At 39.3% G+C, this 121896-nt stretch overlaps 7 protein-coding genes across 18 annotated transcripts; 2 read left to right on the top strand and 5 right to left on the bottom strand.

Annotated features, from left to right (window-relative positions):
• Positions 1-917: 917 nt before the first annotated feature.
• On the bottom strand, positions 918-15959 carry LOC119730264 (mitogen-activated protein kinase kinase kinase 7-like). 4 transcript variants are annotated; one of them, XM_038203070.1, is made up of 17 exons: positions 15765-15959; positions 14533-14643; positions 14068-14321; positions 13344-13468; positions 12432-12560; positions 11828-11885; positions 11244-11316; positions 10920-10968; positions 10438-10604; positions 9766-9916; positions 7395-7451; positions 6064-6504; positions 4516-4577; positions 4352-4411; positions 3805-3860; positions 2986-3079; positions 918-2629 (listed from the first exon to the last, which is right to left on the bottom strand). In XM_038203070.1, exons 1-17 carry the CDS (start codon positions 15834-15836, stop codon positions 2528-2530), a joined length of 2061 nt encoding a protein of 686 aa, XP_038058998.1. In that variant the 5' UTR covers positions 15837-15959; the 3' UTR covers positions 918-2527. The 4 variants fall into 4 exon arrangements, with proteins under 4 accessions (XP_038058998.1, XP_038059000.1, XP_038058999.1 ...); XM_038203072.1 differs by having other exon boundaries at positions 6229-6504; XM_038203071.1 differs by lacking the exon at positions 7395-7451.
• A 5806-nt stretch (positions 15960-21765) lies between these two features.
• Positions 21766-32357, top strand: LOC119730585 (low-density lipoprotein receptor-related protein 2-like). Its single transcript, XM_038203566.1, has 13 exons — positions 21766-21817; positions 22813-22908; positions 24238-24579; positions 25120-25260; positions 26964-27101; positions 27191-27259; positions 27421-27483; positions 28805-28942; positions 29264-29326; positions 30648-30785; positions 31107-31169; positions 31701-31802; positions 32266-32357. Exons 1-13 carry the CDS (start codon positions 21766-21768, stop codon positions 32355-32357), a joined length of 1497 nt encoding a protein of 498 aa, XP_038059494.1.
• An 8062-nt stretch (positions 32358-40419) lies between these two features.
• LOC119730365 (ralBP1-associated Eps domain-containing protein 1-like) lies at positions 40420-62220 on the bottom strand. 3 transcript variants are annotated; one of them, XM_038203222.1, is made up of 19 exons: positions 61891-62220; positions 59606-59735; positions 57919-57987; positions 57220-57316; positions 56918-57038; positions 54938-55163; positions 53728-53955; positions 53451-53514; positions 52446-52597; positions 52171-52259; positions 51349-51447; positions 50994-51093; positions 50534-50698; positions 47621-47693; positions 46318-46523; positions 45086-45333; positions 44189-44269; positions 43306-43427; positions 40420-42561 (listed from the first exon to the last, which is right to left on the bottom strand). In XM_038203222.1, exons 1-19 carry the CDS (start codon positions 62050-62052, stop codon positions 42384-42386), a joined length of 2610 nt encoding a protein of 869 aa, XP_038059150.1. In that variant the 5' UTR covers positions 62053-62220; the 3' UTR covers positions 40420-42383. The 3 variants fall into 3 exon arrangements, with proteins under 3 accessions (XP_038059150.1, XP_038059151.1, XP_038059152.1); XM_038203223.1 differs by having other exon boundaries at positions 52171-52238; XM_038203224.1 differs by lacking the exons at positions 46318-46523; positions 47621-47693.
• A 1038-nt stretch (positions 62221-63258) lies between these two features.
• On the bottom strand, positions 63259-75393 carry LOC119730364 (histone-binding protein RBBP7). Its single transcript, XM_038203221.1, has 11 exons — positions 75248-75393; positions 73078-73231; positions 72023-72073; positions 70636-70730; positions 69988-70161; positions 69733-69848; positions 69109-69269; positions 67504-67630; positions 65989-66143; positions 64581-64749; positions 63259-64390 (listed from the first exon to the last, which is right to left on the bottom strand). The coding sequence occupies exons 1-11, from the start codon at positions 75264-75266 to the stop codon at positions 64319-64321; spliced, it is 1293 nt and encodes a 430-aa protein (XP_038059149.1). The 5' UTR covers positions 75267-75393; the 3' UTR covers positions 63259-64318.
• A 1488-nt stretch (positions 75394-76881) lies between these two features.
• LOC119730363 (iron-sulfur cluster assembly scaffold protein IscU-like) lies at positions 76882-81276 on the bottom strand. The gene is made up of 5 exons (XM_038203220.1): positions 81073-81276; positions 80020-80133; positions 79449-79559; positions 79069-79147; positions 76882-78502 (listed from the first exon to the last, which is right to left on the bottom strand). Exons 1-5 carry the CDS (start codon positions 81163-81165, stop codon positions 78417-78419), a joined length of 483 nt encoding a protein of 160 aa, XP_038059148.1. The 5' UTR covers positions 81166-81276; the 3' UTR covers positions 76882-78416.
• A 66-nt stretch (positions 81277-81342) lies between these two features.
• Positions 81343-88571, top strand: LOC119730362. The gene is made up of 6 exons (XM_038203217.1): positions 81343-81532; positions 82348-82550; positions 83532-83814; positions 87222-87404; positions 87518-87785; positions 87908-88571. The coding sequence occupies exons 1-6, from the start codon at positions 81514-81516 to the stop codon at positions 87987-87989; spliced, it is 1038 nt and encodes a 345-aa protein (XP_038059145.1). The 5' UTR covers positions 81343-81513; the 3' UTR covers positions 87990-88571.
• Positions 88572-90360: 1789 nt separating this feature from the next.
• Positions 90361-109277, bottom strand: LOC119730300 (intraflagellar transport protein 88 homolog). 7 transcript variants are annotated; one of them, XM_038203120.1, is made up of 24 exons: positions 109183-109277; positions 107291-107393; positions 106368-106430; positions 105873-105929; positions 105196-105261; positions 103974-104110; positions 103075-103270; positions 102475-102692; positions 101934-102165; positions 101290-101360; positions 101020-101106; positions 100059-100158; positions 99601-99757; positions 98887-99003; positions 98116-98224; positions 97718-97868; positions 96963-97131; positions 96765-96830; positions 96524-96630; positions 96095-96155; positions 95619-95654; positions 93934-94002; positions 92481-92600; positions 90361-91619 (listed from the first exon to the last, which is right to left on the bottom strand). In XM_038203120.1, exons 2-24 carry the CDS (start codon positions 107375-107377, stop codon positions 91495-91497), a joined length of 2601 nt encoding a protein of 866 aa, XP_038059048.1. In that variant the 5' UTR covers positions 107378-107393; positions 109183-109277; the 3' UTR covers positions 90361-91494. The 7 variants fall into 7 exon arrangements, with proteins under 7 accessions (XP_038059048.1, XP_038059049.1, XP_038059050.1 ...); XM_038203121.1 differs by lacking the exon at positions 93934-94002 and adding an exon at positions 93180-93197; XM_038203122.1 differs by lacking the exon at positions 93934-94002.
• Between the last annotated feature and the right edge of the window lie 12619 nt (positions 109278-121896).

Here is a 121896-nt window from a genome sequence, read left to right as displayed (position 1 = left end):
TGTAAGGGGTAAGCCTTACTTTTTTTTCAATTTTGGCCAAAAAATGAATTTTCTCCAAATTACTCAGAAATGCATATTGATGCTTACGGATGACGTTTAAGTATTCAGACCGGCAAAATTTGCTAAATTTTGGCCAAAAGTGTGCCATTATTGGATACAAATTCCTATTTTTACCCATTTTACCTCGAATTTTCGATGTCATATTTCCTTTTGAAAGGCCTATCTGTCCAATGTAAGAGTGGAAACGTGTTCCAGGGACCCTGAGGCGTCTTCCTAGCAAGTTTTAAGAAATTTCATTTTTCAGCCAAATTTGAAAAAAATGTAAGGGGTAAGCCTTACTTTTTTTTCAATTTTGGCCAAAAAATGAATTTTCTCCAAATTACTCAGAAATGCATATCAATGCTGCAGTATCACGATTAAGTATTCAGACCGGCAAAATTTGCTAAATTTTGGCCCAAATTGTGCCATTATTGGCAAAAAATTCCTAAATTTTAGCCATTTTACCTCAAATTTTCAACGTCATGTTTCCTTTTGAAAGGCATATCTGTCCAATGTAAGAGTGGAAACGTGTGCTTGGTACCCTAAGGCATCTTCCTAGCAAGTTTTAAGAGATTTCATTTTTCAGCTAAATTTGAAAAAAAATGTAAGGGGTAAGCCTTACTTTTTTTTCAATTTTGGCCAAAAAATGAATTTTCTCCAAATTACTCAGAAATGCATATTAATGCTTTCGAATCACGATTAAGTATTCATGCCGGCAAAATTTGCTAAATTTTGGCCCAAATTGTGCCATCATTGGCCAAAAATTCGTAAATTTTACCAATTTTACCTGAAATTTTCGATATCATATTTCTTTTTGAAACGCAATTGTAACCCTATTTTTCTTTGACACCAGTACATATGCAGCATAGCAGACGGTATTAAAGAGTAAATTTATCCACATGTATTTCAATTTTATTGGGTATAAAATCATTTATAAAGATGACTCAAGCAACGATTAAGTGCATGATTTCCAAATACATGTATCATTTTCCTTTTGGGCGGGGCTATGTACAAAATGATACATTATTTCATAGAAAGCCCAATACAGGAACATTCTGTTTGATGACAAAACAAGCTAGCTTTTAATAAGAAGAAAAGAAAAGAAAGAAACTGATACATGTATGTGAGGCGTTCTTGCATAATGAGACTGAACTGAGTGTTTGCGGATAAAATACTGTTTGTTGCACTTCAAACAGACAGTCCATTGACAAGTTACAGCTGATTAAAGTTAAAGGCATTTATCGACAAGTCAAACAAGTAAAATGCTGACAAAAAGGCCTTTAAAGTTTCGAGTTTTGTAGTCATGAAAATGAAAAATGCCAATTAAATTTTTTTCTTTAACAAATGCCTTAATTCCACAGTTCCATACTTTTTCTCTAAAATATATCAAATTTTACAAATATCAACAAATTTGTAAATCAACAAAAAAAATCCCCCCCCCCTGTTTTGTCTCTCTCTGCTATGGACTGTGCACAATTCCATTTCATTCTGCCAGAGTGCCTCACATTATTGTATGACAAATCCGCAATGAATGCAGCTGTACATACATATTAACAGAGTCAAGACAGTCACTGTAATATAATTGAAATTGATACTGTTTCTCTGTCTTGTTTAGTCGAGTTATAACCAAGTCATGACAAGTCTTCATATGCCAATCAGAAGTTAATCACAAGCGATTGTATTTGTTGCAAGCTAATTACATGAACTCTCATAAAGGCACTTCTTTATCATTGTTCATCCTCTTTATTTTTTGTGATCTTACCATGATTGACTGGACTTCGACTAAAAAGACAATTTCTAACTTTTATTTTTTTTAAAAATATCAAAAGGTTGTTGATGCACCCTCACTTTGTCAAATTCAGTTTGCATTCCTGCGCAAAGGAGATGACTGTGTACATTTCTTATTTGATAAAAATAATGGAAATCATCATGTTATGGTGCAAAAGTGGCAAGCTATTTGAATGAACTTTTAGAAAGGCATTCCTTTAGGCCAAAAGAAAAATAATAATAAAACTGCTTCCGATTACATGGTATTTTTTAATAGGGTACATGTGTAGGTAGATACCGGTAGTGAATTTATTTTAATTTTTTTTTTGGGGGGGGGGAGGTGTCTGCATGTATTAAAGGGTAAAAAGTAGTACATGTAATTGATGGTTTTCTGCCTCATCATTCATGCATCCTCTGTTTTTTGTGATCTTAACTATGCTTGACTAAGACACTTCTGAACTTTTAAGTTTTATATTTTTAAATATCAGAAGATCGCTGATGTCTTAGGAATGAATATACAATTGTCACGTAACATTCTACTTTGTTTACAGATCCCTTGCAAAGAGTGGCCTCACATTGTCAAATTCAGTTCACATTCAGAACACCTGTTAAATACCTTCCATGTTATCAATCTATTCTTTCCATTGCAGCTGTGGTCTGATGTTGTTTCACCTGGGCTTGGATGATATTCCACCTGCTGTGGCATGCACAACACCTGTTACTAGATCCTCCTATTGTTGTGTATTTTCTGCTTCCTTTGCACCTGTGCTCGGATGATATCCAGTTGCGCTCGTAGATCCTTGTGTATTTCACACAGGCTTTCCTGTGAAACATAAAATAAAAACAGAACATCAGTTGGTGTCTTTTTACTCTCTGCTTTCTTGTCATTTTGACAGCTCAAGTTCAGCTGATTACATGTATAGTATTATGTTCATTATGCTTGGTATGTTCATACTGTTGTCTTAAAAACAGATGGTTGAGCTTATATATTACATCTTTCTTTGTCACTGAGTCACTATACACCTTTTTGCACATAAGAGCCTTGAATCCCCAGATACTGTTTGAGTGAGTTCTCCCATGGATTTCCCCAGCAATTTCAATCCTATTCTGACTCGGCAACGATTCCGATTTCGTTTACACGATTCCCATTCCAGCATGATGTGGGTGTAACTTCTGTACCTTTTCTCTAAGAAGTTCATTGTGTTCCTCCACCATCCTGAAGCTCGCCTGCTGGTCCTTCCAGTCCTGATCCAATTCATCTGCAAGTTCTTTCCTGTTGAAGAGTATAAAAATAAGGATTCGAATCAAAACTAAACAATCCCAGAAAAGTTGTGGGGAGGGGAGATGAACCTGTGTTCACAGGAACGGAGTTCCCATCTCTCTTTGAAAGTGATAAACCCATACTTGGGGCGTGATCCCTGGCTACGTGGCACAAACAAGTATGTGCCATGTAGCTAGGGATCACGCCCCAAGTCATGATGCTGGCAACAATAAAAATGCTGCAAACCCGGGAAATAGCAAACAGGGATCTCCCTTTTTTTTTTACAAGGAAACTTTGACAGCACTGGCCAGAGTCCTGAAGCTTAGAGCATAGGTTTACTGGTTACCAGGCGAAATTAATATTGTGTTTCCCAGTGGTTCCCAGCAGCACAGCAAATTTGTTCAGCTTAGCGACTTCATGAAATTTGGTCAATGCTTTGCCCAAAATTCTGAGATGTACGAGTGCAGCCAAGAATGGGAGACTTTTGAGACATTAATGGCAGCAAACATGCCGCACTTTTTCAATTGTTTACGTCATATTTAAGCTAAAGTGCGCATGCTTAATATGACGCAAACAATGGGAAAAGGACCGGTGTGTTTGCTGCCACCAATGTCTCAAAGGTCTCCCATTCTTTGAGAGAGTAAAACGAAAGAATTGTCCCTTTGTGTTGGAGAGCGACCTCAGCATTTTGCCTTATAAAATTTAGACTTAAATCAGAAATGAGAACTTGTTCTTACTTTCTTTGATGGAGTAGCGCGACCTCAGTCTGAACTCTGACTAGTTCCTGGGCAGCCTGGATGATAGAGAGATGGGAAAAATCAATCTACCTCAAACATATTCCAATTGTTCAATTAAAATAAAATTGTATTTCATATTTTCAAATTGTTTAATGCCACTGTTTGATAATTCTTTCCCCCTTTTTTACGACTCAACTTGTTGCAGAATTTGAGCAAATATTTCCTTGGTTCAATAAAAAATGGTGAAGCATTCTGTTATGACCTAAAAATGCGTTCGAAATCTAAAAATGGAAATAAATTTGACGACATCTTATTACTAGTTCAGAAACTAAGGATTTAAAAAAGGTTTATCTAGAAATGAAATGCTCATTTTCAGTCAAATCAGGTTTCAGTATGCTTGAAAAAGATCAGTTCATGACTGTTTTGAGTAGACTATTTTATAACGCTGTTTATTAAACACAGATATATGACAAGACGGTAATTTTTAATTCTTTCAATGTCTATCATTTCAGTGAAGTTTCTAAAGATAAACGTGGGAGCAGCATACCTGCCGATGCTTGTCAAAGATTTCCTGCGATTCTCGTGAGTTGGTGTTTGGTAGGAGGGGCTACAGGAAATGAAACAGAAAACAACAAACTGTAAAGACTTTGTCTTCCTTTTTTTGACAGACTGGGCTATTTTTACAAAGTATTTTGCATCATATATATGTACCTGTAGGTGATGGTCCAAAGTCATATATGCCATCGGTATGACTGTCTCCTCTTCAAATGTACCTATGAAAGAATGGCAGGAACAATAGTGCACACAGTTATAAATGGCACCATGAACTGATGCCTTCTCCCGTTTAGTGTCACAAGTGACAATGACATTACCCAATAACAGTGACGCCAAGGGACGCATATCGTTCATTTTACAAAGTTGGGGTCCAAAAGTGTGACATTTTGTTGTCCCTCTTACACCCGACCTGTGTGTAATTTGACATGAAAATATCATTGAAATTGACTACAAATTATTTTAAATTGTTAAGCAGGTAATGTGCATTACATAATCACTTGTTGGGGTAGAAGACATGAACAAATGTGTTCTGAGTTTACAAAATCGGATGACAGATGTAACGGGGACACCCCAAAAAAAGGTGGACCCCAAATGTATAGAATTACCCATATATATTGTCAGTGCCGACACCTCTAAATGATCCTTTGGTTCAGTGTCATTTCAGTGACTATGAGCACACCAACAGTGAATACTGTGCAATGTTCAGACCAGAAAATGATACAGAGTAGAAAATCTTCTAACCAAACTAACTCCACAGAGTGGTTTATGCATGGCAATTTGATTGACCAATGTTTCAAAAGTTACAAAAATGGGATGGAACTAAACTGTTGTCATAGTTGGAGGGTCATGTACTACAATGATTAAAGTGACCCACAAGTTAGTCAGTCAGTCAGTCAGACTTGGCCAAGATTAGCCTTGAATGCAAGGCTGTGAATATGCTTTACCAGCATAGACGCATACAGCTTCAGACAACAAACCCCTGATCAAATCATATGTAGGCAAGAAGCCAATACTGTGCATATACACTGTACTGTACACACGCACTGCCCCACCCACCCACCCACCCCACTGAGAGTCCCAAGCCGTGCTCCAAAAGAGCATATCCTTGATCTCACTATATCTTCTGGGTTTTGTAATTATGCTAATGAGAATGACCTGCTTACAATTGCACGAGATAATCTTATTGGCCCTCGATTGGACACAATATTTTGTTTAAAAGCATGGAGTGGGTTGCGTCACATGCGTGCCAGAATTGGGTAACCAAACCAACTCATCTGTGATGAGATGAGCCGTTAAGAAACATACATTATTCATAGACGGTAATTTGCATACTCACTCACAACCCAACCCCCCCCCCCCTTTTCACAGATTTCCAAACTTAAGTAAAGAAAAACATACAACTCAGAAGTTACAGCACAATCAAGGCTGTGATGCAATGGATGTGGCTTGCACAGCATGCAGCACGGTAAACTTTGGCCAGCTTCCTTAGCTCTAGACCAGCTATGGCATGCTGATACAGCACATACACAGCCTTGCATTAAGGCTAGGCTAAGTTTGGAATCCAATTTGGAATGGGTTTAAAAAACTAGTGCAATGGCAAATCTAGTGCAATTAACACCAACTGTATGAAGGAAAAGGAAAAGTGACAGCACCAACTACATGAAGTAAAAAGAAAAGACGACAGCTTTGAATGGTTCCCCTCACCCGAATGTTTCTGTTCCAATGATACACTACGCAGTGGCCGGTCCCCTGCTCTGCCCATGGTCTGTGATGTCATACCAGTGCCAATCTGAGACAAAACTGAAGTGGAAACACTGTTTGCGGTGAGGCGGGACAACGCCAGTTGGTCTTCTATACTGAGATACGTACCGTTGTCCGAGTTTGAACGCTGCTTGCAAGGGTCGAAGGCACTCAGGTGACTGGGGGCAGTAACCGAGTGCGGGAGGTGGCTGGAATGGGGCCTCTGAGGGGGGACCGGTTTGGGTACAGAAGACACGGTGATCGTCGGGGACGAGGGATGAGATGTGGCCATTGGGGAAATGGGCTCGGGTTGGAGAGGGGCGGGGAGGAGGGTGGGGATGTCAGTGAAAGATTCAATCTTTCCGTGGGAATTAGAGCGACGATGGGTGTAAACGGTGGTAGTCTCTGCAAAGAAAACACACAGAATACAAGCAAAAGAACAGGCCTAGCATGCAGGGAGTTAAACATGGAAACTCAAAATCACCATGCAGTTAGTAAACACGTCTAGGTGAGATTACAGATGCAGAATAAAATACCAGGCTCCAAAACTCCCAGGAAATGAATGTCTTTTCTTTTCTTTCTTTTTTATTAAAAAAGGGTTGTCATTCTATCTACACTGTACCGGTATGTCCCCAAAAAAGTGTCTGCCTGACTATTTTTGAAATACATTTGAAATACGGTAACTACAAAACCATGAAGTTAATTTGAAATGTTTTAATTGTGCAGATAGACCATGAGCAACAATAATAAATTAATTGCCACGGTCAAATTTTGCCTCCAAAGGGGGGCTGTGACATTAGGGACATGAAAATGTCTCCCTAATGACCAGTGTCTCCCACCGTTCCAAGAAATGACGATACCGTGTCTCCTTAATGGTCCCTTTACATGTCTTATTCTGATCATATTTATTATTATTATTTTGTGGTGACAGGTCACATTATTATCAAATGCTCAATGTAACTGTGTTAATACCAATGCAAATGAGTGCTTCCGTGTTATACCTACATGTACATGTACAACACAAATATGTATGTGCAACCAAATATAAATCAAGCAAACTCAGTTTGGTGTAATGCAACTGAAAATTAAAAAGTATCACCGATGACAATTATAGCATGATGAGTCTAGAAACATACTTAAAATGCAGCGTCCATGTACCAAAATAAAACCAAATTTGGGTGAGAATTTTCATTCCATTCTAATATGCCAAAATTTTGAATTCCACATTTAAAACTGAAAGAAAAAGAAATATCAAGCATAGATCTTTTTTTGGATCAAGACAACTTCAACACTACCTGGTAGGGTTCTATACATCGGCCATACAAACCCATGGTAAGCAGGTTTGGGAGTGCCTGATGCAACGACAATCAAGAAAATAGGGATGAACAATTAAAGAGATATTTTGAGCAATAAATATTGCGACTCTCTGGATTAGGCCAAAAAAATAAAAGGTCTCCAGTTTCTGGTCAGCGTGCGCATCGCTGTAGCCATGCAAGTTGGCAAAATATTATATATTTTTTTTCAATGCAAAATGATGTCGAAAAACTGCCAAACTCACTGGTTTGACTGGAATCCTGCTGCTGCACAATTTTAACGTGTTTTTAGATGGGGTTAGGATGGAATATAAGCTTTATATGGCCTCTTTGGGCTCCCATATATTTTGCACTAAATTTAGTCTGGCAACATTTGCAGAAGGTGTTGTACTTTTGTAATTATGCGACTGGAAGCCAGACTGAGGGAGCGATGGTCGTGTATCTGGAACCTGTAAACGCTTTGTAATAAGCGCAATATGTAAGGGAGCAGACTAATGACCAGCCTGGCAGCACGTGCACAATGTCGATGTCGCTGTATGGTCTGAAGTTACTGTTTTCTCTGATTTTTTTCTTGACTATCCAAAATTCCCGAAGAATGTTCATGTAGGTCGAGATCGTAAGTGAGTGTAAAATTCTGAAGCATTATGGCCTTATGAGATCACCTTAATTCACTCTTTTCACACTTCGGCCATTGGCATGCAGAGCCTCGATCTGGCAACTTTACATAATAGATATAGGCGATTCAGTGATTCCCGTGTCCGGGTTCAGATCACTCAACCAGCTATTTTTACTGTGTAAAGTTGCCAGATCGAGGCTGTGCATGCCCAATGGCAGAGTGTCAAAAGAGCGAATTAAGCTCCACCCTGAAGGATATTTTTGAGATTTTTTAGGGGATTGAAGCATCATTTGCAACATCAGCCGACATTTGAAGAAAAAAAAATGTGTCGCTGCACTGCACTTCTGGGGCAAGCTCCATACCAGAAATCTGAGACTTTGTTTTTTTGGCCTTACATGTATAACACATAATATACCCTTCATGCCTTTTGTTAATGCGTGTATTTTCACCACAACAAGCATGCCATTAGTGTTGACAAATCTATGTAAAAATGATATTTGTTTTTTTTGTTTTTTAAGTTTTATTCAAAAGAAAATTTTTGTTCACTGTTAATTTTTAATTTTCATTGTTAAACTGAAAATTACAACCAAAAATGACTATTAAACTGTACTTTCAAGCGTTAGAAAGGTATCTACCAAATAAAATTGAGGAGTTAGGATCATCTTGGTTATCCATGTAAATCCTTAATAGTCACTCGAGTATGGTTTGGGGGTAGGCCATGGATTGACAGAATTGGGCATACATATGACAAGGGTGTGGTTGGGTGGGACAGGGGGCGAGGTTTAAGATTAAGGGGGAGGTATGAAATGGGAGGGAGGGGTGAAGGGAAGTGGAACTCTATATTTCCAGTCGTGTCTGCTTCTTCATTAATCTATGAATTATAAATTGCAGCTGTAAATTGCCAAAGTTCAAGGTAATTCTAAAATTGATCAGTATATGCATAATTAATCATGACTGAAACACATTTGATGACAAGTCTTTACCTGTAGTTTTAATAAACCATCATCAAACGCGACTCAACGTTTCAACATTGAATCACACAGGCCTCGGTTCTTTTTATATCATCACAGAAACCAGTTAGAAATAAACTCAGTGCACTCTAGTTTTTTGTTCAAAAGGTTTTGGGATGTTTAGTTAAAGGCATATAGGATCATTTGCTTTTTTATGCATTTGGTTCATTTTCAATAATAACACCACTCAAAATCCAACGAATAATCTTCAAAACCTAACCTGTTGAAATTTCAGCTCAGTGGATATTACAGTTTCGAGAAAACAGTGACAAACTGTGCACAAACTTTTGATCAGGAAACACAATTTTGTCTATATCGCACTCTCTATTTCTATTAGTCAATTTGCTGATCATAGGAAATCACATACATTTCTCAATTTCATCTTAATGCCAGCAAGCCAGACGGAATAATTTTGTGGGGTGTTTAGTACCGGTACGATCTTTAATCCCAGTAAGCTTTTTGATAATTTGGTGGGTTCTTTTTTGGATATATGCAAATGATCCTTTCTGTGCCTTTAAGCAAAGTTGTGAATACTACTGAGTTTCTCATGCTGCTGATGATGATGTCGGATGCTATTTCTGATCTCCAATGTCTGTCAGCCACTCAATGGCCTTTTCCTCAGCTTACTGGATGACTGCAATAACCCCACCCAGACGGGTGAACCAACAGTCCTGTGGTGTATCGTTTGAGGCTCACTACAATTTTTAGCTTGTAATTTCTGACTTACTTGTTTCGGATTCTTCATCTTCATCTTGATTTGAACCTGTGTAGGCCAGGATGTCCGCTGACCTTCTCTTGCGCTCGTATTCAGGGCTTCTCCTCCTGCTAGGCACGTCAGGTCGGAGTAGTTGGGTGGTAACGATGGGTGTCTGCTGTCCCTGTTTTGTTGGAACAAGGACAAGTTTTCACTTACTAGTTTTCCACATGCAGCAGCAAGCACATAATTTTGCTCTTCGTTTGAACCCTTCTAGTCTTTTGCATTTTCCAATCCTTTAACTTTAGAGTTAGCACTCAATAGAGTTAGTCCTCTTTCAGTAACAACCAGGGTATGCACGGTGAAGTTCTGAAGGGCGTTATTTATTGAAAAAGTGAGTACCGGAGCACCAACAGCTTAAAATGCAGCAATACCGAATGATCACTATAACTAACAATATCTGTGAGTCCCACGATGTTTGTTATAGCGGCATTCCACTGTATATGTATGGGTCAAAGGTTAACAGTTCCTAGTGATTCCATCATGTAAGATTCTGTAAAGGGGCATTACTCAAATGTAACTCTCATGACTTCTGACTCATTTTGTTGGGGAGAGTCATAACTATGTAAGATTGAGAGTTGAGAGAGGGTGAGAAGAGGGTTAGGGTGTTTAAGAAATCTGAAGTTCTAGCTATAACATTCAAACCTCTTGCTGCTGCTGCTGCGGCAGTTCCGTTCTCTCCGATGCTCGGATGACGGTGTCATGTATCGTGCTGCTGTTAGTTGCTGTGTTGGTTGTATGACTGGTGGAGTATGACGAGTCTTGCGTGCGTAGCTCACCCTCAACTGCCCCAAAGGACGGCTTGTTGGTTTCTACAAACACCCAGGGAAAATGTCACAAGAATGCCAAGAAATTCACAAATTGGATCTTTGGTCACAGTCACAGTTTGGATTTTATTCCACCGCAGCCTTGAACTCTATGTCATGTATGTGACTGGCGAGCCCACATAAAGCGACATCTCTGCTGGAGATGACAAAATGATATTTTGGAGCATCTAGCTTCATTAAAGACTGGTTGAACTCGATCTAGGAGATTAATTCTGCAGTCAGAGTCGATTCAGACAGATATGACGGAGTTTGTTTTGCAAAAGCTCGGTCCATATATAAGAAATTTCATTCTGGTTTTACCTGTGTCTGCTGTCTCATATCGCAGTGGCTGGTCATAGCCGCGGAAGTACTAGACACAAACACACAAACACAAAGAATGCTTTAATGTTTTTAAATGATCACAAAAGTTTACATAATTTTGTAAAATCAACTTACCCGAACTTTTAGTGCATTCTGTTGTAAAATACATAAGTTGTAGTTGCAACTTGGTTAGTACCTAGACAGGGATGTGTTATAGATATTAATTGGAGTGACGTCATCACACACGGACACTGTTTCATATTGGCATTTGTTATACCACGACTGCAGATAAAAGGTTAGTTCAAAGATATATCCATTAAATACCTTGATAAGGTTAGACATGACTCGGAACACTTCTGCCATTGATGGCCTATGAGGTGGCTCTTTAGCCCAGCACCTGTAGAAACAGTCAGCAATTATGAACTATGAATCCAAATATATGTAAACACCGCAAAAATAGTTCACACTCATTGGAGGGGTTATCATTTTGAATTTGAACTTATTATAATAACGTCATTTATATAGACCTTTTGGGAATGTCGTTAGCTACATTTTGATACCCATTTGTATCGAGGGCTGTAAAATTGTCCAAGATTGACAACAGTTTATGACAAATTGATGCAGTTTGAAAATTTGCAAATTTAAAGATTACACGAGTAGAAATTGCTTCCCCGAAGGTCTATATAAATGACGTTATCATAGGACAATCAGATTATGACCCCTCCAATGAGTTTGGACTCTTTTTTTTTGCAGTGTTTAGTTCAACACTAAACAAAGAGTACATACAACCACAAATGGAACTTGGGTTGTCAGGAAGTGAAAATAAGATGCCAAACGCACTCCAATAAGCTTTCTAAATCAAAGAAAAGACCAAACAACAAAAGTATCTGCATGTGTGGTACACTTGCCTTGTCATGAGTTTCTCTAAGGGTTTCGGGGTGGAGCGGATCATTGGAGGTCTTGTTCCTGTCATACAAAGAAATGACTTGATACATTTTAAAAAGGAAATGGAAATGAGCTGTGACAAAGGCCTTGCTAGATGCAATGGTTCATCCTTGTTACTTGGGATTGGACTTGGGATTGGACTTGTGGTTGACTTTATTGTGGTTGAACTAATATAGTCCAGTGGTTACCGTGTTTGACTCATGTAGGATGGTATGTGGGTTCGAACCCTGCCAGGAACATAGTGTTTGTGCCTTGGGCAAGACACTTAACAACAATTGCCTCTCTCCTCTCAGGAGCATGAATGGGTACCTGTGAGGGTAGAGGACCCAATGTGCGCTGATATCGGCTGCCGTGTGGTCTCGTGGCCTGATGAACGGGGTAATAATTGCTTAAGCACATTGAGATTGTTGATGGAAAGCACTATACTGTATAAGCATTACAATTTTATTTTTATAAATTGAATTTCAATGTACTAAATGAAGACATCACACATCACAACGACTAGACCAATGAGATCGCAATGCTTCATCATGAATATGTATGAGGTATGTTAATACCCATACCTACCTTGATGGACTGCCCACATGATACGGAAGGCAGGCCCGCCTATTTCATCAAACGGCTTTCTTCTTGAGATGACTTCCCACAGAATGATGCCCCAACTGAAGACGTCGCACTTCTCACTGTAATTACTCCCTGCACAGAAAATTACGATTAAGATATCACCCAAAAAACCCAAGAGGTCTCATGGCCAAAAGCTAAAGACCAATTCTTGCTATTTGTGACTTTACAAAAAAAAACTATTTTTGCGACCATTCCTATACTGATCTTAAAGGGAATGTACAACATTTGCAAACATAAAAAAACAACTTCCAAACTATTATGAAATACTTAACTTGACTGTAAGTGAATAAAAGTCTCAAGCATCCTGTGAAATCATGGCACCTGGTGTACTGTCATTTTAAAGAAAAGTGGAATTTTTTGTATCAATTTCCAACGATGGTCGGCTGACCATCATTGGAAAAAATGACTTTTTCAAATGCTGCCCCCAATTTACCTAATTTAAATAGTCCACATTTCGTTTGCAATCGGTTACACATCCGTGAGCGGGTGTAAGCCAGCTAGTCTGGTTCCCTGACATGACAATTCCCCCGATGTCTATTACTTGCTCCCTTTCCTCTGAAGTAGGGTCAGGTAACCAGACTACAAGAACAACCTTTTTTTTCTTGGTTTTTCTAGCAACTACCATGTCTACGAACACAGATACAGATACAATATTTGCTTTAAAATACTCACAATGTACCCCCAAATCCATCCATTTTCTGAAAATTACAGCAAAAGCATAAAGGCAGCTTTTCCAAACAAAGCAATGTAAACATACATTGTACATGTATATGTACATGTAATAATTAAAACTAAAAAAAGTGATGTTGTTCCATTTTTTTTAGAAATTCTGAAAAAACCAAAAAACGAGCTTACCTTCAAATACTTCCGGTGCCATCCAGGCTGCGCTACCCTTGTTATTGGTCATGTAGGTTTGGATGTCACAGGCCGTGCCAAAGTCACAGATCTTGAGTACTGTGCCTCCTGCCATCAGTAGAAGGCTAGAGAAGCATGTCAATAGTAATCCTGTTATTATTAAAGGCATATTGGACCATTTTCCTTTTATGCGTTTTGTTCATTTTGTTTTGATAACACCACTCAAAATCCAAAAAATAATGTTCAAAACTTAACCTGTTGGAAGTTTCAGTTTGCGGATATTACAAGTTAAGAGAAAACAATGAAAAATCATGCATAACCTTTTGATCACTACGAAACACGATTTCATCTACATGTATAGCACTCTTATTTCCAAAAATCTGTCAACTGGCTGATCGTTAGAAATCAACAATATTTCTTGATTTCTTCTGAATGACCGGGCCAAATGGGATAATTTCACAGGCATGACGGGGTGTTTAGTACCAGTACAATCTTTAATCCAAGTGAGCTTCTTTGATTTGGTAGGTTACTTTGGAAATAATGCAAATGCCTTTAACACTTTGCTTAGAGAAAACCAAAACTACACACGCTGAATTACGAGCCGATATTTGTGGTATTGACAACTATATTTTCAGTTGGGTTAACTACTACTGTTTATGTTAGCGGATGTCTATCAATCATCAGACACTATCATTGATTGCCGTGACCAAGATTTAGGGCTTACTTGGCTGGTTTGAGATCTCTGTGGATGAGAGCCCTAGGCTTCATAGAGTGAAGGTAAGCCACTCCTTTGGCACATTGTAACGCCCAGCTCATTGCGTTGGCTGCTGTGTAGATAGCCTGGGGTGGACCGCCGTGTAAGATGTTATACAGAGACCCACCCTCCGCGTACTCCATGACAAGACAGACAGGGTTGCCAGTACAGGCTCCGTAGAGAGTAACAATGTTGGGGTGACAGACGCGGGAAAGCTGGAGGACCTAGGATGGGACAGTAACATGAAAACACAGGATTAAAATAAGATAAGTGTTGAAATTCTGGCATATGACTGGTGTCATGTTAACACTGTAGTAGAAAAGGGGAATTGTTTGAAACCTTTCAAACAATTACCCTTTTCTACACACACAAAGAAAATCTCTACGTCACAAAAATCAGTGACTTGTTACAACTCTGGCATGTGCTGAGGCTTACCTCCACCCTGAAAGCCTTGATTTCCTCCTCCGATTCAATCATCTTGACTGCCACATGTTTGTCCCTCCATTTGGCTTTACTGACCACTCCAAATGAGCCTTTGCCCACAACCTGACAAATGCAAACCAATGAGAACCTTGCCGTTATAATGAGGAAACAAACTGAACAAACTGGTGGCTTAAATCAGAAGCCTTATCGCAAGAAAAAGGCTTGAGTGACCAGTCAAATCAATCGAATCTAGCCTGCGCTGGATGAAGGGGGCGGGCCGTCACCACTTATGGGGAATTTCTGCTGTTCCCATAGCGTTCTCGGACCCTAAAATACCATAGGGAATGATATGGGACAACATGTGAGTAGTCTCTAGAGTTACTGAACAACAATGCTTTAATAGGAAGCTTCTTTTTTTGTGAAATTTCATGTTGAAAATTTGCTATGCAAACGTGAAAAAACTAAGCTGGAAATTTCACAAAAAATAGACATCTGAAAAAGGCAGCACTTTCTGATTAGTCCATAAGGAGGGTGAGTATGCTTCTAAAGCAACAAAAACTACAAACTAAGCCTAAATGTGAAAATCAAAATTTGACAATGTTCGACATGTTTTTGTACATGGTGGAAGTGTGGCCTTTATCTACAGAGGTAGTCGCGGTTCGTGCTACGTGCAAAAAGACACAAGCCGAGAAAGTTGGTTGCGCGAACCTGGGGCACTTTACACGATACTTTGAAAATGCACTCAACTCTCGGCGATCGTGAAGTATAGGGCCCGGTTCCTATTATTAGGGAAAAAAAATCCACTTTAAAATTATTGGACCTACCAAACTAGTTGGCGACATTGTAAACAGGCATTCTCAACAGGCGAACCGAAAATAAAGATGGTGATCACCGCGCCATGTACTTTGAGCACGCACAGTGCTGAATCGCAAGGCACAAACAACGCAGCTAGAAAATCGTGATTTCTACCCCAAAAATGATAGAATCTGTTCAAAATTGCAAACGGGTGTCATTTAGAATTAAGAAAAGTCGCTTTTGATTGTAAAGGTGATTTTTGAGCAATAACAAAACACTTTTGACTCTAATTTGATCAACATAAAACAGGGGCCCTACACTTCACGATCGCCCAACTCTCCATCATTGTCCATAGACTTTGCACACAACCAGACAACATGCACAACAAAAGACATGACGGAAGTAAACAAAACTGGCGTACATTCTTTCCAAATATTGCATCGTATCACCTTTTCAAATTCCAGTTCACTGAAATCTATTTCTTCGGCAAAGCTGACTTGATGCTGGAGCTTATTAGCCATCTTCTGGTATCACCTTGATTAAAATGCAATGAAATACTTCACATTTCTGATCAGTTTCCCCCGTTCTGCCCGTCTTACGAGTTACGATGTATTTTTTATGTCTGCATTGCCCCGAAAAAAAGTAAAGCCTGACCTCTCGTGACTAAATGAAGCCAGCCCTCTATTAGACTAGCTTCCTGTCCCTCCATAATTTTACTTTACATTCAATATACATACAATTGTTGTAAATACTTTCAGTATTTTATAACGATTAAAATAAAACTATAACTTAGTATTAATACATGAACCAAGAGATGTATAAAGAAATAAACTGAATAACAAAGACAACGAATTTAACCAATGAACTTAAAGGTGAATATTAAAGACATTTAAAGAATATTAAGCTACATTTTTGTACAGGGCCCACAATAGACAATGACGATATGAAAGAATAATAGAAACAAATTTTAACCAATAAAGGCCGGACATGTAATTTGATTCAAAAGCATGGGTATTTGTTGGAAATATATTGTTTGATATGAACTTTGAATGTCTAGAGATAGATGGCGATTTTTTAACTTCAACTTTAGGGTCTTCAACTTTAACACTCAAAGGGGATCCTTACTGATGGCAAATATAAGTCATTGGGCTGTCTAGTAAATTATATTACATTCATTCTTCGGTGGTTCCTGTCAATTTTCTAGAGTTTCGTGTAAAATACCATGGCAAAATATTACAGGAAATTTCATTGCAATACAATGTGTTTTAATATCTTGAGTTCCCGTTTTCACAATAACTGTGTTTACATCTCGAATGGCCAGACGTCGGAGCGCTGTGAGCAGTGTTTGTGTAGCGCGCCCTCTTTTGTAAGAAATTGTTGCCTGACGATAAAATACGGTGTGTCCTTCATACTGCAATTTCCTTACATTATATTACATTCATTCTTCGGTGGTTCCTGTCAATTTTCGTGTCAAATACCATGGCAAAATATTAGAAGCAATTTCATTGCAAAAATGTGTTTATCTTGATTTCTCGTTTTCACAATAACCGTGTTTACATCTTGAATGGCCAGACGTCGGAGCGTGGTAAGCGGTTTTTGTAACGCGCCCGCTTTTTGAAAAAAAAATGTTCCATGACAAGAAAATACGGAGTGTCCTTACAGTGAAAATACGGATGTCCTTACAGTGTATTAAAATTCCCATAGTTACTAGTGCTAAATGCCCATACTTCTAAATTCTTTGAAAAACACTCCAAAATCTCACATATTTAACCAATAAGATTATAATGAATATCTAGTCTAGAACCAGATAGGCTAGAGCCTCATATCTGGCTCTAGCTCATTTCTCACTATTTCGTTTGTTCATTGACGTAACATTTCTCTCCGTTTTGCAAACCGTCAGTTCGGCGATCGATCACCGACTGGTCCCAAACTGCACCGAGGGTCCGAGGGAGAACAAGTAAGCCGAGGGAAAACTCAGTACGCTTCAAGGCGGACACAGCCACTTACGTTGACTCATCGTTTTAATTAAATCGGACCCAATCATCTTTCTCGTGTAATTATATAAATTCAGTGACTTAGTATTCAGAAGTGCCAGGGAATTACCACGCACAGCCTCTGTCGGTTCATGGCCAGAAATAAAACCCAATCCTCGAAACGGAACCCGCTTGAGATGCAAAAAGTCTATTAAGGCCTACATATTCAAATCCAAACACTACAAGTCGACGGAGGCTAGATTTACATACGACCATGTGATAATTATGAAGCGCATAATCATTTGGAATTTCAAATTCACACCATGAATAATTATGCAGGTCATATTGGGCCCGCAATAAGGATGATAAATCCTTGGACTGCTAAATTGCTGAGTTTTAGATCAGGTATCTGAACAGAACGCTACTCAAACGTCGCTCTTGGTTTTGAGTAAAAAGGTTATGTTGTTTTTAGTTGAAGCAACACAAAGTTGGAGCGATGCTAAGACGTCCCCGCTCAAACGTTCTGATCATTTTCCTCCTGATTGCCGTCCTTGTCGTCAGTTTACGGACTGAACATGAGGAGCAATTTTCCCAAGAGGAAAGCACGAATCTTAAAAGTTATTTGGTGAGTAAGTCCACGTTTTATATTTCATGGTTTGAAGACCGGTGTAGCAAATTTAAGCTTTATGAAACACGGACTCGTTGGTGGTAATGCGCATGTCCATGCATACATAGATCATTAGGTCTTGTGAAAGGATTTAACCAATAAAAGGGAAAACTAGAGTCTGATTTTCATATGACAACGGCATCGATACAATGTTGTACTACGTATATATTGGCCTTGATGGGCGTGCTTTATGTGCTTAGGCCAAGTAAAAAAATAGTTTCTCATCCGAGCTTTTTGAAAAAAAAGGGAGGAATCGCCTTCTTTTTTTCAATATAGCGGATTTTCCAACATGGACTCTTCTATTTTCTCCACTCTTTTGCTGCTACTTCAGTGGGTCCGAAGGAGCCGTTGCCCTTTCTACCAGATTTTAAACTTGCTAACATAGTTACTATTTTATTCGAAGCACATTATAGAAAATTGTAACTGTACTATTTCTAAAATAAAAAAATGTAAAGGAAAAAAAACAGGAAGTTTTCGCGAACATTTTTTGGAGGCGAACAGATACGAGAAACTGGTATTTTTTTTCGGTTGGCCTTGTGAGCGAATCAGACTACAGAAAAAAAAGTACAGAGACGCTGGCGTTAGGCCAAAAAAAGTCTCCGGTTTCAGGTATGGAGCTTGCCCAAAAAGTGGTGCGGCGACGCGGCTTTTTTTTTTTTTACCTGATTTTTTTTGCTTCAAATGTCGGCTGATGACTGCAAATGGTGCCCGGCTAAATTTAGTGCAAATATATGGGAGTCCAAAGAGGCCACATAAAGCTTATTCTCGACCATAACCCAATCTAAAAACACGTTAAAATTGTGCAACAGCAGGATTCCAGTCAAACCAGTGAGTTTGGCGGTTTTGGGACATCATCTTTCATTGAAAAAAAAACTTTTTCATTTTGCCGACGCGCGCTACGGCGACGCGCGCGCATACCAGAAACCGGAGACTTTTTTGGGGGGCCTTAACGGCAAATCTTGCCAAAGAACAGAACGCGACAGTAAACTTGTGCTGAAAGGGAATTTGTTTGTGTCCTCTTTGCAGAGGGAGGTCCAACGAGCAATACCCAAGCAACCTGCGACCCGTGAGACGTCTAATGACAACCACCCTGACGGTAGGAGACACCAGGGTCAGAAGGATCGGCCGACAGCAGGAATCGGATCCTTCAGATACAGTCCGGTGTATGCATACGACTGATGTAGCCTTCTTTCGTTCACTTCATTTTGATCCAATTCCGGGGTCATTTTTTCGGATAAAAATGTAATGATGCACACAAAGCATCGTTTCCCTGTACCAGTTACGTATTCCTTTATGTAAAGTACTCAGCTTTATTATTCAGCAGTGCCAGATGGAATTGCATAGAGCATTTATTGCCGGTTTATGACCAGAAACAAAACCAAGACACCGTAACGGTTACCCGATACAAAATGCAGAAACGTGAATAACAAACACGTTTACAATTTAATCACCCAACTTATAAGGCCATTAGAACCATACTCAACTTGTAGTTCGACCAGTTCTCATATACTTCGGCAACAGACTTCAGATATCATCTTAAATAGAGTAAAATCATACCAAGGCATCTAGTTTGTTGTTGGGTTCAAAATATTGCATCTGGTGAGTTCACAGCTTGACGACCAAGTGAAAGTCACAAACTCCAGAGTTTATGTCAGTTTACCATTTTTTTTTCAAGTGAAATATTGAATCGACCCGCACATGGTATCTTTGTTTAATAGCTCTGTGGGAAAAAAGTTGTTGATTGTGTGGCGATGCACAGAAGTGAGCGAAATTGCAGAATTTGCACGTCCCCATAACACAGGTCTCCAAAAATGCAAGTTTCGAGCTGTAAATATTAGAACAAGCTTTTCCGGTGTTTACAGGTTGATGCAAATGGTACTTTTCCGGCAGATGTGGCCCAGAAAAGTATAAAGAAAAGTCAAGCGAGAGTATCGTGAGAGTCAATATAAAATTAAATGGAAAGTTCACGACGACTGTCATTCCCTTAAGTAATCTTACGTGTATACTGGCACGCACCCCTAGTATTTTGTAATTTAAATATCCAACTATTTCTGAGATGCAAATTAAGACTGCAGTTGATGTGCTGTTTAGCGCGCCACGCAGTTCTTTGTATGTTTAATAAATGTAGAATCGGATGCGGAAAAGCCATATCATGCATTTTATTACTTCAGTTCTTGCTGCACCTAACGTTTCCATGACCTACTTAAAATAGTTAGCTTGTTCCTCGGAATATGTTTCACTTTTTAGTGAACCTACGATTCAAGTTGCTGGCTTGACGGCTAATCATTTTCTTAGAAACAATATTGTTGGTATACGACTCTGCTCACATATCACAGACAAGTACGACTGAGCGCATTAACAGTACATCGAGGAGTTGTTTCAAGTTGTATTTCTTCTGCTGACACTCTGATTAATATTGTTTTAAACTTACCCCAAAAAACTCCTATATTTTATGTTTTAATGAATAAAAAGTGAAAGTTTCTAATAAAAAAGGAAAATTTTGCAATCCGGCTCCGATACCTAAATTCAACAGATTGAAGTGAAACAAATAAATGATTGTTGATACGCAGAGAATTATTAACTCTCTTTTCATTTACTTTCCATTGAGGCCAAAGTGTGTTTAATGGATAGGTGGTTGCATTTGAAACGAAAAATTAATATTGATCAACTCGGCCAAGAAAAACTTACAGCTGTTGCCTTCCATTTGAATTGCTGATGATGCAACTTTGTTTTGTCAGCAGTGAAAAGGCAACAAGCAAGCAAAATTAATCACAAAAGTTGAAAGTTAACTTGGTTCCATTACTTGCTAATCGAATTTGTTTTCGTCTTTTATGGTCAAGTAGGGCATTATTTCGGGACAGCCACTTGAGAAAGTTCATAAGCCTTCGATGGACGCAATGTATAACCTATGACTATGGCAGCATGCAGTCAGTTGTCGTGTCACGCGTAGTTGCTCTATTTTTTCGTCCACACAACTGACAGCAACTCGAGGCTATAGCGAACGGTGGCCGTAAAAAGGGCTTCAGAAAATTCGCAATTTTCAGGCCAAACCACAACTGATCCACACAAACAAAGCTGTTTAGGTAGTAAAAGACCTACTACAAACATCTATCAAGGTATTTTTTCTCCAAAAAAAGGATATCGATGCATTTTTACGAAAATGAAATTCGGTAACTTCAATTGAAATGTACACGCAATGCGATAGATTAAGGGATATTACCATGCAATGACCTTCTCCCCTTCAGACCCCCCCCCCAAAAAAAAAGACGATATGTCACCACCAAACATAGTATTACGGGAGATATTTGGTTAAGTGACTGTGCGGGTCATTCGACGTTTTAGGGCTCTGTCAGTAGCGGATCTAGGGGGGGGGTATTTTGTAATTTGAAGATTTTGTAATTTCTCATGTTCAGTCATGTCCACATTGTCATAGAATTAGGCGCATAGGGGGATTATAAACGGAAGGCTTTATGAGACCTTTTCTAGTGGAGGACACGCAATGCGGTTCTGACGATAGAATGCTCATTTGTTTTTGCCTCTCAAAATTTTAAATAGGGGCTGAGCTAATTACAGTCCTTTTAGGTAGTTAAAAAACCAACAGACTGGATATTTGGAAGTTAATGGCTTACCGAAAAACCACGTCAGCAGACGAAATGGAAAGTTTTCGAATCTAGCAAATATTAGAACAATCTGTAGACAAGTCCTCTCACGCGATGCGAGCCAGGATAAGAGCCATCTGTTTCTCGGCATGGAAGGCTACAAAACAAGCGGAATAACTGGTGGAAATCAGATCGTTCATCATTGGACACCATGGGCAAGATCAGTGGCATCTTTCTTCTGCTTCTGGCGGTGTTCATCGCTGGTAAGTCAGAGATCTTTCAGTAGATAGCTCCCTGAGTCGGTCGGTATTGTTCTGAGCAATAAGGCTGGTAAGCCTTGAATCACAGAGTGTAGTAAGCTACTTGTTGATACCTTTGTGGAACTGCTAGTGTTGCCTCTGAATTCAAATTCACGCTCGAACTTCTTTATACATCGTAACTAAATTAAAAGGCACGTAGTATCACTGCAATTACCCAGAGGCATGCCTGTACCTATTCCGATTTAACGAGAAAATCCTTGCTAAAAGTGAATATAGGACTGGTACCAGATATATAGCAGATACCCTGTTAAATTGTTCCGCCGAAAATGATATCATTGAAGGTATTTCCAGAAGGTGTACCCGCGGGTAACGGTTCTTAAGCGCGTTAGGGCCTGAATCCACTTTACAAGACCCTCAAAGTGGCCATACGTTTTATCTGTTTTCTAAAATGTATCGTATAGAATAAGCTGAATCTAACTGACTTAAAATACTCTTTTTAGATTTTGAGCATTCTTTTCGCTTCAAGCGAACAAAAAAGCACAATTAGCCAATGATCATGCAAATTATCCTTAAAGTATGTCTGAACGAAGCTTAATTTGTTCTGTAAGGTTATACACATTTTGGTTTCCATTTTTCATGCAGGTTGCAAGTAATCACAGCGCTTCGATAAAACATAATTTTATAATAAACTTGACTTTTCCATCACTCTAGGGTCCTCTCTGTACATGCATTAAATTATAGAATTTATTCTATATAGAATTTATTCTATAATCAACAATGCGTGTGGTACTGCAACACTGTAAGCCTGAAGTGCTCAAGGCATTATTGCAACGGGTTTTTGCTTTCAATCACGTGTCTTTGAATTAGCCGTAAACATTTGAAATTCTATAGATTGTTCGTGTTTGGGTGTGGCAGTAATTTATGTTCATATACGCTCTGACAATCTTGTAGGTACAATGAGTTTCACACAATTCTTTGATCAATCAACCTTACTGCAGGAAATGATTGTGCCTTTGCCAATGATGACGGGTTCAACATAAAGAAAGAAGACGACATTCCGGTGGAAGCTGTGATCAGGGAAAACCGCGCAAATTGTAAGAGAATGCAATGTTTTTTGGGGGTGATCGGGTTCTATTCCTTGAACTTCTTAGCACCTTTCTTTCTTTTTTATTCCTTACAATTCTCCCGCGGCTTGGCTTCTTAAGGTCCATGGTATCAATGTAAAATCTTTGAACAAAGATCCACCCTGATCTTGACCCAGTATTAATTACCGACGGCCAAGTCGCCAGACATTTCCTTTCGGGGTAACCGGAAGGTCAAGGTTAGGTGAATGCAAAATGTAAACAGAAACCTAAGGAAAATCAAACAAAAACCCTTTTTTTGTTTTCGAAAGGAGTCAAGGGAAGAGGTTGAAACATGGTGTGATCATGGACCTAATCTGAAGATATGGAATTTTGTTTGAAACGTCATCAGGACATCATTGTGTTGAATTGCAAGACATTTAAGGTCAAAATTTGACCAAATGGTTTGAACGTTACCTTGTGAACTGAATTGAGTCCCGTGTTAATTTTGTTTTGTTTCCTTTGGCAACATTTTCCATTCCTGGGCACAAATCCGCTTGACGTTTACTGCCGGGCCAACGTACCGGATTGTCATGAGAATTTAATATAACTAGAAAACGGAGGCACTTGACTACAGTCACATTGTTTTGTTTTGCTTTGTTATGGTGGTTTCGATGCACTCTCCAGATGGCTAGCCCAGTGTCCTCCTATGTACCTATCTCACTGTCTGTCTGTCTCACTGACTGTCACTTGTGACTTAAGAATGATCGTAGGTAGTTGAAAAGAGGAAAGAAATACTATCGTATAGGATTATACTCCGTAACGCCAATGAAAAGGGCTAAATCTGGCCCACTGATTGACAAGACGCTTTATCTGGAAAAGTACCAATAAATCGTAATTTGTATCAAATAAATAGAGGTCTGTCCGCTCTCGCTTTACTGGTCTGGTTACAGTCTTCAAGGCAAAGTGGTTTTCGGGTGGGGAAGCCGCCCAGTGGTGACGCCAAAAAAGCGCACCATGTGTCGAAAAAACGTCCCCCTCCCCCAAGCGTAAAAATGACAAAGAGTTTCCGGTACAGTTATTTCCTCTCGGGCCCGACATAAAGGAGGACCGCCCTTGTGTGGACATTTTGTGGATCTGTGTCTATACTAGTTCTTTCTCTTTTTTTTACGGGCAAAATGATCCATGACTATTAGGACACGTGCTTACTGTAATGCGTCTTCAAAACTGACGAGTAATAAGCGGGTTTTTTTATAAACTTATTCTCATTTTATCGAACACTGTCGATTCATCAAGTTGTTCTCCTTGTGGTGGTATTTTCAACTGACTGAAGTTATATATGTAAGTTTGGTTTTTCCATAGCTCGAACTGTATATGTAAGCGCAGAGAGTAATTACACCATAACCTCTACCAACTACCCGAGCAACTATCCCAACAACGCTGATGACATCTGGTATCTTCAGACTGACAAAGGTCGTAGAATCCAGCTCACATTCGTTTCCTTTCAACTCGAGTCTGGGTGGGACATCCTGAGTGGGGGCGATGGTGAGGACGCATCCACAGCGCAGCTCTTTTCCCAATCTGGGAGCGCGATACCTACTGACAAGGTTTCATCAGGAAACAAGATGTGGCTGAGGTTCACTTCAGACGGCAGTGTCGCCTATCAAGGGTTCAATATTGTTGCCCGAAGCGTCGCAATAACAGGTACGTCATCATTACTTGAGAGCAGATCCATTCCTTGATTGATTTCAAGTGTCGTCGTGGCACAAAGTTTGTATAGTGTAATAAAAGTCTAGTTTAATAAACGGTTTCTAGTTGTATTGAGGGTGTCATTACAACTAGAAACATTGTATTAAACTAGATTTACTGTCAAGCTTGCATCTCATACTTCAATCAATGTCATAAAAGGAGAAGGAAGTATAAACGATAGTGTGTATAGGTTGTCTGTGTTTCAACTTGTGTATTAGAGCACGAAATAGTGGGTTGATATAAACAATATTTGTAATACTAAGTCAGAAAAGCATTGCATCCTCTGTTACATCAGCATTAATTCGTCTCGTTAATTGAGGCTCTTGTAATGAGGGTCGAGTTGAGGTCCTCAACCAAGGCGAATAGGATACAGTCTGAGAAAATGAATGGGACCTTAACAATGTCGTCTGTCGCGTACTTTGTTTCCCATTTGAATTCAATGCTCACTTCGTCAAATGATCCCCCTGCCTTGAAAGCCGCATTTTTCATTTGCAGACTACATCACTGAACCATCCTACTCCGGCTGCAGTTCATACCAATGGACATGCTACTACAACGGTCAATGTATTCAAGACTACCAAAGATGCAACGGAAACTCTGACTGCTACAATGGCGAAGATGAATACGACTGTTACAGTAAATATTCGTTACAAAACAGTTCTTGAAAACAATACGTCGTTGCTAAGTATGTACATCTCACTGTCTCAAACACTTTTCATTTCCAGACTACATCACTCATTCATCCTACTCCGGCTGCAATTCATATCAGTGGCAATGCTCCTACAACGGCCAGTGTATTCAAGACTACCAAAGATGCAACGGATACTCTGACTGCTACTATGGCGAAGATGAATACGACTGTTATGGTAAATATTCATTACAAAACAGTTCTTGAAAACAATACGTCGTTGCTGAGTATGTACATCTCACTGTCTCAAACACTTTTCATTTCCAGACTACATCACTCAATCATCCTACTACGGCTGCAATTCATATCAGTGGCAATGCTCCTACAACGGCCAGTGTATTCAAGACTACCAAAGATGCAACGGATACTCTGACTGCTACTATGGCGAAGATGAATACGACTGTTACGGTAAATATTCATCACAAAACAGTTCTTGAAAACAATACGTCGTTGCTAAGTATGTACATTTCACTGTCTCAAACACTTTTCATTTCCAGACTACATCACTCATTCATCCTACTCCGGCTGCAATTCATATCAGTGGCAATGCTCCTACAACGGTCAGTGTATTCAAGACTACCAAAGATGCAACGGATACTCTGACTGCTACTATGGCGAAGATGAATACGACTGTTACGGTAAATATTCATTACAAAACAGTTCTTGAAAACAATACGTCGTTGCTGAGTATGTACATTTCACTGTCTCAAACACTTTTCATTTCCAGACTACATCACTCATTCATCCTACTCCGGCTGCAATTCATATCAGTGGCAATGCTCCTACAACGGCCAGTGTATTCAAGACTACCAAAGATGCAACGGATACTCTGACTGCTACTATGGCGAAGATGAATACGACTGTTACGGTAAATATTCATTACAAAACAGTTCTTGAAAACAATACGTCGTTGCTAAGTATGTACATTTCACTGTCTCAAACACTTTTCATTTCCAGACTACATCACTCATTCATCCTACTCCGGCTGCAATTCATATCAGTGGCAATGCTCCTTCAACGGCCAGTGTATTCAAGACTACCAAAGATGCAACGGATACTCTGACTGCTACTATGGCGAAGATGAATACGACTGTTATGGTAAATATTCATTACAAAACAGTTCTTGAAAACAATACGTCGTTGCTGAGTATGTACATCTCACTGTCTCAAACACTTTTCATTTCCAGACTACATCACTCAATCATCCTACTACGGCTGCAATTCATATCAGTGGCAATGCTCCTACAACGGCCAGTGTATTCAAGACTACCAAAGATGCAACGGATACTCTGACTGCTACTATGGCGAAGATGAATACGACTGTTATGGTAAATATTCATTACAAAACAGTTCTGGAAAAAAACAGATCATTGCTAAGTATGTACATCTGACTGTCTCGAAGCCAAACGTTTCATTTCCAGACTACATCACTGAACAATCCTACTACGGCTGCAGTTCATACCAATGGACATGCTACTACAACGGTCAATGTATTCAAGACTACCAAAGATGCAACGGATACTCTGACTGCTACTATGGCGAAGATGAATACGACTGTTACGGTAAATATTCATTACAAAACAGTTCTTGAAAACAATACGTCGTTGATAAGTATGTACATCTCACTGTCTCAAACACTTTTCATTTCCAGACTACATCACTCAATCATCCTACTACGGCTGCAATTCATATCAATGGACATGCACCATGGGTCAATGTATTCCAGACTACCAAAGATGTGACGGAATCCCAAACTGTGACTACGGCGAGGATGAATACAACTGTTACAGTAAATATTCGTTACAAAACAGTTCTTGAAAACAATACGTCGTTGCTAAGTATGTACATCTCACTGTCTCAAACACTTTTCATTTCCAGACTACATCACTGAACCATCCTACTACGGCTGCAGTTCATACCAATGGACATGCTACTACAACGGTCAATGTATTCAAGACTACCAAAGATGCAACGGATATTCTGACTGCTACTATGGCGAAGATGAATACGATTGTTATGGTAAATATTCATTACAAAACAGTTTTTGAAAACAACACATCCTTGCTAAGTATGTAAATCTGACTGTCTCGAACACTTTCCATTTCCAGACTACATCACTGAACCATCCTACTACGGCTGCAGTTCATACCAGTGGCAATGCTCCTACAACGGTCAGTGTATTCAAGACTACCAAAGATGCAACGGATACTCTGACTGCTACTATGGCGAAGATGAATACGACTGTTACGGTAAATATTCATTACAAAACAGTTCTTGAAAACAATACGTCGTTGCTAAGTATGTACATTTCACTGTCTCAAACACTTTTCATTTCCAGACTACATCACTCATTCATCCTACTCCGGCTGCAATTCATATCAGTGGCAATGCTCCTACAACGGTCAGTGTATTCAAGACTACCAAAGATGCAACGGATACTCTGACTGCTACTATGGCGAAGATGAATACGACTGTTACGGTAAATATTCATTACAAAACAGTTCTTGAAAACAATACGTCGTTGCTGAGTATGTACATTTCACTGTCTCAAACACTTTTCATTTCCAGACTACATCACTCATTCATCCTACTCCGGCTGCAATTCATATCAGTGGCAATGCTCCTACAACGGCCAGTGTATTCAAGACTACCAAAGATGCAACGGATACTCTGACTGCTACTATGGCGAAGATGAATACGACTGTTACGGTAAATATTCATTACAAAACAGTTCTTGAAAACAATACGTCGTTGCTAAGTATGTACATTTCACTGTCTCAAACACTTTTCATTTCCAGACTACATCACTCATTCATCCTACTCCGGCTGCAATTCATATCAGTGGCAATGCTCCTTCAACGGCCAGTGTATTCAAGACTACCAAAGATGCAACGGATACTCTGACTGCTACTATGGCGAAGATGAATACGACTGTTATGGTAAATATTCATTACAAAACAGTTCTTGAAAACAATACGTCGTTGCTGAGTATGTACATCTCACTGTCTCAAACACTTTTCATTTCCAGACTACATCACTCAATCATCCTACTACGGCTGCAATTCATATCAGTGGCAATGCTCCTACAACGGCCAGTGTATTCAAGACTACCAAAGATGCAACGGATACTCTGACTGCTACTATGGCGAAGATGAATACGACTGTTATGGTAAATATTCATTACAAAACAGTTCTGGAAAAAAACAGATCATTGCTAAGTATGTACATCTGACTGTCTCGAAGCCAAACGTTTCATTTCCAGACTACATCACTGAACAATCCTACTACGGCTGCAGTTCATACCAATGGACATGCTACTACAACGATCAATGTATTCAAGACTACCAAAGATGCAACGGATACTCTGACTGCTACTATGGCGAAGATGAATACGACTGTTACGGTAAATATTCATTACAAAACAGTTCTTGAAAACAATACGTCGTTGATAAGTATGTACATCTCACTGTCTCAAACACTTTTCATTTCCAGACTACATCACTCAATCATCCTACTACGGCTGCAATTCATATCAATGGACATGCACCATGGGTCAATGTATTCCAGACTACCAAAGATGTGACGGAATCCCAAACTGTGACTACGGCGAGGATGAATACAACTGTTATGGTAAATATTTATTACAAAACAGTTTCGGAAAACAACACGTCGTTGCTAAGTATACATCTCACTGTCTCGAAGCGACACTTTTCATTTCCAGACTACATCACTGAACCATCCTACTACGGCTGCAGTTCATACCAATGGACATGCTACTACAACGGTCAATGTATTCAAGACTACCAAAGATGCAACGGATATTCTGACTGCTACTATGGCGAAGATGAATACGATTGTTATGGTAAATATTCATTACAAAACAGTTTTTGAAAACAACACATCCTTGCTAAGTATGTAAATCTGACTGTCTCGAACACTTTCCATTTCCAGACTACATCACTGAACCATCCTACTACGGCTGCAGTTCATACCAGTGGCAATGCTCCTACAACGGTCAGTGTATTCAAGACTACCAAAGATGCAACGGATACTCTGACTGCTACTATGGCGAAGATGAATACGACTGTTACGGTAAATATTCATTACAAAACAGTTCTTGAAAACAATACGTCGTTGCTAAGTATGTACATTTCACTGTCTCAAACACTTTTCATTTCCAGACTACATCACTCATTCATCCTACTCCGGCTGCAATTCATATCAGTGGCAATGCTCCTACAACGGTCAGTGTATTCAAGACTACCAAAGATGCAACGGATACTCTGACTGCTACTATGGCGAAGATGAATACGACTGTTACGGTAAATATTCATTACAAAACAGTTCTTGAAAACAATACGTCGTTGCTGAGTATGTACATTTCACTGTCTCAAACACTTTTCATTTCCAGACTACATCACTCATTCATCCTACTCCGGCTGCAATTCATATCAGTGGCAATGCTCCTACAACGGCCAGTGTATTCAAGACTACCAAAGATGCAACGGATACTCTGACTGCTACTATGGCGAAGATGAATACGACTGTTACGGTAAATATTCATTACAAAACAGTTCTTGAAAACAATACGTCGTTGCTAAGTATGTACATTTCACTGTCTCAAACACTTTTCATTTCCAGACTACATCACTCATTCATCCTACTCCGGCTGCAATTCATATCAGTGGCAATGCTCCTTCAACGGCCAGTGTATTCAAGACTACCAAAGATGCAACGGATACTCTGACTGCTACTATGGCGAAGATGAATACGACTGTTATGGTAAATATTCATTACAAAACAGTTCTTGAAAACAATACGTCGTTGCTGAGTATGTACATCTCACTGTCTCAAACACTTTTCATTTCCAGACTACATCACTCAATCATCCTACTACGGCTGCAATTCATATCAGTGGCAATGCTCCTACAACGGCCAGTGTATTCAAGACTACCAAAGATGCAACGGATACTCTGACTGCTACTATGGCGAAGATGAATACGACTGTTACGGTAAATATTCATCACAAAACAGTTCTTGAAAACAATACGTCGTTGCTAAGTATGTACATCTGACTGTCTCGAAGCCAAACGTTTCATTTCCAGACTACATCACTGAACAATCCTACTACGGCTGCAGTTCATACCAATGGACATGCTACTACAACGGTCAATGTATTCAAGACTACCAAAGATGCAACGGATACTCTGACTGCTACTATGGCGAAGATGAATACGACTGTTACGGTAAATATTCATTACAAAACAGTTCTTGAAAACAATACGTCGTTGATAAGTATGTACATCTCACTGTCTCAAACACTTTTCATTTCCAGACTACATCACTCAATCATCCTACTACGGCTGCAATTCATATCAATGGACATGCACCATGGGTCAATGTATTCCAGACTACCAAAGATGTGACGGAATCCCAAACTGTGACTACGGCGAGGATGAATACAACTGTTATGGTAAATATTTATTACAAAACAGTTTCGGAAAACAACACGTCGTTGCTAAGTATACATCTCACTGTCTCGAAGCGACACTTTTCATTTCCAGACTACATCACTGAACCATCCTACTACGGCTGCAGTTCATACCAATGGACATGCTACTACAACGGTCAATGTATTCAAGACTACCAAAGATGCAACGGATACTCTGACTGCTACTATGGCGAAGATGAATACGATTGTTATGGTAAATATTCATTACAAAACAGTTTTTGAAAACAACACATCCTTGCTAAGTATGTAAATCTGACTGTCTCGAACACTTTCCATTTCCAGACTACATCACTGAACCATCCTACTACGGCTGCAGTTCATACCAGTGGCAATGCTCCTACAACGGTCAGTGTATTCAAGACTACCAAAGATGCAACGGATACTCTGACTGCTACTATGGCGAAGATGAATACGACTGTTATGGTAAATATTCATTACAAAACAGTTCTTGAAAACAATACGTCGTTGCTGAGTATGTACATCTCACTGTCTCAAACACTTTTCATTTCCAGACTACATCACTCAATCATCCTACTACGGCTGCAATTCATACCAGTGGCAATGCTCCTACAACGGTCAGTGTATTCAAGACTACCAAAGATGCAACGGATACTCTGACTGCTACTATGGCGAAGATGAATACGACTGTTATGGTAAATATTCATCACAAAACAGTTCTTGAAAACAATAATGTCGTTGCTAGGTATGTACATCTCACTTTCTCAAACATCTTTCATTTTCAGTCTACATCACTGAACCATCCACAAAACTATTCTTTCTAAACAGAAGTCATACATCACCTTCATGCAGATATTAGTCGTTTTGCAATTTATGTTAATCAACGATGTATATGTTTTGATTTTGGTTGCTGTGCAGACACTTTCGCCTGTGCTAATGGTGATGAAATCCCCATGAGGTATACCTGCGATCGCATCATCGACTGCCTCTATGGTGAAGATGAGTGGCAGAACTGCGACGGTAAAACTCATGATTCTGTGAACACGTAGATCGTTTTATCACGAGATAAGGTCGAATCAAGTAACAACCGTCTTTTTGAATCTTTGTGCTGTGTAACTTCTTGTAACTTGCCCTATGTAATGCATTGCTTGGTAGTTCACAAAAGCCCGTGTACATTTAAGCGCAAGAGGGCATACATTTGGATACAAACACCCGTATCAACTTCTGCTACGCAGGCCGAGTTATTTGTTAGACAAGATAAGTTTGCGGTAGCACCATTTGAATAAATCTCTTTTGTGAGTATGTGTGGTGCTGAAAAGAACCGGAGGGACTCAATGTTTCGAACAATATGCTCTGCCCGTCGTCAGGAGAATGTCATTCTTAGTATTATATTTCCACCATGCAAACCTTCATATCTCAAGTTATTTCGTATGACAAAAAGTAAAACTGTCAAAATGTTGTATTTTGGTTGAAATTCCTATAGACAATGAAGTCAAGAGGGACAACATTGAGACCTATCCGCGACGGGAAGAGCTTTTGTCGAAAGCGCAGAAGACCGATGACCACGACCAGTAAGAGGGGACAAGGTGAGCTACTCCTTGCTCCTGCCAGCAAAGCTGAGGGTGCCGTGTCGTGAAATGTAGTGACCCACCCGAAAGTTTTAGTGCCGGCATCACATTTCCAAAACGTGTCCTTACCGCAGCGAGGCTTGATGACTGAAATTTACCTCTCATAACTAACTCCCTTTAGAATTAATTAAAGGTGAAGTAACGTCTGGGTATGTTATCGTGCCTCTTTGTGAAATATTCAGAGGCACACAGGCCAACAAACCGGCAAGCTGGTGTAGTGGATTCTTCTGAGATACAATACAATCATTTGTGATAAATATGTGTGCCAAAAACCACTGGTTCAAATTACGACAAGTAATCTAAGTTTTCGTCATACCAAAATAAGTATGCATGCTTCGCACTTTCTACGTGTAGAAATCGTTAAGTTCATCTTAAATTCTTGATTTATTGCAGGAAACAACCGTCGTCTCGGACTTAAACTGGAAATGGAATCGACCATGGAACACCAAATTGTGATTTCCGTTTGAATTTTCTTAGATTTAGTTTTGAGTTCAATTTAATTTTTTTTTATTTTCATTTTCGTTTTTGTTCCTTTGCTTTTGAGTTCAAAACAAATATTTGGGAAATCCAAGAAAAGGTCCCCCTTTTCTCGCATGCATTAACACCATGCTTTCTTTAGTTACATAATCATGGCAAAGACTAATAACATACAATTATTGTAGGTATTCTCCTTGCAGATGCCAAACAGTAGAATTATAAACACTGAATCCATGAATATCGTTGAGGGTTAAACTCTCACTACGTATGGGACATAGCCTGCGCGAATTCTTGCAACTTGTCCAGTTATTAATTCGAATTGTTTCATTTTCATTTTCATTTTTTCCCTTTTTTCATTTTCGTTTTTGTTCCTTTAAGTTTTTGTTCCTTTAAGTTTTTGTTCCAGATTTGAGTTAACGAAGAATATTTACTAATTTGAATTATGAAGACATGACTTCCACTACTATGCGTAAACATTGGAAAGATCGTACAATAACGGACAATCTTTACCAAAGCCATTTCTAAGGAAAAGAGTTTACGCTGGTCGGAACTCTTTTTATAGAACCATCGGGCTGTCTAAATGAGATCATAAATCAAATACAGGGTGAGTCAAAAAGAAAGTTACCAAATTAAATATATATATATATCAAAATATGTGGCTCGCTCCATTTCATTAAAAGAACACAGGCATAAAGTAAATGTTATTGAATAATAACTGTGAACATTTCAGGTGATTTGCACAATCTATCCTAACTTAAGTCTATTTTGATATGAAAATCACAACATTCGGCTGTCCACACTGATCATTTACCGTTCTACAAACTGATGAATATCCAGTAAATATAGTGTGTAACATGTACGTTTTCCCACTGGATGAATGGAGGAGAACTTGCAAAGGAAAACATACCAAATCGCCGTTATATTTCAAAAGAAAATTAATGACTTGATTCTCATATTGCAAACACAACATGTTTTTAAAATATACACATTATTGGTGTTTCGAATTTGATTACTTTTTAAAGAAAAAAATTCATTCATTCGGGTCACTTTCTTTCTGACTCACCCTTTACAGTGAAGATTAGGGCACGACTTGCCTTCATGCCCCATCTATACAAATGTTTGAAAATTGTATTAATTTTGATGATTCCTCCAGCGAATGGAGACCTTCGCTGTGATACCTTTCTCTACAGCAAAGTAATTGGTTATTACATTACAGTATGTCATGGTAACAAGAAGGTACATGTACTTAGGTTTTCGTCATTAAACTTACCTTATAAGCACTTGCTTTCAGTCACCTCAGTGCATGCTAGTGGTGTGCTAGTCTTCTGTGCCGTAGGATCAATCTGAATCGGCAAATAATGATACAAACATTTTGGGAAAACCATTATGTAAATTCCGTCTTTTCGAAAATGACATGCAACCATGAAAAGAATTCCATCCATCGTGAAGACTAAACTAAAGTTCAACATAATGCAAGTTTACTTTTACGACAAACACTAGTTTCAGTTACTACAATTTTGAAGACAATGACCTGTAGTATGCGAAGAGCTTCAACTGTAAGAGAAACGTTTAGCAAGAAAACTCATACATAAAATGTGGAATGCATAGAAAACATCTCTGGTTCATACATTCGTAACAGTCAAACATATATAATCATAACCCAAAACTTAAATCAATGATCTTTCATTTGAAGGCGGGTGTTGATTGTTTGCCTGCTGCACAACAGAATTTACGTCCCGTTCCCGATTTTGCATTTATAATCCACGTTTGCCGTCCCGATTTTGCTTCTATCAGCGTCCTGATTTTGCTGTTAAAAGTCTGTTGTTGCCACTCTGCAGGCCTCCTTCCTCCCCGACTCCGGGGGCTAGCCCACATCCAACCCAACCCAACCCAACCCCCCCCCCCCCCCCCTCTTAAGTTGTTTCTTTTGTTTTGTTTTGTTTTCCATTGAAAAAGATTACTATTTTTCCTTTGGTAGAATTAAAACATTTAGATTAAAGTGCAAGGCCGAGTTGTCCGAGTGAGTTATTTTGTTAGTTTTAGTGAGTGGTTTTGTGTATTTGTGTAAACCGGTAAAGTTACCTTTTTGGCAGATAAAAGCCTTCTAATTCTGACAATTAAAAAACTGTATTCTTAACTAAGAAATTGGCTATTACTACCTCACAGCGGGAAAGCTGTATACAATAAATATCCGGCCACGGACACCAGTATCAAATCGCCGTACTCCAAACTCACAATTTTCACTGTTTCACAGAATATGATGATCAACATGTCATCTTTTATTTTATTTTCAGTTTTGGTGGGTTACGTTGACAATTGATTTTTCGAGAAATGTTTACCCCAAGAAGCTAGACTACCCCTAAAATTAATGATGTTTCCCAAACTGGAAAAGTAGCCATTTTGAAACCTAATTTGGTAACTAGCGCCACCTTCAGATCCTTTTGCATCTCAAATACTCATAACTGAAAGCCCCAAGTCCAGGTCAGAGGTGCAGTGCCATATTATGTCTCGAATACCCCAATTTCATGGCTCTCAGAATTCTCTGAACTTCTATTCATGAGCTCAGAGGACGGATTTGTGGCCTATTTACTGGGCCCTTAATATACCCAAATTTTTCATTTTTTCCCAAACTACTTCTTAAAGCAAAGAGGAGGGATGTATAACTCCTATTTCATAAAAAAAAATGAAAGACAAAGTTATCTGAGGTCAATATCAGGCCTGATCATTGGCGGATTTAATACGCATATAGCGCCCTCATTATGGCGTTCATTGAGCTCTTCCCAACGTACAATATTAACCACCCCGCCATCTTACATTTTACCTTCGATAAGTTGTGAGCATGTGTGTTGAAAATCCTCCCTAGTTGTTGACCACTCTGCATTACTTTTGATTCCATCCCCTATAGGTTCCGCCCACTGAAAAAGAAAAAAAAAACACTGTTGCGGCATAGCGCATGCGTGGCGCCGCCGGCGGCCATTTTTTGAAAGTCTAGTCTGTAGGTGCATGATGAAAATTCCCTTAGACACCAATGATAATTCGCCGGGGCATACTCCAAAATTCTTTTAACATTACTCACAACTTTCACAGGTGTTTATTAGACCGGTCGCTGGTAGCTGGATGCTGGTTGCTTGACGCTCCTCGCTGGTGGCTGGACGCTGGCATGTTGGTGATCTCTGATGGTTGACAGGCTCGCACTGGTTGCTGGTGGCTGAACGCTGGACTTGGTCGCTGGACGCTGGTCGCTCCTCGTTGGTGGCTGGTGGCGCTATGATAACACCAACATAAAATGCCCAGTTTATAAAGGATGGTTGTGTGGACGCTCATATTCTTCTTTTTTAAATACTCTTCTTTTTAATGTCATTTCGTTAATTGGGAGTATGTTGAATAGCTGATACCATCTGTCGATGGGGGCGCTGTTCAAAACCGACGATTATGCATATGGTGCTTTTAACGGCGATACATGCGCGAAATTAACAAAAAAAGGCACCACTTACATAAAAAAAAAAAATAGGCACTTGTTCCGAAAAAAGGGCACTCTTTACAAAATATTGGGGGATAAGCGTTAAAAGGGTATTTGAATAGAAAACTTTAACAAATATATTCATTTTCTTCTGTTTAAACTTTTCTTAATATATTCCATGAGGTTTGTACTCGAAAACTATTGGAGACATGGCTTCTGGTAATCCTTTGTTTTAAATCCGCAGTCGAAGAAAAACATAACCCGTAACTTAATGAAACCACAAGAAAGGGAATGGATACAAGACATGAAATCACCGACATATTGACATTGTTCACTTGATATTCAGGTTTATTACCAACTGTTTTTTATAACATAATCATATATGGCAATGCCAGACGTACATTTCCATAACACAACCTTCCGTATTCACACCTTATCGATGAGCACAACGTTGATTTTATTGTAATAATATCAATATTTCTTTCTCTGTTTCAGGTTTATGACTACTAGGTTTATTTCGTCCTGTAGGATATAATGAAATTTATTATACATATACAATATTGCAAATTTACAAAGTATACACAACGGGCATGCTTGCTTAAACATTGGGTGTCCAACCATTAGTTACCAAAGTCTGTTGTCACATGCACCTACATTAGCCATCGCAAAATCTTACATGTTCACCTCGCACTTCCAGGGGAACACTGTGGAATACCTAGGAGTACATTATAAAATGTATATCGGGAAATAACTAAATTCATTCTGATGGCCTTCTTATTCTCCAATGACCCCAGAAACTGAAGACACAAGGTGTTAACAGCCTTCTCCACAAGAATTCTATTTTTTTGTAGATACAAATTACCAAAAGATAGATAATACTTCGACAAACTTTCTCCAGTTGATTTAAAGTTGCCCCGCAGATATCGTAAAAAAAAGTTATTGAATTGTGTCTCGTGTGTTAAATTTGATTGGATAGTAATAATTTTAAAAATACCAATGGCAACATGCGTGAACAAGTACATGTATCTTTGGCCAACGATAACTGGAAATGCTAGAAACTATATTTCTGACATGGTTTAGTCCTAGGGCAGCCCAACAAATTATTTATGACCTTGTATCAACTGCTTTTTTGCCCAAGGAATAAACAAACCAGACTTTTTTACATTCAATACAAACTTCAATAATACTTAAAGGGTTTTCCTATATTTGAGAAATGTTGTCCGTGCTATTTCCAATTTTATCTCGAAAATATATTCACTTGCCATGCACTTTATGAATTATTCGAGGCCCGACAATAAAGTTCCGGCAGGGTGGGTGTTTTTGTGCGTTGCAGGCGCAAAAGCAACCCAGAACAAATGTTTTTCGGAGGGTTGCTGACCCCAAATAAAACATACAAATTGAAAATTCTTAAGGAGAAAAAACAGTCAATTTTAATTTTATTGAACAGCAGGAATAATTTATCTTTAATTAAATGATTCTTTAAGAGGCATGAAAGTCGGGAACCAAATCAAATATGAATGCATCTATGTGTGTTGGCAGACGACTACAGAGTTTTGTAAGCAACCCTTTCATCCAAAGTGAATTGACTTTCTCATCTTAGATAAATTTGCTACACGACAAAGCCAAGAAACATGGAAGATATGATTGATTATTCATCACGTGTCACATTTCCAATATTCAATTCAAGACAGTAAGGATATTGTACTATCTTTCTTGAAAATTGACAGACCATCCAGTTCTGAGAAATGAAATAATTTAATATGCGTTTGACTTTAAGTTTACATAATTTGGATAGTAAACAACGCTTAATTCATGCACTGGCCAATTAAAAACTAAAGCTCACAACCCAATATAATTTCGTTTTTACCATTTTCAAATTTACGATTACAAGCCTTATTTTTGAATATGGTTAATTACTCTCAAAAAGTTATTTATTAAATTAGCTTTACACTTTTGTATAAGTTCATAAACTCAACTATATTATTGACCAAAATTTCAGTTCAAAATTACTGACTTTTTTTGATTAATTGATTTGTGTTTAAATTCTATAGGTTGAAGCACAACTACATTTACGCAGCAGTCGTGCTTTTATAATTCAAACCTTCAAAATAGAAAGCAGCGACATATTCTTGAGTACTTTAATAATTAGAAGCAGCAAGATTTGAAAAGGAAGAAAAAAAAGACAATTAATTTTATCATCTTGTTAAAGAAAAGCAGACAGGAATGAATTAAGCTTAGTTCACGCAAACACAGACAGAGACTGTGTATGTGAGGAAGGGGCGATGCTTTTAAGTTCAAATTCTTTTTCAAGTCTGAAATAAATGCTGCCGGTTTCTCACAGAAAATATTTACTTTCATGCTCAATATCAGAAATTGTACTATCTTGCAAAATGGTTGTGAACTTACAAACAGGGCCAGGTTGCTAATAATACATCAAGCATGTTTTGTAGACACCCTGTGCCCAACCCCGCACATCAAAAAGGATGGATGGGGTGCTAGACAAAGTTGTTGGCAATAGCCCCTATCAAACATGGTACACGTTTTGAACATATTATATTTTGTGGGATAACAGATACCCTGTCTAAAAAAATTAAAAGGGTTGGGTAAATACAACCCCGTCCACAATTTGCAACCATGCATAAATAATCTAATTTTAGGCTTGTGGAGCCATTCAGTGCTCACTTTAAATTTATGGTTTCAGCACCATCGTATCAAAGACATTGTACATCAGAATTATTGTATATATGAATAAGTTCATACATCCAAACACGTGGAATAAATAATCTATATTTTTTATCATGGAAAAATATGCCTATAATCTACATGATGCTCCTTTCAGGAAAAATATGAAACCGGTTATTATTTTTCTGAGAAAATCATGTTATACTGTACATGGGCATATACATGTACATGTACACCAGTTTACCTAATTACAGATCTAGGAAGTGTATTAAGGTACAACGTCATTTGCCGTGAATTTATGGTTCAGCAGATGCTATGCTGATAATGGCAGCCTAGACATCTACACTAATTCCGAAGAGGTGGTAAGCAGGGAATATTGCTTAGACAAATTTGTGCTGAGCAAAAATCGGCTGTGAAGCAGTCTTCTGTCGATTAACAATGCATGACATATTGGCTTGTAACCGGTTTTTGCTTAGCTTGTCGGTGCTTACTAGCTCCATGAAAGATAACCAAAAAATCCTACTTGTAGCAGATTTAGGTTCACAGCTAGTTGACTTATATTTCACGGCTTAGCAGATATTTTCAAGATTAGAACTTCGACATCTGGAGTTCAGAATAAATTTTACGATGAGCCAATGCTCTAGTTCCAATTGCATAAATGCATGGGTCTAAACCAAAGTTGTTATGACTCGAGTCAATGACTCGACTCGGCTCGACTTGAGTCCTGACTCGACTCGAGTCCCTATGGATAAATGATTCTACTCGACTCAAGTCACTGCGAGCAAATAACTCGACTCACCTCGAGTCCCTCACCAGATGACTCGACTCGACTCGAGCGAAGGCTAATATGACTCGAGTCCCACAAATAAAAGCAAAACTTTCGAAAAATATTTGCAATTACTTACGGTGCAAAATATGTTAACGTCACTTTGCGCATTCAATACGGTACAGAGGTCGCTTGTTGTGTACAGACATACGTGTCATAGATCCCAGTTTGTGATTCTGGAACGCACAAAATACTACCCTGACTCGACTCAACTGGAGTCACAAAAATCAGTGACTCGTTACAGCTCTGGTCTAAACTGCATTAGGGCTCCTTTTTCTGGAAGGGGAGAAGGCACACTGTAGGTTTCCAACAACAAAAAAGCTCATGTTTGCCTTTGCCCAAATTCTACAAGAGTACAGATGGGAGAAGACAACAGCCCCCCCCCCCCTTAGTATAATCACTGTGATGTACTCCCACTGAAGAGTTTGAACATCAATTTGTAACAGTACTGTGCTATGCACCCAGTCCTAGCTAAGAACCATGGGATACATGTGGCATGAACCAAAGCATCATGGGAAAACTAGATACGACAACAAAACATGAACAAAGAGCTTAGATGATGAGAAATGTACACATGAATGGTGACAAAAGTTTTTGGTGAAAAGGAACATTGTGAGCCCATACAACTTGACAATGCATTCAATTCTTTAAGGACAAAATATGAACACATAATTATCCAACACTTGCAATACAAGCAACGCCAATTCTGCCCGGCGGGAAACTGCCCAGATTTCAGCACACACGGCCCCACTTATATGTCGTTAGTTTTTGTTGCTTTTGTCCCATCTGAAAGAAGCAATCTTTTGCTGTGGAACAGACTTGAAATCACAATAAATGTATTGTTCAAATACAATCCCTCATTAACACTGCTTAACTTATTCTTTGAAATGCCAAGGCAACATTTCAAATTTCCACTACAAGCACACAAGTTTTCTGCTCATGGCACCACCGTGAGCAAAGACCGTAAGCAGTAAGCACAAATATAATTAAGGTATCAGTAATGGTTGTGTTTGAAAAATAGGGACAAAGCGAACGAAATGTCAAAGTGCATGAACAAGAAAGGAATGGCCACATAAATGGATATAATTATAAATTCAGCCAGCCACAAGCACGATTTTTGTTACTTCTGATGACTATGGATGACTGTGTTGTTTAACATAACAACTACACCACATGGTACTTGTGCCAAGCTTCAAACATCTCAAATTTGTGAGTTTGAAAACTATTTCTGCAACATGTTTCTCAAGGTTTAAAATGCATATGCCACACATTAATGTAATACATGTACAGTATTCGTTGGGCAAAAGACATCAAGATCAAGACACACAAAAACATCCAAGAAAAGGTTAAATAGCGCAACACAAGCCTAACCATTTCAACGAAACGTGTACGCCAACATCAGTATGAAAAACACACATTAATTACAAAAAGCAGCCACAGTATGGATAGAACATGGAAAAAGCCACGCTGTTCTGCAATAAATGTTAACCAAGCTTGTACAAAAAGTTTCTGGGAGATCTTCTTATCAGCCAGACAATTAAAAACAAAACTCAGCCTCCAAGAACCATGCAACTAGAGACCATTGTAATCTTATATTCAGTGTCAACTATTGTTATCTGGTTATGGCATAGAAATGGCAAAAAAAGTAGAAAATTCACAAGCTACAGTTCGAGTTGCTTCAATTTTGTGGCGAGAAAAAAAAAAGTTGTTGTAACCATACATGTGTACCTTAAGTTAATGCAACATTTTAGAAAAAACTAAAAATTTGTTCATAGGTTCTTGCACAACATGGTGCTGTGTATAAATTTCTTTTAAAAAAGACAATGTTTAGACTTTTTCTCTTTTTTGGGGTGGGGGGTTTGACAATAGCACAATTTGTCATACAAAATGCAACAAATATAGAACAGGAATGACCATTTAATGCTGTACAATGGTCAGGTAAGGTTTGGCATGGTTGTAATGTTAATATACCGGTACATCAAGAGAAAGACTGAAAGAACAAGCAAGCAAACAAGGACTAACAAAGAAAGGGGGATTAAGGGCAAGGGTTGATGTTTACAGAGCCACTACTTGTTATATTTTACGCAAAATGTGGATGAGAACCACCATAACAAAGCAACCACCTGACGTTTCTGGTTACCATTTGTGAGTCTACTTTGATCAGCAAATGTTTAGGTTTAGAAAGCAAAACCTCTTTGGAACTGCTAAGCATCACTGGAACTACTACGCATCATAGTTTTTTCCACAGGGGACACAATTTATTTCACTAAAAAGCTAATTTATAACAACAAAAAAAGGTTATGCAGCTGAGAGCACATATGCTTGCGCACAGCTGACAAAGTTAATCCTTCAGGCATAGACAAGGGCTTGTTCAACAAATACGAGCAGCTTCCCCGCAACACGCTGAAGCAAAACAGGCTTACCTCTGTACAGCAGGCTGACCTCTATACAAGCACTGGCCCTCAGGAATCAAAGCATAATTAAATGGCGTGTTTGGATTGATAGCAAGAGTAAGACAACTGAAAGTCCTAGGTATTGACAGCAAATGGTCGGAGTTTCTTCAAGTCGATTTCTAGGGAGAGTCTGTCTTCGGTGATTTGGCTAAGTTCTTGTTGCAGCTCGCTGTTATGTCTTGAGAGCTTGGTGTTTTCTTCTTTCGCCCGTCGAATCGCTGCTTGGATCGACTTCCTGTCACACTGTATCAGGCTGAAATAATGAAATGTTTCCCTTTTAAACAAGTGTTTTTGTCTAAGTTGACTTTCAAAATTTGACATGTTTATTTCCAAAATGCGAAAAATAACCATATTTAAAAAACGGAAAAATGTGCACAGTTATGAAACTTTAAAGAGTAAAAACAATGTAACAGCTCTTTCTTCATAACCTTCCTGCTATTTAAGCAGTCACATACAGTCAAAATTCACTTCCACTTCCCCTGCTATACTTTTACAAAGGCTGGTCACCAGCAGTCAGATCATATGTCAAGCAAGCACTTGTGTCTGGTCAAACTGGGTTAATAGACAAACAGGCAAGTTGTGGTCACAGCTGTGCTAGTCACAAACTCCCGTGTTTGAATTTACCCAATTGTTATCCGTGTGATCGATCAACGGAAGCTGAGGTCAACCTTTTTTAATGTCATAATAGTCATCAATTCCCAATATATTCAATATGTTATAAATTGTAATACTTTCTTTACTTTCGAAATACCCATTTATTGGCCTTGATTTCCATGGGCCCGGTCGGGACACATCATAACTGTTAAAATGAGGGCATTACACGTGTTGTAGATCCTATACATACTACCTGGATGTGGTGTATTCTCATAAAATCTTGCAGGTTACAAAAGTCAACTTTGCACGTTCTATTGATAACCCCTTCCCTTCCCTATCTACTGCCAGCTCTCAAGGTCACCTCTTTTTTTTTGCGGGGGGGGGGGGGGGGGGCAAGACTTACTCTGAAGACACCCTGGCTGGTTCTGGGGCCGACGTGTGGCGTTTCCTGTCGTTAGCAAACTGAGATCTCTTTTCGTCAGCTTGAAGCATGTCACTGGATTTATACCGGTCTTTGCTTGACAGCTGGGACAGGAGACAAGAACAAACTGATTAGAAATATACCCAAAAGGGCACATTTTCAAGGTGATATTAGTACTAATCCAATTAAAAGCTGAAGGGTAGAAAAAGGCAAGGCAAAGCATAAAGGAAAAACAGATGACCAGATGCAATGGCATGCAATACATATTGCTTTAGACATGTTGGAGTGTATCTCAGCTGCTTTTTATTTACCATATACATTTGCCAGACATTTTTTTTTCTGTTTAGTTACCTGGTGAAATTATAGGCATAGATGTGAGCCAATTTTCAAGCAAAAAATGATTGCTAAGCAAATTTAACCCTCCTAGTCTTCTGCACTTCATAACCCTTTGAATTTAGAAGAGAAAAACAACACTTTTGCCCACAGAGATAGCAACCACACTTTAAATTCCTTCGAGGTAATCCTCTGTGGAGTATGGATAACATGCTAAATCCCTGCACAATTCTTTTTGTGTTGTTAAGCTCAGGGCAAGCAGGCAGATTTGGTCCCATGCTACATCACTGATATTCCCAGTTTATTCATTATATGATTTTTTTTATCAGTATATCTCCAAAACATCTCTTTATCTGATTCACAAAACCAGCCCAACACTGTTTGATGCCTGTTAACGAAGAATGTCCAATTTATAGCGGTGACTCTATGTTTAAGTTTCCAACCACAATTCACAAATGTTTATATTATTTTTCACAAATGTTTATAATTTTCACAAATGTTTATATTTTTCATCTTTTGACCATCTTGTTACCTTTGTGGGAGTGTGTTCATCCCCCTGTGAGTGTCTGGGTGGGGGAGGGGGAGGTGGGGAGGTGCCTGGGGATACTTCATCCTGATTGGACACAAAGACAAATAGTAAGATGATTCCAGGGGTGAGATTGGGGTAAACTGATCAATCCACAAAGTCATCGGCAGAGAGTTTGAGGGATACCAAGGGCCCCACAGCAACGTAGGGTCTATGATACCTGGATGTCAAGCAGACCCAGGTGAAAAAGTAGGAGAACAATAGGATCAACATCTTCAACAACCAAAAAAAAGAAAAAAGTAGGACTTTTGTGGGTTTTCAAGAGTAGTTTTTGTTTGATGCTCACCCATGTCACAGCATCATAAGCCTCATTTGGCATGTTCTGTACTCACAACACTTGTGCTCCATCCTCAACTAAGCTCTTGGAAGTACAGTTGCAGTACTCCTGCGCCTAAGCCCTTCATTGTGTGATTTACATATGACAGTGTGTAACATTGTTATGAAAAATTTCAATACAATTTAATTTTTCGGAGCTGTGGGACGAAACAGTAGGGAAAAGTGGGAATTTCAAGAAATAAAGTAGGAAACAAAGCAATGCAAACAAAGAACTAGAAAAAAAAGTAGGAAAAGTGGGAAAACTTAATATCCTGTGATACACGTACATTGTACGTGTTGGCATTTGTATAAACTATTTTAGGTGAAGACACTTTTAAAGTGAAAGTTCAGGAATTCAAGATTTCAAAAGGATTCTTCAAAATCCTGAAATAGATAAAATCCTGAATGCAAATCCTCAAAGCAGGAAAAATCCTAACATATCTCACCCATGTGAGAGTGATAAAATTTTAAACCAAAATTTATTGGATACAATGTTTCGATACTCCAGGATTTTTCAACATCACCCACCATTGGTTGATAGTCCCCATGTCCTGTGGCTGTTAGCATGGACGTATCACTCGTCGTCCTGGTCTCAAATTGACTGAAATCAGCAAAATCTGTTTGATCATGAGCCTCTTCCTCCTCACCGGCCGATGAGGTGTAGCTGTTGCGATTACTGGAGGCCGAGGACGAACAGGTGCGTTCACTGGAGTGAGAACTGAGCTGGGTGTTGGGTCTGGGTGGGATGGTGGGTCTGGGCGGAACTAGTTGTCTCTCTGAGCAGTAAGAAAATATTGAGAAAACATTATTTTGGTATAATGCCATTTTGCATCAGGCGACCTGAAATCAACATTGGCTCTTACCATTGCACCTCCTGCTATTTAAAGAGTCACAGACGGTAAAAATTCACTTCAACTTCTCCTACTATACTTTTAACAAAGGTTAGTCACCAGCAGTCAGATCATATGTCAAGCAAGCACTATGACCAGTCAAACTTGGTCAACAGACAAAGCAGGCAAGTTGTGGTCACAGCTGTTTTATTACTCACCTGGAGTCAAAGCATAGCTGTATTATGTTACATAAACAGTTCCAGCCAGTCAATCCTGCTTTATGTAGGCTGAGAATTCTTAACTGTTGAAAACAGTCACTTGATTGATTTTGGTTGAAAGGACTACTTGGCACAGAATGTATGTTTGCACAGGAGGGTTGATGTATAAAATTACATTTACTATTGAGCGTCCTGGCCATTTGTTGGTCACTCATAGGCGGTACAAAGGTCGCAGTCCAGTGTAAAGGGGGCCTTAGGCCTTGAGAATTAAACATCCATAGTCTATAAGTCACAAGGCTTACCTTTGTTGTCGGAAACTTTGCTGAATGGTGTTCAAAATCCTATTTCCTAAAAACTGCCCAAAGACTTCATCTTATATGCATTGCATCTATCAAGTACTACATTGTATTCCTCAATTCCTCATCGTGTGTGTGTATCACATTGGCAGCTATATTAGGTGCCCCTAGCCAGCTCAAAGCTGGAGAGCCTAGGTCATCTGCACATGTAAGCAATCGGTCCTGGGTTCAAGTCCCACCTGAGTAAGGTGGTGATTTTCTTTGTATGGGTTCAGGAATAACAAGTATACTGCTGTTTTTTCTTCAAGTAATACAGCTGCCTCCTCACTGTAAAAATCACAAGAATTTACTGATGTCAAAGAAGAAATAAAGGTTAGTAGACTGAAGGGGTTAGTGTAGAACGGATACACTCTTACCAGGAGTAGGGACAAGCTGGTTGCGATCTAAGGACATAGACCGAGAGTGGATACCATTATACCTTGGGGGTAGGGCAGGAGGGAGGAGATCCATTCCCCTGGGGGTGGGGGCCTGCCCCGGGGGTTCTGCTATGCATTCTGCCAGGGCAGTTTGCCTATAGAGGGGAACCAGTATGCGCTGCTGAAGTGTGGCTCCTGAGTAGGATCTAAACAGGTGGAAATGAGTGAAGGGTGAAAGGTCATGATGAGGTCATGGAGAGGTCAGACAAGGGTGCTGTATAGAAGAATGAAGCTATGTCTACATTGGAGAGAGCATCAACGCAACTAACGGATTCTAAGCAATATACTTCATGATGCAAGCTCACAATAACTTGGATTAAAATACAAATTCAGCACCAGATGAAACTAAAGGGTGTGGTAAAGACGCACCAGATGAAACTAAAGGGTGTGGTAAAGACGTGCAATAGTTACTGAGCTCTACTTTTGATGGAAAAAGAGCACACGGCCAAGTTTCTGAGTCAAAAACATACTACACTACCATGACTACTGGTGCAAAACTACAGAGACAATTGCAAGTTACTATATTGCGTTGAACCAATACACAAGTGCACTGCTATGAAAATGTGATACATCAAATGCTTAGGAAAAGTTATAGCAAGAATGTGCATGGCCGTTATTTTCATGGATGGACAATAGCACAGTTTTGTCAATGTAAAGCACAAGGGACACAGAATTTTTTTCACAATCATTTCCTTATTTACGCAATCATTTCCTTTTTTAGTTCCTCACTGCAAATGAGACAAAAAGCATTTTGAAGTTAATTCAAGTTTTAAATATTAAATCTAAGAATTAACGTTTTGGTTCTTGCTACATGTACATGTAGGCAATGCAAAAACAAGATTGTGTAATGTGGACTTATTATTTATTGTATGTTTTGCAATTTACAGAGAAAGGGAATTAAATGGACATGGACAAATGGAACTGACACTGACTGAAGATGCGATCAAATTGAGATGACAAGCAGATGACAAGGATTTATTCAGGTGTTGTATAAAACAATGAATGTAATACATTCATACAATGGAAAGATTCCATTCAGATTCACCTCGTGGAATGGAACAATCCATCTGTCACCTCATGAAATTATTCTGACCACTCAAGAACATTCATTATTTGTATACTACCACACTTTATGAACTCTTTGAACCCTGAAATATTACTTGAAGATAATAATGTGAAATTCTCATATGGCGTAATAAGGTGTACTAAAAAAAAACACAAAGGAAGAATGAAGCCCCAGTACCTGGAGCGAGAGCGGGGCAGGTAGTTTAAACGACCATCAGGACCTTCTAACGGCAAACCAACCATACCACGCTCTGCAATAAATACAGTCTAAGATTGAATGATTCAGTGTTGAAGGAAACATGCAGGTGATGTCAGTTTTAAGAACGTGCAGATGATGTCAGTATTAAGAACATGCAGATGATGTCAGTACTCTGAACATGTAAATGGTAAGATGTTAAGAGCTAGTGAGTGGGTAAAAGGCAGATCATGATGATGACAATGATGATGCTGCATCGGCAATGTCTATCAAATGGTAAAGGTTTTTAAGTTAATTATTTACGCTTATTGACATTTGATAAGGCTGGGGGGCCGGGAGGGGGGATCAACAACCTTACTTTGGCGGGACTTGAACCTATGACCTGCTGCCTACCAGTGCAGATGTTTTGACCACTTGACCAACAAAGCTTGTTTGGGTCAGCTGGCAAGTTAGGAATGTGATACACCAGTGAGTTAGGGCTGTCCATTTTCGAATAACTTAGTATTCGTTTACTCAAAACTGCGTTTGACCAAATATTCAGATATTGGAAACTGCCAGCTGCAACTGTGTGCTGCGGGCGAATTTTGTTTCCATAGGTGGGTTGCTCATATGTCATGTGCATCATTCAGTTTTCCTTTTAATCGTTAAAATAAAATTACCTCACCGATTAATTCAGAGAAGAAAAATAGTCGATGAACATGAGCATCGATGAAGTGGATTCGAATCAGGGATCTTTGTATCCATAGCTCATCACGTTATCCATCACAGTCAACTGGCAAAAAGCTATTCCACAATTTGGTTGACGATCAATATTTGGCTATTTGGGATGCATTTGGCCCTACAGTGAGTACCACAATCAAGGTTTAACGTAATTATGGGTCAGGTTATTTGCAAAATCCTCCTAAATCCCTGCTGGATTTTGGAGAATCTGAGAAGGTTAGTGCTAATTTTAAGCATGTTATCATTACCATGACAACTGATGAAAGTGAATAGTAATAACCAGTGTTCTTATGCAAAAGGCACGGATTTAGAATTCAATAATGCTATGGAACTGTTCATAGGTTTAGTACAGCGTTAATTTTGAAACAAATCGATAGAAACACTTACCTTTGTTGACACTCGCATTCAATTCACAATAACATTACAGATTGAACAAGGAAATGAATTTTAATTAGAGCCAACATGTGCAGTATTGTACCGGTATGTCTGCTTTAAACCAGGTAAACTGTATCAGGTCTGCCTGAACTCGTGTTTAAATAGCAACCAGAACTGAAGTAGATGACATGGGACGGTTGCTTCCTGTCAAACTGTTTACTTACCACCTTCTAACCAATGCTGGACATTGTTAGCTATGCATTATGAAACACAAAGTGGTTGGAGGTTCACCAAAATCATCAAAAATATTATTGTTAGGAATGATAAATGAAAACAATGAAACAATATAAAATGAAAGTATTTGGAACAGGAACTGAAGCCAGGTGACAATCCCTGTGTATATCAGATTGCCAACAAAGTAATCGTTTTTTTCTATTATGTGCCCATACAAAACACAAGTTATTTGAATGTGAGATAAACAGTAACAAGAAACGATGTAGCCTTTTCCAGAGGGTTCATTGAACGTTAAAACATTGTTTTTAAAACTTGTTTTCAGAATGATCAGTAAAACATGAAATGACGTATCATTTATGTTTTAATTTGTTTTAAATACGTTTGTTCTTTGTTCTGTATGTCCTTTCCACAGGTGGAGGTGGGGCAATGGGAAAGGCCGGGTTGGGTGTGTTGGGAGGTGCAGTGACTTACCCAAACTGTCCCCGCTGCTTGTCCTTTCCACAGGTGGCTGTGGGGCAATGGGAAGGGGCGGGGTTGGGTGGGGGATGCGTTGGGAGGTGGAGTGACTTGCCCAAACTGTCCCCTCTCCTTGTCCTTTCCACAGGTGGAGGTGGGGCAATAGGAAGGGGCGGGGTTGGGGTGAGGGATGCGTTGAGAGGTGGAACAACTTACCCAAACTGTCCCCTCTCCTCATCCTTTCCTCAGGTGGCTGTGGGGCAATAGGAAGGGGCGGGGTTGGGTGGGGGATGCGTTGGGAGGTGCAGTGACTTACCCAAGCTGTCCCCTCTCCTTGTCCTTTCCTCAGGTGGAGGTGGGGCAATAGGAAGGGGCGGGGTTGGGTGGGGGATGCGTTGGGAGGTGCAGTGACTTACCCAAACTGTCCCCTCTCCTTGTCCTTTCCTCAGGTGGCCGTGGGGCAATAGGAAGGGGCGGGGGTGGGTGGGGGATGCGTTGGGAGGTGGAACAACTTACCCAAACTATCCACTCTCCTAGTCCTTTCCACAGGAGGCAGTGGGGCAATAGGAAGGGGCGGGGTTTGGGTGGGGGATGCGTTGGGAGGTAGAACAACTTACCTAAACTGTCCCCTCTCCTCATCCTTTCCACAGGTGGCGGTGGGGCAATGGGAAGGGGCGGGTTGGGTGGGGGATGTTGTTGGGAGGTAGAGTGACTTACCCAAACTGTCCCCTCTCCTTGTCCTTTCCACAGGTGGTGGTGGGGCAATGGGAAGGGGCGGAGGATGTTGTTGGGAGGTGGAGTGACTTACCCAAACTGTCCCCTCTCCTTGTCCTTTCCACAGGTGGAGGTGGGGCAATGGGAAGGGGCGGGGTTGGGTGGGGGATGTTGTTGGGAGGTGGAGTGACTTACCCAAACTGTCCCCGCTGCTTGTCCTTTCCACAGGTTGCGGTGGGGCAATGGGAAGGGGCGGGTTGGGTGGGGGATGTTGTTGGGAGGTAGAGTGACTTACCCAAACTGTCCCCTCTCCTCATCCTTTCCACAGGTGGCGGTGGGGCAATAGGAAGGGGCGGGGTTGGGGTGGGGGATGCGTTGGGAGTTGGAACAACTTACCCAAACTATCCCCTCTCCTCGTCCTTTCCACAGGTGGCGGTGGGGCAATCTTGGCAAGCATTTCTTTTTCTCCGACTGTAGCAGCACGCTTCTTCATTTTGAAAACGTTATCGTCCTTTTCTTCGTCATTGTCTTCATCAGTCAAACCTTCTGCCCGCAGGGGATCTACATAACACACCACAGAGCACTCCGTTGCAATTCATGTTGATTGCATAGCACATTCAAATCAAATTGGATATAGGAATAGTGTCATCCAGAATGGTCACGCCCTATTTCTTGGATTACTAATGTTATAAGGATCTTTCAAATAATTTGATCTTTTTATGAAATTGTTGCAACTCAATCCAAAGATTGCACTTTCACTTTTTCAGTTTTAGGCATTTTTTGCAAACATTCCTTTGGAAATTCAGTCCTGAGAGAAGTTGATGCAACTTCAATTTTTTAATTAAGTCTAACATACCTGAATGCGTTCTTGGTCTGTTTCCGGTCTCATCTGCTATTGTGACCGTCTTGCCATCAGGTTTTACATGAAGTGCAATAGGTTGGAAGATCTTGGCTTCCTAATAAAGCAAACCAAATGATTAACATCTTAGCACTGTCTACAGTTATTCGTTAATTACGGACCCCATTTACCCGCTGTGGGCAGATCAGTGTCTCCACCAGCCCATTGTGTCATGATTGTGCCTTTTCGAGAGGAAAATAAACCAGAACTCAAGTCTTCCTGTGCTTTATCCGAACACACAACCCCAGGTCATCCCCAGTCAGTCCTTTACATTACAATAACCCTTGTTGGTCAGGAAGTGTTTTCAACTTACAGGATCAGGTGAGATGGATGCAAAGTCAAAGTTAGCCGGAGACTGGGAGGAAGGTGATGGAGGTGCAGGGAACGGCGAGTCTGTAAACGTGGCCCAATTCTGGCAAATCCAAAGAAAACATTAACAAAGACTCATAAATATAATAACACGCATGTGTGTGACCTGTGACATACTGGTACAGGGCGAGTACAAAAAATAATTTAATAATGCAAAATGGCCCTGGAGCACATGTTTAGTGTTCTTATGCATTTCTTAGACGCCTCATGAAGAAAAACGTTAATCGGGTACCACAGTAAAAAAGTTCACAAAAGACAAACGGTACATGCGTTTTACTTCATTTTTTCACACAAGGTTACTGACGAATGTGTCATTCTTAAAAGGTTTAAAAATTTCAAAACTTCAACTTGGTTTCAAAAAAAGATGGCTCCTTTGCAAAATAGCAGGTTTTTTACTCACCTTGTATCTGAAGGAAATTTGAGGTATTATATACAAGAAGATGGTAAAAGATGCAAATATATGATCTGGAATTTAAAAATGCAGGTAATCAAATAATTGTATGACTTGCACACTTTTAAATGTTTTTTTTTTTCAGCGGTTCAAGCTTTCTGGTGGATATTGATTAGCTTAGTACACATGACTTATACGACAACAGCAAAACAGGATGCTAGGCAAAATCAATCAGATTCCCCTAGCACTGCTTCAGGCCTCTAGACCCAAATCCATCATCCTCCGTCAAACCAGGCCTGCAGGACCAAGTCCCCCAAAATGGGGGGATGGATTTTGATGGAGTTGGGGAGGTCTGGGTTAAGAGAATGGACTTGCCTCATCTGTCTTGTTAGGTGTGGGCGGAGTTACACTTCTGGCAGGGGTGGATTGAAGTGGATGAGAAACTGGAGGAATAAAGGTAGGCACTATAATGCAAGATTAATATCAAGAAATATAAACTGCACATTAACGATTTATCGCAAGTCAAATCTAGCACCATATATCTATAATATTGCACATGCTAGCAAACAATTACATGTCAAATTTGCGATGGTGTACAATCAATCAAATATGCAAATGAGCAATTAAGTATGCAAATGAGCTTTGCTAACCTTCGTCCTGCTTGGGGCCTATGACTGGGATGAGACTTGCCGGTAGTTGCTCTGGTAATTCCACCTTGTGTTTCCTAGCAACAACTAGATGCATTGCTGTACAGAACTCAGCGAGTGATAAGGTGCCGTCTTTATTCACATCAGAAAGTTGCCTTCAAAGAACAATCATCAATAACGTATTCACTAAAGGTCGTTTTCCTTGATTATTAAGACTTCTTAAACTACATTACATGTATTCCACTGTCAGGCATTCCAAATGAATCTGCAATAGCTAAAACATTCTGTTGAATAAAGAGAAAGCCAAATTTGGAACAAACAGGGCTTTGTCTACCAAACATTGCCTAACCCCCTTTATAGGGGACAAAATGTAGTACTTTGTGACAAGTAGACAAAGCTCTTAAAACTTGTCTACAATTTCCAAAGATTCTACAATTCCCCAAAATACGTCCTCGATGGTGTTTCTCTCCAAAATGTATTACTCCCTTTATAACCCTCCTGTGCAAACATACATTCTTTGCCAAGTTGTCCCTGCAGTCAAAATCAATCAGGTCACTATTTTTACAACCCGTAAGAATTCCCAGCCCACATTAAGCAGGATTGACTGCCTTGGATTGCTTAAGTAACTTGATACAGCTACTGGTATTGCTTTGACTCCGGGTGAGTGATAAAATAGCTGTGGCCACAACTTGCCTGCTTTGTCTGTTGACCCAGTTTGACTAGACAGAGTATTTGCTTGACATATGATCTGACTGCTGGTGACTAGCCTTTGTTAAAAGTAAAGCAGGGGAAGTGGAAGTGAATTTTGCCTGCCGGTGACTGCTTAAATAGCAGAAGGGTTTTAAATTTTCCATTGAAGACAGAAGGATGTGTATATAACGTGGATTAATTCATCCAGGGCATCCAGGGAGAACAGTTCTTAGACAACTGATGGGGCTACCCTGGTAAAATAAAACGAAAAATAAATAAATACATTCATGCAAATGTATAAATCCTACAGGTTCTCACCATATTTTGGACAGTTCAGCCGTTGGTAGCTTCGACTTTTCAAAGAATTCCTTAGAATCAGCACCTACATGTATGAATCAATAAATTAAACCATTTCTATTTACAAGTGGAGAAATCAAAATTGAATGTACACATGACAATCGTTAGCCAAACTCAGCCCTTCCTAACTACACACTTAATTTGCGCAATCAGAATTTGAACACCTCTCCCTGAAAACAAATAGTCAGCATCCAAGTACTTTCATCAATAACAGATAAATAAAAAATTGTTTCATTACCTGATAAGAGACCGTTAGGGTCGGATTGCAATGTCGTAAACTGCTTCGTGTAATACACTCGCTGCTCAGGAGTAATCAACCAAACGTCCTCATTCCCATCATGCATTGTGCTGTTACCATGGGAACCTGATTCACCGTGACTCTCAGGGAATTTGGCCCAGGATGTATCTAGGGTGTTGTTCATGGAATTGTCCAGGGATTGCGTCGGTTGCGGAATTTGAGCTTCCCCTATAGAGAAGTAAAATTGTGTGTAAATCAAAATGAAACTTTTCTCCAGGAGAACATCACTGAAAACTGATGGGGCTATTTTTGTAAAATAATACACAATGCATAAATCAATCAATCAATCAGTCATCATCGGAGACCAGCTATCTAGCAGCTATTCCCTGCAACAAGGTGTCCTCCAGGGTTCAGTAATTGGGCCCATTGTGTTCAACTTTATTCCTCACCACTATACAAGACGTGATCAAGTCATCTGGAACTACTTCCATGGCGAGTCAAAAAAAGAAACCTAAATGGTCCCCTCTATTTTGTAAAGAACTTCTGCATGTAGGCCTATCACTTTCCAGATCTAGGACGTGAGAGCCCAATTAGTAACCTTTCTTTTGGTACAAGAATCATTCAAATCACTCATGTACTTTTCGAGTTATGGAATTTTGAACACAAACACAGTCTAAAAATTGTGTCCACGGATCTCATTTAAGGTACGTGATATTTCAGTAAAATGAAACCATATCGTATCATGAAAACGATATCAGAATAATCCCATAAGTCTCCGGGGCTGCCAAGTAGAAGGCCAGGCAGGACTATAAACTCTTGACATTATAAAGCGTGTTGTTTTCACATTGGAAGCAGAAGGTGTTTGAAAAAGGTTATGATAAGCGCCAGTTATTATGGTTATGAGAGTGTTCTGATGTGTTTTCTTTTTAAATGTGAATTGTTTTTTGCTGAAATATCACTCACATTGTGATCTGTGCACAAAATCTTTAAACTGTGTTTGTGTTTAAAAAGTCCATAACTTGAAAAGTACATGAGCGATTTGAATGATTCCTTTACTAAAAGAAAGCTGATTAATTGGGCTTTTAGATCCTACCGGTAGATTTTGAACGCTCTACATGCACATGCAGAACTTCTTTTTAAAACTATACGCTATTTACATGTGAGAACTGTTTATTATTATTAAATAAAATAAACTAATATTTAAACCTACCTTTTCTGTCTTTTGCAAAGGACGCCCACCCTTCATCAGTGACTGGACCAAAACCAGGAATGCTGCCTTGCTTGTCAAACATAGGCCGATGTTCCCTTGGACTAATGGGTGATGGTAGGCTTTGATGTCTCTCCAGACCTACAGGGTGGTTCGGGGAGATGACAGGTGGGTTGTCATTGAAGGGGGAGGAGTCACGAGGTGAAGAAGGAGGCGGTGAGCCAGTCATCTAATGGTGAGAGAGAAAAAAAGCAACGATACAATGTAGTAATGATACACAGACATGACTACATGGTATAACTGCAGGGTACAACCAGCGGAGGCTCTGTTTTTTTTACAAATTAATATAGATTGAAACATGTTGACAATAGATCTTGTTTCTTGACTGGCTGGATGGTATACTTGCTTAGTTTATACTATTTTAACCCTCCTAGTAGGACGTCAATATTCACAGCAATATGTTAAACTTTTTAAAACACTGCAGGTCAGTTTCAGGAGAAGGGATATGACGTTTTAAAGTTAATTGTGTCAAACAGAGAGTCACTCCACAAAAACAGCACTGTGGAGAGCAGTGAAGCTTGACTAAATCTGCCTGCTGGCCCTGAGCTTAACCACGCAAAAGATTTGTGCAGGGATTTGAAGCTTTATCCATACTCCACAGAAGACTAACTCAAAGGAATTTGAAGTGTGGGCGCTAACTCCATGGGCAAAAGTACATTTGTAAATACTTGAAGGATTTTGAAAAGCAGAAGACTAGGAGGGTAATGTCCTCTTTCATTAAAACTATAGTTATAGTCAATTTCATAGGCTTTCCCAGCTAATTTAATGGATTTGGAGAAAAGAACAATGACGTCATATCTTTGTTATTATTCAGTGAATTGGTTACATTTAAAGCATTCAAAAGAACGGCAGTTTTCGAGCTGGCACAGTAGCCTAGTGGTTCACGAGATGAGCTATGGACTGAAAGGTGCCCGGTTTGAATCCTGCTATGTCTACCCTTTATTTTAAATGAAGGGGAAAAAAGGACAGCAAAAACCTTTAAAGTGTCTTGCTGTGATTCTGTTAAATTACTGAATTATATATAAGTAGCTTCACCCACAAACGGGAAAAAATACGTACGCAATACGCCATTCGTCAGAAGCTGAATGGTGCGCTGTGCTCCATTCGTGCAAAATAATTGCGAGAAAAAAAACAATAGTGTGACGTCACAGGAGCGTGTTAACGAACCAATAAAGACGAATAGGTAAAAGGTTCAACCCAAAAAAAATCTCACATCTTTCCTATGTTTCCCTTTATTCTGAATGCAGAAAGTAGAAATAAAATGCGCAAAAATGAAAAAGAAAATGAGAATCGCATGCAAATAGCCCTAAACCAAACCAACAGCCAAATTGAATGATAACTTAAACGGAATGCCATACCTTCAACTTAGGATGGGTTAAACATGACAATGTCAGGTCTGAAAAGGAACTGAAAGTCTGAAATCTAATACGAACCACAGGAATGACAGCACAGAGCTGCATGCAATTAGATTCAAATCGGCCACTATCAAGATGAATTTGAATGCTATTGATGCGAAATTGCTAGGGAAAACCTGGTGATAATTATTTAAAACTTGTGTGTCAATGACACTACCACTCTTCAGGAGCTGTAATAGGCTGCAGTCAAATGATTTTGTTATGGTTGGCAGTAAGCATGGTAAGACAGTCAAATGATTTTGTTATGGTTGGCAGTAAGCATGGTAAGACAGTCAAATGATTTTGTTATGGTTGGCAGTAAGCATGGTAAGACAGTCAAATGATTTTGTTATGGTTGGCAGTAAGCATGGTAAGACACACTTGTCTATGACAAGTGGCTTCAGCTGCTTCCATAGGCCCATGTGAAATTGTGCCAAGTATTTTCAGATTCGGCCTAATAGGCCTACTAATCAAATAGGTAATTCCACTGTAAAGATTGGATGTTGAGAATACATGTAGGACTACTCACATGAGGTACATTAGACGCCCGTGTTGGAGACATTGCTGGTACTTGTTCAACTTGAGGGTACACCACCGGGCCTCGAGGGCTAGCCTGGGGGCCTACCATGCCTATCACCTGGCCAACATTCCTGATGGAGAACATAAATTAATGTATTATGAAAATAAATAAAATTCAGTTTGAAAGGGTTGAAGGGGCACTATGTCCTGCAAAGCGCCCAATTGGGATACAAAATGCGTTTTCACACAATGGGTATACAGTGCTTAAACGTCTACATAAAATTTGACGTAGTGTAGTACATTGTATATTACCAATCAGTGGGTGGTTGTTTACTGGACAGAGCAAAGCCACGATCAGGAACATTATCAATAAATGCTGGATTGACAAATTCCATCTGGCCTGGATCATCTAAAGCAAAGTAGAAAATGATATAAGAAATTAACATAGAAATGAAAAAAATGTACTCTGTCTTAACAATTTCAAGTGTGCATTTTTTTAAAAATCAAATTCGTGAAATCAGCAAAACACAGTCTTTTGCAAAATATCGCTCAATGATTGGCTGTCATAAATACATTGTATAATCATTGACCCTAACTCCCTAGGGTGATTTAGTAGGAACCTTCCTCATCCTTGCAAACCCCAACACCATATGGTAAACTGTGCGCATAAACAGTTGGACTCTGTTTTGTGGTACATGTATGCCTAATCCCATGTAAAGCAGTCAGTTTACTAGTGCAGTAATCATCCTAACAGATTCCAACAAACCCTGATGTTGGAGTTTGGCTTGTTGGGGATCGTTAGTGTTAATTATAGATCCTATTTGAACAAACAACAGCTGTAAACAGTCAGAAACAAACAAGGCTGGAATCTGCCTAAAAAAATAATACTTGTAACCATCTCAAAAACAGTACAATATACATGTACATGGTTTCTGTCCTTGTGTAGACTCAACTCAACATTTGTTGAACAGCCACAAAAAGTTTGTTTTCCAAACTGAAAATCCTGAGTACCTGGGTCTTGTGTTGATGGTGCTCCTCCACTTTGCTTCATCACAAATACTGGTAATGGTACTTCAATCCCTGCAACAAGTTAGGGTAAATTGTCCACAAATGTCACTGAATGAGGAATGTCCTCGTCTGGGGCATCTACAATGTACATGTTGCATGTATACCGGTACTTGTATGCACACACGAATGTACGTGTTGGTCTTTTGGGCATATTCCAAATTTCACAGTGTAGGATGTACATTTTCGACAATTCAACACCATGCTCAATCAAAGTAATAATCATATTGGATCGTAATTCTGATATAACGTTTCAGTTAGTTACTACAATGATTTAAAAAAGAAATTACTTATCTAACTTTTTTGCTGTACATCATGTAGTAGTAATCATATCAAAACACCACTTGTGTCGAACGTACTCAGATTTATATTAATGTTTGTGTACTTATTACTTTTTCCAGTTAAAAGTAACAGTACTGTTTAACGTTGTTATAAATAAACTATATTTCAATAAAATAAAGATAAGCTTCAAAACGATAAATGTTTCATTTGCGCATTTGGATTTTTGTGAAGTTTTGGTATTGATTGATGTTCATGATTCTATGGAACTGCCCCTTTTTCAAGGTTTTAATTTTTGAACTTTTGACCGTAGCCAGTGCAGGGTTAGGTGTCAAGCATATTTCTGTGTAGTGACAGATGAAAATATCATTTGCACATGTGCAACAAACATTTGCATGACCATGATGACACTATAACTTTGGGCTCAATTACATCTACATGTACACGTGTACATGTACATATGTACATACATATGTACCATTTGTACCATGTACATGTCTGTATGTACATTTTGTATATGTGTACCAGTACATGTAATAACCTGCAATCTACTCAATAGAAGAAACAGCTGACAACAGCATAATACATTATCAAAACACCGACATACACCGTAAAAAAAAAAAGTCCACACTCATTGAACATGTTGGAGGGGTCATAATTTTGAATCTGATCGTCTTATGATGACGTCATTTATATAAACTATACATTTGGGGAATGTTGTTAGCTACATTTTGATACCCCGTTTGCTACCAAAGACTGTAAATTGTCCAAGATTGACAACAGTTTATGAAAAATTTTGCAGTTGGAAACGTTGCGAATTTTAAAGATAACAAGAGTGGAAATTGTGGCCTGACAATGTTACACTGCCCGAAATGAACGCCAGGAACACTGATCGCACAGTGCTTGTATGCATGGGAGCACGTCAGACTGGCAACCATGTCCAATGCTGCCTTTTATACCCTTTCTTGGTCGAGGGTGTTGTGGGCCTGGTTTGGACTAGTTGGTCATACAATGTAGATGTGATGGAGCTTGTATGCCTTGTCGTCTTTATTGAGAGTGTTCTCCACCCCCTGCGTCTGATCCATGACCAACTAGTCCAAACCATGCCCTCTATGATGACCAAGACAGGGTATAAAAGGCAGTTGCGCATTGGACATGGTTGCCAGTCTGACGAAGCTTCTAGCTTAATAGGAGTGAAACGTAACTAATAATACCTGAGTAATATCTACATTTATTTTTAGGATTGGAAAAAAACGAACCTCCTAAGTCATGTTTTACCAACAATCCAGAAGAACAAATTTAAAAGATACAATGTAATTGGTTTCATTTGTGTAGAATTTAAATGCTCGCTCACCTTGACCAATCATTTCCTTGGACACAGGTAGTGGTATCGCATTCTGCGCCATTGCAATCAACTTCAGTGCAATGTAGAACTGACTCCGCCCAAAGTGACCAAGTCGATTGGCTCCACAGATTTCAGTGATCTGCAAAACAGAGCAAATGAAGAACAAAATTTGAACAAATTTCACATTGACTGTAGTTCAAGTTAATGTAGGATTGAAGAGCTTAGTTCACTTAGGTAGTCAACTTTGCAAAACTTGTGTTATCCGCACACATGATATTGCACTGATGAAATAAAACTACCAAGTTTCCAGCTCACTTTGTGGCTGATTTTGGAGGATCTTTGCACTGTGTCAAGATCTTAAGCCGGACCTTGTGTTGTTTAAATGCTCAGCGTGCATAAGACCCCAAAAAATACTTCCGATTACATGGCATTTGAAAATAAGGCAGGTAGGGAATGGGGGGGGGGGGGCAAATTTTTTTTTGTACGATCATATGGAGGCGTCTGCGTGTAAAAAAGGGTAATAGGTAGTAATTGATGGTTTTGGGTGTTTTTTCCTCATTTTTCCCATAAAAAAACATAGGGAAACCGGAAGCAGAACTATAATTTTTTTGGTCTAAGTTAAGGCCTACAAAATCCTCTGCACTGCTCCAGGATGTCACTGCATCTGCCTCAACATACCGATAAATGATATATTGACAGTGATAGCTGAAGGATTTTGCTGCTTTGCAGGATTGAGGCAGTGGTCACCCTCACAAGGACCACATTCAAGAAAAAACTGAGGATTTTGGAGGATTGAGGCCCATGCAATTTTTACATGGAGGCAGTTGTAGGATTTTGCAGGATTGAGGTTGCATCCTAGCAGAAATTAGGGTTAAAGAGTTAGGGTTAAACATCGGACTGGTACTAAACAGTCCGTTAAATTATTCCGTCTGGCTTGCTTTTATTTAGAAGAAATTAAGATATACATGTAGGTACATGTATACTGTAATTTTTAACCCCAACTCTAGGCCTTTACTCCTTTAGGCTAGGATGTACATTTAGCCTCAATCGCACATAGGCGCACAAAATTGCACATTTTCGAATTTTTTTTTTTACCTGCCAATGCTGCAGGTCCAAGTGAAAAACTTCCTCCAGCCCTAAACATGCTAAATCGACAACCCAATGATTTCATTTATAAAAGATAGTGGATATTTTGCCGGAGGTAATGACGGCAAACTAACGATTACTAAAGGTTTGCCGGCGGCAATCCATATCAACAGAGGGCGCTGTACTCTTTAAAGAAGGGCTGAATTATAAGATGTATAAAATTCCCACCAAAAGTTGTGTAGCACGTTTGGTGTAATGGTTAAGCGGTAATCCTTACTTTAAGGACACCTCTATTTTGTACGAGTTCTGTTCAAAACTGACTTTTGCAGATGACTGTCCAGTACCAAAGTGACTTTTGCAGGCTAAAGAAGTCTTTTTTCTTCAGACAAACTCATGTTAGTTATAATTTTGAAAGCACTTTCAAAGAAAATGTGACTTTCCTACCTTTTCTTGCAGTTCGCCATCTTGCTTTTTAAATTTATTTTCTGTTTGTCATCGTCGTCTTTAACCCCTCATAAATCAAAACCCTGCCCTCTTTCTACAAAATCAAACCTGCTGATATTCAAGGGGTGTCATTGCCAAATGTTCAAATGTGTCAATAAATATCAGAGTGTCACTTTTGAGTGTCATAGTCAGCTGTTTTGGTGAGTCTTTTAACCTTATATAGGAAAGGGGTCCTAAAAGTAAGGATTACCGGTTAAGCAAAGGCTCTAGTATTAAGCGGAATGACTCGCGTTTTTAAGGGGTTTTTTTCTCATCCCCAAATAAATAAGAATATTCTTCTTTTATTATTTTAACATGTCTCAAACATTTTTTGCAGAGTATTACATTTTCTTTTTCAGATTTGTGGCTCTGGAGGATTTTTTTTAAAAGGGAGCAAAGTCCGAAATTATAAAATGGTCTGAATCCCATCTTGTGAATACGAGGTAACAACGATAATTTTGGCATGGAGCCAGACTAAAACTTTTCACCGGAAAATGTTTAAGTACAAAAAAACAGTAACTGGGCATGTTCAGTGCATATCCGGCAAATTAACGTTTACTAAAGGTTTGCCGTCCCCGGCAAAATATATACACTGCCTTTATAAAATTTAGGGCTGGGTAACTCCACTCTCCAGCTAGCTGATAGTGATACTGAGGTCACTGAAGGGGAAAATAAGTGATGGCAAAATATGATAATCTTTCCATTTCCTTCACACATGAATTTACCTGATGCAAAACTTCCGGGGTCAGCTTCGAAAGATTAAAAAACTCCTTCACCTCAGCTGACTTCACTCGACCTGCGTTCTCATGGTCTAACGTGCTGAACAACGAGGAATAATACTGCTGCTCCGTGGCGCTCAAAAATGATCCCTCCATGGCCAAAATCATTCAATTTCATAGCTTTGTGACCTTCCTAACAATCAATGCTTAGTCTGGACGGAGGAGGTGCAAGAAACAGCAGAGTTTGACGAAGAAAGAAGCGCCGAATTGTATTACTTTTTACACCCGAACTCCCATCACATTACTGGGCTGCCATCTTGGAATGATGACGTCACAGATTCAATCTGCACAGTGTTGAAACCCAGACTTATATACGTTTTCGCTATGGGATATCGCAGAAAAAAATAGCACCAGACTATATTGAATTTTTAAGATATTGCAAAAAAGAAGATGGTAAAGTTTCTGCATTGTCTCGATCATGAAAAGATCGGATTAATAAACAGGGAAATAAAATAATTCGTAACACTATTGAGATAAATTTCTTATTGTGGAGCCTGTGTTTTCCCTCCAAGTGGGATGACAAAAGGGTGGGGTGGGGGGAATCCCCCAACCTGTGGCCTGCTGCCCCATGACACCCCCCCCCCCCCTCACCCCTCCTTCAGAGTTTGGGGCAGCATTATAGTATTAGTCTTTTAACGGGAATATACATTTGCAAACATCAAAAAAGAAAAAATACCAAATTATCATGAAATACCTCAATGGACTGTTAGTGAATGGCAGTCTAAAGCATATCCTGTACTTGTGCCATTGTAAGGTTATTTTTTGTATCAATTTCCAAAAACTGGAAATTTTCCAAAAACTGTTTTCAAATACTGCCCTCCATTTATCATTTAGTTAGTCCGCATTTTGTTTGCAATTAATTACCCTCCTATGAACCAAGCCAGATAGACTAGGTCCCATTCCCTGCGATGTCTATAAATTGCTCCCTTTCATCTCAACTAGGGTCAGGGAACTGGAATACGACTGTTTTCCTTGGTTTTCCAAGCATCTACAAACACAAAACTTCAAACAAGTCAGTGTAACAATATATGCTCAAATATACACCCCCCCCCAACAATCTATTCATTTCTGAAAATTACAGCAAAAGTAAATGTTGTATATTCCCAGCTTTAAACACATTATTTCCCCGAAATGCACCTCCCCCTTCAAATTTGATCCAGTTGCAATCCCCCAGTCATTCTGTGCCTGGGTTAATGATTTGCAGGACAGACCTAAACAAAGGGAAACAATAGCTGCATATTTCGGCGTTTGCCAAAACAGCTAAACACAGCATAACCAATACTGAAATAACCAAACTGGATTTACAACAAAACATTTTTTTTTTTTTTACTTTATTAAACCACAGACTTTATAAAAGGGGTTACTTGGAATGGGATGGCTGCACTGCAGAGCTCTCTATAGTACAAACTTTCGTCATGTTGTACAGGCAATTTTAAAATGTGTTTTTATATTAAAATGTGTTTTAGGACTTCATAACTCTTTATTGCTCCGTTTTTCCCAAATCAAATGTCAGTGCAGATCATGTACATACGAGACTTGGTATTTATATTTATACAGTTGTAGTTTTTGGTACTTGGTGAACAAATCAGAACAGTGTGGTACTTTTTCATCAAAAGCAAGGATAAACTAAAATGCGGGGGAAAAATGGAGAACTGTGATAAACTGGCAATTCATATGCTGGTTATTCTCATATGTCAAATGCCAAAAGATCCATTTGTATGTTGTGTATTCCATTAACAATGACAGCAAAACTCAAAATCAAATAAAAGACACTTCAAAATTGATCTGTTTATTAACTGAGGGATGCTCTGCCCATGGGCTCCGTGCGGCAACAATAGAGGGCACATGTTTACCACTTTTGAGAGCCCGAGGACAGGACACACAGCGTGTGCATACTGCTGTACTGATTCGCACACGAAATACGCACAACTTCCTGAATGTGCCAAATCTATTAGCCACAGCGTCATCGTCGGCACGTAGATACATTTGAATTTAACTTGCGATGATCTCCCAATTCATCTAATCCACGCCACCAATAACTTTGGATCATTCGAAATACACAGTGGATGGACAGGGAACCAGTCTAGGTCTCCCCCAACTCTCCTTTTCTGGCCATTGAAGGAGTACTTGTGCACGGAGCCCATAGTATATGAATTGTACAATTAGCCACTTCAATTTTATACTAAGAACGGATCATTACCTAAGATGTCAAACTGAAAAGTTTCCCTTTTAACAAATTGTAATATTTGTACAGCTTGTCTTAATACAAACGGGTTAACATATATATCCACCTAGCAATCATTACAGAAGGGTCCCTACACAGAAGATGGTACGATCTGGAAATAAAGTTGGATGACTGAAGAGGCTGGCGGTCTCATTGTGCAGTGGGAGGTTCCAATTCAGCAGCAGGGGTGTCTGGCTCTTCATCATTGTAGATGTTTTCAGCCTGCGTCAAGAATTACAGACAATGAGGTCAACTTTTAAGGAGTTGCAATCTGATTCCTTTCCCTATTATTTCTTGATGAGCCAAGTGACAAAAGACAAAAGCTCATCAAGATATTGTGAAAATAATATTCTTACAGTGAAATTCTGGATTTTTTTAAGCTCTGGCAACAGAGCTTCTACATGTCACTTACCATTTGCCAGACTTGCATGATGTTGTCCTCGGATACCGAGCAGATGACCCATGGTTCATTGGGATTCCAGGAGAAGTCTGAGATCTTAGCCGTGTGTCCGCCATGAATGAAGAGAAGTTCACCAGGACCATCCTCAGCATCCTCTGCTGACTGCTCCTCACCGATTTTACTACAAGTGGAACATCAAAATTATCAATTTTATATAACAGGTGTTTTAAATGCCATCTGGTTCAGCTCAAGAATTATGTAGAAGCCCTTGACCCTTACCATGCCAGATGCAACATAGTGCAACCGGTGCGAAATTTTGAGGAACTTTGCTACATTGGACTAAAACTACCAGTTCTGAGAAAATGCGGGCCAGTCCCATTGGAATTGGAAACCATTGCAGTTGGAAACCAAAGACTCTGAGGCAGTTCGGGCTTGGGATGTTTGACCAATTGGATTTTGTTTGACAACTGTTGCAAGTAGTTGTGTTGGACAGGGTTTATAGACAGGGTTTACATGAAGTAGATAAAGTATAAACTTTTGCCTAACTTTAAAGAAACTAGTGCAGTGCCCGTTCAAAACGTGCCTGTTTGGAATGGGCAAATTGGTTGGCCTCTGGTAGACCCGCAAACGTGGCAGTATAGAGTGCAGTGCCCGTATAACAGCGGGCCACATCTACACCTCACCGTTGCGCGACCCTCCCCTTCAAAAAATGGTCCAGCCCCACCTCACCATTGCACGATCTTCCCCCTTCAAGAAATGGTGGAGCCCATACAGCCAACCACCATTTCCACGCGTGTTAACCCGTACCCGTGGTGCGGTAAAGAATACAATGCCCTTTCAAAGTGTGCAGCAGTGCATGGCACGGTCTGTATATACACGTTAGTATGGTCTAGGCCTCATAAAATGCTACTTTTTTGCAGTTTTTTTGAGAACCGCTCATCCAAACAACCTCAGACTTGACACTGCACATTCTGGGATCCTGAGCAATACACCTGCAGATTTTCAACTTCTGAAGATTCTGAAGATAATTAAAATACAGACAGACACACAAGAGATTCCTGGAATTATAGTTAGGTTGATGCTTCTGAAGCCAAACGAGGACCATGGTTAACCATAGTTCCATTAATTTCACTCCAATGCAGAATGGTTGGACACTCTAGTCGACTTTTTAGAACGGAAGCACAGGGCACGGTTGAATCACTGGTTTGCCAATAACCGTGCGCATCATAAAGCACAGCAGGGAGCCACGACCAAGACGTTTTGTGATAATGCTTTGACCATCATTTGACTAGAGACATTTGCACGTTGATATTAGTGCCGAGGCGTAAGTTAGTCGCTTATCAACCACTAGTCGAATAATGCTCCTTGACCAAACTTGCTAAAAAGCTGTAGTATTAAAATCTTTACCGACAGAACTTACCTAAGGTCCCATACATTGAGTCGTCTGTCCGTACCACTGGACGCCAAGATGGTCTCATTATGAGGTGACCACTGGACTTGGAAGATTTCATCCCGATGCGATTCAAAGGAATGAAGCTTGAGTTTCAGATTACGCAGATCCCACAATGCAACAGTCTGGATTAAGTTAAAACAAGACTCACAATTAAAACATGCTTTCCGCTCTTTTGGGTTTTTTTGTTTTTTTTTGCAATATGCAATGGCTTGTTACCATCATTACATACTTCATTTCTACTTGGATAAAATGTTTGGCAAGTTCTGTCAAACCAGTCACATATAAACCTGGGCAATGCCAACAATCTAAAGATGACCATTATTATAATGGTGCAGCCATGGAGGCTAGAGCACATGCCCTTAAATTTGCAGGCCTCCTCCCCAACACATACAAGCAATACTTTCCTAAATTTCCCAGGAGATTGCATGTAGTCTGTGGCCGATCGGAAAAAGTCCCTCAAAAGGTGATGATGAACCCTTATATTGCCACTGACCATTGTATTCACTATCAAAGTGATTAGGAAAGATCCGCCAAAACAGGTTCTTGGCACAGCAATTGGATCACGCCGATGCAAACATGCCACCACTCACAATGGACTTGTGTACTTTCTGAGCATTTTGCATTTTTTCGTTAGGAAAGTGGGGAAAAAATCTACAGGTGTGACTTGTATTTGCAGTACAGTCCGCAGGGAAACAGTTGACCATTGTGAGGTAGCATTTATTGACCAAATTTCCGAATGATTTACTTTGCTTCGAACACATATACATTAACAATGGCTGGATCGATTGCCAAGTGTGTGGCATGATCCAGTACCCCCTCAACGGTAAGAAAGGGAGAGTTGGGGGAGACTACTGGGAGAGACATTCAACGCATTGCTGACGACGCCAAACGTTCACACAAAGTCATTATGGCTTCGTGCGTACTTCCTGCTGTATGCGCGCCAACCACGCAGTGTGTCCCGTCCTCGGAGCTCTCAAAAGTTCACATACGAAGCCCATAACTTTTGTCGTTGCATAATAACAGAAATTGAGCTACAAGGTTGAGCCTAATTTAGGCCATTATATAATCCATGTACTATCAATTGTGTTTGATTTGGCTTTTCAAATTTTGACAAATTTTCGCCAAACTCTTTTAAATACTTAACCTTAATCCTCCTTAATCCTCCAAAATCCTCCTGGCATTTTTGGAGGCTCTTGAAGGATTGAGGATGAATTGTGTTTGAGAAACGTGAGGATTTTTGAGGATTGAGGATAAATGGTGTTTGAAGAGGAGGATTGGGATTTTGGAGGAATGATGACGAGTGCATTTTGAGAGGCGGGACTGTTTGGCAATTTTGAAAGATTCAGGCGCTGGGTATCCTTCATTTGAACTTAAGTGCAAGATTTTGGAGGATTGAGGATGGTTCCTAGCAAAAAGAGCCTGGGGGGTTATGGTTAATGACACAAATGAATTCAGATTTTGGGTGTGGTATCGGACACTCACCTTGTCAGCTGATCCTGTTGCCAAGATGAATTCACTGTAAGGATTAAAGGACAGACAGTTGACCTCTGCTGTATGAGCCTCGACAGAATGACTTGCCTTGGATGTGTTATTGACTCTGGTGTCCCAGCTAGCAAAACATACAGAAAATAATTATAATCAGTAAGTGAAACATGAATAACCACTGAGCATTACATATCTTGTATATCCCTTCCCTGGAATTTCCTCACTGAAGTTATCAACATTTCTCACAAACTAATACCTTCAATAAGCCATTTGCGAGTTAAATTTGAATAAAATGTGGAACGCTGACTTAATCCAATGCTTTGCAAGTTTCAACTTTGCATCCTCCCGACCCAAAAGACTGTTACTATATCACGTGATTCGAGGCAAGCCTTACGCTAGCAACCCCCAGCTCCGGAATGGTCTGGTGTCTTTGTGCCATTCTCACCCATTGTGAACAATGTATTGGTGCTGAGCGTCTCTTACGTAACTATGCAAGAGATTGCCCCGCAGCATGCGATTAGCAACAGTGTCTTTGGTCTAGAGAATTCAAAGTTAAAATGTGCCGAGCATTCTGAGCAAGTCAGTAGTTTTTCAAATTTAAATCCCACAGGGTATAGGTCACTCGCAAATGGCTTATTGTTGGAGTAAAATAATCAGGCCTAGCAGTGCCCCTCTTTATCAATATAAGTTTGTTATTTGGTTTTGAAAATCAAAACATAGGTTTTGAAAGGTTTACAAGTGCCAAAATACAGGCATTCATAGGTTTTTAGGGTACTATTTTTCAGAATGAGGTAGCAGGAATACGGCAAATAGCTGACCTCAAGTTTTCCACACTCGATAAAATTAACTCAAACCAATTTGCAGGACTCCATGCAACTGCCCAATTCTGAACCACTTGTAAAACATTCTTACAGAGGTATATTGCCAATGTGGTTATTTTGGCACCATGTTAACTACCAGGGTTCCCATAGAAATCTGAAAACCAAATTCCAGGACTTTTCTAGGACTTTTCAGGACTAAAATAAGGCCATTTCCATGACATTTAACGCCATTAAGCAGAGAAAAGTTGTTTGATAATATGAACCACTGATGTTAGGCTAACCATTTGTTAGCCTTTGAAGACCAGTTTTAATTAATAATGGCCTCCTCCTCCCCTTACAGCCATCCTTAAGCGGCCCATCAAAAATATCCCTTACATGATCTTGATTTCCACGACTTTTCCATGACTTTTTAATTTTTCTAATTTTCCATGACTTTCCAGGACATTTTTTCCAGGACTTTCCATGATTTTTCCATGACCACGGGAACCCTGACTAAACTGTGGGTCAAATTATTTTAAAATTTTCACAAAAACTTGTTAAATAAGTGTGGCGGAATTTAAAAAAAAAAAATTTAAAAAAAAAGGTTACTTACAAAAAAAAATAGGCTCCCAAGTTGAAATGTTGGTTTTATAGGTTTTATTGAATTAAAGGTTTTATTGGGAGGCCTATAATATGCTGGGAATGTATTTAGAATCCTGCGACTAAGATTTGGTGTAACTGGCCTTTTGGGAAGGAACTTGTCCACAATTTATGCCAGATATTGAAAGAAATGACTCCTTACATCATGAGCTTCTGGTCATCTGCAACGGAGCCAAAGAGACTTTCATGAAGAAGATGCCATGAGACGTCTTCCACCACAGCTGAATGACCAGTGAAGATTGTCTTAGCATCAACAACACAGACATCCTTCTCGTCACCACTGATGTCCCACAAACAGATTGTCTAAAAAAATGTAATTTGAAACCATTAGTGTCTTTAAGGGGCTGAAGAACGGAACATTCTTACTTTCACTGTTGAACACACACCCCTAGGGTATTTTGGCTAGAAACCTTGCCAAACGCAGCAACATGCAACACTTTTGAAAGTGAGAAGCCTGCTCAGTGTAGCAAGATCCATCAGGTCAAAAGTCTCAAGACCAAACTGCCACAGAGTCTGTGGTCACCAACTGCAGTAGGATATAACTGTGGCATTGTTCAATAGGACTAGCTCTCATTGTTTCAGAATTGGCCGTTTATGCACTGGTGTTGATGGCTCAATGCAGCAAAGTCCCACAGACTTTTACATTTGATAGCCTGTGTTGCATCTAGCAGGGTTAGGGTTAACCCAAGTGTTAACACAAATCAATATAACAAAAGGTTGTATCCAATTTTTAATCATTAAGTAATTCAAATGTAGCCACACTCACATGATCATCTGAAGCACTGAGGAGATTACCGCTCAGGTTAGGATTCCAGGACAATCCATAGCCTTCCTTCTGATGTCCTCTCAGTCGAAGGTCGGGTTTACACTCGCCGTTGGGATCTGAACAAAAATTAAATCGAATCAGGCCGTTATTATCATGAAAAGAATCATTGAAGCTGTATCAAACCAGGATGCTTATCCAGAAGTAAACAGAAATTTAAACATTTGGTGTGGTGAAACCCTAGGGTTAAGAACCTACCTGGTTTGGAAGGATGCTTTGTGTAGTCAAAGACCAGGACATCACTGGAGGGAGTCTTGGTAGCGATGATGGTTGGGTTTTGTGGCATGTACCTTGCCCGGTTCACTTCTCCTTCATGGTTGATTTTTATTTCAATCTCAATCTTGCCACTAACTGAACCAAATCCTCCAAATTCTTTAAAATAAAAACAGCAAATAAAGAAATGTTTATTGCACAAAAATGACATACCAATGATTGTGAAGAAAAATATGTCCGAACTGTATATTCTAATTTAACCCTCCCTCTCTGGCTGGCAATTTCAACAAGGCACGCCCAGCAGTCAAAATAAATCAAGTAACTGTTTTTAACAGTTGAGTGTTCTCTGCCTTCATAAAGCAGGATTGACTGGCTGTGATTGTTATGAAAACTGATATACAATGTACATGTAGCTATGCTTTGACTGTGGGAGATTGACAGGCCGGCTGTGCCTACCAGTCACGTGCTTTTGTCTGTTGATGGAATTTGACTAGTCACGGTTCCTATTGAAATATGATCTGACTGTTGGTGACTAGCCTGTGTAGAGGGCATGGCAGGGGAACAGGACGGAATTTTTGACTGTCTGTGACTGATCAAACAAAAGGAGGGTTGTAATAAAGCAGCACTTCCTACCTCCCTTTTCACTGTCATAATGAGATGCATCAAACTGAGCGTCATCGTTTGGCAGCTGAACGCTGGCAATCACCAAGTGGTTCTGTTCGTCAGACCTGTGACAAATACATTGTAACAAGAAACTGACCAAAACTGAGAACAATGAACGATAAACAAACTTTCATTGCCTTGTTTTAGCATATGTAATCATGTGATAAACACACACTGCACAATAAAATGAAAGCCATTTACAGCTAGACTTTCACTACTACCTTTTCAGCTACACAAGAAGTTTCCATTTTTGCTCAAGTCATTTTCAAAAGTTATCAGTAAACACTGAAACAACACACAGCTTACAAGTTTAACCCTCCCTTTCTCAGTGACAAAATGGAGAGATACCCTCTCTGTCTATGTCTATCAAGTGACAGTTTTTAAAAGTTTTGTAAATTGGGCTGATATTGGTACAATTGTCACACTTTGGTAATTTTGCCAACTGAACGTATCATACATGTACCTTGCCCCGCAGTACTAGCTATGGTGGGTTTGAGTACTGTCGAGTGCCTGGCAATGATTGATTTGATTCAGTAACAATAAATGCACAAAAGGCTCACTCATGTATATACCAGCAAAAGTAAGGCATTGCCCTCTCTTAGAGGGCAATGGCTGCTACGCTGAAGGTCTATACAATTGCAGTAAAAGTTGTTGCAGTATTCAAAGACACCCTATCTATCAAACACCTTCAACAGGTTTTGACAGTTACAAAAATAGGTATGTGGTTTAATCCACAGGGTTTCTGGGCCTAGGTCTGGGTGAGTAGTGGATTTTCCTACCCGAGTACTCGCAGAGAAATTACTCCTGAGTAGTCATGTACTCGCAAGTAGTTAACTAAATTCCCATAAATACAGAAAAAATGGCATAAACATTTACTAAGAAGGAAGATACTACGAATTGACAGCATGGAAGACACCACATTCTTCAGCACTGAGATACCCTCACTTATGCAAAACTTTGGCTCATTGTACTTGAAAATGTATTTGTTGAGAGAGCTAGTGGAATCCCAAGGATACAGATGGAGGTAGCGATTCCTTTATTGCAGGGGATGTATTAAGACAAAAGACAAGTTTGGAGCAGAAACCATGTCAGCACTTGTAAAACAAAATTGCTACTCACGAATACCTCCTTCTCCTCGCACCACGACGAGTAATAGAGTAGATGAAAAACCACAAGTACAATGAGTAGCAAACACTACTCGCAACTACTCAATAATCGGGTTACTCGCTCAGCACTAGTTCTGGCAGTTGGTGACTAGCCTGTACAAAAGCTTAATCTCATATTTTTCCTTAAAATACATTTAAGTATGGGCCACAAGGCTCACTTGACAAAATATCACATTGAAGGGACTACTTACGTGTGAGTGCCGAGTACCAGTCGATGAATGGAGTAATCTTTGCCTTCTGGCCTGTAGAGTAAAGCACAGATGTATGCATGCGTTATATTAGTAACAAGTCGTCTCATGTGGTCCATTTGATTTATGACTTCACAGTGGGCAATTGTCTTTATAAATTAATATTTCACACATTTTATGCTTTCTCGTTTTTTTTTCTTTCCTTTTTTTATTTTGTGAAAATCTTAAACACTGTTACATTCAGTTAGGCACAGCATCATTAAAGATGAAGCGTGAATATATCATCCATAATTTAGTTTAATGTTAAAACATCAATATCTCCTGATTTGCCCTTATTTCATGTTTTTCCCCTTTTTCCACTGCTTCCGTTGGTCCGAAGTAGAACCTTTCAATGGAAATATTGTTTAATAGTCCCCTTTTCAAACTTTCTCTATAACGGCATCCCTTTCTTTTGGCTCTCATTTCTGACCGACACTTTTTTTGGCTCCCGACCAAAGAAAAAAAAAAACTGCTTTATTACCGCCGACCCTGTCTGAAGCCCAAACTAACAAACAAAAACGAACAGTCAGGTAATCAGGCTGTGAAATCTAAAAGTCATAGAAAATAATATCCAATTGTTTTGGCGAAGCAAGCGTATAGCAACCAATGCAATCCCAAAAGATGCGAGGGGGTTGCCTCTCAAAATATCAGGGGTCTATATGGTTTACCTTTACTGGTATGTCTTGGCTGCCACTACAGCCTGAACGCAAGTGAGCTGCATGGTGCAGATATAATGTAGTCAACAACATCTTGCCAAGGATGGCTTTATTATTTTGTTCAGTGATATCAACCCTGATAAAGCCATTGCAATAAACAAAACTACATGTACAGACAATAAGCACTTGGCATCGCTCAATTTAGCCACCTTAACAGCTGCAACTGCAATTTTTATTCTTCATCGACTGACCGACACTACTCCAGAGGCAAAACAAAATGAGAACCATACAAATAAAAAGGGGCGCCCTACTGGACCTAAAAAGAAGGGTCAACACTGAATGTAGATATTTTGCGCAGCTCACCTTCTGACGTCGGGCAACCACTGAGAAGTCAAACTAGGCCACTCCAAGGCATGGGTCATCACAAGGTCATACAGAAACGGAGTGTTCTTCTTCCATATCTTGTATTCCTCGTTAATGACGCGTTCCTCGACAGCATCATCAAAAGGTTCTGGAACTAAATAGCCAAACAAATGTAATTTTTAAAATTCGTTGGGTTTCTTGTTGTAGAGGCAATAGTGCCCCTGGGCATGGTATTATGATCCCAGCCACTACAGGACGACAGCAATGCTAAACGAAATATCCCATGTTTTTCAGATTAAGCGCATTTACCCATAAATATTTGGGATTTTTTTTATATACATGTATGGTATAATTTTGAAATAAATTTCTTTGATAGTGACGTCACACACGCGCTCGTCGATCTAGCCAAGAAATGGATGGCACAACTCGGTTGACACATTTAATTGTGAGCGGTAAGTTTATCAGAATATTTTGTTCTTTTTTCAAAATTACAGCTTGTTGGGAACAATTTAAGGAGTGTTATGGCATGTTTATGAATGTGTGGATCTGTCCGGGGTAACATGTTTTTCTCATTCTCTTTACCAGTTTGGGGGGCTTTTTCTCCCAAACATGCCCAAGGGCAAGGGTATGCACAAAAATGCATACCATGTGTTAGTGATTTAAAATTAATGTGTAGTCAAAGTATGCCGATTCGGTGGAGCACTTGTACGGAGGGTACCGAAGTTCCAGCGCTCCACTCAGTAGAGCTGCGTGTGTAGGTTTGGCTCAGTCTCAGACTCAGCCAGAGTCTGAGAGTCAGAGTCAGACCCTAGCCCAGGTTGGACGAAGTCTTCATTGCAATACGACTAACGTCCAGGACAAGACTTTTCTACATGAAACCATACAACATTTTTACCAGAGTTTTGTTATGTTTTACCTCGTTATAGAAGCTAATATTTCACGCCTACATACTCTATGTGTCCTTATCTGTTAGCACGCTGGGTTCAGGAATTCCATATGCGATGCTGACTGACGTTAATCAGGAAAATAAACTCCAAAGCAACGTTAAACTTGTAGGTGTTTGTAGTCGCTTTTCATCAGTTTATTCCCAGAGTCGTACGTCATGTACAATGTACATGATATGTACAAATATGTACGTGCGTACAATCCGAAAGCGCGCACGCACGCTAAGCGCCCTCATTTGTTTAGTTTTGGTTGGAACCGTGACGTCACTCCAGCCAACCGATGTCAGGAAAACGCTCAACCAATGACCAAAGCCGAAACGTGTTTCTGGTAACTGGCGCGAAAACACGCTCGGTCATTGGATTAGCGACCGCACCTTCAAGTAAGTGCGCGTGCGTATGAGGGTGGTTACTAAGCAAATCGCGCGTGCGCACTGCATATTCATGCAGCATAGTCTGTCCCCCGGACCAGATGTGATAATGAGCGTCGAGAATAATTGTCCGGTCTAGGGAACCAGACTACACGCTGCACCGTACAGACGTACATGATGTACGACTAGAATAGACTCGACGGTGAGAAACTGATGAAAAGAGACTAAACACGTACAAGTTTAACGATGCTTTCGAGTTTATTTTCCCGATTGACGTCAGTCAGCATCGCATATGGAATTCCTGAACCCAGCGTACTAACAGATAAGGACACATAGAATACTACGACGTAAAAATTAGCTTCTCCAACAAGGTAAAATTATTGAAATTATTGGTCAGAAATGTTTTCGTTCGGTTGAGAGCACATGTGTACTCAGGACTCCCTCCGTAACGTAGGGAGGAAAGGGAGTCCACCAGGGCTAAGTCAGACCCGTACCTCAGTCATTGTCACTGTCAGTCATGTCAGTAGAAATTCAGTATTTGAGCCACATTTACGGGGCTAGAATTTTAAGTTGTTATTTTGGATGTTTGTCACATCTCCTAGTAGGCCTACATGTCCTTATTTTAGGCTTTGTCTGGTATCTGGTGCTGTCTGTGTCCGGTTACTGGGCATACACGGCCATGACAATGTACGTCCATGTCGTCAGCATGTGTCCGATCGAATGAATGACAACACACAAAGTCAAAGAGCTTTTGTAACATTAGTATTTACTGCCTGAATGTAAAATGTGCTTACAAATCTCTACCAAATTCACAATTTTTGATCGCCCTCGTTATTAATATAATTTTGTAAAAAATACCTTGTTCCTTATCTGCCATTTTCAAACAAGTTCGATGTGGTATCTTCGCGCAATAACACACGTTTCCGCGCCAAATCAGGTTGGTCCTTGTTCGAGTGCACGCTGGGCTGGTGACCGAATAATGCACTTCAAACTTGCGGAAAATAAGGGAACCAGGGAAATGTTGAAATATCACATCAACAGAGGGCGCTAAAACATTATTTTGCGCCATCTGCACCCCTAGTTTAAATTTACTGCCGCGCGCAGTGTGAGCCTAGCCTACGTTGGGCCAAAACTTCTCGGGCCAGCTTTCCCCAGTAATTGCAATTATTATTTTATAACAACTTGATTTAACTACATAAATTTTGCGATTTGAAACATTAAGCTTTTTATCGCGCATTTAATTTTTTTTATAAGCTATTTAATTAAATCATCTACTATGATCTGTAAACATTAAATCAAATTATGATTTTATTAAACTAAGAAGTCTCCGTGTTTGAGTTTAATGAAATTGTAGTTTGATTTAATTCAATTCAATGTTTATAGATGATTCTTTTTTTGAGTGGGGGCGGGGAGGGGGTTCTTATATATTCAAGTCATATTTTGTTATTCTCATATTTTCCCCTCACATTTCTGGATACAGGGTCCTCTTAAGAATAGCACTACTGATGAAACAGTCCAGTAGAAATAAAACGACACTAAAATAAATCTGTCTATACAGGGTATTCACAGCCGTTTTCCCACAGTAATTTTATATGCGAGATTTAACCTCGGTGAGGTTATGTTGCGCATCTCTAGTCCTAGGACTGATGACATACCGTCAGCTACACCACGAAGTAACACCCATCATACCAGTAAAAACTAGCAATCGGAGAAAACGGCATCTAAAGTTGAACACCTTCTTAAACAACACTGTGCGTCAAAATGGCAGAGTATTTTCAGTTGGGTTTCTCGTTGTGAACACTTGATGAATTGAATTTATTAAATATGCTGTTTTTTCACCCGTTTCAGTGTGTATTAAATCAACAAGAAATAAGAGAAAAAAGGTGAGTGTTAACGAAAATTGTCACTTTTGCGCAAAAGTTGCCATGGATAATTAGCGTAAACTAATTAAAGTAAAGCTCTTGAAGCTTTGAAACTTCGTGCCAGGCCTTGATGAAAAATGTTTAAAATGTAAAATGGTGCCTGATGTTTAAAAATGTAAAAAAAAAATGAAAATCGAAAAAATAAAATGTGTTTAACAGAATGTGTCCCGTGTAAAAGATCCACCATTATCACGTATCAAAAGTATACCCTTCATGCCCTTGGCATCCGTAGGCATCCCCTTTTATTAAGAGTACTACCAATCCGAAGAGTCAGTTTTCACGTATTTTAAAATTTCCGAAGGATCTTAACAGAGAACACTTCTGCTACAGCAAGACCACCTCCCGGGGTAAACACAATGCCGAAGGGGTGGTCCAGTCCACAAGCCACACACCCCTGGTACACCCCGTAGGAATTGTAATGGTGCACCTCGGAGCTTGCTGTTTCGTCTCTTTGAGTACAGAAACGTATATTTCGCCAGCCTCATCACAGCATACACCACGGGGTACAATCGTACGTGCTGAATGTTCAAAAACCATCAAAACGCAAGGGACTGAAGACAACTCACAGGATTCATTGCGTGATTCAATTTTGCACAATTTTAATTAACACATGGGAATTTGATATAGGAGAAATATGGTCGAAATTGTTCAGGCTTTTATGCAACAAATGTTAATAGTAGTCTTGGTCCAAGACTGAATTTCATTTTATTCCCTTTATACAGCTGGTCCATGACCAGCCAGGTTTCCCAACAAAATTAATCAAATCCATTTTTGGCAAGACCGGCAGCGCTACCCAGGAAAGTTCTGAGTGTACCTCACGCTACGTGAGCTGTATTCAAGCTGATGCATGCGTGTGAGGCATGCTGGGAATGTCCTGGGTAGCACTGCCAATATTGCCAAGACTGGATTTGATCCTTCTGGTAGAGACCTCCACCGCCGCCGCAACTTTGAACCCGCTGCAGGGAATACAAATTCAGTCTTCTACCGAGACTATATTAGCTGAGCCATCCCCACTAAAATAAATGTACCATTCCCCCCACGTTCAGTCATTTCTGTAATAACACCTTCACATGTTAATGTTTTATTTACAATACTTTGTGCGCTTTGTTTTAATAAATCAAGTTAAATGTTATATAAAAGGATGTGACGTTTACACATTTAAACAAAAAAGAAGAAGCTAAATCCATTTACAAATTTTCCCAAACGACAAACGAAAATTGTTGATTTTCATGTCAATCATGCCCGTCTATAAACATAATGGGCAGGTGTCAAATGGCTGAACGCTTAAATGGATCTGAAAATGAAAGCTAAAACTTTTACAAAACTAAACACGAAGTCAAATCTTTAGTTCTATTTAATTTACATGCATTGCAAAACAAACACCCACCCCCAAACACACCTTATAGAAATCCAATCTGGGGGACTGAGGAACCCCAAATGTACACTGCAATTAAAAGCGAACATTCCACCAATATAGGGGTTCTGTAATTGGACATGAAAAGGAAAAACTGATCCCAAAATGTAATGTGGGCATACCACAGTTTCTTTCACAGTTTTTCCATCATGTTTTGTACAAATTCGCATTGTCCAAAACATTTTCCCAAAGACGGGGTCTACTTGCTTTGATAATACATGAAAAATACAGTTAAATGATTACACAAAATAAGATACACGTGTATTAAGAAAGTTAAAGAAAAACGAAAATCTTCACTATCGAGAGTATTCAAACTTTCATTTTAGGTGCCTCAGAATAGTCCAAACGATTGAACAGGGAAATGAAACAAATGTGAAAGAAACCTACATCTTGATGCACATGCTAATGTATTATGAATATAATATACATGTAATCTTATAAAGTTCGCATCATACCAAATCTCCCAAATGATTTCCCCCCCCACCCCCCGGAGTCATTAATCCACCCAAACTTGTCCCCCCCCCCAACCCAAAGAAAAAGTCTCTTTCATAAGCCGTATCACAGGTACCACCATCTGGACAAGCGCAAAGCACGGTGCACAGAACCATGCATATTCTATTTCTCAAGATACTGTTGCAAGATGGCAGCCCCCATGATCCCGCTTATGTCGCCTCTTCCCATCGCACCTGACTCAGTTGACAGCTTCTGCCCTGGTCTCATCTCCTTGCTTCACCTTGTAATTGGCCAATGCTGCCCTAATGGCATCCTCTGCCAACACTGAGGACAGACAAAAAATAACAGGATGTGACTTGGTGTATTAATGTTAGTTCTAATCCATTTTAGCACAATTAGTCAGGTGATAACTATGACCCCTAGATGACCTTGACCTAAAATGTCACACGTCATCTTAAGTCCCCCTACCCAAAGATTATTGTCACCAAGTTTGGGTGAGACTGAAGGCTGACGTTTAGTCTGCACTAACAGTTAACCTATTAAAAATGAAAGACATTCACATACAGAAGGAGTACACTATCACACGATCCCCCTTTCTTGTCTTAAAAGCCAGAAGGATAAACAATTGAATAGAAACCTCCACTTCGGCTGGCAAAATACTGAGGACCTTTTACATCTTTGCCTCATGAAAATTTTGCAGAATTTTGTCAGCTAATAAGAGTGAGTAAAGTTGGCCTGATTTTGTTTGGCATGTTTTTCTGCACTCAAGGTCTGATTCTTGGGTACTGCCTGGTAAACTCACAATCTTCCCATCATGAATTACATCTGAAAGCTCAAGAAACTTTTGGGTTGATTACGTGAAAGTAGACAGTTGTGAGTGATATTCTTACTTGAGCAATGTAGCTTGACGGGAGGAAGACACAACTCCTTAGCAATATCCGTGTTCTTGATCTTCAAGGCATCGTTCACCTATTCACACGAGACAAAACCAGTACAAATGTACATGTATTGGTGTAAAAATTGGACTGATATATTTTGAAAACCTTAACCCTAAATGTCAAAAATGTGCACATCGCTGATTTCGCAGGATGCACTGTGCCAAGTTCTTAGTGACAGAGAATTTTGGAGTATTGAGGCTGTACATGTATGCTATTTTTACATGGCGGAAGTTGGAGGATTTTGCAGGATTGAGGTTACATGTACATCTGAGCAGAAATGATTATGAGCGAAGAATACTGCTTTAACACATGGACAAAAATGAGCCACTCACTGATTTTCCCTTGACCCATTCAGTAGCAAGTGAGCTCGATGCAATTGCTGACCCACAACCAAATGTCTTGAACTTGGCGTCCACAATCTTGCCGTCATCATCAACTTTGATCTGAAAGAAAATCAAAAGCAACTTGTATTAAGTAGATGGGCTTACAACAACAGAACTAATTACCAGGTGCCACCATGTCTTGGTGCAGATTGCACACAAGCACTCAATCTGTGCCTAGTCAAACTGGGTCAACAGACAAAGCATGCAAGTTGTGGTCACAGTTGATTTATCACTCACCCAGAGTCAAACCATAGCTCTATCAAGTTACTTAACCAGTCCAAGGCCGTCAATCCTGCTTATGTGGGCTGGGAATCCCTAAAGGTTGCAACAGTCACTGGATTGTTTTTGACTGCAACTTGTGCAAGGACAACTTGGCACAGAATGCATGTTTGCATAGGACATGTAGGAAGGTTAAAGAACGGGGCAATTTATGAAGAATTCAACAATAGTAAAATAAAACCTATTAAAACAATGACATTTCTTTACTCAACACCGTGCACACAGTCCACACATAGGATACCTGGAGTTTCATGACATCTCCACATGCTGGTGCCCCGACTAGACCGGTTCCCACAGACTTGTCATTCTTGTCCATGGATCCCACATTCCTAGGGTTCTCGTAGTGGTCAATCACCTGCAGAATTTAAGTTAGGCAAAAAAAATAAAATACTTCTGCTTCCGATTACATGGCATTTAATATTAGGGTAGGTAGGTAGGTAGGCAATTTTTTGTGCCTCGGTATGTAGTCAAGGGCAAAAATATAGTATTATGAAAATTGCATCACAGTCACACGTCCACCATTTTGTTCTACGCTGTAAAATAAAATTAAAAGGAGATCTGACGACCCTTTGTTGAGTATCATCAGACGACTATTTACTGTTAGACTGTACGCTGACTAAATACATAAAACAGTCACAGAGTTGTGCACATATCGCACTTAGGACGTGTTTTGTGAAATGGATTATAGGACGCATCACAGCTGCGACGCATGGTAGAGCTGCGAAGCATCGTACTCGTAGGGATACGAGCATCGCATGATTGCAGTGCTACGATGCATCAGAAGTTTCTTACAGTGAGTTTCATAAAATCGGGTGCTGCTGATATGGGCCAGCCGGGGTCTTTTTAGAATAATTGTTGATGTAAGTTATAACTTATAGCACGACCAACACTACACAGTCATTGAATCAATACGGTCAACATCATCACTGGCACTGCATTGCTATTATAATATAAGTCTCGTTCAAATTACGTCATTTTCTACAGACTATCCATCCATGTGCATCGGCATTTTGAGCGTCAACTTGCATAACGCGCATCGGCCATGTGTGTGTCAGCTGTGTTGTAATTTGTATTTTTAACACAATTCGAGCAACAAGCGCAGGTGTTTGGAACATTTTCAACACTGCACAATGCGTGCTAGATTGCGTAAAATACGCAGTTGCACTTCTCCTACAGAAATGGCCGTCATTGAACGAGCCCTATTTGTACACATATTCCTATGCAAAAACGTGTGTAGACTAGAAAGGGGCCAATTCAAAACATGACTTGTTTTGAGAAGAAAAGGCTTCAATACATTTTTGTGGTAACCAGCTTCTGAAGAGCTGCTGGCAATTCTGGCCTGTAACAGTGGTCGAAGTGACCTTCCAAGCTGCCGGGCAACTGACATCTTCGTCTAGAATGTCGCCGATTGCAGTTAAAAAAACGGGTAGGAACTTCCAATCTCGAGACGAAAGTTACACAACGCACACTGCGCACTTATTATTACTTAGAATGTAACTGGTGTGCATCATTTTGACGAGAGAACCAAAGTCTTTTGATGCATAGCGGGAGGGAGGGAACCAGCGAATTTACCGCACCTTACCAATTGGTGGCGCGCTTTATAATTTACGGAAGACGGAAACTGAGAAAGTGCCGTCTGCTCTTCCTTTTATGTTGCGGAAACAATTAAAGCTGAAAGATATTACTTTTAGACGGTTCATACAGCATAGTATTAGTGGAGTGAAAATAATATAACATGGCTGGCGGTGATGATGGTGAGTTGTCCGTCAAATTATGGGGAAAATGTTTAGGAAAAAATATGGCAACCTGCCAGTGCCACTTCCGCCAATAGATAGTGTGTACAAAGTCTATGGAGATTCAAGAAAATTGTCTAGACAATTTTCTTGACTAGTTGTTGTAACTTGTACACACTATTGGCAGAAGTTGTGGTACATTAAAAACATTGGAAACATTTTTCAGTCCCATATTCATGGCTTATATTATCATCATTTTTGCAATGAATGACCTTCAGATTGATGAAGAAAAATAGAGGCGTCAGGTTGCAACATTTTTTCCAAAGTAAAGTTTATCATCTGTCTAAGTTATGATGAATATGTTTAGCTTTTTTTTGTGGCTGATGTAATGGCTTGGCTGATGCAAAAAGTGTGCCATTGTCAGTTTGCTGAGTACTTGAGTGACATCACATGTGATGTGGGAGGTTGTTGCCATGGTTACCAAACGCACACATTCATATTAAAAAGGTGACATATATATGGGCTGTTCATGAAACTTTACAGAAGTCGATAAGAACAACATAGTCAGAGAAAGGCCCGCCTTTACACTTCCCAGAACAGCTGTTTTAGTTTTTGTAACCACCGTAACATAAAAGTTCATTTTTTGCTTGATTGTATTCTTAACAAATTCATAACAGCCGTGGAAAAAGATTATGGGCAGTCAGGAAAAGCAGGTTTCTAAACTACATGTACAGTGAATTGGTAAAAGGGAACGAGTGGTGTATATCGCATTCTGGAAATAAACTGTTCATTTTCTAATTTACTAGTGGGAAGTGTTCTCATGTACTTGTTGACAGATATTCCTCCCTTGGAGGATATGAGTGAGGTATCGGAACAGATTCAGGGTCTAAAGGAAGCATCCTCCTACTCATCAACGTCATCAAGCAATCTGGAGATGACTACTGCATCTCCTACTGTTGCTAATGGCAACGCATCATCGACATCATCAACAAATGAATTACTGAGCAGTTCCAAATCAGCAAAGTATAATAACCCAAAGGTATTGTGTGTTCTAGGTTTGACAACGTGTGCGTTTTGAAAGTAAAGATTCCTTAGTTAGGCTGAGTGAAACAAAACCAAATAGTTTCTGATCCGGGCTTTTTGAAAAAAAATGAAGGAGGCTCTATGCCCCCGTTTTTCCCCCAAGATGACAGATTTTCTAAGATGGCGCATGAATTCTTCCATTGTTTCAATTTTTTTGCTGATACAAAATTGTACTAAGGAGCCGTCACCCTTTTCACATAGCTACAATTTTGCTGGAAACAAATTGAAAGACAATACAGGCCCTATTGATAACATTTGCAAAATATTTTGCACATTATGAATAAAACAAAATACAAAAAGGAGCTGGTGGGTGGGAAAAAGGAAGCAAGCGAGGACAGGAAACTGGTTTATTTTTTTACTTGGCCTCAATGAACAAGTGCAAGTAGCCTGATGGGTGCTTTCGAGTAGCTACCCCGGATCGATAGATAAAGGCGGACGGTGAGCCACGACAGCCGGACTAATCAAACCCTTCCGTAGCCGCGGCCGGCCGTAGCTGCTGACAAAATGCTTGTGGATTGAGTTTTAGTTTAAGATTTAGGCCTACTGCTTTTCAGTCTATAATGCAAAACTCAAAAGTGTTGGCTAGAATTATAGCCTCAAAAGTCGCAATGAACTCATAACAATTTTTTGATATTTGGGTCCAATTAAGATTTCCGCAGCCTTTGCCGCCATGTTTGTCTATTTCTAGGAATGAACAACACATGCGTGTGACGTATTTCCACAACTGACGCTGCTCCATGAGCAGGGTGTGTGGTGGCTGACCCAGATGAGCCCCAAGTGTAACTTCAGAACTAATCAAACAGTACGGGGCCAACCCGACTACCCGAGTCTATCCGGGTGAGCTAATCAAACACACCCTATACTTTTTATTTATATACAAGTCTGCTTTATTTACCAATTTCAATATTTTTGGGTGTAATTTTGTTTTTGGAGCCAGGTATCTACCCAACCAGTGAAATATTGCAGCTCATCAACTGGCAGCTTTGGCGGGATGAAGAAAGGTTTCCTCTTCGGTGCGCCCAGCAAGAAAACCACCTTCCCTGGTAAAACAACAGCCAGCCCAGCCAAATCCACACAGGCAGCAGATCCTAATCCAGTGGGTGGTGAAGACATCCCCTTGATTCGACCGAAGAAAGATGACGGGGATAGCAAGGAGAAGTATCAGATTGATGAGGTACAGGAGGCATTGAAAGCCACTGCTCCACTCCTGCAAAGGAAAGGTACTCAACGAAACAAGTTTTAATTTTTGGGAACAGTAGACAGACCGATCAACCACCAAATGACATGTAGAATCTCTTGCCAGAGCTTAAAAACTCACCCATCTTTTTTGCAGGCTTTAGTCCAAGCCAAATTTTAGCAGAGAAAATTTCATCAACTTCTATCTTTTGAATTAGGGTAAACTACTTTTTACTAAAATTACTAAAATGTTCATAAAAAAGATGGTGAGTACTAAGTGACCCATTTAAGTAAGGCCAAGTAAAACAATTAACCAGTTTCTCGTCCCCGACTGCTTCCTTTTCCCACCTGCCTCTTTGCATTTTATTTATTCAGACATATGCAATGTATTTTACACATTTTGTGAGTACACAGTCTTTCTATTTGTTTCCATCAAAATTGTAGCTATGTGGAATCGATCACAGCTCCTTTGGATTCAATTTTGTATCAGACTATCAGATTAAACACTATCAGATTAAACACTACATATTAAACAGTGATGAAGTCGAGTCCACCTCATCCGAGTCCGAACCAAGCTGAGTCCACAAAGGCTCGAGTTGAACCAAGTCCGAGTTCATATTTGTCTGAGTCCTGCTCAGTATAACGTCCAAATCTTTAAGTCCGCGCAAAGGCCAAGCTTAGTCGCCAAAGGGTTTTTATAGTAGAACACCTGCACAGAGAATTACATTGAACATACAGTGACTGTCGCATTGGTGTCTTGCGATTATTTTACAGCCTGTATGTTGTGGCGTATCTAAAAGAGAGTTCCCCAGGCAAGGGTTAAAAGTGATCAGACAACAGACGTGGGATTTGTTTTGAAAATAGTTTCAACTTTTTTGTCAAGTTTATGCAGAGTTTTTTGACATGGGTTCACTTCGAGTCTGACACGTAGTTTGAGACAGCCACTATCCGAGTCTAAGCCAAGCGAAGTCTAAAAGGCCACGAGTCTGAGCTGAGTCATAAGTCCAAAAAATGAACTGAAGTCCCCACTCGACACCCCTTCACCACTGGAATCCCTCAGTCTCCTGACAATCGGCAGAGTATACATGTACTGTCTGAAACTTGGCTCTTTTCAGAACCTCACAAAGTCACAAAAGAGATTAGTTTCATAGTACAGCAGTAAACTTTATCTTGTTGCTGTCGTCACTGTCACACTACCTCTTAGAGGTTTTTTACAGACATTATTTTAGAGGGAACTGAACACGCCAAGTACATGGGGACACAGACAAATAAAAACAAGGTCAACTCAATCGTGGGTTCTCAAACTTATTCACTTAAACCGTCTCTTATTCACGATCAAAATTTACCAATTCCAAAAACTATGATATGAAATTACACTCAAATAATCGAACAGAAATTTGGGCCCAGACAAGTTTTAAAATCTCAAGTATTCGTCTCCAAATTTACAATTTCAAAGTTATAAAATGGACGTCACAATTAGAAAGAGGATTTTACATGAGCTGCACTAAAATTATTTGAGATTCTAAAATTCAGTAATCAATGCATTCAGAAATCTAATCAGTAAAATAGCTCACGATATCTAGATGAGTTGTACCCGTAATTCAATTATTCAATTCCACAAAATGGCATAGTCCAATCTAGGTTGATCACTTAAATCAAATTTATCAATCAATTCTATCAAATCTATCAATTCTTCAAAATTTCAATTCTGAAATCATCACCTCTTAATTCTTCTCCAATTTTCAATTTCTGCACTTTCCTTCAAATTTCATGAATCTTTAACTCAAACACTCCTTGTTTGACACTTAGTGTTTTATCACCACAATTAATTCTAATAACCTTAATTCTCAACTTGTAACAATTCACAACTTCAAATCACCAATTAACCCGTGAAGTTTCAAACTTTCACTTCTTTAAATTCAATCACAAAATCTTTGTTCAATCTCAAAATTTCTCAATTCGTTTCTTAGATTCACTTATTAATCACTGTGTCTTCAATTTGACCTCAAAATTCACAAATCGTAATTCACTTCAAGTTTATCAATTTTCTCTTCTGTTTAAGTTGAAACCTTTCTGTTTCTATCACAATTTTCTCTTTCAATAACACTTCTTTAATTTTTGTTCAAACACTTCTTCCAATTTTGGTTCAAACACTTCTTCAATTTTGGTTCACACCCTTCTTCAATTTTGGTTCAAACACTCCTTTAATTTTCGTTCAAACACTTCTTCAATTTTGGTTCAAACACTTCCTTAATTTTTGTTCAAACACTTCTTCAATTTTGTTTCAAACACTTCTTCAATTTTAGGTCAACCTTTTTTTCTTTCTGTATTAATCGCAAGTCATTTAGATTACCAATACCACATCAAATATTATCTTCGGGAAAATTGAATAATTATTAATCCTTCTTTCAATCTTGTTGATTTAAAAATATTAATACTCTCACATTCAAAATCCAAATCAAGTTTATGGTATTTCGCCAGTTATTTTATACAATCATAAAGGTGACTGCCGCCAGATCCTTGTCAGCCTGCCAACTGTCTATGCAGCATCACTCAGATTTCGGTCCAAGGGGTCCGGTAGAGGTAGGAGTCCTGGACAAGAGCTTCAGTTCCTCAGGGAAGTGCGAGGCTCACTCTACTCGGTAGAAATATCTCCCAATTCTTTGTGCCATCTGAGATTAGAAATTTTACAAGCCAAAATCCCACTAAGATTCCGCACCATTTTTAGCAAGTAAAGAATTCAATCTCAGATTTTGCAATTAAATCAATTTCACTTCTAATTAATACAAGAAATAAAGTGGGCAAAGAAAATAATTTAAACTTACAGTTAGCATCTTCGAAACTCTCTTGGAGTTGCATACAATGTCAGCTTTTTATGCAGACCACAGACTGTCAGTATAAAACTGTGATTGTTGGCTGTTCAGGCTAAAGCTGGCAATAAAAATCAGACTAGCTGTATGATTCTAGTTTCAGGACAAAATAGGTCCTCTCTCTCGTGTGTCTGGCGAGCAAGTGCCTGCAGTAGCTAAGCATAGGCAAAACCCCAAGCCACTCCCATGCAAGGAATTTTGGAAGGCATTTGGCAAATGTTCATACTCTACTAATCACTCATACTGCTAACTATGGCGCACACGGGTAACAAAGCACTTTCCTTGGCACACCCACATACCATGAATGGCTTACTCAACAATACTGAATATTCATCACTGGAACTTACAACCTATCACTAAATCCACACACACACCCATACAAACACTCAAAACCACTCAACCAAATAAATCAGTTCAATGAATAAATGAAACTAAGGAAAATATACGCAGTCACTTGTGACAGTCACCATGAAAACCTTCAGATCTTTCAAAAGTCATCTTCATAATTGAATTCTTAATAATAGAGCAGTATAATCAGCAGATTAAGACTTTGCATCCCTGGTTTTTTGTTTCCTTACCAGAGTGGGTCACTGACGATCTCCTATCAAATGTTGAGAAGCATCCTCGTCTGGCCAAGCAGCTGACAGATCCTAGATTCGCTTCAGCCGTTCAGAAGTTCCAGACCAACCCACACCAGGCTATGCAGGATTACAAGGATGATACGGAGGTGCAGCAGTTCTTGAAAGATTTCTCAGCTCTGCTTGGTAAGCTAGGCTAGTGTTCTTTCTTTCGCATATTTAATCAAACATTATAGCTTTCACATTTCAAATGATTTTCTGCAATTAACGATATCTCATCACTTCCCTGGTCCTGGCAGGTGATCATTTCTCCACTATGGGAGGATCTTCCCCGCCCTCCTTTCCTTCATCAGTCCCGCCCCCTCAAGGGACCATCAGAACCCACGACAGCCCTAACGGAGCCGACATCAAAGTGAAGAGCAGCACTAATCCCAAGCAAGCCACGGCGGAAGACGAAGCCAAGATGCAGCAGATCTTATCCGATCCCGAGATCAGAGAGATCATGATGGATAAGAAGATACAGAGATTAATGGAAGCCTTGAGGAATAATCTGGATCAAGGACAAAGGTAAATCTCAGTATCTCTCTTATTTTCTCAACACACGGCCTGGAAGAGTAATTCATTTTAATATTTGAATAATAAATTGACAGTATTAAAACTCCTGTCCTAAATCTTGTCTTGCCCTCCAGAATTCTCCAGTCAGCTGACCCCGAGATGCGAGCCAAGATTCAAAAGTTGGTGGATGCAGGACTGCTGGGATTTGCTCCTTAACAGGTCAAAAAGGTCAAAGGTAATTAAAGGTCATTACAATGTGTCTGTCCATGGAGTACCGAAGTGAATACGTCTCGCACACAAAATGCGTGTGAAAGACATATAAGCGCGTGGTTCAGCCCGTGAACCAACACGCGTGCGTACTCCATTCGTTTGCACTACCCTTTCTGGTTCTAAATAACATCACAATTCGGTACTCCATTACATGCTGGTCATTGTTAAAAAAAAAATAACTTGGGGTTCTTCAGAAACTACATTGGAAAGACAAATACTCCTGAAGTCCTCCATGAGAACAATTGCGACTGGATTGCCCGACCCATAGATTTGCTAACCTGCCTTATATTCACATTCCCAACTGTCCTTGTCAAAAATAATGACATTTTCTGCTAAGAGTTAGCTTCTGGATACGTTTTGAATAATTTTTAAAAATTCCGTCCAGTTTTGTTTGTACATTTTTTGTTGTTGTAAAAATTGTAAATAAAGACTGGAATCCGCCAGCTAATTTGTGACTCCATTTCATGTATTCAACAGTTCAATTTTTTTTCTAAATTTCGGCAAGGCAAAGGACTAATGTAAGGGGAGCATCATTCAATATTGAGACAGCTATGATTTGCAAAAACAGTTGTAAAAAAGGGGTTAACCTTACTTTTTGGCTCAAATGTGGCCAAAAAAATACTTTTCTTCAAACTTGGCAAAATGACTCTTCATGGAAGGGGACCATGATTCAATATTGAGACGGCTATCATTTCGAAGATTTGGTCAAAAATAATTAATTTCGGAGAAAAAAAATGAATAATAACTTTGACTGATTTTGTCCCAAAATATTGAAGCATCATTTCCTTATCAAGGCAGTTTTCTCCAGAGATCCAGTGGGAACGCATTCTAGGGTCCCTCAGGCATCTTTCCAGAAAATTTGGGGCAAGTTCATTTTTTGGCTAAAATTAAAAACTTTTTTGCTCAAATTTGGCCAAAAAAATTACTTTTCTTCAAACTTCCCAGAAATGACTCTTGATGGAAGGGGAGCATGATTCAATATTGAGACAGCTATAATTTCGAGGATTTGGTCAAAAATAAGCAATTTTTGAAGAAAACATTAATAATTTGACTTATTTTGTCCCAAAATATGGACCCATTTTCTCCAGAAATTGAATGGGAACGCATTCTAGGGTCCCTCAGGCATCTTTCCAGAAAGTTTGGAGCAATTTCATTTTTTGGCCAAAATTGAAAAAAATGTGAGGGGTTAACCTTACATTTTTAATCAAGTTTTGCCCAAAAAATGAAATATCATGAAACTTGCTAGGAAGATACCTCAGGGTCCCTAGAACACGTTTCCACACCTACATCGGACAGATAGGTCTTTAAAAAGAAAATATTGCGTCCACAATTTGAGGTAAAATAGGTCAAATACATGTATATGAAATTTTACCCAATAATGTCACAATTTTGGCCAAAATTTATCGAATTTTGCCGGTCTGAATATTAAATCATGCTCCCAAAGCATCCTTAAGCATTTCTGAGTTATTTGGAGAAAATTCATTTTTTGGCCAAAATCCAAAAAAAGTAAAGGCTACCCCTTACATTTTTTTCAATTTTGGCCAAAAAAATGAAATTTCATGAAACTTGCTAGGAAGATACCTCAGGGTCCCTAGAACACGTTTCTACACCTACATTGGACAGATAGGCCTTTCAAAAGGAAATATTACGACCACAATTTGAGGTAAAATAGGTCAAATACATGTATATGAAATTTTACCCAATAATGTTACAATTTTGGCCAAAATTTAGCGAATTTTGCCGGTCTGAATATTAAATCATGCTCCCAAAGCATCACTATGCATTTCTGAGTAATTTGGAGAAAATACATTTTTTGGCTAAAATTGAAAAAAGAGTAAGGCTAACCCCTTACATTTTTTTCAATTTTGGTCAAAAAATGACTTTTCTTCAAACTTTGCAGAAATGACCCTTGATGGAAGGGGAGCATGATTCAATATTGAGACAGCTATAATTTCGAAGATTTGGTCAAAAATAAGCAATTTTTTAGGAAAACATTAATAATTTTGACTAATTTTGTCCCAAAATATTTACGCATAATTTCCTTTTCAAGGCAATTTCCTCAAGAAATCGAGTTGGAACGCATTCTAGGGTCCCTCAGGCATCTTTCCAGAAAGTTTGGAGCAATTTCATTTTTTGGCCAAAATTGAAAAAATGCGAGGGGTTAACCTTACATTTTTAATCAAGTTTTGCCCAAAAATTGACTTTAGTAACAAAGCTGGTGAAATTAGGCAGATACATTGTGTATGGATGTTTTGAAGGTCTTTTTTTTGGATAATTGAGAATGTACAAACACCATAATAAACCAAACAGGTTTCAGTTAATCTTCACACACAACAAATACATTTATTTTTCACAACTTGCAATTCGTGTTCATGTTCAAGAAAATGTGTTTACTTTTTTACTCTCAGAATAAAATGATGCCTTCTTTTTCTCTTGTACAGGAAATCTTTTACATTAAAATGTACTTTTAATCATTTCAAAATGTACAATTGTGCAAATCAAGTCGAAGATCAGATGGCTTACAATCCTGTTAATGAAGTCTACCTGCAAAAAAGGTAGAAATGGGCCATAAATGACTGTCATGTACAAACTTCTGTTTGTTCAGCAACAGATCTGATACATTCGGGTGCAGAGCTTTCATGTTTCCATGATGGTATGTTATTATAAGAACAAAGAATTTGCCAGAATGTGGGTTTGAACTTGCGAAACACTGTTAGTCAGCCCAATGTTGGCAGTCTATTAAAATTTCACTATAGAGGTAGAGAACATCATTTGCAGCTATCCAAAAAGTAACTGACAAAATATTGTTGAAAAGCTTACTTGGTTTAAAGACAGTATTGACACTAAATTCCCTCAGAAAGTTATATTTCTGGCATGCTGTCATTTTGAAAAACCCCAAAAACAGAAAAGAAGGCCATTTCCAATGATGCATTTTTTTTTAAATTTCCGTATATTCGTGTTTTATTTGGCAAGGGGTACATGTATGTGCAAGAGTTGAAAGGGTGCACACGTGTGCTGTTGTTATAATTCATCAGTACAGTGCACGACTCATGAAGCTGCAATCTGCTGAAAAAGAACAAGTCCCAGATGCTGATTTCGAGAGTGATTCAAAAAGTGCCTCGGCAACTTTTTCTCAAAAACTGATTGTTGAATGGAAATCACCTACATTTCTTGACTTCTCCTAAATAACAGCAAGCCAGACAGAATAATTTCATGTGGTGTAAAGAACTAGTACGATCTTCAATCCAAGTGATATACAAGCAACCATCCATTAGATAATAATTTGGTAGTTTACTTTGGGGATACATTCAAAGGATCCTATATGCCTTCATGTTTGTCTGATTACTCTGGCAGCATGTAATCTCCAACCTCATCATCACCAACCTCATCTTCTGTCTGATCTCGTATGCGGGCCGCCATCTTGGGGTGCTCGGTGCTTGATTTGATATGATTACTCTGGTAGTAAGTCATCTCCCAACTCCTCATCACCAAACTCATCTTCTGTCTGATCTCGTCTGCGGGCCGCCGTCTTGGGTCGTTCAGTGCTCGGGCCCAGGGGGTCAACGTAAGATGCATCTAGAATTACAAATTGAAAGGGCCCAGATAGTTGTGCGACAAATTTTTTCGTAGATTTTTCATTTTTAAGAATACCTCGGGGACAACTCAATATAGACTATTCCAAGTGTAGGTGACTCTGCTTACAATAAGTGAAGAATTCTTGCTAACCACAGCAGAAATTTTGCATTAGTTGTTTGCATACAGCACATATTAGCAAGTCATATTCCATTAATGGGTCCTCTTAAATGTATGAAAAGTATTTGAAATCCCTTTTGGTTAATTTTATTGACAATTTTACTTTTCAAACATTTAAAATGTTGCATGCATTTCCAGACAGTTGCTGCTGTTGCTGCAATGACATTTCAGGAAGCCATGTTCGGTTTAGGGGATTTTCTGTTGAAATCGTAAACCCAAAATTTTCGAATTGAAAATATTTGTTTTGTGAGGAAAGTTTGCTCATTGGCGTACTGCCATGTACTGACACAACAGTTAATCACCAAAAAAAAGAAAGTTAATGACAGCAAAGTACCCAAACATCTGGCAACATTTGTTGCTGCCATTGAGGTTTCTGCCTGAAATGGCATCACATTTTTGTTCATGAATATGGAAATTAGCTTCAGCATAAAAAACAAAAGCACCAAAATACCCTTCAAAACTGCAAAAAGAAAATCAAAAATAGGGTTTAATGGCAAACACAGGTGCATTTTCAAGGACTGCGTTAAAAAAATGACATTGCATGGGACCTTTAATAATTTTTAAAGCTTTTAGGGTAACCAGGTGATTATAAGTACATACAGAGAGTTTTGCAGTTAGCAGTCATGAACTTGAACACTGAAGTTCACCCCTGAGCAACAGTGCCTTGCTGAGTGTATTACTCACCAACATTCTGTGATTCCACCTCATATGGTCCGTTAGCTTCTGGTAGTGAGGCACGGGTCTTGCCACTGCGTCGTGCGCTACCAGACCGGGCGCTACTCTGACGACTCCCATGGCCTGAATCTGTCGGAAAACATTAATCCATGGGTAATCAAGATTTGTTTCTCTCAGTCACAGGCAACATAAACTGAACTGAAAATGCCAGTTCCTCGTTTATTAACCTTCTAAAGCCCCCTTCGCATTGGATGCATTGTGATTGTTAACATTCCCTTGCGGTTATTCTACCGTGTTTTTTTTCCACACTTGGTTTAATTTCGGCTAGCGAGGCATAAACTTCACATGCATTGACCTTTGTATGTGATTGTGGAAATACGCACCAAAAAAAATTATATTAACCAAAATAAGCCCATTATGAATAAGGCTTAAGATTGTTTAGAGGCTCAATTAATGTAGGAAATTTGCATCACGAAGCACTTTCCTTCTAAAGCCCACCTTTTGAGTTCATGACACTAGCAAAGTTTAACCAGCACTCAATCATTCCTGCATATTTTTTGCGAAGTAAGTTCAAAGCAAAATGCAGGAGAATTCCATAGTCCAGAATCAAATTAGATAAAGGGTGAGAGTTTGCTAGAAAAGTATTGTTAAAATGAAAGTTTTGTTATTTGAACTTTGAAAAGAAAAGTTTTTGTGTTTGATAATTACCTGGATAATTGCTCATAGCTGCAGTGTGTACGTGCATGGAAGTGGAAACAACAACAAAATCATAACAGATGGAGAGTGGATTTTTTCACAGGGGAAAAGCAGGCAATGCCATGCCATGCTATGATGTGGTCATGGAGGCTTGGAAACACAGCAAACAAACGTTGGCCACTGGTAGGCAATGGGAGATTCAGTTTCGTCATTCCATGCTCAGTGTTGAGCATTGCCCTGGTCTGGAGCATTGAATTTGTGGTCTGCAGGTAATTCTGCAGGTTGTGGGGTTTGAGTCCAGCCTGGGGCTATGGTGTGTGTGCCCTTGGGCGAGGGATGGTTATTGTGATTGATTATAGCTTCTTTGTGCCAAAATGGCAGCATGAGCTGTATACTCCCCAGGGAGCTGAGATTGTCTTTGGAATGTTTCATTGGCCCAATGAGCAGGGTAATAATGATTTGAGCAACAAATATTTGTGGACAAGTTAGTTTTATAAATGAACATTGTTATTTTTATGTTAATTTTGTTATATTCCAGTTTAAGTGTTGTTAAAAATATACGTTAACAAGCAAAACCCTACACTGTTAATGTGACGGTTTTAGTACTTTTAATGTTCTATTTAAAACGTTTTCTTTGGTGACATTTAAATAAGAAATTCACGCTTCTCTGGTTTTACAAGATATCTTTTCAAACTGACCAATCAGCTCTAACTAAGTCTACTTTCAAGTGCCCCAACCCTTCAGCTGTTACTTTGATCACACTCACCCCCGCTGTCTACATCCAGGGTATCCGCTCCAAAACCCACACCGCTGGGACTATCCAGCCTGTCTGAGCCTAGGCCATGATTTACAGGGGGAGTGAGCACAGCAAACAGCACAGCATGACAGGAGTGGAAGTGGAGGGTGAGGTAGTGGTTAACAGAAGAGCAAGACAAGTGGTGGAATGAAGTTGAGGGACAAATTAATGGAAATCAAAAGTCAGTGGAAACATGCACGGCATATCACAGGTGTTAAAAGGGGAAAGTAAAGAGGGGTGTGTAAATTACTAAGAATAAATTGCTTACATTGCTTAAAAACACAGTGAACTTTCCTATTTAATTTTAAAGGGTTCTCTCTGATATATTTCGGATAGGAATCCAATTTCACATTCTTTGTATGAAATCCTTCCAGGAGTATCAAGCCCCATGTACAGTAACAGCAGCTGAGCTCTGCCTTATTAGTCAATCCCCAAAATCCTCCACTGTGTATGATCCAATGGCACCTTCTTTGAACCTACCAAGTTTTAAGGGGCATCAAGCCCTATGTAAAGAAATAGCAGCTAAGCTGTACCTTCCTCGATCCTAAAAAACCCTCCAAAACCTTTATGTGGATTTTGAACAGTGTTGTAGTCTAGTCACATGGGTCGAGTCCAAATCAATGTCTTGAGTTACATACTGTATGTACTTGGGTCAAGTCCATTGAGTCGTTCAGTTCAAGTCTGAATCCGATTCACATTTGCACAAAGTAGATGTGCATGGACAAATATACATACGTAAGTGATGCACTGAAGCATGAAATACGAAGGTGTGCATTATAATTTGGAACACCACCCAGGGAGTGGTGTCGTGTGCATGATCTGTAGTTTTGCTTTAAAATTACTTTTGAAAAATAAACAATGCAAGTATATATGTTTTTAAAGGGAATTTCATTTGGTCAAAAAGACTCGCTAAGTCACGAGTCATTAGCATCAAGTCTGAGTCATATGAAGGCTGAATTTAAGTCTTTTGAGAATGTCATTTGATTGAGTCCGAGTTACCAAAATTGCGACTTGAGTCAGACTTGAGTCTGAGTCCTGGACTCAAGTCCTACAACACCACTTTTGAAGGATCTAGAAAGGCAAGGCTTCTGACTGTACGATGGTAATGGATTCACCATTTGTTATAATTGCCATGTGTTATTTTTCTTTGCAAAAAGCAGTTGCACCAGACTGTAGGCAATTTAACCATGTGAGGCGTTCTAGCAAAATGAGACAGAACTGGGCAGAGGTGGACGTGAGGGTTTGCAGGTATTATGAAAGAAAATAAAGACTTCTCCTTACAATCTACTGTTTGTTGCACTTCATTCAGACACTCTGTTGACATGTTATGGCCGTTTAAATTAGCATGAATCGGCATGTTAAAAAAGTAAAATGCTAAGAAAAAGGCTTTTAAAGTTTCTATTATTTGAAGTAGACATATCAAAGGTTATAAATATCAATAAATCTTAAGAAAAATCACCCCATTCCGTTTTTTTTTACCACTTTTCTCCACTACGGCCAATTCCCTGTTTTGTCTCATTTTGCCAGAACACCTCACAGATATTACGATTGAGCCTAGTAGTAGTCTATATATGTGATTGCGCCTAGTAGTAGTTTATGAGAGAGAAGTTAAAGTGAAGAATATTGCTTTTTGGCTGTGAAGCAAACCTACATACCTGCACTGCCACCACGAATGCCATGAGCGCTACCCCCTGCAAAACAAACGGGTATTCCCATATCGTGATACTAAACAGCCTGAAGAAGGAATGAAGGAACTTTTATGGGTGTGGGTTTGGGGATGGAGTCAGGAGTTGGGGTTGGGTGTGGGGTAGTAGGTGCGGGTGGGGTCGGGATTGGGCTTGGGGCGAGGCTGGTTGGGGCGGGGTTGGTTGGGAGGTGTGGTGTTCAAGATCAAGACATACAGAGAGATATAGGGTCTCAAGGGTAAACTGTTTAGGGTGTACATGGGATAGCAAGAGGTTTGGAAAGTTGGGAAATTTCAGGTTTTTATGATGCAAATGGATAGAGGACAAAAAAAAAGCATAACAGGGCTATTGGCTTTTTTGATGAGGGAACTCGTGCCACAGGCAAACCATTTTTTTAAAATAACTCTAATTGAGACACTGAATTATTTCTTGCTAGCTGGACTTACCGGCACTACCACCGCGTGCACTACGCCCACTCCCAGTGCGACGAGTGCCACTACTTGCACGCTGTGAAAAATAAATAAAAAACAATACGGAACTTTGAACTAGCCTCATAAAAGCAAATAACATCAAATGATGAATATGATTTTCTAATTTTGTTTTAATTGTAGAGCTTATGTTATGCAGTCAAGGTGATATTATTGTTTATCGCACGTGACTAAACAACAGATGTGAAATTATGAAAATCCCATCTGTAATAATAGTGGTCATTTATAGATATTTGTTTATTGATACAAAGTGCTTGGTAGGCGCATCGTATCCAGCAAGAAATCCTAGATGCAAAAGGCATGGACTGAAAGATAGTTAAAATGTAACATCAAGAAATCCATCAAAACTCCCCTGAATTGGCTTCTTCATAAAGCAAATAGTTTTACCTGTTCTCTTAACTCCTTGGCCTTCTCTGCCTTCTTCAGTTTAGTAGCGTACTCTTGAGCTTCCTTCAGACCCAGATCAGAGCACAGACGGACCAGAAACTTCAAACCTAAACAAAGGCAAGAGGTATTCTGATACAAGTCAGAAACACTTCCATGTTGTTACTAGCATTTTTGTTGTTACTTGTTACTCTTTCAACATACCAGTCTCTTTAGGATTTGAAAGAAAGCAACTTGCACTTACATTCTATATTGTCTGGGAATTTCTTGTGGATGCGTTTGTACGTCTCCAAGGCTTGCTGGTAGTTGCCTGAAATAGTCAAATTTAAATTGCATGAATTTTAAATTTTTGTGTAATTCACCTGTTTATTTTTAGTAGTGAATAGCCTTCCGTCTGTCCATTTGTCACAGTGTTTGGATGGATGTCTTTCAGGGTACTTACCACTCCGTCTGTGACAGCTAGCAATCATCAACTGCCATTTGACCTGGTTTGGTTGAATCACTGCAGCTCTCTCAAAGTAGTGAATTGCTTTCTCCACAAACTGGGAATCGATGAAGTACGCTCCAAGCCACTCAATGATTTCGATGTTGGAAGGGAAGTACCGGAATGACTACAAATGATAAAAATGATAACAGGTTCAGACCAAACACGCAATAAAGGTTACCAATGTGACACCAACAACTGATTTCTTACTTTAACCTTCAGTTGTTCTTACTGCAAATAGTGTATAATGGAAATAAAACATCATTACCCAAAACATGCATATGTTTACACTTTGCAAAACTGAAACACCATTTAGATCAACTAGACTACCGATTCTAAGTGTTGTAGTCGAGGTACTTGTGATGGATAATGACATAGGAATGGCATTGTCACGATTCATTTGATTAGCTTGCGACTTGACTTGACGTTGATGACTTGTGACTGACTTGTGACAGCCTTGTGATTGACTTGTGCCTGACTTGTAACCGACTTGACTGACTTATGACCTAACTTGTGGCTGTCTTGTGATTGACTTGTGACTGACTTAAGTCAGTTACTGACTTTTAACTGAGTTGTGACTGAGTTGTGACAGACTAGTGGCTGGCTTGTGACTGGCTTGTGATTGATTATAAGAAACTCAAGTAAAACACTGATTGTTTCCTCATTGAGATCATAGCTTTTTAATTAATTACAAGTAAGCTGATATTCCTTACCTCATAGTGATACTGGTATGCTTGTGATTTGTCGCCCTCGTTGTCAAACAGTTCACCTAGCCTAGAGAGGATGGCTGGGTCTGTAGGTACAATGCTTATCAACTGAGTGAACCATTCTGTTGCTTGAGGGGTGTCTTCTAGCATGTCATAGCTGGGAAGGTGTGGTCAAGGATATTATGTCAGCTGGGAGTGGCTTTGCATTCCCCTGCTATTTTTGAGTTTCATCCCGAAGATAGATTCCTTTTCTAGTTTTCCACCAATACAAAAGTCATTTTAGAATAACAAATCAACCAAAAAACCCCAAACAAACAATGTTTAGCTATTAAATGATTACTTTACAATTGCTCACTTTGAGGGGTGTCTTACAAAAGTGAATAACTGTTTCATAACAAGGATACAGGCTGGCTATCTGGAACAAGACTTCAGCATTATTCCTGAGGATGGCATGGAGTTTCAAGAAGCAGTCTAAGGAGGCCTCAAGGTGACCTAGTTTCTTGTTCACAAGCCCTGAAAATCACAGAGAAACAGATAAAGAACAAATACCATGGTGCTGCTGAATCATGTTTGCAGAAAAACAATTTGGCAAACCATAACCCTCCTCGTAGGAAGTCAATATTCAGAGCACTATGTAAAATCCCTGCCGGTCAGTTTCAGTAAAGGGATATTAAGTGTCTAAGTAACTGTGTCACACAGAGACTCAATGCACACAAAACAAAACACTGTGGTTAGCAATGAAGCGTGACTGACTCTGCCTGCTTGCCCTGAGCTTAACCACACCAAAGAATTGCGCAGGGATTGGAAGTGTTATCCATACTCCACAGAAGATTACCTCAAAGCAATTTGAAGTGTGAGTGCTAACTCTATTGGCCATTGAAGCGCAGAAGACTAGTTTCACAGCAAGTTTCATAGCAATGATGTGATCTTAATTTTGTTCACAAGATCATTATTGTTGTTGCGTCATTTCTTTTAAACAACTTCTTTTCATATTTTCACATACTGAGCAGAAATTCTGTTAGCAGAAAACAATGTGCACTGGGTCATGAAATTACATGAATTAAAAACAACCATTCCAGTCATCTACTTTGAATTTGCTCAACTCCCCTTTGTGGTAGTCACAGCGCCCTCTGTATTCTGCGCACAAAGCAAATAGACATAGCCCAATGACCTACCCAGGTTGTAGAGTGCTTCGGTACAGGATGCCTCAGTCCTCAGTGCTTCTTGGTAGTAATCACGACATTTCTCCAACTCTCCTTGTACGAACAGACAGTTGCCCTTGTTGACTAGCGCTGCAAATAAAACAATCAACCATGCGGACAACTTTAGTTTTACTGTACAATATCTCTTTCTGTGTTGCCATTCAGTGCATGCTTATAAGCTCCGTGTTCATGTGCTCCACAACTAACTATTACAGAGAGGAAGTAAGGCAGGATGTTTGTGCATATTGACCAACACTTCTGATACCCACTCTAGAGCCTTTCTTTCTTCCAAAACACTCCAGCACCCCATATCCATCACCAAACGCAACTTGCATGCTCCTTGTGCAACTGTAAAATGGCACTGTGTGCAGTTGCAGCTGGCACTTTCCAATAACTGAATATTCGGTCCATTACATTTTTAATGGATGGATTTAATTTCGTTCAGCGATATCAACTCTGATAAAGTCATAAACAAATAAGTAGAGTATGCACTTGGCATCATTCAATTTAGCCATCTAAATTGGTGCAACTGCAGTATTCTTTTATCAGATATTTATTTTTCGCTGACCGACCGACACTATCGTAATGAAAATATCTAACCAAAAAAGAACCAATATTATTTTAGTTCTGAAAACATGCCAAGTAAAAACACAGCCTGATTTTCAGAGGCTTTTATTCCATTCCTACCTGCAGGGTTGTATCTATCTGCCGTCATAGCAACCTCAGCGTATTTCTCAGCCAGCTGGTACTCTGACTGTAAGAAGTAAATGAAGGAGAGATTGGTGGCAGCCACCGAGGCGCACTTGGAATCTTTCTTCTCAAATGTCTTGAGGACCTCCACAGCCTGAAAGAAGAATCACACAAGTTGGCAACGTTACGTTATGGCTATGGCTGGGAGTAACACATGCGTCAATGGAAAGTGGCTGTGGCTGCTTCCAGATAGGCTCATGTGTATTGCAAGCCGTAGCCAAGTACTTTTATTGGAGCCATAAACATGTATTGTTTCCCCACCCCACCGCATGTTTAGTGGAACTAGTGGAATGCAACTTTAATTAGACTTTTGTGCACTCAATATATGTATACATTTGCAAACCTCTGCAGATTTAGACACTGTTTCACAATCCTAACAAAAAGCCTGTAAGTACCTGACTGAATTCCTTCTGTTTGAGATACATGATGGCTTTGTTGATCTCCAAGTCATTAGCCAGATCAGTGAAAGCTGACTGCTTGACGCAATCAACACACCTGCAACAGAAAGGCAAAAAGGAAATGCTGAGAATAATGGATGTTTTGATATGAGTACTGTTATTATGAATCCCAATGAGCGAGAATTGGGAACTGATATGTCACAGGTTTAAGGTCAAGTAAGAAAAGAAACCAACTTCTTTGCCCTTCCTACGTCCTCTTTCCTGCCCGCCTCCTTTAAAGTTATTCATCATTTGCATTACATTTTGCAAACACATTGCCAATATTGTGCCTTTTTTTGTTTCTAACAAAATCATATTAGGTAAAAAGGGCGATGCCTCCTTTGGGCACAATTTTCTATAAGCAAAGAGTTGAGAAATCGGAAGAATCCATCCATCATCATAGGTGAAACCAAAGTGGGGGGGGGGGGGGGCTACCTCCATTTTTTTCCTCCGAGACTGAAAAAATTTCCTTTATTGATCAGCCTATTAACCAATCAGTTCAGAATACTGCCCAAACTGCCCTGCCTGTTACTCCCTGTACTGCCCCAAACTGCCCTGCCTGTTACTCCCTGTACTGCCCCAAACCACCCTGCCTGTATCTCCTTGTACTGCCCCAAACCACCCTGCCTGGTACTCCTTGTACTGTCCCAAACTGCCCTGCCTGGTACTCCTTGTACTGCCCCAAACTGCCCTGCTGGTACTCCTTGTACTGCCCCAAACTGCCCCAGCACTGTTTGGTTTTATTGATTCATCAGGAAATAAATGCAATGTAGTACAATGTAATACAATGTAATACAATATAGAATAGGTGCTGATTGATCAGCGAATGGGATACAAACACTTTATAACTTCTTCTGACACTAGTTGACAAGTGACAATTTTCTTGAGTTTCATTATGACAAACTAAGTTTGATCTTACCAGTCATATCCAGCTGAGAAGCTTTGCTCTATGGCTGGTGCAATCAACTTGGCTGCAGCCATCAGACAACGCTCCATGCCTTCCTTACTATTACCAGAGAAGAAAAATCCAAAAACAAAGCTCTTCTCATCAAAAGACATATTTGATCATTAGAATAATTATGATTTGTGATTTGAATCAAACATAAAATTAATTGAAACTGGCAATACAGGTCAATACCCAGTTCAATCTGATTCTGACATGAATGAAGACAGAAGATTTGGAACTCACGCTTCTTTTTCTTTCTCTCTTAATGCATCGTTCTTGATGACCTCTAGGACAAGATTTGCATGCTTGTCATCCTGGAAAAAGAAAGAAGACAATTTTATCATTACAGAAGACTCCTTCGGCCATTTCATTCACGGAACCTGTACGACTATTCATGTAACACACACACACGCTTGTTGACATGAGCATTCTGTGCATTATGGTACCTGCTCTGGTTTATTGCTTTGTTAACCCCCAAATCTCTTCTTGAAACGCTGAATTATTTGATCAAATATTATCAAAAAGCTTACTTTAATTAAACATCTTCATGGTAATAAACACCCCGTGAAACTCTTTCGTCTGGCTTGCGTTTAGAAGAAATCAAGAAATGAAGGTGATTTCAGCAATCAATCAATTGACTAATTTTTGGAAAAATGAGTGCTACTGACAAAATCGTGCTTTGTGCTTTGTAAGGTTGTGCATAGTTTTACACATTTTTCTTAGAGAAGTGTAAATATACGCTGAGCTGAAACTTGAACAGGTTAGATTTTAATCACTCTTCTTTGGATTTTGGGCAGCGTTATTATTGGAAGCAAACGCATGAAAAGTAAATGATCCTACATGTTTTTTAAGTAGTTGGTTGTTTAAACCATCTCAACCCTACTTACCGGATGCGGCAGATATTTATCCTCATCGTCCAGATTCAGATCGACGCCTAGAAGTTGTTGGAATGTCTTTTTCATCTTATCCCGGTCTCCTGTAGCGTAGTAGCACAGTAACAGATTGAAGGCGGTCTCGTAATCTGGTTTCTCCGACATGATGTGTTCAAAGGATGTGATAGCGTCGCTGTACTGGCCCATCTTGACAAACACGATGCCGATGTTCTTCATGATCTTGATTCTAGAGATGGCACAGAAGATTTTTTTGGTTTCAATGTAAAGCAAGACATGTACATGTGACATTCTTCCTGCTTATGTGCAATTCTATCCTAAATCACGTTACATTTAGAAGGGATCTTCCATCAACTCTGTGCTATTATTCTGTACAGTTACAGCATTTAGGGGGAATGTTTCCTACATTGAGGTTGTCATGCTTAGCTGTTTTGATGATTTCATAAATTTTCCATTTTTCAGCTATGTGCACTTTCGCATGGATTTTCTCACAAGTATCTGGACTGCAGTATTGCTGCAGTGATCTGAGATGCCTTACCTCATCTCCTTGTGAGTGTTAGGCACCTGATCCAACGCCATCCTGTAATACTTGACTGCTTTGGGGAAATTCCTCTGCTTAAAGTATATGTTGCCAATGTTGACACGGAGCCGTCCGGCATGGGAGAACATCTTGTTCTTGACAATGACTTGGTAGGTGTTGAGAGCTTCTTGGTACATTTCGTTGGCTTCGTACTGATTGGCCACATTGAACAGCACCTGTGACAAAGCGATTCAATGTGAATAGGATTAGGGTTTGAATCCTGCTTTGGCACACAAACAGTTAACAGTTTTTTCATTCAATTATATTATATTATGTTATGAGTTCCATACAGAGTGTCACTTTCCAAGAGCTGGTAAGAAAACCAACTCAGGAGGGACTTGAAGCCACAACCTCCTGCTTACTAGTGCAGACATCTTACCGTTCGACCATTGACCTGACTGTGGTCAAATGGCCGGTTTAAATCTGATATAGTACGGAACTGTAGTCACGGCCCAATATTTATGGTTATGTTTAGGGACCGTCTCATAAGTCAGAACTTTCCCGTACCTTATGGGATGCTCCTTTTAGGAACTCAATGTGTATTGTATGTAGACTTACTGAGTACGTCTGGTCCAGATTGACTTGTTCCCCGTTAAACAATTCATCTCTCTGTCTGCCAAGCATTCGCTCCTTTCTTCCAGCCTCTTTAGCCTTCTCCAGAGCCAAGCTAAACTCTCCTCTGCTGTTGGCCAGGCAACTCTCCTCAATCAAACCGTTCACCTTCTTCTCCAAGTTCTTGATTTTTTCTTCAGGGCTAGAAGGCAATGTTTGTTTCAAAAGGTCCATGGGATGAATTTTTCTAAGGAATACATTTTTTTTGCAACTTTCTTCTCCTTTTAAATTATGAAAACTATTTGACATTCCTTTTTGGTAAATTCTTTTGAGAAGTCTTTAAACATGTATTTAAATTGTTCCATGTTTTTCCTGACAACTGAGGAAGCTCTTGCTGTGATGTCATTTCAGGAGCACACTCTTCAGTTACATGTAGGGGTTTTAATTCTGTTCAAATTGTGAACCCAAAAATTTGCTCAATGAAAACATTTGTTAGAAAACTTTGCTCATTGATTTACTGTCATGTACTGAAACAACAACAAATCACCAAAACAAACATTACGATGACAAAACATCCAAAATTCTGGTACCTTTTGGTACTGAAATAGCTGAGGTTTCTGCCTAAAATGACATCAGACTTTTGCTCCTAAATGTGGAAAGTTGCACTATTCATATATACCAAAAGGCACCAAATTACCCTTGATAATGGCCAAACGAAAATTGAAAATAAGTTAAATAGGACACAAAGGTGCATTTTCAAGGACTGCATTAAAAAAATATTGCACAGGTCCTTTAAAACTTTATATAAAGGAAACAATTTCTGACTCTTTTCGAACCCTTCTTTGTTCTTTGCTACTGGGCTGCTGAATCAATACTTTACAAAGACTTATGTGCATTCCACTTACGTGTCTTCATTCTTTGTTTCCAGCGGTGGGGCGGGACCTTTAGACGCTTGGTTCATAGGATCAAACTGCTGACCACGCCCCGTAGAGGAGTAGCCAGCTGCTTTGACTGCTGTCATGGGTCTAGCGACACTACCATCCTATCAAGGAAAACAAACAAGGCTTGCTTCATAATGATGGGATTGCAACCAAACAGACATGACAGAGGGATGGGTGAAATACTGGAGCAAGTTTGAATAAGAAATAGGGTTTACCATAGTAAGATAAAAAATTATTGAATGCAAGCTTGTAAAAAACGGTCAGATTGTTCTAGTCAGCTATGGGCATTTCCATTGTTATGGACGTTACAGTCAGAGCCTAAAACTAATTTGAAGGTAAAATGCTTGCAGTGAAAGCAAATATGATTTATTATGTATTACTATAGCTTAGGCTTTAATGTGCCACATGAAATGTGTAATGCAATATTAGTTGAACTAATTAGTGAGAAACAAGCGCTGTAAATGACTGTTAAAGAGGTTATGCTTTAAAGTATTCATCGATAAAAGTCGGTGAAGTGTCTTGCAAGAATTAAATGAAATAACTATGTTGTGGTAGTAACATTTTACAAAAAAGGAATGTTATGGAAACATTATGCTTGTGTTGTTACGGACATTACATTGTAATGTTACGGATGTCATGTGTCTGAACTGATTCATGGTATTCTAAGTTTAGTGTGATATTTTCATAAAAACTGAATCTTGCTCTCTGCCTTAAAAAACCCAAGCTCACAATAACCTTTGCAGTTTGCATGTTAAAACAAGATGCCAAAATGATGCTATGATCATTTGATGCTATGATGCTTGTAGTTCTGAAGATTTCATACATTTGCCACATTTCAGCCATATTAACTTTTATGTGCAATTGCCCCTATTCTGGACCAGTTAAACAACAGCAAAATAAGCACCGCATATAAAAGAAAGTCCACACTCATTGGATGGGTCATTAGTTTGAATCTGATTGTCTAACTATGACTTCATTTATATAGACCCTTAGGGAACTTTGTAGCAAAATGGGTATCAAAATGTAGGTAACAACATTCCCAAAGGTTTATATAAGTGACGTCATCATAAGACGACCAGACTCAAAATTAAGACACCTCCAATCAGTGTGGACTTCTTTTTTTGTGTGGTGTTTATATGTATCACCAATATTGCATTATAACCAGTTACTCTCTTGTGATACTTACTGCAGCAGCAATGCCTGTGACAGGACGGGCTCCCATGGAGGATACTAAACCTGTCTTCAAGCGAGCCTGAAGATAGAAAAGGATGGACAAAATATAGCTAATGAAAGACAACTCCACTGGGACAATAATTATTTGATAGTTACATGTTTTTATGATGACTAATATACATATACCTCCCGTTTGTCCATTGCTATGTTAAGAATTTCCCATCCGTGCTTAGATTAACACATAAACATATACTGTATTTTTTTGAGTTTGAAAATATGTTTCCTGGTAATTGGAAATGTTCTACTTGCCTTTAAGAAGTGTTTTCTGTCTTGTGGTAGTAGACTAGGCACACATTTTATGAAGCAATCATGGAACTAGCGCATGGGGGGGGGGGGTAGTGCGCTGGCATTAACATTTCTCTAGTTTAGGTACATGAAAAGATTGGGCACATTTACAGCAACGTTTCGCTGAGAAAACAATCGAAGGTTTGTTGAATATGTATGATATATAGTAAAATAAATAAAACATGGGTTGATAGTCAATTATTAGCTGGAAATTGACAGACTAGTTCCCTTGGCTTTTCCTCCATAAAAAAATAGTTTGTTAACTTACAATACCTCGGGGAGCTAAACTGGACTACCAACCCCCAAACCATGTGTTATTTGCATGCTAATTATCTGGCAACTTACTCCAGCAGTTGTTCCCATCTGCCCTCGCTGTATTGCAAACTGACGTGTTGCTGTCATCTGCAAAAACAAAAATATCAACAATTCAATGATAAAATAAGCGACAAAAGATATATTTTCAGATTATATTGGCTCTGTGTGCGAACAACAGAGGGCAGTATTTACCACCTTTGAGAGCTCCGTGGACTAGACACACTGGGTGTGCGTGCTGGTTCACACGCGTATAGCTCGAACTAATTTTGTTCAGAATCTACTAAAAGCAACGGTGTCTTCGCGTGAGCATCAGGAGCCGTTGTAAATGCGTTCAAATGTCTCTCCCAGTGGTCTCCCCAAACTCTCCCATCCTTACTGTTGACGGGGTACTTGTGCACAGAGTTAACATTACCAAGTGTTTACAATGCTGGACTGATTTAACTAGACCGACTTAGAGTCTAAGACTTCACTACTATGCACTGTATTTACACATGGAGTCAAAGACAATCAAACTGTGCACATTACAGGTGGACGACGTCCATGGCTCGTCTTGACTGCATTCTGAAAGCCTTCATCTTGTTGCAGATTCTGTAAAGAAACAGACAATAAAAAGTCATCCTCTAAACGGTACATGTATGTTCAGTGAATGTTGTTGCTTGATCTGCCAGACCTTTCAAGACAATTTAGTATTTGGAGGAAGAGAATAAATGAAGAAGTGGTGGTGGGGGGATGCATCAGCATTGTATGGGGTATCAAGGGGGATGGAACCTCATTTGATCATGCTAGGGGGTGCTCTATATCCCCTTTTTTCTTATCTCTTCATTCATATGAATAAACATTGAGTTAAAAACCCACATTGCAACAAACGAAACTGGTTCTGATTACCTGTGTAAAGAATTTTTTTTTTTTTAAATCAGGACCTAAATTTTGCCGGAGTCCTTTCAAGGGCTCAAGAAATCAACAAAGAATATTGAAATGCAATTAAAAGTCTGCTTTCTGGATAGCAGTTTTTGAACTACATAATAAAACAATGAGGTGGGAGTCTGTGAAAGGATGTATATTTTGTATGCGATAAGCAGCCACAACTTGACGGTAATGCAAAGTCCGCGAACATAAAAAACTTTGTACCGTAAGTCACCACAAACGTAATATATTTTTGGACTCAAGTATTATTAGCCTCTGAATTTTGTTTTTATGAGGGACTCGAGTCAAGTTGAATCGTTTGCTCATAGTAACTCAAGTTGAATCAAGTTGGTTACCCGTTGGGACTTGAGTCGAGTTGCCAAAATGTGATTAAATTCGGCTCGGGTCGAGTCATTGATTGAGTCATTATAACTCTGCGACTTACTAAAGCTGTCAATGCAGTTACCGCATTAAATAATCAGAGTTTCACCTCTATAACCACTTATCAAGTTAAGCACTGTAAACTGACTGGTTTGAACTCCTACCTCGGTATCGAAGAGCGGATTGTAATCATTGTAGCCAGAGTACAATTCATCCTCATCCTCCCCAGCTAGATGAACTTGTTCCATCATCTTGTCTTCTAGGAATCTACAAAACATTTTTTCCAATAAATTTCATAGCAATATACACCTTCTGTAATTACTCAGAAACTAAGGCCAAAAAAAAAAAAAAAAATTCTGCTACATCTACATCTACACAGGTACTCAGCAAAGTCCACTGATAAAATAAAGATAGTGGATATTTTGCCAGAGGTAATGATGGCAAACTAACGTTTACTAAAGGTTTGCCAGCGGCAATCCTTATCAACAGAGGGCGCTGTACTCTTTAAGATAGGGCTGAATTATAAGATGTATTAAATTCCCACCAAAAGTTGTGTAGCACGTTTGGTGTAGTGGTTAAGCAAAGGCTGTAGAAAGCGGGATCCGCGGGTTCGATTCCGACCGCAGCATATTTTAAAGTTTTTTTTTTCTCATCCCCAAATAAATAAGAATATTCTTCTTTTATTATTTTAACATGTCTCAAACATTTTTTTGCAGAGTATTACATTTTCTTTTTCAGATTTGTGGCTCTGGAGGATTTTTTTTAAAGGGAAATAAAGTCCGAAATTATAAAATGGTCTGAATCCCATCTTGTGAATACGAGGTTACAACAATAATTTTGGCATGGAGCCAGACTAAAATTTGTCACCGGAAAATGTTTAAGTAAAAAAAAACCAGTAACTGCGCATGTTCAGTGCATATCCGGCAAACTAACGTTTACTAAAGGTTTGCCGTCTCCGGCAAAATATACACTGCCTAAAATAAAACAAATGATAAGCGTTTAAGTGCGTTGATTTGTGCAGGCTTGTTTCAGGTAAGAAAATTGGGCGATCGATCGTGTACATGTATGTTCCTATAAATTATTTGAACTACCAAACTAGTTAGCGACATTAAGAACATACAGGTATGTCATAGATAAAGGGCAGTGTTTTTAGTTTTTGAGGGAAATTTGGGGGTAAAATGAGATGACGACAAAACGCACCACAACAATAAAAATGGGGACAACGCGCAATGTACCGTGAGCGTGCAAGGCGCGCTGAATCGTACGGCGCCAAACGTAAACGGCACAAGAAAATCGTAATTTCTACCCCAGGAAAAAGTTCAAAAATTACAAATCAGGTGTCATTATTGAGAGAAGTCTGCTCCAGGGTGAAAATGTCATTTTTGACAAGAAACACTTTTGTCTTTTGATTCTCATTTGATTGAAACAAAAGTGGCCCTACAGTGTAATTTTGCAACATTCTTTCCTCAATTTTCAGCGTCAGTGATCGTGTAGTGTAGGCTACACTACACGATCGCTGACGCTGAAAATTGAGGAAAGAATGTTGCAACCTGACACTGCTTTTGTCTTCATATATCATCTCAATGAAGGTCAGTCATCGCAAAAATGATGATAAGACATGAATATGGGACTGAGAAACATTTCCAGTTTTGTTAAGAAATACTTTTAAAATTTTCCTGACTCCCCATAAACTTTTACAACCGCTGATGAAAAAAAAGCAACAATAACATTCTTTCCAAAATTAATTTTTCTTTCAAAGTTTCAATTAACTGCTCTAAATTAACAAAAATGGTCAGTATAATTAAAAGAACGTTTCCCGAGGTTGCAGAGTTTGGAGAGCGATACAACTTTTTTAATAACACGAAATGGAGGCGTCCTCAACTACACAGCCCCACCACCCTCGGCCTCGGACTAGTCCCATGGAAACGGGACGCCGCTCGTCATGCTCGTAAAAAAAAGTTGGTTGCTTGGCTGACGTTTTCCTACTCTTACGTGTTAAAAAATGGTGCAATGTCTCGATATAAAGGCATGGGGTAAAACATGAATTAATACTTACCGGTATGCACACTCAAAATCTCGACAACTTTTTAAATTCTGAGTTGTTTGGATCTTTTTTCTTACAACCTTATGCTTATGCACTGAATGTGAACAACTTTTCTCAACCCCGAAAATATTTCCTTCCCATCATGCATCTGGACTATCACGGCCCCCGTAAGAGGGCGCTGCCTACAGTTTGCGGTGTTTATTTGGTTCACATTTGTTGTTTTTTACCGTGTGACGTGACCAGGACAGCAGACTTTTTTTTGTAATTTTCCCAGGCCAACAAAAGTGCCCCACTCGCGGTTGTAAACGTGACCCCCTCGAGGTGAAAACAAAAGTGCCCCTTCAAGTGCCCCCCTTTAATTGTCACCTCTCTTGTAATGGGAAAGTGCCCTCAAAAATTCCCCTCTCGCATTAACAAGATCTTAGATTTCGTATGTACCTTCTTGAGATGGAAAAATACCCCTCGGAAACACAAATACCACCCCTCTTGCACCATAAAATTGTTGTGCCCCTCCCGAGATGGTGCATCTCGCAATAACTTCTCGAAATGAAAAACTGCCCCTTGAGAGCATAGTGTTATTAGGTCCCGCAGCGCGCCGGCCCGAAAATTAAGTGTGCCCCGCTAGCCTCTACAATACATGCTCCTCCTCACATGAATAAAATGGTTACTGAGCTGGATATCAAGAGCAAACACCTCTCGCGATAAATAAAAGTCTAATTCATAGGCGGATTCAGAGAGAGGTTACTGCAGGGGGCGGAGGGAGTGTGGTGTACATTTGCCGAAGGCGCATGGCATCCAAGGCGGCCCTCTGTTGGCAAAAGGGTGTATCTCAACATTTTGACTTTTTGAGATTTTTTCACTTTCGGGGTAATTGAGGGCGCTCTTTTCAGCTGTCAAAGTATTATTTCTATGCTACACACTAATTCAAAGTTAGAAAGGGCTATCTGGATAGATTTTCTGAAAGTTTGTCCCACTTTCTCTGGCAAAAGGGTGTATATTCGAGATAACCCCTTATACTGAACACTTATTGCCGGTAAACGGGGTTATATACTCTTACATTGCTTTGCCAGACAACATAAAGATACTCCCATTTGCCAGATTAGTGTTGCATAATTTAACAAAGTAAAGATATATACACCCTTTTGCCTGCAAAATGTTGTAGGAATGAACAATGTAAAGTGACATACCCCTTTTTACCAGAATAGTGTCACAGAAATGAACAACGTACAGTGACATACATCCTTTTGCCGAATTAGCACTTTTATCTTTGCTTACGTTGTATAGCAGTCATAGAGAAGTAACATTTAAAACAGCTATTATAGAAAAACTCCTTCCTCAAAAATTTCAAAAACTCCAGCAGATTTAATTGATAAGGTCAGCTATCTCATCTCACACTACAAAAAAAATCAGCAAATATGGAACTGTCCGTGAATTGTGAGATTTTGAATTTTCAAAGCCGTTTTGTTGATTTTCAGACTTACACCCTTTTGCCAGCAAAGGGCCGAAGGGGGGGGGGGGGCAACGGGGCCGGCATGCCTCCTCCCCCCCCCCCCCACGTAGTGTACTAGTGAATATGATCACGTAGTGAATATGAGCCATCCAATCTGATGTAAAAAAAACCTATCATAACTTACGTTTACTCATTGCACGTGAATATGAATATGAAACAATCTGATCAGAAAAACCTATCATAACTGCGTTTCCCCATTGCACGTAGTGAATACGAGGCAATCAATGGAGTGATACGCTGTAATGGCATGTTTTTCAAGCCCCTTGGCCCGTATGCGCTAATGCTATAGAGTGATACGCTGTAATGGCATGTTTTTCAAGCCCCTTGGCCCGTATGCGCTAATGCTATGGAGTGATACGCTGTAATGGCATGTTTTTTCAAGCCCCTTGGCCCGTATGCGCCAATGCTATGGAGTGATACGCTGTAATGGCATGTTTTTCAAGCCCCTTGGCCCGTATGCGCTAATGCTATGGAGTGATACGCTGTAATGGCATGTTTTTCAAGCCCCTTGGTCCGTATGCGCCAATGCTATGGAGTGATACGCTGTAATGGCATGTTTTTCAAGCCCCTTGCTCTGTATGCGCTAATGCTATGGAGTGACACGCTGTAATGGCATGTTTTTCAAGCCCCTTGGCCCGTATGTGTTAATGCTATGGAGTGATACGCTGTAATGGCATGTTTTTCAAGCCCCTTGGTCCGTATGCGCTAATGCTATGGAGTGATACGCTGTAATGGCATGTTTTTCAAGCCCCTTGGCCCGTATGCGCTAATGCTATGGAGTGATACGCTGTAATGGCATGTTTTTCAAGCCCCTTGGCTCGTATGCGCTAATGCTATGGAGTGACACGCTGTAATGGCATGTTTTTCAAGCCCCTTGTCCCGTATGTGTTAATGCTATGGAGTGATACGCTGTAATGGCATGTTTTTCAAGCCCCTTTGGCCGTATGCGCTAATGCTATAGAGTGATACGCTGTAATGGCATGTTTTTCAAGCCCCTTGGCCCGTATGCGCTAATGCTATGGAGTGATACGCTGTAATGGCATGTTTTTCAAGCCCCTTGGCTCGTATGCGCTAATGCTATGGAGTGATACGCTGTAATGGCATGTTTTTCAAGCCCCTTGGCCCGTATGCGCTAATGCTATGGAGTGATACGCTGTAATGGCATGTTTTTCAAACCCCTTGGCTCGTATGCGCTAATGCTATGGAGTGATACGCTGTAATGGCATGTTTTTCAAGCCCCTTGGCCCGTATGCGTTAATGCTATGGAGTGATACGCCTTAATGGCATGTTTTTCAAGCCCCTTGGCCCGTATGCGCTAATGCTATGGAGTGATACGCTGTAATGGCATGTTTTTCAAGCCCCTTGGCCCGTATGCGCTAATGCTATGGAGTGATACGCTGTAATGGCATTTTTTTAAGCCCCTTGGCCCGTATGCGTTAATGCTATGGAGTGATTCGCTGCAATGGCAATTTTTTCTTAAGCCCCTTGGCCCGTATGCGCTAATGCTATGGAGTGATACGCTGTAATGGCATGTTTTTCAAGCCCCTTGGCCCGTATGCGCTAATGCTACGGAGTGATACGCTGTAATGGCATGTTTTTCAAGCCCCTTGGCCCGTATGCGCTAATGCTATGGAGTGATACGCTGTAATGGCATGTTTTTCAAGCCCCTTGGTCCGTATGCGCTAATGCTATGGAGTGACACGCTGTAATGGCATGTTTTTCAAGCCCCTTGGCCCGTATGCGCTAATGCTTTGGAGTGATACGCTGTAATGGCATGTTTTTCAAGCCCCTTGGCCCGTATGCGCTAATGCTATGGAGTGATACGCTGTAATGGCATGTTTTTCAAGCCCCTTGGCCCGTATGCGCTAATGCTATGGAGTGATACGCTGTAATGGCATGTTTTTCAAGCCCCTTGGCCCGTATGCGTTAATGCTATGGAGTGATACGCTGCAATGGCAATTTTTCTTAAGCCCCTTGGCCCGTATGCGCTAATGCTATGGAGTGATACGCTGTAATGGCATGTTTTTCAAGCCCCTTGGTCCGTATGCGCTAATGCTATGGAGTGATACGCTTTAATGGCATGTTTTTCAAGCCCCTTGATCTGTATGCGCTAATGCTATGGAGTGATACGCTGTAATGGCATGTTTTTCAAGCCCCTTGGCCCGTATGCGCTAATGCTATGGAGTGATACGCTGTAATGGCATGTTTTTCAAGCCCCTTGGCCCGTATGCGCTAATGCTATGGAGTGATACGCTGTAATGGCATGTTTTTCAAGCCCCTTGGCACGTATGCGCTAATGCTATGGAGTGATACGCTGTAATGGCATGTTTTTCAAGCCCCTTGGCCCGTATGCGTTAATGCTATGGAGTGATACGCTGTAATGGCATGTTTTTCAAGCCCCTTGGCCCGTATGCGCTAATGCTATGGAGTGATACGCTGTAATGGCATGTTTTTCAAGCCCCTTGGTCCGTATGCGCTAATGCTATGGAGTGATACGCTTTAATGGCATGTTTTTCAAGCCCCTTGGTCCGTATGCGCTAATGCTATGGAGTGATACGCTGTAATGGCATGTTTTTCAAGCCCCTTGGCCCGTATGCGCTAATGCTATGGAGTGATACGCTGTAATGGCATGTTTTTCAAGCCCCTTGGTCCGTATGCGCTAATGCTATGGAGTGATACGCTGTAATGGCATGTTTTTCAAGCCCCTTGACTCGGTATGCGTTAATGCTATGGAGTGATACGCTGTAATGGCATGTTTTTCAAGCCCCTTGGTCCGTATGCGCTTATGCTATGGAGTGATACGCTGTAATGGCATGTTTTTCAAGCCCCTTGGCCCGTATGCGCTAATGCTATGGAGTGATATTCAGTGATTTGTCATGATGACTGTGTTATATTTTGAGATTTAATTCCATGAGAACCATCAAACAATGAAAAGAGCATACCCGAAACAAATACAGTATTTTACACGTGAAAAAAACAATCCAAATGAAAATTGAAAAGTCAACGTCCATGGAAAAATAATAATAATACACTCGTTGTTTGAGCAATAACCCGAGCTCACCAGGTCAAGCTATATTGAGTTGTAAGTTCAGCAAGTGATCGGTCATGATGTCTTACACGACCAGATTAAATTTCGTGAGAAACCGTCAAAAAAAAAAAAAAATCGAGAAAGGGCGCGCTGAATAAAACTAGTGGCCTCGCACCGCCTAGACATTCATCCGCACGCCGTAGATTTGTTTTAATTTTACTTCAATAGAGGGCGCGCCACATATATATTAGCGGTCTCAACAACGCATCAACACGGATGCCGCAAAATTGAACAAAAAAGAACAAACTCGATTCCGATGAACTACTCAAGAAATACGAAATGGATTCAATTGAAATTTCGTGCAATTAATTTTCACGATGTGTAGCAGAAGTCGTTTCAATGGCGTGTGAAACCGTGGAACTATTAATATAATATGATCGTAACAATCTAGTGTTTGAAAAGCTAAAAATCCACGTTGACTTCCATTAGGATTGTATTTGTCGAGAATGAAACCCTGTTTTGGTACGGTCATAATAGCTTGATTGTTTGACCTTTTCTCCTGAAATTAAATCTGTTCATGTCAAACATAATGACAAATGAGTGCACAAAAATTCATTTTAATATAACGTGTATTTCTTGAGTTGTTGCCCCCAAAACGAGTTTGTTCTGTATTTCAAAATTGAATATTCAGTGATTTGTCATGATGACTGTGTTACATTATCAGATTTAATTCCATGAGAAACCATCAAAAAATGAAAAAGAGTATACCTGAAACAAATACAGTATTTTAAACGTGAACAGTACTAACCAAATGAAAAATGAAAAGTCAACGTCTATAGAAAAATAATAATCGCTCGTTGTTTGAGAAATAACCAGAGCTCACCAGGTCAAGCTATATTAAGTTGTAATTTCAGCAAGTGATCGGTCTTGATGTCTTACACGAGGAGATAAAATTTTGTGAGAAACCGTCAAAAAAAAAAAATTAATTCGAGAAAGGGCGCGCTGAATAAAACTAGTGGTCTCGCACCGCCAAGACATTCATCCACACGCCGTAGATTTGTTTTAATTTTTGTTCAATAGAGGGCGCGCCACATAAATAGTGGTCTCAACAACGCATCAACACGGATGCCGCAAAATTGAACAAAAAAGAACAAACTCGTTTCCGATGAACTACTCAAGAAATACGAAATGGATTCAATTGAAATTTCGTGCGATTACTTTTCACGATGTGTAGCAGAAGTCGTTTGAATGGCGTGAGAAACCGTGGAGCTACAAATATAATATGATCGTAACAATCTAGTGTTTGAAAAGGTAAAAATCCACGTTGACTTCCATTAGGATTGTATTTGTCGAGAATGAAACCCTGTTTTGGTACGGTCATAATAGCTTGATTGTTTGACCTTTTCTCCTGAAATTAAATCTGTTCATGTCAAACATAATGACAAATGAGTGCACAAAAATTCATATTAATATAACGTGTATTTCTTGAGTTGTTGCCCCCAAAACGAGTTTGTTCTGTATTTCAAAATTGAATATTCAGTGATTTGTCATGATGACTGTGTTACATTTTGAGATTTAATTCCATGAGAAACCATCAAACAATGAAAAGAGCATACCCGAAACAAATACAGTATTTTACACGTGAAAAAAACAATCCAAATGAAAATTGAAAAGTCAACGTCCATGGAAAAATAATAATAACACACTGGTTGTTTGAGCAATAACCGGCGAGCTCACCAGGTCAAGCTATGTTAAGTTGTAAGTTCAGCAAGTGATCGGTCTTGATGTCTTACACGAGGAGATTAAATTTCGTGAGAAACCGTCAAACGACTTAAACAATTCTGTCGAGAAAGGGCGCGCTGAATAAAACTAGTGGTCTAGCACCGCCAAGACATTCATCCGCACGCCGTAGATTTGTTTTAATTTTTGTTCAACAGAGGGCGCGCCACATAAATAGTGGTCTCAACAACGCATCAACACGGATGCCGCAAAATTGAACAAAAAAGAACAAACTCGTTTCCGATGAACTACTCAAGAAATACGAAATGGATTCAAGTGAAATTTCGTGCGATTACTTTTCACGATGTGTAGCAGAAGTCGTTTGAATGGCGTGAGAAACCGTGGAGCTACAAATATAATATGATCGTAACAATCTAGTGTTTGAAAAGGTAAAAATCCACATTGACTTCCATTAGGATTGTATTTGTCGAGGATGAAACCCTGTATTGTTACGGTCATAATAGCTTGATTGATTGACCTTTTCTTCTGAAATTAAATCTGTTCATGTCAAACATAATGACAAATGAGTGCACAAAAATTCATTGTAATATAACGTGTATTTCTTGAGTTTTTGACCCCAAAACGAGTTTGTTTTGTTTTTCAAAATTGAATATTCAGTGTTTTGTCATGATGACTGTGTGACGTTATGAGATTTAATTTCATGAGAAACCACAAAACAATGAAAAAGAACATACCCGAAACAAATACAGTATTTTAAACGTGAAAAAAAAACAATCCAAATGAAAATTGAAAAGTCAACGTCAATGGAAAAATAATAATAATACACTCGTTGTTTGAGCAATAACCCGAGCTCACCAGGTCAAGCTATATTCAGTTGTAAGTTCAGCAAGTGATCGGTCTTGATGTCTTACACGAGGAGATAAAATTTCGTGAGAAACAGTCAAACCACTAAAAAAATTAATTTGAGAAAGGGCGCGCTGAATAAAACTAGCGGTCTCGCACCGCCAAGACATTCATCCGCACGCCGTAGAAGTTTTTAAATTTTCCTTCAATAGAGGGCGCGCCACATAAATAGTGGTCTCAACAACGCATCAACACGGATGCTGCAAAATTGAACAAAAAAGAACAAACTCGTTTCCGATGAACTACTGAAGAAATACAAAATGGATTCAATTGAAATTTCGTGAAATTAGTTTTCACGATGTGTAGCAGAAGTCGTTTGAATGGCGTGAGAAACCGTGGAGCTATTAATATAATATGATCGTAACAATCTAGTGTTTGAAAAGCTAAAAATCTACGTTGACTTCCATTAGGATTGTATTTGTCGAGAATGAAATCCTGTATTGTTACGGTCATAATAGCTTGATTGTTTGACCTCTTCTTCTGAAATTAAATCTGTTCATGTCAAACATAATGACAAATGAGTGCACAAAAATTCATTTTAATATAACGTGTATTTCTTGAGTTGTCCTCCAAAACGAGTTTGTTCTGTATTTCAAAATTGAATATTCAGTGATTTGTCATGATGACTGTGTTACATTATGAGATTTAATTCCATGAGAAACCATCAAAGAATGAAAAAGAGTATACCCGAAACAAATACAGTATTTTAAACGTGAAAAATACAAACCAAATGAAAAATGGAAAGTCAACGTCTATGGAAAAATAATAATACACTCGTTGTTTGAGCAATAACCCGAGCTCACCAGGTCAAGCTATGTTAAGTTGTAAGTTCAGCAAGTGATCGGTCTTGATGTCTTACACGAGGAGATTAAATTTCGTGAGAAACCGTCAAACAACTAAAACAATTCTGTCGAGAAAGGGCGCGCTGAATAAAACTAGTGGTCTCGCACCGCCCAGACATTCATCCGCACGCCGTAGAATTTTTAAAATTTTCCTTCAATAGAGGGCGCACCACATAAATAGTGGTTTCAACAACGCATCAACACGGATGCCGCAAAATTGAACAAAAAAGAACAAACTCCTTTCCGATGAACTACTCAAGAAATACGAAATGGATTCAATTGAAATTTCGGGCAATTAGTTTTCACGATGTGTAGCAGAAGTCGTTTGAATGGCGTGAGAAACCGTGGAACTATTAATATAATATGATTGTAACAATCTAGTGTTTGAAAAGCTAAAAATCCACGTTGACTTCCATTAGGATTGTATTTGTCGAGAATGAAATCCTGTATTGTTACGGTCATAATAGCTTGATTGTTTTACCTTTTCTTCTGAAATTAAATCTGTACATGTCAAACATAATGAAAAATAAGTGCACAAAAATTCATTTTAATATAACGTGTATTTCTTGAGTTGTCCTCCAAAACGAGTTTGTTCTGTATTTCAAAATTGAATATTCAGTGATTTGTCATGATGACTGTGTTACATTATGAGATTTAATTCCATGAGAAACCATCAAAGAATGAAAAAGAGTATACCCGAAACAAATACAGTATTTTAAACGTGAAAAATACAAACCAAATGAAAAATGAAAAGTCAACGTCCATGGAAAAATAATAATACACTCGTTGTTTGAGCAATAACCCGAACTCACCAGGTCAAGCTATGTTCAGTTGTAAGTTCAGCAAGTGATCGGTCTTGATGTCTTACACGAGGAGATTAAATTTCGTGAGAAAACGTCAAACAACTAAAACAATTCTGTCGAGAAAGGGCGCGCTGAATAAAACTAGTGGTCTCGCACCGCCAAGACATTCATCCGCACGCCGTAGAATTTTTAAAATTTTCCTTCAATAGAGGGCGCGCCACATAAATAGTGGTCTCAACAACGCATCAACACGGATGCTGCAAAATTGAACAAAAAAGAACAAACTCGTTTCCGATGAACTATACTCAAGAAATACGAAATGGATTCAATTGAAATTTCGTGCAATTAGTTTTCACGATGTGTAGGAGAAGTAGTTTGAATGGAGTGAGAAACCGTGGAGCTATAAATATAATATGATCGTAACAATCTAGTGTTTGAAACGCTAGAAATCCACGTTGACTTCCATTAGGATTGTATTTGTCGCAATTAAAACCCTGTATTGTTACGGTCATAACAGCTTGATTGTTTGACCTTTTCTTCTGAAATTAAATCTGTTTATGTCAAACATAATGACAAATGATTGCACAAAAATTCATTTTAATATAACGTGTATTTCTTGAGTTTTTGCACCCAAAACGAGTTTGATCTGTGTTTTTCAAAATTGAATATTCAGTGATTTGTCATGATGACTGTGTTACATTATGAGATTTAATTCCATGAGAAACCATCAAACAATGAAAAAGAGTATACCCGAAACAAATACAGTATTTTAAACGTGAAATATATTAACCAAATGAAAAATGAAAAGTCAACGTCCATGGAAAAATAATAATACACTCGTTGTTTGAGCAATAACCCGAGCTCACCAGGTCAAGCTATATTAAGTTGTAAGTTCAGCAAGTGATCGGTCTTGATGTCTTACACGAGGAGATAAAATTTCGTGAGAAACAGTCAAACCACTAAAAAAATTAATTCGAGAAGGGGCGCGCTGAATAAAACTAGTGGTCTCGCACCGCCAAGACATTCATCCGCACGCCGTAGAATTTTTTTAAATTTTCCTTCAATAGAGGGCGCGCCACATAAATAGTGGTCTCAACAACGCATCAACACGGATGCTGCAAAATTGAACAAAAAAAGAACAAACTCGTTTCCGATGAACTACTCAAGAAATACGAAAAGGATTCAATTGAAATTTCGTGCAATTAGTTTTCACGATGTGTAGCAGAAGTCGTTTGAATGGCGTGAGAAACCGTATAGCTCTTAATATAATATGATCGTAACAATCTAGTGTTTGAAAAGCTAAAAATCCACGTTGACTTCCATTAGGATTGTATTTGTCGAGGTTGAAACCATGTATTGTTACGGTCATAATAGCTTTGTTCTGTATTTCAAAATTGAATATTCAGTGATTTGTCATGATGACTGTGTTACATTATGAGATTTAATTCCATGAGAAACCATCAAACAATGAAAAAGAGTATACCCGAAACAAATACAGTATTTTAAACGTGAAAAATACTAACCAAATGAAAAATGAAAAGTCAACGTCCATGGAAAAATAATAATACACTCGTTGTTTGAGCAATAACCCGAGCTCACCAGGTCAAGCTATATTAAGTTGTAAGTTCAGCAAGTGATCGGTCTCGATGTCTTACACGAGGAGATACAATTTCGTGAGAAACAGTCAAACCACTACAAAAATTAATTCGAGAAGGGGTGCGCTGAATAAAACTAGTGGTCTCGCACCGCCAAGACATTCATCCGCACGCCGTAGAATTTTTTTTAAATTTTCCTTCAATAGAGGGCGCGCCACATAAATAGTGGTCTCAACAACGCATCAACACGGATGCTGCAAAATTGAACAAAAAAGAACAAACTCGTTTCCGATGAACTACTCAAGAAATACGAAAAGGATTCAATTGAAATTTCGTGCAATTAGTTTTCACGATGTGTAGCAGAAGTCGTTTGAATGGCGTGAGAAACCGTGGGGCTATAAATATAATATGATCGTAACAATCTAGTGTTTGAAACGCTAAAAATCCACGTTGACTTCCATTAGGATTGTATTTGTCGAGAATGAAACCCTGTATTGTTACGGTCATAATAGCTTGATTGTTTGACCCTTTCTTCTGAAATTAAATCTGTTCATGTCAAACATAATGACAAATGAGTGCACAAAAATTCATTTTAATATAACGTGTATTTCTTGAGTTTTTGCCCCCAAAACGAGTTTGTTCTGTATTTCAAAATTGAATATTCAGTGATTTGTCATGATGACTGTGTTAGATTATGAGATTTAATTTCATGAGAAACCACAAAACAATGAAAAAGATCAGTCGTTAGTTGAGCGAGAGGTGCTAAAACGTGAAAAATACTAACCAAATGAAAAATGAAAAGTCAACGTCTATGGAAAAATAATAATACACTTTTTGTTTGAACAATAACCGGCGAGCTCACCAGGTCAAGCTATATTAAGTTGTAAGTTCAGCAAGTGATTCGGTCTTGATGTCTTACACGAGGATATAAAATTTCGTGAGAAACCGTCAAACCACTAAAAAAATTAATTCGAGAAAGGGCGCGCTGAATGAAACTAGTGGTCTCGCACCGCCAAGACATTCATCCGCACGCCGTAGAATTTTTTAAATTTTCTTTCAATAGAGGGCGCGCCACATAAATAGTGGTCTCAACAACGCATCAACACGGATGCTGCAAAATTGAACAAAAAGAAGAATCTCGTTTCCGATGAACTACTCAAGAAATACGAAATGGATTAATAATTGAAATTTCGTGCAATTAGTTTTCACGATGTGTAGGAGAAGTAGTTTGAATGGAGTGAGAAACAGTGGAGCTATAAATATAATATGATCGTAACAATCTAGTGTTTGAAACGCTAGAAATCCACGTTGACTTCCATTAGGATTGTATTTGTCGCAATTAAAACCCTGTATTGTTACGGTCATAATAACTTGATTGTTTGACCTTTTCTTATGAATTTAAATCTGTTCATGTCAAACATCATGAAAAATGAGTGCACGAAAATTCATTTTAATGAACCGTGTATTTCTTGAGTTGTTGCCCCCAAAACGAGTTTGTTCTGTATTTCAAAATTGAATATTCATTGATTTGTCATGATGAATATGTTACATTATGAAATTGAATTTCATGAGAAACCATCAAACAATGAAAAAGAGTATACCCGAAACAAATACAGTATTTTAAACGTGAAATATATTAACCAAATGAAAAATGAAAAGTCAACGTCCATGGAAAAATAATAATACACTCGTTGTTTGAGCAATAACCCGAGCTCACCAGGTCAAGCTATATTAAGTTGTAAGTTCAGCAAGTGATCGGTCTTGATGTCTTACACGAGGAGATAAAATTTCGTGAGAAACAGTCAAACCACTACAAAAATTAATTCGAGAAGGGGCGCGCTGAATAAAACTAGTGGTCTCGCACCGCCAAGACATTCATCCGCACGCCGTAGAATTTTTTTAAATTTTCCTTCAATAGAGGGCGCGCCACATAAATAGTGGTCTCAACAACGCATCAACACGGATGCTGCAAAATTGAACAAAAAAAGAACAAACTCGTTTCCGATGAACTACTCAAGAAATACGAAAAGGATTCAATTGAAATTTCGTGCAATTAGTTTTCACGATGTGTAGCAGAAGTCGTTTGAATGGCGTGAGAAACCGTATAGCTCTTAATATAATATGATCGTAACAATCTAGTGTTTGAAAAGCTAAAAATCCACGTTGACTTCCATTAGGATTGTATTTGTCGAGGTTGAAACCATGTATTGTTACGGTCATAATAGCTTGATTGTTTGACCTTTTCTTCTGAAATTAAATCTGTTCATGTCAAACATAATGACAAATGAGTGCACAAAAATTCATT

This window comes from Patiria miniata, unplaced genomic scaffold (assembly GCF_015706575.1).
Source record: "Patiria miniata isolate m_02_andy unplaced genomic scaffold, ASM1570657v1 HiC_scaffold_22, whole genome shotgun sequence".
NCBI lineage: Eukaryota > Metazoa > Echinodermata > Asteroidea > Valvatida > Asterinidae > Patiria > Patiria miniata.
Note: the sequence above shows the minus strand (reverse complement) of the source record. Positions and strands in the feature narration are given on the sequence as shown.

Coding starts and splice junctions, on each gene's coding strand:
- LOC119730300 (XM_038203120.1), bottom strand. CDS start 107,377: ATGATGGAACAAGTTCATCTAGCTGGGGAGGATGAGGATGAATTGTAC. Junction 105,930..106,367: donor GCCATGGACGTCGTCCACCT/GTAATGTGCACA, acceptor TTGTTTTTGCAG/ATGACAGCAACACGTCAGTT. Junction 101,361..101,933: donor ATAAATATCTGCCGCATCCG/GTAAGTAGGGTT, acceptor TTCTTTTTCCAG/GATGACAAGCATGCAAATCT.
- LOC119730364 (XM_038203221.1), bottom strand. Junction 67,631..69,108: donor GATGACCAGAAGCTCATGAT/GTAAGGAGTCAT, acceptor ATGTTTTGCTAG/CTGGGACACCAGAGTCAATA. Junction 64,391..64,580: donor TCATGCAAGTCTGGCAAATG/GTAAGTGACATG, acceptor TTCTTGACGCAG/GCTGAAAACATCTACAATGA.
- LOC119730363 (XM_038203220.1), bottom strand. CDS start 81,165: ATGTCAGTTGCCCGGCAGCTTGGAAGGTCACTTCGACCACTGTTACAG. Junction 79,560..80,019: donor GAGATGTCATGAAACTCCAG/GTATCCTATGTG, acceptor ATTTTCTTTCAG/ATCAAAGTTGATGATGACGG. Junction 78,503..79,068: donor CGTCAAGCTACATTGCTCAA/GTAAGAATATCA, acceptor GTCTGTCCTCAG/TGTTGGCAGAGGATGCCATT.
- LOC119730264 (XM_038203070.1), bottom strand. CDS start 15,836: ATGGCTAATAAGCTCCAGCATCAAGTCAGCTTTGCCGAAGAAATAGAT. Junction 14,322..14,532: donor TCAAGGCTTTCAGGGTGGAG/GTAAGCCTCAGC, acceptor GTCCCATCCTAG/GTCCTCCAGCTTTCCCGCGT. Junction 2,630..2,985: donor ATGAACTTCTTAGAGAAAAG/GTACAGAAGTTA, acceptor TATGTTTCACAG/GAAAGCCTGTGTGAAATACA.
- LOC119730585 (XM_038203566.1), top strand. CDS start 21,766: ATGGGCAAGATCAGTGGCATCTTTCTTCTGCTTCTGGCGGTGTTCATC. Junction 30,786..31,106: donor GGATGAATACAACTGTTATG/GTAAATATTTAT, acceptor TTCCATTTCCAG/ACTACATCACTGAACCATCC. Junction 31,803..32,265: donor TGAGTGGCAGAACTGCGACG/GTAAAACTCATG, acceptor AAATTCCTATAG/ACAATGAAGTCAAGAGGGAC.
- LOC119730365 (XM_038203222.1), bottom strand. CDS start 62,052: ATGATTTTGGCCATGGAGGGATCATTTTTGAGCGCCACGGAGCAGCAG. Junction 51,448..52,170: donor CACCTAACAAGACAGATGAG/GCAAGTCCATTC, acceptor TGGATTTGCCAG/AATTGGGCCACGTTTACAGA. Junction 50,699..50,993: donor CAGACCAAGAACGCATTCAG/GTATGTTAGACT, acceptor TGTGTTATGTAG/ATCCCCTGCGGGCAGAAGGT.
- LOC119730362 (XM_038203217.1), top strand. Junction 87,405..87,517: donor AGATTTCTCAGCTCTGCTTG/GTAAGCTAGGCT, acceptor TGGTCCTGGCAG/GTGATCATTTCTCCACTATG. Junction 87,786..87,907: donor AATCTGGATCAAGGACAAAG/GTAAATCTCAGT, acceptor CTTGCCCTCCAG/AATTCTCCAGTCAGCTGACC.